We start from the raw sequence: 133,620 nt of genomic DNA, 5'->3' as shown, positions 1-133,620 counted from the left end.
CACCCAAAAGGCAAGACTCCTTGAACTATGACCCCCACCCTGGGGACATTGTCTAGACTTACCCCCACTAGGACATTTGGGGGGTCTGAAAATGGAGAAAAGGGCAGTTAAAAATGAGATAAAACTTTGGATGACAGCTGTTGGAGCTTGTGCCTTCTCCACAGACTTTGGGGCTGGGAAACTGGATTCAAGGGTTCTGTTCTCCTGATTCACATGACTCTTAGGGAACAGGCCCTCCACGCACCTGCTAAGTGGGTAGGAGAATTCTGGTTGCCACATCTGCTGTTAAGTCAGCCTCCAGGCCCTTCTTCAAACTGCCAGCTTCCTGTGGGCTGCTCCCCCCAGGGCTCAGAGCGGAGACCTTCAACAGGGAACTTAAAATGCTCTTGCCATTTCCAAGTGGGCAGGCGTGCCTTGAGACCATAGGCAGGAAGAAAGAGGGAAAGACACAATGAAATGGCTCCTTTTCCTCCTTAAGACATAATCCATCTCGGCCCGGCAAACTTCCCTTCTTCACCCATAGCCCTATTTATTTAGTGTCATCTTCACCTTCATCCAAATTCCCAGCCACCATGAAAGCCAGATTTTTGGATCAGAACTTTAGAGTTGAAAGGGGGATTTTAGAAAACATTTACCCCAACAGATCATTCTGAAGACAAGAAGTGGTGAGGCTCCCTAAAGTTTTAACATGTGCAGAAAGCAGAGCCCATGAAACATGGGACTCCCAAGACAGTGCTCGTATATCACAATCTGGATAAGAGGCGGCTCTGTGAAAATGCAGACTGAAAACACTCCTGATGGTCTGAAGAGCTCTGGCCACGGCTGCTCCCTTGCCCATCTAGGAAAGATCAGATGGTCCCCTAGGGCAGTTGCCTTGACTCGATAGGTTTTGATAAGGAGGTGAACAGAGAGACTGGTGTCCCAGGAGGAGAAGACGACCGCTTCTTCCATAGGTCTATGTTACCTATGTTACCCCTTCTCTCCTCATTATCTTCCTGCTGAATTATCAGCCCAGAGCTCACCTGCCCAGCGAGACAGAATTCTGGTCCATGGTGATTTCTCCCATATCCCTGGTCAGCTTCCCTGGGATGCCTCTGGGCCTTTTATGCCCTAGAGGTTTCAACAGCCTCTCTTATGGGAAGGAAGCAGGAAGAAGTCCAGGAGATTCCGGGGACTTCCCTTGGCAAATCTGCCTTGTGAAACTTCCTGGCAATGAGACCCAGATTTGTGCAATGCCAAGTGTCAAAAAAAAAGCTGCAGTGGAGACAACCACTGAGAGGTCCTTTTCCTCCAGTCTCACCCTGAAGGGATCTGGTCCCTGAGAAGGGAAGGAGATGGTACTTTGGGTTGCCTCTTCATACTGCTTTCTGGATCCCAAATCCCCTTTCTCCACCATCCAGGATCTGTCTCCTTCTTCTTTCCCTCACCTCCCTCCATATTCACATCACTTGTGGCCTGCATATTCTTGATCATCTAATCAGACAGTGCTACCATCCCAGGTGGTCCTACCCTACAGCTCTTCTTTACCTGATAACATCCAATGACGCCTTCTCTATGGAACCTTTTTTGCTTCTCCCTGAGCCCAGGGTAGCTGGCTCCTCTGCTCACAGAACATTGTATTTCTTCTCATGTCTCCACACTGTACTGTAGTGCACTGGTGTACATGTCTATCTCCCCAACTTGACTGTGTAGTTCTTAAGTACAAGAACTGAGTGAAACAAGAAAAACAAAAACCTCAACAAATATTTATTGAAGATCCTCCATTAATTAGAATTGAATTGTACCCCAGATTCTAAGGTGCAGACAGACTCTCAAGGCCCTACACGATCTGCTCCCTGACTACCTCTCCAGTCTCCTGGCTTTCTCTGTGGGTGTGTCTCTGTCTCTCACTTTTCCTGACTCTGTTCTCTTGCTCTGTGTTAGTCCCAGGATACTTCTCTCCGGCCTTGAGCCTGCTGTTTCTCATATATCAGATGTGGGCCACACGCAGAAAAGAAAACTGGCCTGGATCCATCTTAAATTCTGCCCAAGGAAGAGCAATACGACCCCAACAGAGAAAGTCTGCTGTTTGGAGGGACATACTTGAAAAGCAGGGACAGACGGGAACCAGTGGCTGGAGGAAAATGCACAAATTCTCTCAGGAGGGAAAAACGTCAGCTTGAAACATCTGCCAGGCCCTGGAGGCATGATGCCCTCTTAAGCCCACACCAGTTAAGTGACAACTATCCTATTCCTCTTGCCACTCTTCTCCCTCCCCTGGCTTTGACTAAAGCTGGTTCAGAAATCAAAATAGCAAGATGGAAAATCAGGGGGCAGAAGAGTAAAGCAAGAAAAGAGAAAAGGAAGGTGGTTTCAAGCAGCATCCCATAGCAGGCTGAGCTGGGGAAGAGGATCCGATTTAACATTCAGTCAAGTTTGGAGTCTTCGTGATCACCTGGGACTGGTTAGTAAACTGAATTGTGTTTGTAACTTATATTGACTGTAGAACTTTTATTACCTGCAAGTCAGAAGAAAAATCCAGGAAGAGGGTAGAACCATCTCCACTGAGCAGCACACTTAAACGGACCAGAGCCAAAAGTAAAGTTGCTTTGATGATTCTAACCGGTACGTCCTGCTACTTCACTGTACCAGCCATACTTGTTCACCTTTTAAGAAATCTAGTTTTATGTCTAAATAGGAGCATAAAATATTCATTTTCTTTACATTTTTCCCACTTAATATACCTAGATATCCTTCCAAATCAGTCTCTGTCTAACTCAGTCTTTTTACTGGCTTCATTGCATTCCACTGTATGGCTATACCTTCATTTACTTAATCACTTCCTATTGATAAATATTTAGCTTATCTCTAGATACTTTTGTTATTTAAAACAAAGCTAAAATGAACATCCATGAAAATATCTATTCTTTATATGTGTAGGAGTCTATCTCTAGGAGAAATCCCTAGCAGTAGAATTGATAGGTCAAAGGGTATTTGAATTTTTAAATTTTGAGAGTTATTGTAAAACTGCCTTCCGAAGACTTTGCACGTCTTTCAACTTTGTTATCTCTGCCAATTTCATAGGTGACAGATGTTACCTCATTGTTTTAATTTGCACTCTTTTAAATGAGTGTTATTGTTTACATTTATGAATCATTTGCATTTCGTTGTCAGAGCACTGCCTACATTTTTTTTGTCTACTTTTCTATTGGATTTTCCTTTTCATTTGAAAGAACTCTATACCATAAATAAATTAGCCCTGACTTTATATATAAAGTGTGTTAGAGCTTTGTCAAATATGTTGCAAATATATTTTCTTAGATTTTTTTGGTTTTAATTTTGTTTGTGGTGCTTTTGCCCACAATGTTTTTAATTTATATGTAGTTAAAATCAATCTTTTTTTTTTTTTATGAGTGCTGGCTTTGGTATCTTGCTTAAGCAAATGGGCCTTTTAAACCCAAGATTATATTTTTTAAAAATTACTTATGTTTTCTTCTAACACTTTGTCATTTATTTTTTACATTTTGATCTTTGACCTATACGGAGTTAATTTTTTCTTTAATGCCTGTGGATGGAGTTTTTTCCCAAATAGTTAGCTACATGTTTTAATATTATTTATTAAAAATTCATCTTTTCTTAACTGCTTTGAAATGCCACTTTCAGGTAGCAAATTTACTAGGTAAGTTTCTTTATTCTCTGCCCCTATATTCTGTTCATTGATGAATCTGTGCAGTTTAACATTGTAGCACATCTCATATGCACTTTGGTTTCTGCTTTGTCAAATATATAACATTATATTATGCCACATGCATTTCTTGAGAACGTTTTCTTTTGCATGGGTCCACATCTAAAGGGACCCTCTCAGATGAGTTAGATGTGAAATATAGCCCCAAGATAGTAAAATAAAACAAAATGTGAATTAGAGTCATTTTTTATGGTTACCAAATCATAGAATATTAAAGCTAACATTCATCATGCCATGTTATAGAGGGGAAAGGTGTACACCAAAAGCAATAGTTTTAATTTTGGAGGAGTTAATATTGAGTTGACCTTTAAGATACTAATTGACCAATAGGTTGAATGAGTTCTTGAAGCCATCCCTGGATGAAGAGAGGGGGTCAGGATGGAGAAGGATATGACTTGGATCCTGATAACGGGACAGGATGGAGAAGGATGCTTGGCTTTCCCTTTGGTGCAATCAAAGAATCCAGAGGCCTTGTAATTTCCATGTTTTCCTTAATGATCACGCAGCACTTTTGTGATCAGGAAGAAAACGCAATAATTGTCACTTTTTAAAGTGCTTGGATGTGCCCTGGAACAAGATAACACTTTTAAAAATGTATCTGTGAATTAGAGAAGAACTTGGGCTTGGTCATGTTTTTCTGTTGTATTTTATTTCATTTTTACATATAAAAAGCTGTGCATAATTAATATATACAACTTGATGAGTTTGGAGATAAGTATACACCCATGAAATCATCACCACAATCAATGCCTTAAACCTATCCATCATCTCCAAAAGTTTCCTCCAGCCCTATTATTATTATTATATTGTGATAAGAACACTTAACATAAGATTTATTCTCATAACAAATTAAGTCTACGATATTCTTAACTATATATACTGTACAATAAGTATCTAGGACATACTCATCTGTGTAATGAAAACTTTGTACACTTGACTAATACCTTCTTTTTCCCCCCCTCCCCTCAGTCTCTGGCAACTACCATTCCAGTCTCTGTTTCTATGAGTTTGACTATTTTAGATTCATTTTATAAGTGGTATCACGCAGAATTTGTTCTTCTGTGTCTGACTTACTTAACTTAGCGTAATGTCCTCCAGGTTCATCCATGTTGTCACAAATGGTGAGGTTTCCCTTTTGTTAAGGCTGAATAATATTTCATTGTATGTATAGACCACATTTCTTTACCTATTTATCTGTTGATGAATGTCACTTCCTTGTCTCGGCTATTGTGAATAATATTCCAATGAATATGTAAGTTCAGGATCTTCAGATCTTGACTTCATTTCCTTTGGATATGTATCTAGAAGTGGAATTGTTGGATCATGTGGCAGTTCTATTTTTAAGTTTTTGAGGAAACTCCATACTGTTTTCCATAGTGGCTGCATCAATTTGTATTCCCACCAACACTGTACAAGCACATCTTCATCAACATTTGTTATCTTCTGGGTTTTGTAATAAAAGCCATCTTAAGTGTGAGGTGAGGCATCGCCCTTGGTGCTGTGTAGGCTTGGGAGAGAGGTGGCACAGGTGAAATAAAGCTGTCCCCCCTACCCTCTTCAATGTGTCTTTTTTTCATTTCTGTGTTCTACCCGGGTTCTGTAATCTCTCACCTGGATTCTGGAGCCCTTATGCAGGTATTTTCATCCACGAATGATTGTCACATCCATGTTTCTGTGGGGGGATGAGGGCTGAAACCTTCTATTCCACCATTTTGCTGACTCAGTCATATTTATTAACATTTACCATGGCACTTGATCTGTCAGGAGTTCATTCCTACCTACTCTGATTCTCCATGGCTCCAGAAGCCTACAGAACCTGAGTCAATATGAAAATCACTCAGCTCAGCCCACTGAGAGGGGGTCAAGAAAATGGTGTGGAAAGCTTTAGCTTTCTTCTGGTTTCTTCAGTGAGGTTTACAAAACACAGCAGAGAAAAATATTATTATTGTGTGTAATATTAACATTATGCATACAAAAGAGTTCATTCTCCTTGCAAATTAAAACGAGGCTTTGGAAAGCATTTTTGTTTATTTGTTCATCTATTTGTTTAGGAGAAAGCAGTATGGAGATCTGAGGATTTATATAGAAAACGAGTGTGCTTGTTTTTTGGGTGAATACAGAGCTTCATAATTTTGAAACTAGGGTAGATCAATGGTTCCCAAGTAGTTGTCATTGGACGAGTGCTGAACTAGCTACAGTCAGAGATAGGTAGCCTGGGAAAAGATAAATTTGAGTTTATTCTAAGATAATCACATTTGCTTAGTTAGAACTTGGTAAAGTAGGGGACTTGCTATAAAAATCAGAATTAGGTCTCAATAGTTTCAGTAGAAAAAGATCTATTAGGACCTTTTCAGTTGCTTATAATTAGTCCAATAAACTAGATTTGACTTATAGAAAATTTCTTATAGAAATTTTCTAGTACTTATAGAAGATTTTCTGACACAGGGCAACCGAGGTGTGAAAAATAACTAACCATGTCATCACTGGTTGTTGGTGCCTCCACGTTTCCCAGGCTAAAATCTATGCTCAACATAATGTCTGAATTTTAGCAATTAATTTTATTAGGGTCCTTGAGTTGTAGCCAGTCAGAAATGAAAGTGATTCCAAGGATTATCCTGTCCAGCAACTTTTACACTGAGCTTCGTGGAGTCTGGAGTTCCCTGGGTTCCAACCAAAGGCAGCCTTGTGGGAACAAATGGTTCCAGGCACCCATACCAGCTTCAATTAGAGTAGTTTCATTTTTATGTTTGTATACATGGAGCTTCTCTAAACTTACATTTGAAGAAAGTGTTCTGGAATTTTCAAAACAACAACAAAAATTTTGAAAACTACTTATCAATTTTAATTTCCTCATTTTAGAGAAGAGAAAATCATGGCCCAGAAATGTTTAATTACAGGTCCAAGATCCTACACCTAGTTAAAGACAGAACCTGAAATCAAACCCCCAACCTCTTTTTTTTTTTTTTGCGGTACGCGGGCCTCTCACTATTGTGGCCTCTCCCGTTGCGGAGCACAGGCTCCGGACGCGCAGGCTCAGCGGCCATGGCTCACGGGCCCAGCCAATCGGCGGCATGTGGGATCTTCCCAGACCGGGGCACGAACCGTGTCCCCTGCATCGGCAGGCGGACTCTTAACCACTGCGCCACCAGGGAAGCCCCCCCCAACCTCTTAATTTCAATTTGGTATCTTTTTTTTTTTGCTGTACGCGGGCCTCTCACTGTTGTGGCCTCTCCCATTGCGGAGCACAGGCTCCGGACGCGCAGGCTCAGCAGCCATGGCTCATGGACCTAGCTGCTCCGCAGCATGTGGGATCTTCCCAGACCGGGGCACGAACCCGTGTCCCCTGCATCGGCAGGTGGACTCTCAACCACTGCGCCACCAGGGAAGCCCCTAATTTGGTATCTTTGATATTTCCACAAGATCACATCACCTAATCTAGTTTATTTGACTAATAATTTATTCAGTTTGAACTGAGGTCTTCCCATCCTATGGTGAGTATTTCCTGCCTTGCTAGAAAAGGTAACCCTAGCATTCTGTGAGTATACCTGTGAATTGCACACTGGCTTGCATGTCTTTGCACATGTTCATCTCAGTATTTTAATCAGATGGCCAGGCTCATGGACAGTATCCTAAAGAAAGTAATTCAGGATTCATCTCTTCTTTCCTACTATTATGCTTTATTATGTTGGTAGAAGAGATGTATCTTTTTTCTCCCTTTATTTTAATTCTGGAAAATAATAAATTTGCCCCCAAGACTAAAAGAGCAAACATATTTTGGTTTTCATTATCAAGGTCATGACATTTGTGTGCAAACCTTCTGCTTAAACAAGTCTCCTTCCAGGTCCAAGTTGTGGATTCTGTCCCAAGCAGGGTCTTCTGCTCCATTGTCTATTTTGACTCAAAGCCTAAATTAGAGACATTCCTTACTAGATTCATACTCTCACAAGAGACATCAGTATGTTCTAAACTCAAAGCTCCACTGTGGAAGAGAAGGAGAATATGAGTGGAAGGGTTGAGGCCTGAGCAGCGAGTAAGTTTTGCAGTCACTCACCATCCAACAAGTTCAGCAAACTTTATGCAAAGTCGACACTTTGCAATGAACTTCTAGAGGCCTATAGGGGATGCATGTGATCTGCCTCAAGGAACTTGTACTTATGAAGACAGATTTGTAAATACAGTTGACCCTTGAACAACACAGGTTTGAACTGTATGGGTCCACTTATATGCGGATTTTTTTCAATAAATACATACTACAGTGCTACGCAATCTGTGGTTGAATCTTCGGATGTAAAACGATGGATACAGAGGGCCAATTGTAAGGTTTTATGTAGATTTTTTACTGTGCAGAGGGCTGGCATCCCTGACCCCCAAGTTATTTAAGGGTCAACTATACAGCTAAGTATAATATTATGGGAAATGAAGTACAGTAGTCCCTTCTCATCCATGGTTTTGTTTTCCCTGGTTTCATTTTCCATGGTTTCAGTTACCTGTGGTCAACCAGTGTCTGAAAATATTAAATGGAAAATTCCAGAAATAAACAACTCATAAGTTTAAAATTGAGAGCTGTTCTGAGTATCATGATAAAATCTTAGGCCGTCCCTCTCCAGCCCACCTGGTGTGTGAATCATTACTTTGTTCAGCATATCTGTGTTGTATCCGCTTCCACCCATTTAGTCACTTAGTACCCTTCTTGGATATCAGATCAACTGTCCTGGTATTTCAGGGCTTGTGTTCAAGTAACCCTTATTTTACTTAATAAGAGTCCCAAAGTGCAAGAGTAATGATGCTGGTGATTAGGATATTATCTTACTGTGCCTAACTTATAAACTAAACTTTACAATAGGTATATCTGTATAGGAAAAAAACAAACAAACATAGTATATATAGGGTTCAGTGCTATCCACTGTTTTTGTCATTCTGGTGGTCTTGGAACTTATACCCCGTGGGTAAGGGGGGAATGCTGTACATCCTAAACAGAACATCAGCTTTTAAACTGTATAAAAGAAAACCAATTCAAAATAGATTAATGGAATGTTTATGTCATCTACTTTATAAATATTAATATGATATGGTTCCAGCTTTCCAATAACTTATGTCTTTAGTGGTGGAGACAAATGCATAAATGAATTGTTCCTTTGTACCCAAAACTGAAAATTTGAAAAAAAAAATTATAATTGTAGCAAATGTACCCTGCACCAAAACCCTAAAGAATATGAAAGTATATAAGAAAGTATATAAAGCAGAAAATGAAAGTACTTAGTCATTCTCTAAAGAAAACACTGTAACAATTTAGTATATATCATTCTTTTTTAAATTAATTTTTATTAGAGAATAGTTCATTTACAATGTTGTGTTAGTTTCTGTTGTGCAGCAAAGTGAATCAGTTATACATATACAAGTATCTACTCTTTTTTTAGATTCTTTTCCCATATAGGTTATTACAGAGTATTGAGTAGAGTTCCCTGTGCTATACAATAGGTTCTTATTAGTTATCTGTTTTATATATAGTAGTGTGTATATGTCAATCCCAATCTCCCAATTTATCCCTCCCTCTCCTTTCCCCCTTGGTAACCATAAGTTTGTTTCCTACATCTATGACTCTATTTCTGTTTCGTAAATAAGTTCATTTGTTCCATTTTTTTTAGACTCCACATATAAGCAATATCATATGATATTTATCTTCGTCTAACTTACTTCACTCAGTTTGACAATGCCTAGGTCCATACATGTAGCTGCAAATGCATTATTTCATTCTTTTTACGGCAGAGTAATATTCCATTGTATATATGTACCACATCTTCTTTATCCATTCATCCCTCAATGGGCATTTAGGTTGCTTCCATGTCCTGGTTATTGTAAATAGTGCTGCAATGAACCTTGAGGTGCATGTATCTCTTCAAATTATTGTTTTCACCAGGTATATGCCTAGGAGTGGGATTGCTGGGTCATATGGTAGTTTTATTTTTAGTTTTGTAAGAAATCTCCATACTGTTCTCCATAGTGGCTATAGGGTATATCATTCTTAACTCTCCTCTTTCTCTCTCTCCACACACACACACACACACACACACATGCACATATGTGCACTCAACAATTTGTGGTAAAACATCCTTATGTGTCACCAATGAAGATATATCAATTTATATGCCTTTTTCAACAGCTACAATTACCCACTGATGGATGTTTTAGTTTCCATATTTCACAATTACAGTAAATACTGCAATGACATGAGTTTGTACCCCAAAAAATACATTTACTACTTCTATATTAGTCTTCAAAATGTTCCTCAGTTTATACTCCCTCCAACAATATGTGGAGTGGGCCCATCACCCCCATTCTAACAAATAATAGTTATTATCAGTCTTTTATATCCTTTATATTAAACAATGATGCCTTATTTTTAATTTATATTAAAATTAAACATTGAGCAATTATGTTATTTGTTTATTGGCCGATACTATTGCCTGCCCATTCCTACTGGATTATCCTTCTTTTTGGTATTGCTTTTTAGGAGTTTCCTCTCTATTATGTATACATTAATCTTTTCTCTCTCATATTTATTTTATATTTTTCCCATTTTCTTCACTTTATATTTTGTTTATATTTTCTTTGTGCAGTTAAAAATATTTTTTTGAAGTCTGATCTGTCGATCTTTATTTATAGCTTCTGAATCTAACCCAGGAAAGGGGACGTAGGTGAGACCTGTGTCAGACGCAGGATGAAGGAATAGGGAATAAAATACACATAGAACAGCAGTGCAAATGGAATGGAGAACTGTGGCTAGAGAATGGCTGCAGTGCGCTGGGAGGAACCGGGCTGGCTTCCTTCAGAAAACAAGCTTTCAGACAGGATTAGAAAGAGGACATTGACTTTGCTAGGGTGCAGAGAAGAGTCAGAAACATGCACTGCAGCCAAATCTCAAGCAAGTCTCCAGGTAGGAACAAGAGTAACTGAGAGACTTTATGAGCATCGTAGAAACTGAGAATCACCAGATGGGGGGAGTGTGAGGAAGTCCATTTTGGTTATAAGGCCAGATTTCAATGCCAACTCTGGGTCAGCTTGATTAACAGGGACCTAGGAAGGGAAGATCTAGTTCTGTTTCAAACCCCAGGGAAGACCTGAATCCCTAAAGGTGGAAAAAACTATACTTATTAACCTAAGGTTGGTCAGAAATATGCTTTTCAGGGATTTGCTTAAGGAGGAAATTCAGAACTCAGTTCTGCCACAGGAGGAAATAAAAATGAAGGATGTATCAAACTACCAATAGCATTTTTCACAGAAATAGAACAAAAAATTCCACAATTTGCATGGAAACACAAAATACCCTAAATAGCCAAAGCAATCTTGAGAAAGAAAAATGGAGCTGGAGGAATCAGGCTCCCAGACTTCAGACTATACTACAAAGCTACAGTAATCAAGACAGTATGGTACTGGCACAAAAACAGAAATATAGATTCATGGAACAGGATAGAAATCCCAGAGATAAACCCATGCACATATGGTCACCTTATTTTTGATAAAGTAGGCAAGAATATACAATGGAGAAAAGACAACCTCTTCAATAAGTGGTGCTGGGAAAACTGGACAGCTGCATGTAAAAGAATGAAGTTAGAACACTTGCTAACAGCATACACAAAAATAAACTCAAAATGGATTAAAGACCTAAATGTAAGGCCAGACACTATAAAACTCTTAGAGGAAAACATAGGCAGAACACTCTATGACATAAATCACAGCAACATCCTTTCTTACCCACCTCCTAGAGAAATGGAAATAAAACCAAAAATAAACAAATGGGACCTAATGAAACCTAAAAGCTTTTGCACAGCAAAGGAAACCATAAACAAGATGAAAAAACAACCCTCAGAATGGGAGAAAGTATTTGCAAATGAAGTAACTGACAAAAGATTAATCTCCAAAATTTACAAGTAGCTCATGCAGCTCAATACCCAAAAAACAAACAACCCAGTCCAAAAATGGGCAGAAGACCTAAATAGACATTTCTCCAAAGAAGATATACAGATTGCCCACAAACACATGAAAGGATGCTCAACATCACTAATCATTAGAGAAATACAAATCAAAACTACAATGAAGTATCACCTCACACTGATCAGAATGGCCATCATCAAAAAACCTACAATCAATAAATGCTAGAGAGGGTGTGGAGAAAAGGGAACCCTCTTGTACTGTTGGTGGGAATGTAAATGGATGCAGCCACTATGGAGAACAGTATGGAGGTTCCTTAAAAAACTAAAAGTAGAACTACCATACGACCCAGCAATCTCACTACTGGGCATATACCCTGAGAAAACCATAATTCAAGAATAGTCATGTACCACAATATTCACTGCAGCACTATTTACGATAGCCAGGACATGGAATCAACCTAAGTGTCCATCGACAGATGAATGGATAAAGAAGATGTGGCACATATATAAAACAGAATTTTACTCAGCCGTAAAAAGAAACAAAATTGAGTTATTTGTAGTGAGGTGGATGGACCTAGAGTCTGTCCTACAGAGTGAAGTAAGTCAGAAAGAGAAAAACAAATACCGTATGCTAACACATATATATGGAATCCAAAAATAAAAAAAAAAGGTTATGAAGAACCCAGGGGCAGGACAGGAATAAAGATGCAGACGTAGAGAATGGACTTGGGGACACGGGGAGTGGGAAGGGTAAGCTGAGACAAAGTGAGAGAGTGGCATGGACGTATATACACTACCAAATGTAAAATAGATAGCTAGTGGGAGCAGCCACATAGCACAGGATGATCAGCTCGGCGCTTTGTGACCACCTAGAGGGGTGGGATAGGGAGGGTGGCAGGGAGACGCAAGAGGGAGGAGATATGGGGATATATGTATATGTATAGCTGATTCACTTTGTTATACAGCAGAAACTAACACAACATTGTAAAGCAATTATACTCCAATAAAGATGTTAAAAAAAAAAGAATTGGAAAATAAGTGGAATGGGCAATACATATGTTTTTATTGAAAAAAAAAAACAACAAATGTGGCTTTTTATTAGCCAGTGAAGAAAGTGAGGCACTGTCACTGGTCCAGGTAGAGTTCTGGAGAGTGCCTTGGCAGCAGGAGGCAAGGGGCAGTAGCGCCCTCTGGTGGTGGTTGGTGAGTGGCTCAATACCTGGGCTTGTGGCCTGAGAAGGTGCTGTGTCCCCCAAACCCTCAGTCTCTTGCTGGGATAGAGGATGTCTCCCAAAAGCTGGGAGGGTGAATGGGGATAGGAATAGGGATATAGGAATGAGTCCGTGACCCAGCTCCCTGTGGAAATAGGTATGGACTGAAAAAATGGACGAAGCAGAGGCAGAATGCCAGGGAAGTTAGAAGGGAAAAATGCAGAAAAAGGATAAAGAAATGCTGTGTTCTAAATATGGCAAAATGGGTTTTTCTTGTTTGTCCCAACTTGCACACATTCCTGAGGCTTGGCACCTCCCACCTTGCTTTCTGGGACCTAGTTCAGGCCTACACTTGGTATAACAGAAGGGGCTTTTGTTAATGTGCCTCAAGTCAGAGGAAGAGACAGGCTCTTTCATCACTTCAGCCTGGAGACACATGGGATGTGTGCTGAGAGAGGCCCAACTACGGGGCAGGACGCTGGGAGGGAGGCTAAATGAGGCCAAGTGTCCATGAGGGGGAGGGGAGAGAGCAGGTTCAGACAGAGGTATTTGCTCCTTGGTGAGAGGAACTGGCCTGTGACACACCCAGAGGATCTAAATAGAAAGACTCAGCTCCCCAAAAGAACTACCCACCTCTCTGAGAACGCCTTTTGCTGTTAAACTTGAACTAAAAATGTCTTGCCCATTCTTCTGGACTTTGTGTGTGAGACGGGACTATGGTAAAGTAGTTTAATCATGGACTCTAGCCCTTCTCCCTTCCACTAAGTGGAGTGTAAGGTCAAGACTATTTGTTACAGAAAGAGACTCCCAGACATAGAGAACAGACCTGTGGTTGCCAAGGGTGAGGGGGAGTTAGGGATGGAGTGGGAGTTTGGGGTTAGCAGATACAAACTAGTATATATAGAATGGATAAACAACAAGGTCCTACTGTATAGCACAGGGAACTATATTCAATAGCCTGTGATAAACCATAATGGAAAAGGATATAAAAATGAATGTATATGTATGTATAACTGAATCACTTTGCTGTACAGCAGAAAGTAACACAACATTGTAAATCAACTCTGCTTCGATAATAAATAAATAAAGACTGTTTCTTGCTTCCCCGCTCTCACCCCACATATTTCTAGGACTTGTGCTTCAAACAGAATAGGACCTCAGGGCTTCCCTGGTGGCTCAGTGGTTGACAGTCTGCCTGTCAATGCAGGGGACACAGGTTCAAGCCCTGGTCTGGGAGGATACCACATGCCGCGGAGCAACTGGGCACGTGAGCCACAACTACTGAGCCTGCATGTCTGAAGACTGTGCTCCGCAACAAGAGAGGCCGTGACAGTGAGAGGCCCGCGCACTGCGATGAAGAGTGGTCCCCGCTCGCCGCAACTAGAGAAAGCCCTTGCACAGAAATGAAGACCCAACACAGCCAAAAATAAATAAATAAATAAAGTAAGTCATTATGAAATAAACAAGTGTAAGAATAAACGAACAGGTCATTCATCTGTGTCCTTCCAGCCGGCCCCTGTCCACAGTAGGTTCACCACTGGTAGTGCATCATTGATAAACGGATGAGTGAATGAGTGACCTCTTGGGACCCCAAGTGGGTGTTTGCTAAGCTGGAGGGAAGCTGAAAGCTGTTGCATAAAGACTTGCCTAGGTTGAACCACTTGTGGGAATTGGGCTCAAATACAGGATGTGGGCTGCGTGCTTCTCGCCTTCCTAGTTTTGAGGGTGGGGGTGGAGCTCTGAAAGTGCCTCTGATTTGTCAGTGGGCCCCGTACGGGGAGCTGCCAGATCTGAAGAATTGAAAGTTGGGGGAGGAACGAGGAAAAGAAGGACGTAAGCACCAGCCAGACATGAAAGGAAGCTGTTGTAAGGGTCTCATGCCCTAGAAGTTGGGGCCAGATTCCTGGAGGGGGCCTGAGATAATCATACATCACCTGCCCATGGACCTGCCCCAACGTTTTGCAGACACAGGCCAGGGAAGAGGAAAGTCCTTTACCGAATAGGGACAATAAGATGACCTCCCGTGTGGGATTGCCTGTGGGGATTAAATGTGACCACACATGGGAAGCATTGAGTATACTGCCTGGATCCGAATGTACACTCAGTAAATATCTATTGTTATTTCCCGATATATTCTGGGTGTTCATGTCAATTTTCTGTCCCACTGGTAAAGAAGGGAGGTGGAGAGTTGTGAGGGGCCAGAACCTGTGCATCAGGGTGACCTTCCTGGGGGGTCATCACCCACTGCCTGACCTTGAGGCTGCAGGGAACCTGGACTCTATGTAGCTGCCAAAGCCCAGTGGTGGCTTCCTACGTCACAGTGTAGGTAGTCTGGGTACAGATGTGGAGTCAGAGCTTGGGCAGAAGTCGTTTATCAGGAATCATCGCCTGTGAAAGGAAGGGAGACGGGGCAGGACTGGGCAGAGGGAGAAGCTGAGTCATGACGCAGCCTTGACAAAGCTTCGGCCAACCTGGCCAGGAGCTCTAGAACAAGTGGTGTCCATCTGAGTCGTCCTGCTTCAGACGAAAACACCTGGATCTTTATCCTCCCACCCAATTTTGTCCCCAGATGTGGGCCACGGGCATGATCTTGGGAAAGGGGGACATCTGTATCTGAGGCAGACCCTGAAAAACCAGCAGCAGGAGGTGTCTGCCAACGCCAGTCCCTTGAATGAATGCTCCTGGAGAATAGAGGCCTTTTATTTGTGACCTTCAGCCCCTTGGGGCCTGATGCACAGAGGCAGACGTTTATTACTCTGCTTAGTTTTTGATGGATCCCATTTGCTTAGGTGTTGCTATTTGGGGCACAATTTCCTCGACATGGGCTCATCTTGTTGCATGTTGGCGTGAAGGGACTTTGGGGAAAATCTGAAGCAGATGTCCAAGTGGAGAGAATCACAAAGCTCAACCCACTGGCTCGTGATGGCAGGGGTCTCAATCCTTCTAAATGGTCTGTTACATGTGGGCCTGAGAAAACTTTCCCAGCTAGTCTGAAAGAGGGGTTGGGGAGGTGTTGGAGAGGAGCTGGTTGAAGGAGTCAGTATTCCAAATGTTAGAAGACAGGGACTGAGGGGGAGAAAGTGCTCAGAGGAGCTAAGCTGAGGGAAAAATGATATGGCTTGTGCATAAAGAACAGCCTGAGAATGTAAAACGCCTGGACACTCCTCCTGGTACCAACCGACAGCTTTGTCTTAGGCAAATTATCTCCCCGCTCTGAGTTTCATTTCCTCTACCACGTGCCAATGTACTTGCACTCAACTTCGTATCCTAGTAACTAGCACAGAGCCTGAAATGCACTACACGTTTAGTAAGGGTTTGTGACCACTTCCAGTTATGACTGAGTAACCCTCGTGCCATAAACTAGAGAACTAGTTTAAATATGTGAAACCATTATTTGCAGGCAGTAGGCAATGTGCAGTGCAGGACTGTGAACCCAGACAGAAGGAAAGCAAATGAGGTGAACTCTACTGCTCCCCCAGATTTCTGCCTTGGGACCATTTCCAGATCGTAGCACAAGGAAGGGGGGCCTATGAAGAGCATGGTGGTCTCACTGAGCTGAGAGGACAAAGACTGGAGTTGGAAGAGGCTGGGATGTATGGAAATTGTGCAATAGCATCCCAGAGACAAGGGAGCAATACAGAAAAAGAGCTTCAGAAATCTGTGTGTTTCCCCTGAATCTTTGCTGAATGCCAAGCTGTACGTACAAAGGGTGAAACTCCAGAAGAATGGGTGAAGACCCATCACCAAGGAAAAAAATGCCACTAGAGAGCTGACAGCTAAACAGCCACTCGAGACCATCCCTAGCAAAGCCTGAACACAAGCTGCAAAACACTCAAGCCAAACTGCCAGTAAATTGACTGCCTGCCAACAAAGTCTACAGATTCAATGACATAACAGTTACAGTGCTCAGCATCCAATAAAAAATGACTACCTATGCCAAAATACAGGAAGGATGACTAATAACCAGGATGAAAATGTGTAAATAAAAACAAACCTAGAGGGGCTTCCCTGGTGGCGCAGTGGTTGAGAGTCCGCCTGCCGATGCAGGGGACGCGGGTTCGTGCCCCGGTCCGGGAAGATCCCACATGCCGCGGAGTGGCTGGGCCCGTGAGCCATGGCCACTGAGCCTGCGCGTCCCGAGCCTGTGCCCCGCAGCAGGAGAGGCCACAGCAGTGAGAGGCCTGCGTACTGCAAAAAAAAAAAAAAAAAAAAAAAAACAAACCTAGAAAATGGAGATTGACACGCAAAGGCCTTAAAGCAGCTATAATAAGTCTATTCAAGGACTTAAAGGGAAACATAAATATAATGACAACTAAAGAATTTTACTCACCATCCGGCTCCACGATGATTGAGTCATTAGCCACTGTAGTCACGGACCTTCAACACACCCTGAAAGGAGTTTAGGGCAGAGATCAGGAACAAGGCACACTGTGCTCTGGGAAAATGGGCAGAACAGGCCTTCAGAGAGTCAGACACTTTCAGGAGGAAATTTTATGAATTTGGATTCTTGCATCTTTCCATACTTAAACAAGCACTAATCATAGCTGTTCCTCTTGACTAGTAGCAACCTTCTGCCAAGATGTGTGCTTGATTGCATGTACCCCTCCTGCAAAATCACATACATGCTGGCCTCCCCCCTACCTCTTTCAAGCAGCTCCTCAGAGCCATCTGAGACACTGTCTCCAGGGTTATAGTCTTCAGTAAGTCCCCAAATAAGACTGAAACTCACATCTCTCATATTGTGTGTTTTTATTTCAGTCGATGTAATGAAGAGAGAGATAGAAACTGTAAAAAAAAAAATGGAACCTCAAGAGCTGAAAAATACAATATTTTTTGTATACAATTTATCAATACAAAATGATAAATTCACTGGATGGACATAAAAGTAGATTAGATCCTGAAGAAGAAAATAACAGTGAACTTGAAGGTGGCGTAACAGAAACTATCTAAAACCAGGAGTGAAATCATGCAGGTGCCCTGTAGGTCATTCTAAGGAGTTTAGCTTCTAAGCTGAGTAACATGGACACCATTGGAGGGTTTTGATGAGAGGAGTGATACCGTCTGACTTACATTTTATGGAATCACTTTGGCTGCTGTGTTGAGAATAGACTGAAGAGGCAAAAGAGCAGACACAGGTGTTCTGTCAAGGAAATACTACATTATTCTGAGAGAGGATGGTGGCTTAAACCAGGTAGCAGCAGGGGCAATGGGAAGTGGTTGAAATCTGGGATATATTTTGATAGTAGGGCAGATGGGATTTTGTTCCATGCACTGAATTTGGAATCAAGATTGATGTCAAGATGCATATACATTAATGGCTCTCAAGAGCCATTAAATGTTTCTTGAGAGCAAGAAGTATATATCAGTTAGGACTGCATTTAGATACATATGACAGAAAACCTAAGGACATAAACAAATGGAGGCTTGTTTCACATAAGTGATTAGACCAGGGATGGTCACCTACTCAAGGTTACCATTAGTATCCCAGGGTCTTGCTATCTTTCTCTTAAACCATACATAAAAGATTGCATCTTTGTCCTTTTTCCTGTGCCTCATGGTCCCAAGATGGCTGCTGTACTTCCAGGCACGATGTCAGTATTCCAGGAAAGAAGCAATGACAAAGGGACAAAAGGGACCCTGCCAGTTGAGTTTGTCCCTTTTTACCCAAGAAAGCAAAAACCTTCTTGGAAACCCCATCCAGCAAACTTCCCCTCATATCTCATTGGTTCATGTAGACAACCTTAGGAGAATGAGATTACTATGTGTGGTCCAGGCAAATTGCAATTCATTCCTTATGGCCAGAGTAAGGGATCTTCTCTCCCTAAAGTCAAAAGATTTCTACTGGTAGCTAAACACATTGAGGTTCTATTGGCAGAGTAGAAGGGGCATGATGCAGGAAGAATGTTAAGTTGGTGATGGACAATTTCTATCATAGATTGCTTTTTGCAATTTTGTTACAAAACCACCCCTTCACCCCAGCCCCCGCCAGTGTTTGGCAGATGTATATAATAAATATGTATTGCTATGATGTTGGCAAGATGGCAGACTGATTTTGGAAGACTTCATTAACAAGCTGATTGAAAGAAAGACACAGGAGGAAGATGGAGGGGAGAAGGGTGGGCATGTTTGGTTTCAGATTATTTGAAAAATGGCCTGTGAGGAGTATTCCACCCCTGGGGACTTGGATTAATATGTCTTTCCTGCCAGAAGTTTGAAGCACTGGAGAAATCAGTCATTTTATTTTATTTATTTATTTATTTATTTATTTTTGGCTGCATTGGGTCTTTGTTGTGGTGCGTGGGCTTCTCATTGCGGTGGCTTCTCTTGTTGTGGAGCACGGGCTCTAGGCACGCGGGCTTCAGTAACTGTGGCACATAGACTCAGTAGTTGTGGCTCACGGGCTCTAGAGCGCAGACTCAGAAGTTGTGGCGCCCAAGCTTAGCTGCTCCGCGGCATGTGTATTTTCCTGGACCAGGGCTCGAACCCGTGTCCCTGCATTGGCAGGTGGATTCTTAACCACTGCGCCACCAGGGAAGCCTGAAATCAGTCATTTTAGATTTCTAAATGTAGAAATATCTAAGGATCTTCAAGGAATTACAAAGTCATACATTATCTGCAGGGAAAAGTCTGTAGAGATGGCATGCCAGTTTGGCTCTCTCATTCATTTTAGGTTATCTTGAGGAGCAAGGGATGTAGGGAAGTATAGAGTGAAGAACCACCAGAGTAGCCATGAGGGAAAAAAAAAAATCAATGTTATATTAAAGCTGGAGACAGAATTCCTTTTGGAGAAGAACTTTATTGTTGTTGTTAGCATAACACTTACATAGTCACTCAATTCTGAAAAATTAGGTCTCAGGATCTGGTTCAGAGAGCACAAAATGAAACAAAGTAAACAAAATTGCTTTGCACAATAAAGTAAGAAGAATTTTGAGTTCTGACTGGCTGCACAAGAGGAGAGATAAAGGGATCCTGAGAACTGGGAAGGAAAGGGGAAAAATTAAAATGGATGGGAGGGGCTTCCCTGGTGGCGCAGTGGTTGAGAGTCGGCCTGCCAATGCAGGGGACACGGGTTCATGCCCCAGTGCGGGAGGACCCCACATGCCGCGGAGCGGCTGGGCCTGTGAGCCATGGCCGCTGAGCCTGCACGTAGCCAATGGACTTTATACCCTCTCCCCACACAGCTTTCAAATGGCAGAGCCAGGATTGAAACGCAGAATTCAAAAGCCTGGTGCTCCTTCTACCTGCAGTTTCCCCCAGTCAGCACGAAGGAGTTCAAGTTTGAGCTGGGAGGCGGTTGGTTGGTCATTCACAAACCCACACTTCCATCTCCATCTATGGAAAGACTTTGAGGTGAAGGCCCACCTCATTCGTGACTTGAAATTTCAGGTGCTCTGGCAGGAAGCCCATAATGACCTTGGGGAACAGACAGTTTCCTCTGGTTAGTGCAGTGGGTGAGGGTTCCACCTCCTTCCCCAGAGCAAGCTGGTAAACAACCATAGCCCCTCCTCCTGCCCCCAGGTCTCTTGCCACCAGGACTCTGTTGCTAGGGCAACCGATACTTTCCATTTCCTGATAAGCAGGGGACTGGTATCTGGGCCCCTATAAAATAAGTACCAATTTGCATTTAGTTTCCTTTGTATATTACAAAAAGGAAAAAAAAGAAAGAAAAAGCACAGCCCCATTCACTATGGGACCCGGATGCTCCTGGGTTCTCACGTACTCACAACCTGACTGCTGCTCAGACCTCACACCCTTCGTGTGGTCCATGAAGGTGCTGAGTACTGTTCCCTTCTGCTTCCTCTCAGCTTCAAGAACACTAGTGAGCTCTGTTATACATACCGCTGAAGTATATGGCAAAAATATTAGCTCGGGTATTCCAATTACTCGAAGCATTTTCATAACTACAATCTCCCTTGGTCCTCACAAGAAGCCAGCAATTTGCATTGGTTGTGGAAACTCCTCTGAGTGCTGAGGGGGTACCTCCTTGGAACCAGGTTCAAGTTTGTGTGGTTCAATCCACAGCACCCAGAAGTGTGCCTGGGACACAGGAGACACTCAGGAAATGACAGCTGCATGAAGAAATGTTGGAGTGAGATGTAAAGTGAGGAGAGAAGTGGAGAAATGATGAAGTAGGCTGTGGTTTATTTCAGCTCTTAGAGAAGTCTGATATAGGCATCCACCCAAGGGGAGGTGGGCCCTTATCCTTGAGTTGATGTGTCATCCCAAGAGTGCAAGCTCCCTGAGGGCACTGAGTTTGAGTGGTTGTATTCAGCAGAGTCCAGTTTGGGAACAGGTGTCAATTTGGTATGTATAGCTAAATAGACATGTGGGCAACTATGTGAGTATATGCATGTGTACATACATGCACCTATATGCATCCATCTAGTTAAATATGACCGAGACATAAGACAAAATAATATTTTCTGCAGGAGCCAAAGGGAAGGAAAGGAGAGCAGTCTCTGAGACCCAAGTGGGCAGCCTTGGTTTTTAGGGGGATGACAGTCCTGCCCGCGGCCTCTCTACCCAGCCACCTTTCTCTCTTCCCTCCAGGTCCCTGCCCTCTGTGACCTTCCCCCTTTCTTCACATACTTGTCTTTCAAAACCTTTCATCATTTCCTTAGCTTCCACTACAGGATGGCCATGTTCAAGGCTGTTCAGCACAGCTCCTTTCTGAACTGGGCAGGCGTAAGGGGAGAGGAAGAGACCCATGGGGGTGTGGGGCTCATATATTCTTAGGCTCTGTTGTTAGGGTGAATGTGGACAGCTGGGGGTCAGTGTCATTAATCAGTCAATGAACAAGTATTTACTGATCTCTGTGTTCTAGGGCTGTGCGGAGTGCTCACTGCTTTCTGTGGTATTTGCTCATTAAGGGAAAAAGGGGGGAGAAATGAAGACAGTTATCCATCAGATCCCTTCACTGGGCTGAAGATAAGGGCTTGGACAGAGCCTGTCCTTAGACAGCCACTAAATAGCTGTATGATGACAAGGCTACACACACACACACACACACACACACACACACACACGCACGCATGCGCGCACACACATGGCCCGGGAGGCCATGGACTGGCAGACTCTAAGTTCTCAAGGCAGGGATTTTCCTATTGCTGAGACTGTGCCCGCAGAGGTAGCAGCCCTTGACAGGGCCAGCCTGGGGCATAGGAATGCCCCTGATCCGGTTCCTTCTAACTGGACATTTTACAAGTCTAGTTTCTTTCTGTCAATAAATGCCCAGAATATGGTTAATGAGACAAATGAGATGTAGAGAAACAAAGAAGGTATGGAACAAAGAGATTTCACTGCAGGCAATAAAGGCATTTCATTGAAAACTAGACAAGGAGAAAAGAAGTTCAAATTAGTCAATCAAAATTCACATGGAAGATATCTCAGCAAAAGTGTTATAAAAGGTTACTGTTCAAAATATCAAAAAGGTGTTAGAAGATGCACTATATTGTAAGAAAATGTATAGGATTGAAAAGACTTAAGAAGAGTTCAGCCTATTTATGGCTCATCTAGCATGATCTTAGAATTACTGTGTAAGCCTTGTTTAGTTATCCAGAGTCTCAGACCAAACTCTGATTCTGAAATGTCAGTTACTGTAGTCATGGGACTGAGGGTTTCTAAGTTTCCCTTAGTTGGCTGAGAAAAAAATGTAGTTCTGGGAAAATGTACAGATAAGCAAGGAGGCAATAAATAGATGACAGTGGGATCAGTACTTTTGGTAAATTGTGTTCATTCAGGTAAAGTGACTTATCTTCACGGTGAGGCTTTGGTTATCTTCTGTCTGCTTGCCACATTTAGCAGGTCGATATGTTCGATTTGCAAGACTCATTTACATGTTTAGAAGATTTGCTTGTTGGATTAATATGTCTTCCCTGCCAGAAGTTTGAAGCGTTGGAGAACTCAGTCATTTAAAATTTCTAAATGCAGAATTTCTAAACTGCATTTAGAATTTCTAAATTGCATTTCTAAAATTTCTAAATGCAGAGAACTCAGTCATTTAAAATTTCTAAATGCATTTAAAATTTCTAAATGCAGAATTTCTAAATGCAGAAATTCCTCAATGAATTACAAAGCCATACATGATCTTCAGGGCCCCTTCTTTCCCCATACAATGGTGAATGGTGGGCTTATTTTCCTAGCATTTCACTAGAACTGTCTGCCTTATCTCTAGGGGATCATTCGCATCTCTGAGGACTTTTAGTAGCTGTGACACCGATAATGATGAGCCTCTGTCCCAAAAAAGAAAAAGCAACAACAACAACAATGAAACCCACATAGACTTTGGGGAATTCCTCAGTGTGGAAGGTAGGGCAGTTTAGGAGCACTGAGCAGACTGACCTGACTGTATTCACACAGGATATCTGTCTGAGGACATCAGGGAAGGCTTTGAGGGCCAGACCACTTGTCAGCTCCATAGAAGACTCCACAGCAACTGCTGGTGGACTCATTGGCAGTGGCTTAAGAACCTGGAGATAACGTTCTCATCTGAGTGTGAATGAAAGGTTCATTTTACCTTGCTGTGTGACCTTGCATCTCTGAACCTGTTTCTTCATCTATAAAGCAGAGATAGTAACACGTAGCTCAAAGGATTATTAGTAATGCTGATTTGAAATAATATTTGTAAAATGCTTAGCATCGTTCCTGGAACATATAAAGAGCTCAAACCATGAGAACTGTCTGTTCCTATTAAGTGAATGGCCAAGGAGAACCGGGAAGCTCCTAAGTTAAAATCAAAGGTGTTAGGACTGTAGTTCCCCTCAACAGATATGTACTAACCATGTACTACTGTTGCAGTCATAGCACTGGGAACTTATGCATAGTTATTCAACAAATATTTATTAAGCAGATGCTTGTCGAGGACATTGGTTATGCCTATTGGTTGCTCAGAACCCTGAATAGTGATGAAAGATACTTTCAAATTCTTACTCTTCGTTCTTTTTCTTCTGAATGTATTCTGTATTCAGAGAGGTTTTTAAAATGTAAGTAGATATTGTTAAGTGAAAGAAGCCAATCTGAAAATGCTACTTGCTGTACGATTCCAATTCTATAACATTTTGGAAAAAGGCAAAACTATGGAGACAGTAAAAGGACCAGTGGTTGCCAGGGATTCCAGGGAAGGAAGGAGGCATGAATAGGTGGGAACACAGGGGATTTTAGGGCAGTGAAACTACTCCATATGATACTGTAACAGTGGAGACTTGTCATTATACCTTTGTCAAAATCCACAGAATTTACAAGACCTAGAGTGAACCCTAATATAAACTATGGAATTTAGTTAATAATAGTGTATCGATATTGGCTCATCGACTGTAACGAATGTACTACATATTGATAATAGGGAAAACTGTGTGTGAGGGTGGAAGTGAAGGATATATGTAGGAATTGTCCATACTTTCCATTCAATTTTTCTATAAACGTAAAATTGCTCTAAAAATTAGTCTTTTTTTTTTTTTTTTTTTTTTTGAGGTACGTGGGCCTCTCACTGTTGTGGCCTCTCCCGTTGCAGAGCACAGGCTCCGGACGCGCAGGCTCAGTGACCCTGGCTCACGGGCCCAGCCACTCCATGGCACGTGGGATCTTCCCGGACCGGGGCACGAACCCAGGTCCCCTGCATTGGCAGGCGGACTCTCAACCACTGCGCCACCAGGGAAGCCCTATTTTTTTTTAAGTAAGTAGAATTTTCACAACTCATTTTATCTCCCAGTCCTACGTCCTGGAGATTAGATTCGATTCCACAGCTAGAATGCATGCTTCTCCTTCATGTTTCTGGACTGTTCTGTATTTCTCTTAATCTCAGCACCTCTACGTTATATCTTTCCCACAAGAATGTAAACTCCGTGAGGACAGGGACTGTAGCTTATTCATCTTTGTGAGATCATGTCAGTCTTCTCTTCAGACCTCCCAATGCCTTCCCTTACCATGTGCTTTGGGGGTATTAACTCATTTATGCATCCTTAAAGCAACCCTATGAGGTAGGTCAGTCTTATCCCCATCAAATATGAGAAAATCGAATCACAGAGAGGTTAAGAAACTTGTCCAATGTAACAAAGCTAGTAATTGGCAGAGTTGGGATACCAACCCAGGTAGTCTGGCCCCAGAGTCTGCAGTTAAAAGCACCAGAAAACTCCAAAGTGTTTTGAACTGCAGGTTACACACATTTGGGGTGATGAAATCATTTTAGGGTGCCTTCAAAAAACATATTTTTTAATGCAATAATAGAATGGAAGAAAAAAAAGCAGAAATACATTGCATATAGTAGGAGTGGAATTGTTTTGTGAAGCTTGTGTTTTTTGTATATTACCTGTGTGTGTATTGGGTCGGACGCCATGTAAAATGTACTTAGAAAGCTCACCACCTTAATCCGTAGGAAGAGTTGATACCTTGGGTAACAAGAAGTGCAGAGCTGAGGCAGCTCCAGGCTCCTGCCAGCCCGGCTGTAGCTGGCTCTGGTCCCCTTACTCTGAGAGCTGGTCTGCCCTGTTCTGCTGCATGTGCTGGCTCCGTCTCGGCAGTTCCTGTCATCATATCCAAACTCAGTGATGTCGAGAGGCAGAAAATACCATCCCTTCTAGAGAAACCTATACCAGAAGTCCCCAGCAGATTTCCCCTTGACTAGGACAGACACCTCCTTACCTTTTACTGGGCCAGAGCTGAGTCACCTGCCCACTACAAATCATTCTCAAGAAAGGAGACTGGGACCGCCATGATCAGATCCCACTGATCTGATACACGTCTGATCAAAGACTCATCCAGCAAAGAAAGAGTCAGAATGAGCGTTAAGCAATCTAAGTGTTAGTCCTGATAGAACTTGGAAGACCAAAAATGTTTCAAGTAATTTTCTGTCTCCTTAGAGGTGGACGCTAAGGGTAGACTACCCCCTTAGTCATTCACTTATTTATTCAATGGAGAAGTGTTTACTGATTATCTAATGTGTGCCCAGCACTGTGCTAGGCACTGGGGACACAGGGATGAGCCAAAGAGACACGATCCATGCCCCCTGGGGTGACTCTGGAAAGGCAGAGAATAGCTGAACAACTAATTTCAGAAATCCATGTTTAACTATAAATCATTAAGTGTTTTTAAGAAAACAAAGGAAAGAGTGTGATCTGAGGTTGCAACAGGAGGATCTAATTTAAATGGGGAGGAGGGGCGTCAAGGTTTGGTCAAAACTATCCAAATATAGAGCAGAGACCCTTGTCCAGGAGAGAGGTTTGAGAACTTTGGCTCCAGGATCTCTTTGTGGGAATGTAAAAGGTAGTCTTTGTGGGACTTCCCTGGTGGTCCAGTGGTTAAGACTGTGCGGTCCCAAGGCAGGGGGCCTGGTTCAATCCCTGGTCAGGGAACTAGATCCCGCATGCAAGCTGCAACTAAAGGAGGCACATGCCACAACTAAGACCCGGCACAGCCAAATAAATATTAAAAAAAAAAAAAAGGTAGTCTTTGTTCCTAGTACTCAGAGGTCCTTTGCTAATCCTGGCTATTGTTGATTATTCCTAGCAGAGGCGTGGGTTCCTGTTCAAGTTGTTGCTCACAGGAGATTAGAAACCAAGACTCCAAGGTGGCTTGAAGGACAGATAGTTGAGCTTCTGTGCACCTCAAGCTGTGAAGAAGAACTGTACAGGACTATGGACAGTGTTATTCTGTACTGAAGGACCCATTCTTTGGAGGTGTTTTGTGGAGTTTGTTGTTGTTGTTCTGATGCTTTGTGCCAAAGGACAGGATCGCGTTCAGGGGCAGGGCTCCCCGCAAATGTAATAAACCTTGACACCGTAGATCATTCTGGAATATGTGAATGCAGAGACAAGCCTAGACTCAAGGGCATTTCCACTGAGGTCAAGTCTGCTGGTCCCTGCAACATGGGGGCAGCCCTAAGGGCAGGCAGAGAAATGCCAGGACAGGACCCCTCTGTGGACCCCAAGAGCAGCGATACTTCATTTTTAAGTTCTCTGTTTTGTAATATCCTTTCTTATCAAAGCCGTCAGCAAAATCCTAACAAATCTTATTTCCTGACCTCAGCTATCACCGTCCTGAGTTGGAGATAGGGCCAATGTCCAAATTGGGCAAAATGGCACAGGGGAGACAAACGCATAACTGAGGAAGGAGGAAGTAATAGCTTGGATCCCTACTATGGACTCTGATGACAAGCAACTACCAGAATTGGTTTGTGGAATGTGTAAACACTTCTTAAAGGTTGCCCAGAAATCCCCGGAAAGAGAAGCCTGGTAATAGACAGTACTTCTGCAATTAAAAGAGATGATTTGAGACTACAGTGTTTTGAGCATTAAAGAGATATGTGAAGTTTGGACATTTGGATTACAAATCTATTCTTTCTAGTTTTCACATGCACCCTGAAAGTGATTTATTTATTTTAGGAGAGTAAGGTATAGGAAATGCCTAACCCAAGGCTGCTGGGCAAGTAAGCATCATCCTGGGGCTAAGTCCATGCACCCAAGGTCATTCTGTTGTGCCATGCTGCCTCCCTGAATAAAACTTACCTGTGGGCTTCCTTTCAAGACCTTCAAGAAAAGAAGGCTGGCTCATCTTCTCCCACTCCACAGTCAGACTCTGGGAGAACAGGCAGAGGGATAGAGAGGGAGGAAGCGCCAAATCTGACTACATGTTGGATCTGTTTCTTTTACTTTAACCTTTGCTTCCCGTTGCTTTTGTTCACTAAAAGGATACTGTCTATACATAATGGCCTGCCTTGGGGAACCCTGCCCCTCTGCCTGAATGTTAAACCAGAGTGCCTTTGTTCAGGGAAACATCCTGACCCTGTCCACCTGTGGATGGCTGCAAGAAAGAAGAAATGAACACATCCCCTTCCCGAGGTTGGCCATTCCGGGGGACATTTGCAAATCTTATGGCCTTTTTACTTACTTCCTTATCTCCTCCCCATCTCTGTGCTATGAAAGAAACTGGAATCCAAAGCCAGATAAGACAGTTACTTTGAGACATTAGTCTGCCACCTTCTTGGTCTGCCGGCTTTCCGAATAAAGTCGTATTCCCTGCCTCAACACCTCGTCTCTGATTTATTGGCCTGTCGTGTGGCGAGCAGAGCGAGCTTGGACTCAGTAACACAGCTACAAGAAGAAAAGGAGGAAAAAACTTTTCTTCTAGTAGAAACTGAGGCCTCTTATTTTATCCTTTTAACTTCCCACTTCTTCATCTACAAATTAATCAACATCTATACCCATTTCCCACAAATAAAGCTCCTTTTCCCATTTAAAGCCAGTCTTCTGCCAAAGCCTCCAACTTCTACCTTCTCCCCGCTCTCAGATCTTGTTCAACCTGCCACTCTCTTGTACTCTTCATCTCCTCCCCGCTGGTTCCTGCCCCTACGCCCATAAATATGCTCTCATCTTTCCCATCTTAACCCACCACTTTAAAACCAAATCTCCCTCTAACTATGGACCAATTTTTCCTATTGTTATCCACACTTCTCAAAAATGTAGATTTATACTTGCTTACTTACATCCCAATAATTTCTCAATTCATTCTCAACTAGCTTATGCCTCCATTTATGTCATCCTAATGTCCTAATGGATACTTTTTTTAAAAAAAACTATTTAGTTTCACATACATAGAAAGAAGTACATGTAAGCATACAGTGCAAAGAATGACCACACCTATGTATCTGCCACCAGGTTAAGAAATAGGACATTGATGGCCCAATATTGTCCTTATATAAAAGGGTCATGGTGAGAGAGGAGAGACAATACTGATTATAAAAGTCCTATGAATTCCTAAGAGTCCTTACTACATCGTGGAGAACTCCTTTTTGACTTCCTCTTCTCTGGGAAATGTCTGTTGGCTACCATTTTGTTCTGAGGGCTCTAGTTACCAAAAAAGATAAACTAGAGAAATCAGTAACTTGACTGAACAGGACTCTACTCCTTGCCCCCAGATTCAGAAGTTAAGCTTTATTCACGAGAGAATTTCTCATAACACTACCTTGGTTGCCACAGACAGAAAAAGTTGGGTGGAGAAAAATTATTAAGCCCTTCGGCAGTGAAACAAATCGTGACGGGAGCAAGGTTTATATTTCCAACTGGCAAATAACTTCACTATCACAGTATCACCAACTGAAATGGTCGTGGTGAGGCAGAAAACATCAAATAAATGAAGAGAAGACAGGGATAAAAAGAAGCAAGGTAAGGCATGCGAAAGCCACAGCTTGTACCAACGTTGCCCAATTTTTCATTTTCATTGTAATAGTTCATAATCAAAGGTGGACAATAAGCCATCTAAAAGATGTATTGTATATATTTTTAAACACAAAGGCTCATTTTGATTCACACCTAAACTTTAGGAAACATACATCATCATGAAATCCTTTAAAAAAAAGTGACAGATAAATGAAAGTAAATGGCTTGATGTTAATTAAAGAAAAAAAAAAAAAAAGAAATAGGACACTATTAGCACCCCAGAAGCCCTATGGTGTTCTCCCAATCACTACTTCCTCCCTCCTCCCTAACGTAGCATCATCCTGACTTCTCATTCCATATATTAGTTTTGCTTGTTTTTAACTTTACATAAATGGAAACTTACATTATGTCGTCTTTTGTGTCTGACTGTCTTGCTCAACATTATATTTGTATGGTGTAGCCATGCTATTGCATGCGGTCATGGTGTATTCATTCCTACTGCTGTATAGTACTCCATTGTAAGAATATGCTGCAACTCTTCCATGTCATTGTTTATGGACATTTGAGGTTATTACAGTTTGAGGCTATTTCAGATAAGATTCAACATGAACAGTCTTGTACATATCTTTTTGCTGTACCTATACACATATTTCTTCATCTGTTTTTACAGGAAGGAAGTAGATTGGTTAAGGCCGCCATAAAATAGGTTGGGAAAATTAAGGCACAATTATGTTCAACCAGTGGGACAAGTTTATCATGAACAACTACTATACTTACACGGAGATGCAGAAGACATGAATGCAGAGCCAAGAGAAGGTACTTGAGAAAGAGATGTGTCCTCGTGTGTGGAAATTCACAGAGAATAGGGAACAGAAACAGACTGTGTAATTAAGTACAAAATTGCATAGGCCCAGAGTAGAGGCAACTTTTAGAACCTCTGGGCTAAGACGAGACAGTTTAATACCAGGGCTAGATTCCTCACTGTTGCTCACCCATAGTCTGTGACACAAGAGTCACCTGGAGGCCATGCAGGGGAGAGGAAGGGGGTGTAGGTCCGGGGGTCATTTCTATAGATCCTAGACATATTTCTGCCACAGTGTCTTCTTCCCTCTGCCACCCACATCTGAAACAGAGGCTAAAACCTCTGAATGGAGAAATTTCAGACAGGACTCTGCACTTCCTCTATCCTTTCCACCCTACAGGTCCTGGGAGGCAGAGGAGAGCCAGGGCGGATCCCCCAGGAGCAAGAGGGGCTTATCAAATGCAAATTTTCATTTCTGACAAAGGAAGCTTGAAATGTGGGAGTGTAAGGAAGCCATTGAAGGTGAGAAGGGCAGAAGAAAAGCTGAATGGCTCTATGGGGATTTGGGATTAGAAGAAGGGGAGTGTGGCTAGCTGCAACTGTCATCATCACTATTGTCATCATTATTATCATCATCCCTTACATTTGTATCACATAAGAGTTTACAAAGAGCTTTCTAATCCTTGACTTCCATGTCTTTGCAGGGTGGCAGGGCAGGGATTACTCTCATTTTGCTGAACTGCCCAAGAGCCGGCTGGATGGAAGGCAGGATCAAGGCCCTCAACTGCATCTCCAGTCCCTCCTCAAGAGCTCACAGGGCCAGGTCCTTTCGTCGGGGGAGTGGAATAGGGAAAAGAGCAACGCAGGGGCACGGGCCCCACGGAGGAGAAGGACAAATATAGCAAGAGATCTGGAAATGGCCAGAGGCTAACGCAGTTGCAGGGGGCGAAGTGGAGAGGTTGGAAAGCTGTGCCGACTCTGAAAACTCTGTCTCCTTCTGGCATAAGTCCCCGAGCCACCTGGAAGGTGTAGGGATGCCCACCGGGAGGGCACAACCCGCGCTTGCCGCGGAGGCGGAGGGTGACTTCGTGGCGACCCCGAACATTTGCGGACCGCGGGGCTCGGAAAGTCAAACTTCCCGGGACGCCCCACAGAGGGTGGGAGCCAGGTGGCACCGCCCCTCCCGGACGCGCGTTGAGCGCCCTCTGTCACCCCACGCAGCCCTGCCCGGCGCCCAGGGAAGAGCGGGCCCGCCCAGGTGCGCCGGGGGTTGGGCCGGAGTCCGGAAGGTGTGCCGTCGCGTCCCGGCTCATCCCCCTCTGCCTCTCCCCCGCGGAAAAGTGAAAGTGTCTGCCAGCCGAGGTCGCGCATTGGGGGGGCGGGGCCGGCGCGGACCTGGGAGCGGGCGCCGGGTGTTCCAGGGGCCATGGATGGGCTCGGCCGCCGCCTCCGAGCCAGCCTGAGACTGAAGCGCGGCCGTGGGGGTTAGTGCCGGGCCGGGGCGCGCCGGGACGAGGGCGCGGGCACAGCGGGGGGACCGCGGGCCAGGACAGGAGGTGACGGGGACAAGGGGCCAAGGCAGGGCGGTGCGGAGGGTCGCGATCGATCGAGGAGCAGTCTGAGGGGGCATTCCGGGGGTGCTGGGCAGGGGTCAGGTGAGCTGGAGAGAAAGGGCGCAGGTAGAGGTGGAAACGGGCTGGTGGGGAAGGGGTCGGAGGTCAGAGGAGAAGCCACGCCAGCAGGGGCAAAGGGGAGGTCGCCAGCCAAAGGAAACCGTTGTGGGGCCCCGGGGCCACGTGTCCTACCAGCCAGGAAGTTTGTGGGGCAACCGCAGGGTGCCTGCAGCTCCCGGGCCGCAGCGCCCGCCCGGGAGACACAGCCTCAGCCCCCGGCCGCCCGCCTCCCCGCGCTGCCCCGCCTCCCCGCCCCCGGACTCCACTCGTGGGAGCCCGCGACTTTGCCCCGCACACAGCCGCCGGCCACAGCACTGCCCTTCCCCTGCGACGTCACCCCCCTCCCTCCCCTAGGGGCGGCGAGGAGCCCTGGAGAGTGTGGCCTCGAGCAGAGCTGGGATAGAGCCTGCTCAGCTGCTTCCTTAGAGTGTGCGAACCCGGCAAGGCAAGCCTCCCTTATCCCTTGGTCCCCCATTACAGAAGGAAGAATGATTCCTGCCATACAAGGTTGTACGGATTAAATTAGCAGTCAATATTCGCTTCCTTTCTTCTCAGCAGGGGCGCTGGGCTTTGGAAGGGAGTTAGGAATTCATTCATTCTTTTTTTCATTCATTCAACACATATTTATTGCTGCTTACCACTGACCAGCCCGATGGCTAAGCAGCCACAACCCTTAGATACTTTGTCCAGAGGTCCCACCTTCTGAGAAGAAGGGAACCGATTGGAAAGTAAGCAGGGGTCATACCAAGACAGTCTACCCCTTCTAACATTGGTGGTCAAAAGATTGAATGAGACCCCCTCTTACTCCAAGCCCCAGAGCTGGGGAGACCTGGGAGGGGGGAATCAGTGCTCCTTCTGCCATTACCCCTGTCCCCCACCCCTAGCCCTTGCTCTTCTCCCTGAACACAGGTTTCCAGTATCTATCTGGTCATTCCACCTGTACTGAGGCGGAGAGGTCAGAGACCATGGGTTGGGACAGATGCCTGGGAGTGTGCCGTGGCAGGAGCAGATGCAGGGTGGGGCTGGTGGCCTCTTTTCTCTGGAGAGCACTGGCTTGGTCTTTCCTGGTCTCCCTCGACCCTCAGAAGCCTGTGTGAATGGCAGGGATCTGCTCCCTGCAGCCCAGAGGAAACATTCCAGTTGTTCCCAAAACAGGGCTGATGACTGTACCTGATGACAATGAGGGACTGTAAGATGTGCAGCCAGTATTACCTGTCCTGAGGTCTGGCACCTAGCGGGCAGGAGAGTGCGCCTTCTTCATCTTCCATACTATCCTCTACCTTTCCCGGAATTTCCCCCTCCCTCTTTTGCCCTTTTGGCCCCAAGGCAACTGTGTGGTAGGAGGGTGTGTGTGTGTGTGTGTGTGTGTGTGTGTGTGTGTGTATACACACACGCATGGGTGTAAATCATCCTGATGGGAGGGTTGGCAGTGGTGGTGGTCCTGGGTCGAGAGCAGCTGAGCTAGAAGAGGAAGGGCCAGCTTTCCAGATCAAGGTTCCAGAAAGTCCCTTCACCTATATTCCAGCTGGTTCTGGGACTTTTGTCAGAGGGCTGTGGGAGGCACTTCCTGGTGGAGGAACACGTGTAACCAGACTCCTGACTTCCCTAGAAAGGGCGTCTCCCTCCTAAACTGAAAATTCAGGATAATAATTCCTTTCTAGGGCACTGGGGATTAAATGAGAAGACCCATATTAAACGTGTGTGTGATGGAGGTTTTCCTTCTGTTGATAACCCCCTTTGAAAGGGGGAAGACTTTTTTCTGGATTTCTTGGTCCTCAGCCCCAAAGTCCAGTAACTTCTTTTGTTTGCGATTGTAAGTTTTGCTGTTCTCTTGGCTCTTCTGATAAAGCAGGAAGAAATGGGCTGAAAATGCAACCCGAAGGATTTAGGGAAAGAAATCATTTCCTGAGGTTCTGGAATGCCCAGGGAAAAGATTTTGCTTCTCAAGGTCTTTTGCAAACAGGAGGCATCCACATTTGTGGGATGTTTGGTGTGTACTGCACCCAGGAGGCAGGAGCGTGAACATGAAACGCTCATCATTCCCACCCCCGACAGATTCTGTTGTATTCCCCAAACAGTCCCTGAATTACTCTGTGCCTCGGTTTCCCCATCTGTGTCTGGAGATGATGCTTGTTTCTCAGATTGGTGGCGAGGATTGTGCAGCCAGTCTGTGCAGGTTGCGGATAAGGTGTGGTGACAGATCCGAGTGTTCCAGGTCACTGTTCTCACCACTGCAGTGAATGTAACGTTCCCTTTTTGTTTTTGGCTGCACTGGGTCTTTGTTGCTGCATGCAGGCTTTCTCTAGCTCCAGGCAAGCGAGTGGGGGCTACTCTTCATTGCGGAGCACAGGCTTCTCATTGCGGCGGCTTCTCTTGTTGCTGAGCATGGGCTGTAGGCGCACGGGCTTCAGTAGTTGTGGCGCACGGGCTTAGTTGCTCCGTGGCATGTGGGATCTTCCCAGACCAGGGCTTGAACCCATGTCCCCTGCATTGGCAAACGGATTCTTAACCACTGCACCACCAGGGAAGTCCCTACAGTGATTGAAACATTCTTATTTACTGTGATCCTTGATCTCCCCAGGAGTCATGGCTGGGCCACTGAGTACTGGCTTTTACTAGTCCACAGAAGCCAGGTCTGGAACTATTAAGAGCAAGCAGCTGTGTCCCCTATTTCAGCACCACACATTCTTCCAGGGGTCTATTAATTCTTTGCAGGAGTGGCAGACACTGGCACCAAACCCCTTTGCCTTCTAGCTCCTCTTAGGGGCAGCCTCCTGGCAAAAGTCTTTCTCTCTTACCACGTGCATTTACACACTCAAGGGTTTATGTGAGATTCCCAGGTGATTAACTGCTATTCTGTCTCTCTTCCCCAGCCTCCAGACACAGCACCACTGGAGCCCCAGGGCCCAGCTGCTCTGCTCTTAGCTTGTGCAGAACTGTTGACCTGGACAAACCAGGAAAAAAGACTGAGCAGGAGTGGGGGTGGGGTGGAGATCACCCAGACGCTTTCCACTCCACTGAGTGCCCCTCAGGCTACTGATGCAACCAGTCCCCTACTGTAGGCCAGGGAGACTGTCCTAAGTCAGTGCTTCCTATCTGGGAGGAGGGATTCTTTGCTGGAGCCCTGGAACAGGTCCCAGTGAGACAAGTTTGCCTTAGGACATATTGCAGGGGATGAAAGATGCACCATTGTAGACTGTGCTGAGATATCAGGAACTCTCCAACCCAGAGATGGACTTTGCTCTTTATTTCACCACCAGGAGAGGATTAGGTTCATTTTGATATCCAGGAATTCCTCTTGCTAGAACAATTTCTCCACTTAAATAATGAATGAGGTCAAGTCTATTGATTTTAATCAGGGGAGGCAGGGGCAACCTTGCTGTGAGGAGTTTTTGGTCCTGTGCTCTTGCTTGCAGCCTTGAAGTCCTGGAAGTCCCAGAGTGCAGCAGCAGGGGGCCATGCAGAGGTTATCTGCTGCCATTGACTGAGTTAGGAAGTGAAAGGTCGGGAATCAGTTATGGAGATATAAGATCCCTGTCCTGGGACTGGCAAGGCATTCTCCACTGTCAAGGGGTTGTAAATAAACCCATTGCACAACCTTCAGCCCAGAATTAAAAGCCCTTAGCCCAGAAGCAGCTGGGCTCTGGAGGTGTTTGCCTATGACCTTTTCTCTCACCACACCCTGGGGCTCTTGGGAGGAGCTGAGGTCTGAGCTGCAGTGCCAGGATGCTGCCTCTGTCAGTGCAGACGTTCTGCTGCCTTTCTGGGTCCTGTCACACGGGCTCCTTGCTCAACTATTGGGTGCATAGGATGGAAACTGCTCTCCCCTATTTGGAAGACAGCACGTGGCTTGGCTTCATAGAGTTGTGGCTGGAGACTGAAACGGCAGCCGCCTTCTCAGGTTTTCTGTAGCCAGTCTGTTAGAGGAAAGGCAAGCACTCCATGCCTTACAGGCCCAAGAAGATGGAAAGACAAGTGGTAGGCGGGATACTCAGGCGCTTCCGCAACTGGCTGCCTCGACACGGAGCAGGTCTGGACTGGATTAGCTACTTCTTTTTTCCAGGGTGACCCTCTTCGATGGGGCTGTTTCTTCTTTGAAATACTTCTTTTTCTTCTTCTTTTCTATCTCATCCTTCCCCTGGTTCCCCATGTGACCTGGCCAGGAGGTTTCCCCTGTTGGTTTTTAGAGCCGGTCATGCCCTGTGGTCACAGTCACGTGGCCCTTGGCCTGTTCCGATTTCTTGAGTCCAAGTCAACTCGGGGTGTACTGTTTCACTTAGGCAGAGTTTCTGCTACCCTGGGGCCTCGGGCCTCCCAGGTGACCTCCCCAGTATATTTCCTTGGCTTCCGAATCAGTGACTTCTTTCCTCCTCTTGCCCCCCCACCCCCGGTGGTTCCAAATCTCCCAGGCAGGCACGGAAACTGCCCAGTTGGCTCTGATCCCGTGCCTGGACCTGAGGTGCTGGGCAGGCTCCAGGGACCTCGGTGTCGGTATGACGGCCTAGAAGTGCCAAAGATACTGGAGCCTCACATCCTCCACTCGGGGCCTGGATCAATGAGATACCAGTGGGCCCTGGTGTCTTGGTTTCAGGACCTCCCCAGGATAATCTGGGGGAAGTTGTAAAGGAACCAGAAAGGGCCCAGGAGCACTGTCTACCCAACTTTGCCGGAGGGCAGCACTTCTTTGAATACCTCCTCGTGGTTTCTCTCAAAAAAAAGCCTTCGGGGGATGATTATGAGCCCACAATCACCTACCAGTTCCCCAAGGTAAGGATTGAAGGAAGGGGCAATGGGGGACAGAGGGTTCGGGTGTTTGAGAGGCGATGGGTGTGGGGGGGTGCCGTCTCCCCATCCCCAGCCCCCCACCCTGCAGGGGGCTCGTCTAGAGCTGCCCTGAGCTCACTGCTCCTGTTTCCTTCAGGTCCAGCCCTGTTTTCTCTTATCACCCGCAGAATCTAGGTCTGTAACGAACTGACCTAGGCTCCCTAGCTGGGAAACTAGGCTAGTTCTTCTGCTGTTTGGGGGACCTCCTAATTCTTCCAAATTCTATGCTCAGCCACCCTTCTCTGTAGAGAATCTTACCTTCTGCCAGAGGTCCTCGCAGGAATCCCCTCCCTGGGGTGGGTGGGAGGGAAAGGGTGGGGCAGGCACGTAGCTGGTGGCCACAGCCCAAGCATCAGACTCCTTCTTGTCTGGTCCCGCAGCGGGTGAAGGGGTGGGGTTAGGGCATCTTTCTCATTAACCCTGACAGTGAGGCTACTGAGCTGGCCGCTTCTCTTCTCAGATGCGGTATCTCTCTGATGTGGTCCTCCCAGGAAGCCAGGAGGTCTCTGGGCCTTTCTGCACTCAGCATGGTCCTGGCCCCCTTCCTGACTATGTAGATCCTTAGGATACTGAAGTCCAACTCAGGTTCATGTAGACTTGGCCCGGGAGGGACTGTTTCAGCGTTGGGGTTCTTCCAGCCAGACCCAGGACGCAGTCTCTATGCAGTGATGGGCACAGAGTAGCCCGCCAGCCCCCAAGCCCTCTCCACCTGCTCCTACCTCCACACCCACCTGTCTCTTTTCCCATTCCTTGTAGCGAGAGAACTTGCTTCGGGGACAACAGGAGGAGGAGGAACGGCTGCTCGGAGCCATCCCCTTGTTTTGCTTCCCAGATGGGAATGAGTGGGCCCCACTCACTGAGTATCCCAGGTAATCGCTCGGCCCTGGGACGGGGGAATCTGGGATTGGAGGAGAAGGGCGAACCACGGGGTTCCTGCACCCCCCGTCAACTGGATTTCTCACCAGCTTCCTTCCTGATGGGGAGGGGCTGGAGTTGATTCATTTCTAAACATCTTGCCTGGGACACCTCGAGGCAAGAGAGCTCGGGTAACCAGGTTAAGCAGTCCCTTCTAACAGAAGGGCGAGGCTCTTTCACTTGTCCTAGGAGCTAGTCACTGTGTTTTGACGGCCTCTGGCAGAAGATGGACTTAGAAGAAGTCCTTTGGCCTCTAAGGAGTCCCTTGTATGCCAGAGCCTTTTGCCGTGAGTCCTGGAATTTGACTGCCTGAGCTCAAGTTTTGCCTTTAGCACTTATGAGTTGAATGACCTTGGATGAGAAACACTCCCCCAGAGTCTCAGTTCCTTTATTTGTAAAGTGGGCATAGTGATTGAACCTACTTCAAAGGGTTGTTCTGAGAACTAAATGTGATGATACATTTAGAGCTTGACACCAATAAGCACTTTAAATAAATTACTGATGTTACGGTTACTCTCAGGATTAATCAGCAGCTCCCCTTTACCCTCCTCACCCCCCTCAGCCCTGCTCTGATGCTGACTGCCTTCCTGCTTTAGAATGTAGTGAGCAGGGACTTCCCTGGTGGTCCAGTGGTAAAGAATCCGCCTCACAATGAAGGGGACACGGGTTCGATCCCAGGGAACTAAGATCCCACATGTCGCAGGGCAGCTAAGCCCAAGACACAACTACTGAGCTCGCATGCCTGAACTAGAGCCCACGTGCTCTGGAACCTTCGCACCACAACTACGGAGAGCACTCACCCTGGAGCTTGCGTGCCACAGCTAGAGAGAGAAAACCCACATGCCACAACTAGAGAGAAGCCCTCTCGCCACAACGAAGAGGCTGCACGCAGCAACAAAGACCCGATGCAGCCAAAAATAAATAAATAAATCATAAATAAATCTTAAGGAATAAAAAGAACCCAGTGAGCAAATGTAAACCAGGTCTTGTCTGCTCTTCCTCAGGGAGACCTTCTCGTTTGTCCTGACCAACGTGGATGGCAGCAGGAAGATTGGATACTGCAGGCGCCTCTTGGTTTGTAGAGCTCAGAACGGGCCCCTCCTCTCTGCAGCCTGTTCTGCTCCACAGCTGGGTTTGCTCAAGCCTCAGCTGCAAAAGCCAAGGCTCCCTGGCAGAGGTGGTTGTAGAGAGAGCACAGCCCAGTACCTGCTGCCATGTTAGTGCCCTGTGCCACCTCACAAGAATGGGGACACACACCCCTCCTCACCCACCCAGGGCACCTTTGCTGCCATGCTTTGGTCTCTACTGTCCCCAGCTCGGGGGGAAGCTTCCTTCTAACCTGCTCCCCGCCCTCTCTATCCAGGCCTCATTGACTTGGCCCCTGCCTCCCACAGCCTGGCCTGGGATTTGGACAACGAAGCTCAGTCCTTGGGCTGTCAAGTCACTTTCATAGCGCTCTCCTGCCTAGCTGTTTCCTCGTCTCTACAACACACTTGCTCCCTCTTTGCTCACCCCTGATAGTGTTGGTGCCGATGCAGGCAGTGTTCGCCCTTGAGCCAACCAGCCCCCTCAAGGCCACTTTCTTTGGATTTCGGTGGCCGTTCTGGCCTCCCTGCTGCCTCTCCCATGAGTGGGACCTCTGCACAGCCAGGTCTCTCTCCCTCCAGCCCACCATTCACCATGGATCCCCCAGCCCCAGCCACCAGCCCTGTGCCCCATCAGCCCCAGTTGCATAGAGGCCCTGGGGAGGCTGCAGCACTGAAGGAGCCTGTCCGTCCCTCCCTAGCCCGCCGGCCGTGGTCCTCGCCTCCCCAGGGTGTACTGCATCATCAGCTGCATTGGCTGCTTCGGCTTGTTCTCCAAGGTAGGGGTGGAACGGGATTCCTCAGGGCCTGCTGGGCCTGTTGAGCCTCCAGGTCCACCTGGCTGCCTGCCCTGCCTGAGCCCCCTGTGCTCCTCCCCCACAGCCGGGGTCAGGCGAGGCACCCTGGGGAGATTCAGGCAGACAGGTGATTGGGCTGGACTTGGCTTTAGGGAAAAGTAGGAACTGAAGCTAGAGGACTGTCTCCCCTGCAGAAAGCCCACTGCTCCCCGTCTAGTCAGGTAAGAATGCAGCTGGAGAGGGACACGGGTAGAGCTCCAGGTTAGGAGTGGGGAGTTCCAGTTCCTCATCTGTCAAATGCATGGAATGATCCCTCCCCTTCCTATCTCATGGGTTGGTGTGAGGCTCAGATGACATGATACATGAAGAAGACAGAATACTAAACAGATAGAAAGACAATTATACAGCGGGGCTTGGGGGACTCCCTCTGACTCCTTCCAGGGTAGAGGGGGAAGTTGAGGTCTCCAGGACTTCTGCTGGAGCTAATTTGAGTGCTAGTACACCTGAGTTGGGATCAGAGAGGAGTCCTTCCGAATGGACGCGGCATGTCTTAGTGGCCAGAAAAGGGCATCAGTGTGCTCTGCCCCAGGCAGGCCCCTTGAAGGGTGAAGGTAATATACTCCATCAGCCTTGGCTTGGGTGGATGGTTCATCTGTGCAGGGTTCTGTGGATGAAGGCCATCCCTCGACCTGGGGAGCCTCTGGTGGAAGTTGGAGGGCAGAGTGGCACCCAAGAGGCCCAGCTTCTAGTCTCCCACTCCATCTAGCACAAATGAACATGGTACCATCAGGGATGACGAGTTTACTCTAGAATGACTTCCTGGGGAAGGTAGCTCGTGCTGATGTCAGGAGAAGGAAGGAATACGGGTCGGTAGAGAGAAGATGAAAAGAAGAAGGCTAGGAGCAAAAGCAGGTCTTGCGCAGGAGGTAAACAGCAGACTGGTTTCTGCCAGGGAGGAAAGAATCAGTTAAGGATCGGCGGGACCAGCCTCACACATGAGATCTCAGCTACCAGCCTGGGAGCGTCCCTTTGAGTCACGTTTCCTGTGGTCCTCTTCCGTACAGATCCTGGATGAAGTGGAAAAGAGGCATCAGATCTCCATGGCAGTCATCTACCCATTCATGCAGGGCCTCCGAGAGGCAGCCTTCCCTGCTCCTGGGAAGACCGTCACCCTCAAGAGCTTCATCCCCGACTCAGGCACTGAGGTGGGTGAGCAAAATGGACAAGACCCTCCCTGACTGCAGGGGGCGTGTTCCTGGGGCACCTCTCGTCACAGTGCTCCCATTCACCAGAAACTGAGCCAGGCAGGCACTGGGGCTTGGCTCGAATTATTGGCGGCAGAGCTGAAAGTCAAACCCCAATGTTCTGATCCTCCCAACATGATGCTCACAAGGACCTACTTACTGTTTAAGCCACCAAGACTTTTATTTATAATAAATAAATCAGGTAAGCTGAGGCTCCTGGTCCTAGAATGGCCTTTGCCCCCAGCCGCCAAACTGCCACTTTTCCCCATTACCTCACTTATCTTCCGGTGTCTGTCCTATATCTCTACCTTATGGCCTCCACCTGTCTTTTTCTTATCACACATCCCCACCCCTGAGTCCCCACCCATGCCACAGTGGGGATGCTATTGTTTTAAGACACTAAGCAAAGCAGCAAGTAGAACGTTGTTTTAAGAATTCCAGTCCTGACCCCTGGTACTCTGGATAATCTGCTGTGTCCTCTGCTTCCCCAGATCGGAATAAGGGGAGGGGCTAGGCTTGTTCACTTATTCAAAAAATAAGTGTGGCAGGCTAGCTATGCACCAAGTTAGACTATTTTCTGGCTACGAAGCGGTAAATAAAATGAATGTGGTCCCTGACTTCATGGAGCTAAAAGCAAGACTTAAATAAGTAAACACACAAATAAATAATTAAAAATTGTATGATTGTGATGAAAAGAAAACAGGATGCTACATGGGAAAATGATGAGAAACACAGGTTGACACCTTGCATTAGGTGGCCAATGAAGGCCTCTGAGACATAAAGGAGGATAAGAATGAAGAGAGAAAATATTGTAAACCAACTATACTTCAATGAAAAACTAATAAGTTAGTTTTTTTGAAAAAGAGTGAAAGGCAACCCAGGGGAGGGAGGGAAGAACCTCCGGCAAGAAAGAGTGTGACATGCTCAAGGAATGGAAAGGCGTTGATGCGGGGAAGCGAGGTGAGGCAGGTGGTGAGAGAGGCGGGCCTTGTGGGCCACGTAGGGGATTACATCAGTGTCATCCTCAGAGCGTAGGGAAACCATGGGTGGGTTTTTAGCAGTGGGGAGGCACGGTCAGATGTACTCCTTTGGGGAAGATAGGGTGGAGGCTGGTAGAGACCCAGCTTTCGGGGGTTTGTGTGATTTTTTTCAGTGTGGTGACTCCCCCCCTCTCTCTGGTTTCCCCACAGTTCATTTCGCTGACGCGGCCCCTTGACTCCCACCTAGAGCACGTGGATTTTAGTTCTCTGTTGCGCTGTCTCAGTTTTGAGCAGATTCTTCAGATCTTTGCCTCTGCAGTGCTGGAGAGAAGAATCATCTTCCTGGCAGAAGGTCTCAGGTTGGTCCAGCCACCGAGTGGGGTCACCTGAACTGACTGGCATCCCTGGGTTCCAAGGAATAGACCGGAGGGTTCTCGAAGGAAATCAGGCTGTAGGACCTGTGTGCTCCCCACCCTCCTGCCACCCTGCCTTGATCTGCACTAAGCCTAGAAAATAGCTGTTATAAATCCCTGTTTCTGCCTCCAAACTTGATCACTGCCTAAGCCTGAAGGAGGTTTGTGATTTAGCACTGAGAAGTACAAGAAGTATTCCCGTGACAGCCCTGGAGGAGACCAGTTAGGGTGGATGCAGACATGATTCTGCTCTCGAGAAGCTGAGGGAGGACAGGGCAGGAAGTCATATAGTGGTAGGGAGGTCAAGCGCACTATCCTTAGTGGCAAACACATGTCATTTGTCCATTTATTCACTCATTCAACAAACACTTATTGTGTGTCAACTGTTTACCAGATGCCAAGCATCAGGAAAATACAGACAAATAAGACATGGTCCTAGACCTTAAGGGAATGTCGAATTATCCCCATTTGAAAAGAAAGCACAGGTATTGAAATCAGCAGAACAAAGTTCAAGTTCTTTTCCTCTACCTTTAGCTACATGGTGTTCCTTAGGTTAGGTCCTTAACTTCTTGAAGTCATGATCTCCTTATCTGTAAAATGGAGATCTGTAGCTACTTCATAAGAGTGTGGTAAGGATTAAATGAAGTAATGCACATTAGGTAACTAGCACTCTGCCAGGCACACACTGGTAAGTGCTAGTTGTTTTTCTTAATAATAAGTTCATAGTTGACTATATCCCTGTGTATAGTTGAAGCAGAATAATATCACGTCTTGGTCTCTACCTCTTAGGGGCTTCAAGTCTGAGAAAGACATGGGGAGATGTGTGACAGAATAGAGAAGGGAGAAAAATCGTAAGACAGTAGAAGGTTGACCTATTTATGTCTTGGGATGGAGAAAGCTGCTTATATTGGGCTGACAACCCTGGTTTTATCTTTTAGGGAAGAAGAAGAAAAGGATATTAGGGACCCAAATATTAGGCCAGAGGGCCAGGTGAATGTCATGGGTTTTAGAGGAAAGGAAGCTTGGGCAGGCAATGGGGGTCTGTGGGTTGAAAATTCTGTAAAAATCAGTGATAACCGAAAAGGCACCAGTCGTAGGCCAATCCTTGTGGAAAGTGGTGTAATCTTTTGCTTTGGAAGTAGCTCTTCTACTCTCCGCCCTGTAGGGAACTGAGAAGTTTCTGTCACAGCTGGAGCTGGGATTCTGGCCTTTTCCTCCTAAGATCAGTGTTTAGGAAGTGAAGGGGACTCTGGCCTGGACATGGGCAAAGGCCGGCAAGACTCATCTCTCAGGCGTTAACTTTCTTCAGGGAGACTCCACCACTCCCCACTTCCTTCCTACACTGAGTGTTTCAGATCTCTGCAACTCAGGCAGGAAGGGGACTTCCAGTCAGCCTAAGCCTTGGCGAGACTCTCAGAGACTCCATCTTTCTAACTCAGGAAGTGCTAGCTCCATACCAAGAGCTGAAACAAGGTTTCTGCATCTGTGTTTTGATTGGCTTTGGCTTTGGGGTAATTTGGAGAAATGAAGAGCCGTGAAAGCCAGTGGAGAATGGAGAAGACAGAAAGGGGGGTTGTGTGTGTGTGTTGGAGGGGCAAAGGGGGGAGGGATTGGGGGGAGCTGGGCCCGAGTTGTGACTTAGGCAATAATTACACAGGGAATGCTTCGTTGGGAAGGGTGGAGGAGCCACTTCTGTGGGACTTTCCAGGTAGGAATTGCTGGTCAGAGGTTCCTGGAATCCAGGAATTTCCCAAGCAAACTCAGGCACCAACCCGGTAACTTGAAATAACCACGAGTGGCCAGAGGGAGCTGTGAGAGTTAAAGACTCAGGATGAGACATAAGGAGGAAACAGGCTTGACCTCTCTGCTGCACCCCAATGTTTACACGTTTGTCTCCTTAACTACACTGAGTTCCTTAAAAACAGAGCCAGTCTTATGCTTCCTGGTATCCACATCCTTAGCACAGTGGTAAGCACAGAGAAGGGACTCGAACAATGAAGACATTTCTTCTTCCCTCCCCTCTTTAGAGTCACTCCCCCGCCCCCCCCCACCCCCGGAAGTGAGTTGAGAAGACTTAACTGGGAAAAGGATCAAATGGAGGCCCCATCCTTGATGAGAGGAGCCTCAGCCTCCCAGTTTCTGTACCTTTCCTCCCAGCTACAAGTAGTCACAAGCTCTGTGACTGGCATGGCTCCCAGACTTGCTTTTACAGGCAGCATGAGCAGCTGCTGTCAGTGGTGGGCTGTAGGGGTGGGTCCCTGGGGGTGGAGGCGCAGGGAGGCCCCTCTGACTCTCACTCTCTGTGCCCTGTCCCCAGCACACTGTCTCAGTGCATCCATGCTGCTGCGGCGCTGCTCTACCCCTTCAGCTGGGCCCACACCTACATCCCTGTTGTCCCCGAGAGCCTTCTGGCCACTGTCTGCTGCCCCACTCCCTTCATGGTTGGAGTCCAAATGCGCTTTCGGCAGGAGGTTATGGAGAGCCCCATGGAAGAGGTATGATGCCGCAAGAAGAGGGCATGACTTGGAGCCAGGCAGACCTGGATCCCGATCCCAGCTCTGCTACTAACAGCTGGGTGATTTTGCCGCAGGTTGTTTAACCTCTTTAAGCCTGAGCTCCCTCATCTGTAATATCGGAATGACAATGTTCAGTTCCTAGGGATCCTAGGGGGAAAAATTCTGCATAAAGCACCTAGCCTGGTGCCTGACATATAGCTGATACTCAATAAGGGTCTGCTCCCTCCTCCTGAATGATTTCCCTGGGCTTAAGGGGCAGCACGTGGCTTATTCAGGGCTCACCCGACTGTCCTAGGCCAGCTAGTCCTAATGAGCAGGCCCCAGGTGTCCCGTTTTTCTTCTGAACGGACGAGCACAGCTGGTCTGTACAACAGCTGGTCTATACAACACACACCCCACTGGGGGCTGTTCACGGTGCGGTGCTTAGAAGTGAACTGACATAGCCTTCCTGCAAACAACAAGCCTTGAAAATGCAGATTTTTTTTTTTGTAGCAAGGGTCATCTTTCTGATTAGCTCAGAGCTCAGTTGGCTAATGAGGATAGAGGTCCAAATTCCCTTTGATCTCTGTCAGCTTCTTATTTCTTGGCAGTGCCTCCAGATACACCAGAAAGATCAGTGGTGAAAATAGGCATTAATAACATAAATCTATCTCCAGTGTTGGAAGAACAACTCAAAACATGTGCTTTGCTTGAGTTGTCAATAGGAACTTTCAAGAGATAGCACATGATGATAATTTCAAGCCAGAAGAGCTACTTCGGTTTGTCTGCACGGGCTAACCACTGACTCCCTCTGTGTAGACAAAGGGCCTACCAAGGGGAGAGGCAGGGCCTAGAAGTAAGCTATTGAAGGCTTGCAACCCACCCTAGTGGGAGGACTTCCTCCATTTACATAAGAAGTATCTGCGGTCCAGATAACTCGTTTGAGTTATCTGAAGCCACATAGGCAAGGATGGAATCTAGCAGATAGAACCAAAGCCTTTCTTCCACAGAGTGCTGCTGGGAGGTAAAGAAGCAGGCTCTGTTTCCCTTCCTTGCTTTGCTGGCCCGCTCAACCCTCCTCAGGACTGCTGAGTACACATGCCCTTTGAGCCAGTATTTGCCTTGTGACTAACTGGGACAGAGTATCAGCCCCATGTTTAGCAATGACTTAAAATGCCCCATACCCAGAAGTTATGGAACTTCCTGATGCTACAGCTCTATCTCCTCAGCTGTGGCTCTTCCTCCACTGGCCTGGCGGGAAGACACCGGAAGGCTACACAGACTCCAGCTCCTGCTCGCTAAGAGCCTTGGCCTATTTTATTCCTCTGCAGCTGCTCCGTGAAATGGGCAGGGGGTGAGGAAGGGAGAGGGCTAGGGGCCAGGCAAGGGGAGGGGGATTCCCTAACTCCCCACGTCCACTCTCTGGAAGGGAACGCTTGACAGACAGTCTTTCCAAGTACTGGAAAGACTTCTGGGAACAACTTCACAAAAAATTTCTTCACACACTCTTACCTCCCAGCCCCCGAAGTAAACAGCCTGCCCTGAGTGAAGGCATCTGAGCCTATGTATACAAGTGGTTTCAGGCCTGAACTAGTTCAACTTTTCTCCCTTGACGATGGATAATTACAGTGCTTGCTCTGTCTCTTGGCACACTTCCTAGTTCCTCTCTTTCTTTTTATTTGGGAGAAGGGTGCATGCAGGGATCACTCACCCACCTGTCGAGACCAAGGGTCACAAACTGAAAAGAGGGAGCCAGCAGGCATTTAAATGGCCAACACAGGCTTCGGGGGATTATGACAAACTGCTGAGCACAGGCCTTGACTAAAGGGGGCAGCTGTAACTCAGTTCCATCTGTATGTGGATCAGTGTTAGAGCTCCTGACTTTTCAGGAGAAGCCCCAAATCCAAATTTTATGTGAAATTTTCCAATTTAAATATTGGAAACTAAATTCAATTATTTAAAAATTCTCTGAGGCAAAAAGAAACAGATCTGTAGGTTGGAATCCAACCAGCAGGATGCCTATTTGTCATCTCTAGTCTGGACTGAAGGCCTCTCAGGCAATGATGGAGCTGATACTAGAGCTCAGGTCTCCCAAGTTCCAGCCCTGTGCTTGTCCTACCTGCAGCCTATAGACACAGGTTACTGCCTTTCCTTCCCTCTTCCTGCTGACCCTGGGCTCATTTCCTCCTCTCGCTGTTTCCTGCTGGAAGGCCCAGAGCTCTGTGGGAGTTTTATAAATGGAACTCCAGGCAATTGTACATAAAGTTGTTGTGAGCGTTAAAAAAATCAAAAGATGTCCATCCCTGTCCTAAAGCTGACCAGAAGGAAGGAAGTTGAAGGAGAGTTGTCGGGAGAAAGACGTAGTCCCAGGGACAGCACAACCTCGGCTTGGAAACTGTCCTATTTGTTAGCAGTATCACCTCAGGCAGCTTAGCTTCTTTGGGTCTGTTTCCTCATCTGCAAAACAGGCACAGTACCTGCCTCTACGGGAGCACTGGGAAGATTAAATGAGATAAAATGTGCAAAGCACCATGTGTGCCATGTACTAAATGTTGCATATGTAGAAGCCATTACCATGATCAATGTTTTATTAAGGGAGTGACTGGCTACGGTTTACCCATATTGTCTGTCCCATTTTCCTCAGCTCCCTCCTGTTTCCTGCTTCCTACACCCTCACACCGTTTTCCCAGGAAAGAGGGGGTGGTGAGAAAAGAGACTATCAGACAGGAAATGAGAACTTAAGGTGCTGATTTTATTGCTACTTGGGCTGAAAGTTACAACCACAGGCAGAAATGGAGAAAGGGGAAGAGATCAAGCTGTTCTGTGTTTTTTTCAGGTCCTGTTGGTGAATCTTTGTGAAGGAACCTTCTTAATGTCAGTAAGTGTCTCGGTTCAGATCCCCAGCAGACCCACCACCAATTCAATTGCTCTAGTCTCACTGATGTTCCACTTACTTTAACAAACTTTAAGTACTTTTGTTGAGTGAGAATCCATGCTAACAAGATCTCTCCTCTCTCAAGGAGCCCATGACAAAGACAGATGACTTCACAAGGCAGTCGGTGTTAGTGCCTTTAGGGCAAGGATATAAACCAAGTACCAGAGGGATAGAGAAACTTACTAGTGTTTAGAGTCAAAGCTTCTGTTGCTTCTCTTCTATGTGGCCAATTATCTGGGGGTGGGGGGAAGAGTGGGGTGTAGAATTCATCCCCACCTCACACTCTCTGCCAACACTTCACTTCACACCTCCCCCCTGACTGCTTAACCTCTGAGCTGCCTCTGTTGTCTCCTAGGTTGGTGATGAAAAAGACATCCTACCACCCAAGCTTCAGGAGGACATCTTAGAATCTCTTGGTCAGGGGATCAAGGGGTCACAGAGTAAGTCCTAGGCTCCTCTTATTTTGGCTTTCTCCTAAGAGCTTGAGGGCATGATTCCCAATAATTCCCTTCCAGAACTAAAACAAATTCACTCAGCAGTCCTGGGCTAGTCCCAGAGGCCTTGATTCTAGGGCGAGTATGAGATTTTATTCTTCCTAAGCAATGGTGAACCCATATCTAGTCTCCCATTTTAATCAGTCAATCAGTAGTTATGAAGCCTACCTCACCCCTTCTCCAAGAGCTTTCAGCTTGCGAAGAAAGCCACTGGAGGTAAGAGTGGGTAGTTTCATCCTTCCACTATCCTGAGATGGTCTCTGTTCCTTGCAGCTTCTGAACAAATCAATGAGCATGTTTCAGGCCCTTTTGTGCAGTTCTTTGTCAAGACTGTGGGCCACTACGCTTCCTACATCAAGCGGGAAGCAAATGGGCAAGGCCACTTCCAAGAACGGGGCTTCTATAAGGCTCTGACCTCCAAGGCCAACCGCCGATTTGTGAAGAAGTTTGTGAAGACACAGCTCTTTTCCCTTTTCATCCAGGAAGCTGAGAAGAGCAAGAACCCTCCTGCAGGTATAGTGACAGGCCCCTATCAATCCAAGCCCAGAGGGTCACTGCCTCCAAGTCAGGTGTGGCCCTACGATGAAGAGGAGGGGAGGAAAGAGCATTTCTCTCTAGAGGCCCACAAAAATAGCTGTAATCTTACCAAGCGGGGCTGGAAGGAAAGAACCTGAAGCCTAAGAAAATGCCTCCTGAGCTGATACTTTGCAGAAGTTGCTCTGTTCATCAGCCAGCAGGAGGCCGTATGCTCTTTGTTTTAGTCTGGAGCTAATTCCTACTAATTATTATTTGTTTTAGGCCCCCTCTGGGGCCAAATCAAATACCTGTATCTCCAAAGACCTGTGAGGGCTTGGGCATCCTGGCAGGAATGTGGGTGTAGTCTGGGAGCGTGGGCAGCAGAGAGGATATTCCTGACCCTCACTCCTGAGCTTATCTTAAGTCTGCCTGGCCAGATTAGATGTCTCTTAACACATGTATCTGAACCCACAGGCTATTTCCAACAGAAAATACTTGAATACGAGGAACGGAAGAAACAGAAGAAACCAAAGGAAAAGACTTTGAAATAAGAGCTGTGGTGAACAGCAGTGACTAGACCTATAGGCCAGTTGTGGACTTTGGCCCCTGCCAGCATGGTAGGATGTGAAGCTCTCAGCCCTCAGAATCCACAGCCTTCTTCCGAGTCCTGGTAACCAGGTCTTGCTTCAAGTTGGTGTCCTGAGTTTGGGATCCCTGGAATCAGCTTTCTCAAGACTTTGGAAGGCTCTGACCTCTGTGCTCACAGAGCTGGGCACAAAGCTGCCTTTCCTGCAGAGGTGACACCGGGCAGGAGACAGTAGTAGAGGTGTTGTAGAGTCTTACAAGTTGCTGTAACTGCCCTCTTCCAGGAACCTCTTACAAAATCCTCAACAGGGAAAGCAGTTGTGGCCCAAAGGCTCAGTTTCTCCACATAGAAGAAGAGGTCTGTGGACATGTGAGGATAAGAATAAAGATGAAAATCTTCTTGTTCTTTAAATGTGTATCTCTGGCTTCCACTATGGAGAGAAAACCAGGAAAACAAGGCAATAGATGTGAGAATAAACTGCGCTAGAAGTAGAGGACCTGGCAATAGTGCCCAGAACTCTGGGACTGTGTTTGGAGTGGTGGGATTACAGGGGTCGGCAGAGCCTTCTAATAGGAAGGGTGAGGGATACTGGTAAAAGCAGCAACCGCACTGGGGACACGGCAGCAGTTCTTGGTTCTAGTTCGGTGTGTTTTCCAGAATCTTGGGAGGAAAGGCTGCTAGCCAGAGTGAAGCATTTGCAGTCGAGTAACTTGAGGGTAGGAATTTCAGTTGACAGAAGCCAGTGAAGAACACTACATTGTTTCCATCAATAGGTCTGTCTGCCCATCACTTCCAGTTTGGAACTTTCCATTTTAGACATCCTACTTCCAACTTCAATATGTTGAGAAGCCCAGTTCAACTCTTTAGCTAAAGGTAGAGGGATCCCCGTATTGACGTTTTTTCTCTTTGAGAAAAGAGAATCAAAATCTTAGAAGTTCAAACGAGTTTAGTAGTCACCTGGTCCATCTTCCCTCTGTCTCTATGGACGGTTTCTGTTTAAACACTGTAAGGGATGGGAAACTTTTAGAAGCATCTTGTTTTTCAAAAATTCCATCTTTTTAATGTGTGTATGTGAGTGTGGCCCTCAGAGGCCCCTGCATTCTGTACAAAGAACACAAATGTTGTTGGAGGGTGGGATGGGGACTAGGGTTACCAAATTGAAGTTAAAGCCAATATAATTTTATTTTAGGGTCACAGAGACCTACTGCAGGTGGCACATGTTCTTCCGTCCACATGCCACCCCTAACTATGCTGCTACTCTTCACAGCTTCCAAGAGTCATTGCACCTTTTTAGGTAGTTTATGACAGTGGTTCCTAAGCCTAGTTGTAACTCAAAAGGTTTAACAAGGACTGGAATCCTGGGGAGCTTATGAAAATATGAGGCCCCATCTCAAACCTACCAAATATCTCTAGCAATAGGACCTGGGAACCTGTATTTTTTAAAATTCTTCAGATAATTTTGATACCTAACCAGGTATCAAAATCATATATAATATGATCACAAGAAGAATTAGGACCAGCTGAGGTTTACTATAAACATACCCTTGATATGATGCGGATGGTTATCTAGAGCTGAAGGAAGAGCACACCAAATACCTGAACGTCTTCCAGATTTCGTTTACACTGAAAAAGATTCTAGAATCTCAGTTTGTAGCTTCAGCCCACTAAAACCTAGTGTGGTGTAGGAGAGAACAATGGATTAGGATTCAGAAGATCTGGATTCTAGTCCCCATTTGGAAAAGGAGTAACTGTTGTGACACTGGTATGCCATTGAGCTTCTCCAGACCTCAATTTCCACTGTAGGTAATTAACATTTGCTCTGTCTATCTAATATAATAAGACAATGAGGTAACTTTAGTTAATTATCCCTCCTTCTTTTTCCTTTGTCCTAGCTTGCAACATTTGATCCGCCCTAGCATTTTCCTGTATGTACTTCTCTACCCCAGATGCTGGAGAAGTTGCTAGCAAGCAAAGGCAGTGAGAAACTTCCCCTTCCTGCTACATTCTAGCAAAGAAATGAAAGGTTTCACAGTCATTGCTAATCAAGATTACATGGAATTGATGAAATCATTAAAAGTGCAAGGAAGAGTTCTGGTTGCCAGGCAAGGCAGCACAGCTATTGTGTATCCATGATTATGGAAACAGGGTATAAATAAAAATCAATAGTAAGATACCTCATTTTAGTCAATAGCTTAAACCTTTTCCGCTTGTCTCCCTCTTCATTCAAGCAACTGAACTATATACAATGGAAACAGATCTGGTTTATAGTTACTGAGGACACCTGGTTTTCAATTCAAACTGTTGTACAGATACTGAGTAGCCAGAAAAGGAGAGTGCAAATTTTCAATAATTGCCTAGAGAGGCCCAAGCCTCTCTCATTAAAAATCTGGGGGAAGGGTTTGAGATTCCTAGACCAGGTGACTATTAAACCCCTCTGGACTTTTAAGATTATGATTCTGTTTTCTCAAAGGGAAAAAAAGATTTATAATATCAAGGGTGACACAACCACAACCAAAAAAATCTACCAAGAGGGAAAATGAACATAGCACTCCTGTGTTTTGTTTTGTTTTGTTTTCCTTTGCGGTACGCGGGCCTCTCACTGTTGTGGCCTCTCCCGTTGCAGAGCACAGGCTCCGGATGCGCAGGCTCAGCGGCCATGGCTCACGGGCCTAGCCGTTCCACGGCATGTGGGATCCTCCCGGACCGGGGCACGAACCCGTGTCCCCTGCATCGGCAGGCGGACTCTCAACCACTGCACCACCAGGGAGGCCCAGCACTCCTGTGTTTTAAGTTAAACAGTTTTATACAAAATAGAAAGGTCACAGGACACATAATGATGATGTAGCTGACTGAATTTCCTCATTTATTAAAGAACAGAAATAAATTTTGCTTAAAAATTTTAAAAACGACATTAAAACTTAGTTTATCTTTCCACTGAATAAAACTGAGAAGACTGGCTTTCAGATCATATATTTATTTAAAAAAATAAATGGATCGACAAAGTTACCACATTATTATGCATGCTAACAGGATTTCCCAAGTCCATGAGATACCATTTCTTGAGCAATAAAAAAAATGACTTCCTCAATAATGTAAAGATAGGAAACCTTTCAATCCAAATTCAAGATCTTTATCACTAGGTTCCACCTCACAAGATATATCTGTGCCACAAGCTGAGCTCCTCAGTAAAGAAAGCTTGAGAAGATACTAAACAAGGACGTCACTAAAAGATGATGATTTGTTAAAATTATAAAGCAACCATCTTTTGGCCTGCAAATATTCTACATTAGAAATCTCCACCACTGGGGATCTGCTCCCCATGATAATTTTACTATGAATCCAGGATAATTACAAACACATGGCATTTTTTTCTTGCATGCTTTCTTGGGCCAACCCTGTTTGACAACATGTACAATTTACGGGATGGAACTTGAAACTCCCATTCTCACACAGGGATAGTTAAGGAGTGTTACCAATAACAAAGAATAAAAGTTATATATAACGTTGGTTACTATAAATTATATTTGTTCTTAACCACCCCATTCTCCTTAATATGTTCAGATTCTTTCGGGCAGAAAACATGAGTTTCCTATAACATCAATTACATCATTAATGATGATTAGAATGAGCTGTAGAGACCTTGATTCTGAAGACATGTATGTGCAGATGAGACGCAATCTGATTGCAAACACTGACACAGTAGCGAATCAAATCAAAGAAAGAGAAGACCTAAAAAAAAAAAAAAAGATACTATTAGATTCTCAGGAATCTGCTTAGGCCATCCCTAAGATTCCTGAAAGCCAAGAGGAGAGGCTTCTTTCTTCTCTTATTTTGAAATTTACCTTCAATTCCATAAAATTTAATAACTCAATTTCCTCAAAGATTCTTCCTTTACACCAAGGAGCAACAAACTTAGTGAATATTTTAGGCTTTGTGGACCATACTCTCTTTGTCACAACTGCTCAACTCTGCCACTGTAGCATGAAAGCAGCCACAGACAATACATAAATGAATGGCCATGACTGTGTTCCAATAAAACTATTTACAAAAACTGGCCATTGGCCCACAAGCTGTAGTCTGCCAACTCCTGCTTTACAGTTAGAAATATGGAATTTATGAGCCAGGATGTAGGCAGGACTAATAAGAATAATACAAAAAATGACTCAAAGATGAAGCCATGAGGAACTCCCACGAAGTCCCATAAATGTGGTTTTCTAGTATTCTAAATCATTACAATTATACGATCTGTCTCTCAGGACTGGCCCACTGAAACAGAAAACAAGTACCCTTCAAATCATGAAATAGAACACAGTACAAAACTTACCAGGGCTATCCAAAGTACAATATATTCATCAATAAAGCTGTTAAAATACTGGTCCAGAAACAAAAGTGCTGGACCTATGAATGCTGTGTCATGCAAATGCATTTCACTTTTAGTCATGTGTGCCACCTATGAATAAAGAGAATCGGTGATGTAGGCAGGCATTTCCATATTAAAGCAATTGTGAGCTACACAGTAAATCAGTATTGTGATCAAATATCAAGTTTCAAGAATTCTTTAGCAATATCTGTTGAACTTTCAAAACTAAAACAACAACAAAAAGTAGGTGTGAGAGCTATACACCGAAGGTATATACCATGCCAACTAAGTCCCCCTAAATATGCTTTTCACAAGGAGCCTTGAGTGTACAGAATGAGAATGAAGAATGAGAATGAAGAATGTGGATAGAAAGAAGAGTTGTAGAGGTTTAAGGAGCTTCTGGTAATCTCAAATTGTAGCTTCATGTAAGAGTAAAAATGGCTCCCATATTGACATCAAGAGATTTTGATTAGAGGACAGCAAACTCTAGAACTGCTTAGGAAATTATGAAATGAAAACTATGGCCATAAAACCAAAATAAGATGAAAGTTAAAAAGAAAACAGACAAAAACTCTGGTGCTTACCACAAGCTTATTGGTGATTTTGGCAGATACAAAACCAAATGTCAATATATAAAGACAGGGATGCTTTTCAAAAAGCTGAACTGCTGATTTCTTGTAGATCATTGCAGCTAATGTAATTACTGATCCAATATGGAGAAAAGGAGAAAGGACACTTGTTCCCTGTACAGAGTAAAGAGAAGTGAGGAGTTAGTGGTATTCTATACCGATTTGCTTGATGGAAGACAGATCAACTTGAACTTCTAAGAACCTCACGGTGTCTGAGAGCCAGCAGCTTTTATAACTGAATACCAGAACAGCTAAGGAAAAGCAGCAGCATGGATTAGTTAGGCACAAACTGAGGATTTTACCTAAGAGGGCAGACATTTTACAAAGCAGATAGCACTTAAAAAAAAAAAAAAAAATATATATATATATATATATGTGTATAAAAGTGTGTGTCTGCATGCACAAAAAATATGCAAATAAAAGCATATAAATGTATACATGTGTAAATAAAACTGAGAAGTTTCAGGGGTTTTTTTAAGACTAAGTGGAAACTCTCAATTAACAATGATTTTAATTAATTCAAATAACAATTCAAATGAAAAACAAAGTGACTACAAAACTAAGTCCTAGCACAATCACTGGAAATCTTAAGAAATACTTACTGCTATCGTTGATCCATTTTTTCCAACACCACCTGTGAAGATTACACGGAAGTAATTTGTACAGGAAAATATGGTCCCTGCTACAGTACAAAGCGCAGGAAAAATTTTCATTTGAATATTCAGCACTGGAATCTTTAATGGGTAGAGAGAGAAAACAATTAATATATATATATAAATCAAAATAAGAAAACAAAGCAAACATTTGATTCATATTCTGATATATTCTCCATTCCTTCTAGTTTAGTAAATACTTAAATTGATGGAAGTTTCCCTAACCTTTCCATTATAAACAATATAAAGTCTCAAGAAATGAGAGACTACATAAAAATTAATCTGACTTCTGATACCAACTTAAAAAAAAATAACTGATCCAACTTTATTAGCTCGTGTCATAGCTAAATAAGGTTCACCTAATGCATCCCAGAAATCTCGCAATGATGAACCAGGCTATCTTCTGGACTTTTAATAAAAGAAGTGTACTTTTCCTTTATCTTTGTGCATTTTTTGAACTCTACTGCTAAATCTGTAATTCGTTACTAATTGTTATGAGAGAAAGCATGGAGCATAAAGGACTAGAAATATTTGCAACTAGATTTAAAAAATCTGCAAACTAGAGAATTCCCAATTCCAAACTGTTAGAATACAGCCAGCTAGTAAAAGTAGAAAGCAACTAAGAAGGCATTCATATTCAAGGAGCTTCTGTAATCTCAAATTGTAGCTTCACATAAGAGTAAAAACAGCTCCCATGTTGATGTCAAGAGATTCTGATTGGAGCAGAGCAAACTCAGGGACAGGACGAAAAATATGTGAAGCACACCCAAGCAGGTACAGCTCTATAATTGTGAATCCGAAACTTTAACATATGTTTACTTTTCAGAAGAAGTAAATAATAAATTTTTACAGTATATGAAAATATGAATTGATTTACCTAAAGTAAGGGGGGCTGAATGGTTTGAGATCATGTATCTAAACTTGTGAACACAATATACCTCATTTAAAATTAAATACACTTGTATAATACTAAATCCTAAAAATCATTTAAGATTTTCTTTCTTTCTGCACATCTCTTTTTAGCTTTTCTGAAGTCTCCAATTTTGTCCAATATGGACTGAAAAGAAAGGAATAGTAAAATGATAGATTCTATTAAGTGAAACAAATGACCCTAGGAATAAGATTCCAAAAGCCCACAGTAGTTTAATAGGCAATGAGTTCTTACAATGAAGACATTTTAATCAGGGCTGTCTACACTTTTTAGGGATGCCATCTGCTTACACTTTTAAAATCAAATAAGAATGTGACACTTCTTATTTTTTGTATGTATAAAACCCTGGTAAAATTGATAGATATAAAATTTAATGTTTAGCTACTCTATTTCTTTAAAACTCTCAAGAACTCAGTTTATTTACACAACTCTACGACCTCTTGCAAAACTGCAGTCTAAAAAAACAGGGAAATCAACAATTCAAATTTCAAGTTGTACTGTGGCAGTGTTTAATTTTCTAAAATGAAATAGGTCAACTTAAAAATTAAGCCCAGAACTTCACGGAGCATCTTAAATTGTCTCCTTCCTTCTCTAACTGATCTCCAAACCCTACAGTCCAAGCTCAGAGCTTGTTTTCAATAAAGGAGAAAATCAACACCATGGTTGCTTTGAACTCCAAGAGACTTTTTTGCTCCAGTTCAGAAAACTAAGGATATTACAATCTAAGTCTGATGCACCTGGCTGAAATTCAATATTCTGTCTAGTTTCCTTTTCCCTCCAAAGACAAAGGACCTGTCTGGCAAAGGAGGAAATACTACACTCACTTAGATTTCAAAAGAAGTGAAGCATTAATCCATTACAGGGGCATGCCTGTATTAAGGCCAGGGCACTAAACAAGTGCCAACTCTAGTGTAGCAGTAATCTGTGCCACAACTGAACTGCATTGCATCACAAATGTGTTTAAAATTTGGTGAAAATGCTTTAGGATCACGGAAATTTTTGCTCTCTGAAAGAACAAAGGATAAACAGCAACATTACGAAAGCCAGGCAAATTAGTAAATGGCTTGGACCACAAACCAAGTAAGCAAGCTATAGACGTAGGGGCAAAGAATCATAAACATTCTTAGGGCCCTCTTCACTTCTGTCATATATGATAGCTACATACACCAAAACATAAGCTCCTGAATGTAGGTTTATGTTTGAATTGATTTTTAGAACCCTGGATATTGTAGGTGCTCAGTATAAACTTATCAAATAGATTAAGATGTTCTCCCTTTCTCTCTCTACGTAGAATGTCTTTTTTTGAAATACTACCGTATTTCAAAATACGTGACACACCTTGCCGTCACGTTAAGAAGAAAAAAGGAAGTTAGCTGCAACAAAATGAGGCAACATGAAGGGAAAGCGGAAGTCAGAGGAACCCCAAGTCTCACCAGGTGATCACTTAAAAATCAGCACTGATCAATCACTTTTAAAAAGTATTAAAATTATTGCCATTTTCACCTCACACTCAAGAACAAGGAGGGTGGACACATTGTCCTTCCCAATCTTTCTTTCTGTCCTCAGCCTCCTGGAACATATCCAGGGTGATCAAAGTGCATCCACTCTATAGAAACAGCCAGAAAGCTGTACTAAAAACACTTTTATCTCAGGCCTACCCAGAATGTCAATGGTCTTTGAGACTGGGAAGAATAAGAACTCCCTTGGGTCATGGTGTCTGCTCTACAGCTAGGGTAAAATCCTCTGGATTCATGCCATAAAATTATGTAGCCAAATAATATCAGTTTAAGGTAGTTCATTTTTCAGAGATTAAAAAAAAATCTTAAATTCTCAGGTGTACCAGATTAAATGGACACAGATTTTGGTTTAATCGTTTGGATTAATGCAGAGTATCAGTTACTAAGCTGTTAGACAAGTTTTCTTATGAGCATAATAAAATATTCTTACAGGCTTTGTAAATTTCAGCAGAAACAGAAAGTATCATTTTGAGATTAGATACTTCCTTCCAAAGAATGTGGGAATGCCTGTTTATAATGTCTGATTTAGTTAAGTATAAAGCCACTACTTAAGTCTTTTAGTTTAAGAATGAGATACAAATAAATTACACTATATAGCAAGTCTTCAGTTCTACCTAATGAATTCTGAAACTTCACCTGTAGTAACACCCACCATTTGCCTTAACTGGATTCCAGAAGGTGTCTCCTGGTTTATTACACGTTTAATCTACTACTACTTTTTTTTTTTTTTAATTTTTATCTTTGGCTGCATTGGGTCTTTGTTGCTGCACATGGTCTTTCTCTAGTTGTGGCGAGCGGGGGCTACTTTGTTGTGGTGCGTGGGCTTCTCATTGCAGTGGCTTCTCTTGTTGTGGAGCATAAGCTCTAGGCACGCTGGCTTCAGTAGTTGCAGCACATGGGCCCTAGAACACGTGGGCTTCAGTAGCTGCAGCACACGGGCTCAGTAGTTGTGGCTTGCGGGCTCTAGAGCACAAGCTCAGTAGTTACGGCGCACGGGCTTAGTTGCTCTGTGGCATGTGGGATCTTCCCGGACCAGGGATCAAACCTGTGTCCCCTGCATTGGCAGGTGGATTCTTAACCACTGCGCCATCAGGGAAGTCCTCAGCTACTACTTTTAAAAGAATCAAATGTCAGTGAAAGTAACTGTGAGGGGATTTTATGGGTCCCTTCCAAAGTGATGACATTCTTTTCTTAAAGAGTTATATATATGATAGAAGATAGTTCCAAGACATCCCAAAAGGATATATTCTTTTAGGGAAGCAATACACAAAAAAAGTCTTGTTTTTTGCAATGTGTAAACCATATACTAACTTTTGTGCATGAAAATAATTTCTTTCCGTAAAAAAGGGCGGGGGAACCAAAACACAAACCATGCACACACAAAAAACCCAACCAACCAAAACCAACAAAAACTAACTACAACCTTTGGTAAAAAAACATCTCTGGGCTTCCCTGGTGGCACAGTGGTTGAGAGTCCGCCTGCTGATGCAGGGGACACGGGTTCGTGCCCCGGTCCGGGAAGATCCCGCATGCCGCGGAGCGGCTGGGCCCGTGAGCCATGGCTGCTGAGCCTGCGCATCCGGAGCCTGTGCTCTGCAACTGGAGAGGCCACAACAGTGAGAGGCCCGCGTACCGCAAAAACAAAACACAAAAAACAAAACTCTTTGAATTAAAAAAAAAGGCAAGAAATGGGTAATCAGTAAGCAGTAGATAGAAATCACTTACCTTTGCAAAACAGCTGATTTTCTAAAATCAGCTTTAAGAAGACATTTGCACTGTTTTTGTTTGTTTTTACTATAAAGTTGCTTTCTTAAGTATCAGTAAAAGTCTTCTAATAAGGATTTGGAAGGCAATTTCCATTTCATGGCCTCAACCTCAAAAGAGATAAAAATTTCACAGCTAGGCCCTAAATATCTTCTCTCCATTTTGGCACACAAATAAATCAGAGCACTGCATGTAGTAGTCTTTCCTGAACGAACACAATGCAATTCAAAACAGCATATTCAGCAATGAGCCCACAGGGCCAAGGATAAAGAAAAAAAGAAATACAGTGGTTTGAAGTCAATTATGGGAATCTGTACTGAAATCTGCTCAAAGAACCCAGAGTATTTCTCTAAGCCTCCGAATATCACCAGAAAAGTCCAGTCCTTTCCTTTTATTTTAATGATGGTAACAGTAGAACCAACGATGCTAATAATAAGACAGTGGCCCGTGAATCTCTTTCCCTACTGCAACCTCCATTTCAGTCTTGGATCTGAGAGTTCCTCAGATTACTTTTTAAAAACATATAATAAAAAAGAATGATTATATTATCTTAATTGCCAATAAAGATAGGATAAAATATTTGATCCTTTTAAAAGAAAAAAAAATTACATGTTATGTACATGTATAGATTGTGTATATAAATTCTAATAAAGAAAGGTGACAAGTTTACCTGAAGCAAATTTGCTACCAGGCACCACCTAAAAATTATGGATATGTGTATAGCCTGCATGAATACATAACTGCACTGAAAACAATGCTTTCTGTACCTCCATGCTGATACAGATAATTAGGGATATATACCTGATGCTGACTTGATTTTGGATGATTAAGCCAGAAATCCCATTTTTTTTGTTACTGATATGCTGAAACATTAAAGGTAATTTATATGTGTGTAAGATATGCAAAATAATTTTGGAGGGGGAGAGATCTTGGTATAAAACACAAAGCCTATGAAAATAATAATCAATATAGTGAAGAAATTAAAAAAAAATTAAGTGGGAGGTAGGCTTTAGGCTTTATTACCTAGTTTCAGGAAAAGAAAATCTTTTCTTTCCTTCTTCTACAGCCAAATTGTTTAAAACTATTAACTATTTAATAGTTTTATAGCTATTTATAACTGCTAACTATTTAACCTACACAAGAGCAAAAGTAGTAACATTCTAGTGAAATCCAAGATCTATAGATATAGATCTATATGTATACAGTGTGTATGTATCTATAGACCTCAGATGTCACTAGAGACAGTATTGACTTTTGAGACTAATGTGTAAAAAAAGATGTGATTTTGAATGATATTATGTACATGAATGAACAGTTTCAGAATTTTCCTGGTTGACTATGGATTTTCTTTATTCCTTCATCTTCTCTCTCCTCACAACACTATCCTCCCAACAAAAGGCATTAAACAATTTCTGGTAATAGATACTTAGGGAAGCATGTTAATTACACTTCCTTAAGTATCTAATTTACCATCATAAAGTGAGTTAGGTAAGGGAAAAATCTTGCTCAGTAAATTTCCCTTATACTTTAAAATTAATCTGATTTTTATGAACTGTGTTTGTTTAGGAGTAGCAAACATGCCAACTGTAAGAGCAGCAACAACTTCTATTGAGGGCTCATTATTTGATAGGCACTGGTCTGAGTGCTTTACACATACCCATTTAATACACAAAATAACCTTATAAGACAGGTACTATTATTGTCTTCATTTTACAGAGAAGAAAACTAAGCCACAAGAGTTGAATAACAGATCAAGTTCATACAGTAGGCAGTGAAGCCAGGATCAAACTCAGGCAGTCTGGTTCCTGAGACTGTGTTCTTGGCCCCCGTATTATATATATTATATTCGCTCTTTCAGAAGTTTGTGGAAAAGAACTTGTGTTTGTAGGGGTGACTGTATTTCAAGTCAAGTTGAAAATCAAGGTCCTGGCTTGTGAAAACAATCCTAAGGCACTGATTTCAATAAGCACTTATTCTGTTCTGGGGCCAGAGTTAATTTACTACCAAGATTTGTTACTCAGCTTTAAGCATATAACGGAGAAATTAGTAGACTCATGTAGCTCAGAAAGAGAATAAAATATTTGGTTTAATCTTGTCATTGGTTAACTTGATACACTACCTGCTGTTTCCTCAGCTGTAAAATAGGACGACAAATAATAATTCTGATAGCCTTCAAAAATAACCCTGAAATGGACCTACTGTACAACATAACCCCAAGTAGTAAAATTCACTATGCCCTAAAGAGAAGTTTGTGTCCTATCATTGCTGTGACTTTTTGTTTCCAGAAAGAATAAAATAATTTTACATATCATCCTTTAACTGGATTATACTATATTAGAAAAACACAAGCAAAAGACAACATGCATTATATGGGATACACAATGTGCAGAGTTACCATAGATTGCCAAAAAGGTGGTCCTCCAATCACTGCCAGCAAATGCATGATTATTATGAAGATTTGCACTTCAGTCACATCAATTCTGATTAGGTACAAAAAATCCAAAAAAGCAGAATTACTCAAAACAATTTCAGGTTAATTACTTGCAAGCTTAGCAGCATTCCTCTATCATGCACAATAGAAAAAAATCTCAAATATTGAGGAAAGGGGAGAAGGAGGTGTCAAAAATTTGTTATGAGCAAAATCAAATAAAATCCAGAGCGTTTTAATTTCATTTGATGAATTTCACAGAGCAATAAAAACCCCTCCTTTCTAAAGAAAATTTCTGACTCATTGAAGTTGGGCTGAAACTACAGCTTAACCTTTCTCACCAAAAAAAAAAAAAAAAAAAAAAAAAAAAAAGAAAAGAAAAAAGTGTGTGTGTATTAAATTTTGAATGTCAAGCAGAGGATTGCATTGTACTGCTATATAATATGAGATCTTCAAATAAGTGCTTTGTAGTATCAAATGGAAGAAATGGCGAGCTTTTACTAAAGTAACATAAATCTCTGATACCTTGGCAAAACTTACTGCCCTTTAGATATATTCATTTAATGCCTTCCATGATGTGGGTGTGAAAAAAAAAATTCACCCAATTCTCAATCAAATTCTTACGCTTATTAGGTCAACTACTCTAAGACGTCTAGAAAGAAGATACTGAAAGCAGCCAAGAATTAGCTTTGAGGTTGCTGAAAATGATCTTATAGTCAAGAAGAGACAAACCTGGTACAAAAACAGGGCAGTAGAAATTAGAAGCCTGAAAGTCTGAAAAAAGAATATGGGCATATTCTGAAGACTGAGGAGCAAAGCAAAAACTGGTGTTCCTTTCCCTCTGTAAACTAGCACTTTTTATAATCTTGAGATTGTCATTCTCAGATTACTGGATCCAAATGCCTTTTAATTTTTTTACTGATTTACGCTACAGATATGCTTGCACAAAATGTCTGTACAAGGTTATTTATTACAGCATTATTAATAGTTGCAAAACTTTAAAAATATCTCTCAATGAGGGAGTAGTTATAGAAATTATGGTACTTCCATACAGTGAACTATTGGGTAGCTTTTAAAAAAAGAGTGGGGTAGCTCTCTAGTGGTGACATGGAAAAATATCAAAGTTATATTGGGTGAAGAAAAATGCTGCAGAATGTGTATATGAACTTTTTGCATAAAAAAAGAAGAAAAATAATATTACATTTTAATTTTTGCTGATAATTACATAACAAATTTCTGGAAAGATACATTACAAACTAAGAACAGTGGGTACCTATTGGAGAGGACAGTGTGGGAACTGGACAGCTGGAGATGAGGATGAGAAGGAGACTATTCACTGCACACCTTTTTTATAATGTTAGTTTTTAAACAAAGTGAATAATTTATCTATTAAGAAGGTAAACTTAAAAAAAAATTCAGTCTAAGAAAACTGATAGCAACAACAGCAAGGGGGTTCAAATCCCAGAGCAGAATAGAGCCCCCATTTCTAAAATTGATACTTCAAGCAGACAATCTATCATGTGAGCTTAAGACATGTAAGTTTTATGCTCATAATAAATAACCAGATTGAGACCAATCTCTCACAACTAAAAAAAATTATCTTTGATTGCTCAAGAATGTTTTTTAAATAGAAGCATATTAAGCTGCAAACATATAGTGATGTAGTTATCTTGATATACACATTTATTGAAAAAAAAATGGACTGAATTAGGCTCAAAAGAATCTGTAGAGCTGACCTGGTGAGTGATGTTGCCAATAAGGGGAATTACACTCAGTAGCAGACTCAGGAGACTAAGCAGGTGTCAAAGATGATCGACTCTGTCTTGGGTGGAGGAGGGTAGACATCTTACAACATTTTGCTGGATATGTGAAGTAGCCTTTTGGGAGGGGAAGGGCCAGAAGTATAGAATTACAAAATAAAAATGGAGGGAACCTCATGCAATTAATCTTTGTACCTTGGATGAATGTAAGTAAAAGAGATTAGGAAACATGAAAGATCTTTACAAAGCCCAAACTGGGATTCCTGGGAAATTTTTATGGATTAGCCTGTTTGGAAATTTTGGAAGACAGAATTCTGTAAACCGTTCAGATATTATCACTGAATTTAGATCAACAATGCCTTAATGTTAGGAGGGAGAGTCAGGGAAAACTTACTTACCAGTTGGTAGTTAGTTAAGAACATTTTTTCCTGTGTGATTATCTGATTTAGCGGAATACTCTGTACTCCAGGATAAAACCCTCCTGCTCTGAATCATGAGAATTGCCTATCACCACTTCTAGATGTGTGGCTCTAATCTTGACTGTCAATGAAAAAACGCGCAGTGCGAGGCCATCCCGAAAGAGAGAAACTAAGCAAGCTAAGTGGGACAGGTGGCAGAAATGATTAACAGTGAACAAGAGTTAATGATTCTGTTTAGAAGAGAAGTGGTTACCTGACAGTCCATTTTTCCACCCTTCCACTAAGAAGTCTCTCAATATGGGTTGAATTTACTGTAACACATATTAGGAGGGGGCTCATTTTATGCTTTTTGGCTATGCAGGAAAGACATAATTATCTAGAGAATATTATATAAGGCAGGAATTTGGCATTTCTGTAGTCACTTGTTATTTCCAAAATAATAACATGGGTGATAATATTTCCAAGTGTTGGAACTATTTCTCTAAAACAAAAACAAACAAAAAAAACAACCTCCACAACTACACCAAAAATAAGCCCTTCAAGGGACAAGGGCTATGTGGTAGAAAACCACCTAAAACACCAGAGTGACTTTTTAAAAAAGACATGGGAAAACAAATCTTTTAACTATAGCATTAGATTTTCACAGCCTAAAAGTTTCAGAGGGGGGAAATTAGACGATAATAAACATAATTTTCTATAACCATGAAAGTATTTAAATATCTTGACTTGTATTGCTTAAATAATTTCTTATTTCTACTTTATTTTAGTATAGGTTTTGTCAAAGGACAAAAAGAACTTTCCCAACTGCTGTGGATAATCCATGAGTACTCTGGTCAGAACACACTTAAATTACTACAACAAGCCAGCAACAAACAACCCATTCTAATGGTTGTCACAGAAGAAAGGTGGAGAAAAGCAAACCAGTTGTGGAGATTGAGCTCTCCCATCTTTCTGACAGGGGAGCTGTAAGTGTGGCAGTCCACAGTGAAAATAACCTTCAACACTCATAACAAATCCCTTGGGCCCATCACTCCTTACAACATCCTAATGGTCAACTAAATAAGAGGTAAAGATATCAAGGCGTCCTAAATAAATATGAGTAATTTTAACTTCAACTTGTTTAACTAAAAAGAAATAGAAGCTTTCTAGTTGGAGTGCGGATCCTAGGGAGGCTTCATCACCAGAGAAAGACAGCTTAAAAAGTTCCCTGATCAGGACAGCTATTTCATGAGAAGTACAGCTTTTAAAAGTGATTAAGGGGTGCAACAACTCCAAACCATCTAAGTTAGCTAACTATAAAGAAAATTTCTATTTTGAATGTCTCATTTTTATTTCTTAGTGTTCAGAGAGATTCCTAACAAATGCATTTGGTTTGAATTCCAACAAGACTCAGCATTAACTGAGGAATGTGAAGGGATTTAACTGACATTCTGTGAGCGTTGATAAGCATGTTAATCGTCATTTCCTAGCATTTTCAATATCAGAAATAAGACAATTTAATCTAGTTTTCATCTACATATGGCATATGCATTTCAAAGATATACTTGCAGTTAATTTGGAAACATAATTTTTTAAATTAAACTATACTTGCAGTTAATTTGGAAACATAATTTTTTAAATTAAACTATACATAATAAATATAATTTCGTTGTAACTGGGTTGGCTACCAGCTTGGTTTTAATAGAGAATACGCACTAGGGCTAGATTCGCAATGTCATAGAAATTCTGATTTGTACAATTTGACTTGTTAGCTACTATTTTAAAAGAAGCATTTTGCTTAGAAAGTCATTGAAGGGGGCTGGAGTCTTAGTCAAGGATTAGATTGCTGTTAACTACAGATTTGCAATTATTTGTAAATGGATCTGATGTTCTAGGGAACTTATACATAAGCAGAATATGGTACTCATTATATATTTTACCAGGGTGGGTGAAGTACTAGTAGACCGGAATGAAGATTGACCTAGAAATTCAACATACTGCCTTCCAATATTTTACTTTCTACCCTTCATAAGGGGCAAACTGCGCATGACAAGCTTAATGTTACTAACATTAACTATACAGCTGAGTGACAACTACGAGTATTTTAAAGTCAAGTGTTATATATAGAGAAAGTCTAAGCATCTATTTTTGAGATAAGCTGAATTATTTAAAACAGTATTATCTACCACATGAGTGACTATACAGATCTTTAGACTATCTGAGAAGACTAAAATAAAACAACAACCCACCCAGTGACTTTGAATAAGAGAAAAACAGGCAAAAGCTAGAATAGAACAAGTCCTCTAAGAGGAACTAAAGTTTAGGTCTCAAATTTAAGGGGGCAGCCTATCCTTATCACCTTTGGCAACAGAAAAATTAGAAGACAGTCCTCTCACCTCATTTAGTAGTAATCTCAGAGTTAAATAAAGGGATCATGGACATATTCTTCCTCTCAAAATAGCACAATCAATTTTGAAAGAAATCTGGAAATTATTGGGAATTACTAACACAGGTCTTAAATTGCAACAATAATGATAATAAACACTATGACAAGCACTGTAGTCAGCACATAACATGTTTTACTCTTTTAATCTTTACAACTAGCCTAGGAGGTAGGAAATATTACCACCATTTTATAGATGAGGAAATCTGGTCAGATAGGGTAAGTGACTTTTCAAAGGTTACAGAAATGATAAGTGGCAGAGCCTTGAAAGGAATTAGTGTTGTTCCTACACAGTGCTAAAACTCTTCTAATTTTTAGTCTGCTAATCAGCTGGGACAAACATTTGTCATACGTTTTTAACTTGTTATCACTAAGATGTCTGTATGTTTCAGGATGAAGGTTCTTGCATTCTAACACAGTTTTCCCTAAAATGGCAGAATACCACAGGCAATAGCTAACACAGGAAGTTTAGATGCTAATAAATTAAAATAATTTGGAGACAAATTACAAAGAACAACCCTTTCTGAAGCTTATATTTTCCTCTGACTTTGTAAAGAAAAAAGAAAGTACATCTGACAATTTCATTTCAATGACCAAATCAGTTAAAGCAACACACATTAAAAGCAAAGGAAAATCTCTGCAAGTTAGCAACTGATAAAAGTGAAGACAATATATCTGAAGAAAAAATGTATTTCCAAAACATTTTTCAAGATGTTAAAATGCTTTAGTTCTAGAAACATTTTAATAGGAAGGGTTCTATAAACAGAGGGTACTTTGTTATCATAGACAGACAAGGTGAAGGTAAATAATAGTATCCTGACTATTAATTTCTTTAAGAACATTGGTGGAAAAAAACCTTTTGTAAGTTTAATTAATATTAATAAATGAGCTATCAAAAATTATAAATCTAGACAACTGCAGTGAGCATAAAGCTTCAGGTCTTTGGAGAAAGTACCAGAAACAGGTTAAGTGTAAAGGAGTGCTAAAGAATGACACATCCTGAGCTATGCATATTATTCTACTCTAGGTGGGAATCCCACAAATAATTATGCCAATACATTGTAAATTCAATTGAAAATGGCTTTAGTTTTGCTCCTAAAACATGCCTATAGTACTTTTTAGTATACTCCATATTCCAAGTTTATTTGAAAACATGATGTAGGATATCCCTCACTATTGATTTGTCCCCAAAGCCATCATTACTACCACTGAATAACTGGATTTATAATGCAACAAGATACCTTTCAGAAAGAACTGCTATCAGAGACTCACTATTTCTATCATATTATTGAAGCATGTTTGGGTATGGGGACTCAATGCACAAAACCTAATGCTGCCTTGTATTGATAGAATGATCTGTAATATGAACAGTTCCCCAATACTCCCTAAACTGCAAAATTTTTAAAAAAATCTATTTTTCTTGTAAATAAACCTTACCATACTAAAGTGTGAAGGATTCTGGAAAATTCCACTGGGAAACCATTTCTTAATAAATCTTTTTAAACTTTCAAAAGTCATAAGGCCAAAATTACAATTCTAATATGAAAGAAAAAAGATATTATTACTTCCTCTCTTAGCATTAATTAAGGAAATAGGTATTTACCAAAACAAAACAGAAAAAGGAGGGTATTCAAAGAATAACTACAGTAACATGAAAAGCTAAGAATACTTAGTTTTTAAAGCACAACTAAGAGAGGAAAACAGTAAACAAAACAAATAGAAGTGAGAATAGCTTCTAACATTAAATTTTTTATTTTTTTAAAACCAAGATCATTTAATAGAAGCAGAAAAACTAGTACCAGGTTTCTTAAAGAATATTAAGAGAATAAACAGAATTTTTCCTACATTACTATAAAGAGTCCTCTCAACTAACCTATCTAAGGAAAACTCTGCTTGCTTTATTTTGTTAAAAATGTAAATACCAAAAAGTTCTGTTTAATGGTGGAAAGGTATTTGTTTCAAAAATATTTCAGAGCAAAAATGTTACCAGGTACAGTAGGTAAATGGGAGAGAGAATTGTTTTTAGCATCAAATCACCAGAAATATTATATTTCAAAAAATTTTGTTTAATAGGGTGGATTTTTATTGCCCTATATCTTAAAATTATTTGTTTTCTAATAACCTGTTTGTCTGTGAAATACCACAAGAAAACTTGAATTTTTGTTTTTAAATTACTCTGTGCATGACAAAGGTGCTGTCTTTATTGAGTTCACGCCATTGTTCACTGGACAGCATGAATATTCTAGCAGTTACCGTGAAGTTCCAGAACCAAGGACCCAGGGTTCCTGTGAGAAGCTGGCATATTATAATTATGATCTGGGACTCTGTAACATCGAATCTATGCATAAGGAAACAAACATTTCAAAATAACTTTACTCAGAGCTTTTGCTAAAGAGCCCTACTAAAACAAGGTAGCAAAAATAGATTTAAAAGGTAGCATTCTCCTTATAAAGACATCTAAAGATTCAATGAAACAATTTATACAGTACAATTACTATCCTTATGCATACAGGTATACTTCTTACCCAAATCAAAACAGTATAAAAGTTTAAAATTTAAAACTGTAATACACCGAATAAATGACTCATAAATAGGCAGCTGGAAACACTGGAACTAAAAATGCAGTCAATTCTTAATTACCTAGGAATGGTGAATACTACTCGCTAAATAATCACACTGTCTGTGACATAGGTCCCCTCAGTGCCAGAACCTATCCAGACTTCCCTGTGGATAGAAATGCTTCCCAGAAGCCCCAGTGGACAGTCATCTATCTATGTGCTTGAAAAACCGCTAATCATCTTATACCCTTCACTTCTCCACACCTCATCCTGCTCCTACCTCTGCTATTTCAGTAAAATTACCACATGGATGTGGAAGGGGCAAGAGGGAAAGTGAAAGTATGACTTCTTTTGATATGGCCACAGCAAAAATCAAATTGGCCATTTCCTTATCCTGTTTCCTGTTTCTAGTCTAAGAATCTTATCATTTTTCCTTTCTCTTCCCTTAATTCCCCATCAGCATTATAACTCTCTACTATATTGGATTAGTTTATTAGTCGTAAAAATAGCTAAAACATCCAATTCAATGGTGACAGAAATAGAGTAGCAGTATAGAACAGGCTTCAAATAAAAACTACATAATCAAAATTAAGAACTGAGGAATGCTAATGAGATAGAAAGAGGTCCATGATTTTACCTGATGATCTGAGAGTTCAAACTACAATCTAGGTTTTACATTAATACAAATGCTGTAGTTGTTTTAGGATATTATCTATAATAATTTGATAAAATTTAAATGGGCAGAGTCCGAATGAATGAATCATTGCTGAGGAAAAAAACAAAACAAAACAGGTAAACTAGAAACTAAAAGGAAAATCTCTGGTATTTAATAATTCATGCGATAAATCTTAAACATTTAAAGATAGGCAGATCCTATACAGCAATTTAGTAGGAAGCTTCCTAATTCTTTTATTTTTTATTGAAGTATAGTTGATTTACAATGTTGTGTTAGTTTCTGGTGTGTAGCAAAGTGATTCAGTTAATAATATATAATATGTATATATAAAATAACATAATATGTATATATAGTATGTATATGTTATATAACATACTTTATAAATAGATAAGTTATATAACATATATTCTTTTTCATATTATTTTCCATTATGGTTTATTATAGGATATTGAATATAGTTTCCTGTGCTATACAGTAGGACCTTATTGTTTATCTATTTTATATATAGGAAATTTCCTAATTCTTAATCCACAGAAAGTGGATTACGTATTGGGTTGGCCAAAATGTTCATTCGGGGTCTTCTATAACATCTTACGGAAAAACTCGAACAAACTTTTTGGCCAACCCAATATAACAGACAACAGTTTTTAATTACTTGGAAGTAGGAGGTCTTCGAATACTTATTCTTTAGAGGTTATTTGGATATGAAGATGAACTGGATTTGTCACACTACTAGTAAATACACAGCCTATTAACTTTTTTCAATTAACTACAGAAAAGAAAAAGCCAGAAGTTATTTACTTACATAGGAATAAATGTTGGTGGCAGGCTTTTTAGCTAATGTAAATGTGAAACCCTAGATGCATGAATTGAAAAATGTCATAAAGTGAAGATACTCTGCCTGCTATAACTATAAATAATAAGCACAGTAGAAATAATATCTATAAAAGTAATAGACTCTCAGAAGGAACCTTAGATATCATGTAATCCAAAACTCTTACGTTACAAATTGGGAAATGAGGCCCACAAAAGTCATGGGCCTTGCCCAAACTGATATACAGATAATTTGGAGATAACACTTGAGGCAAGACACACCGGCCTGAGTTCAATCTATTATAATTCCTTTCTTTTATTCTCTCCCAAAAAGATAACAAGAGTATTTTTTTTCTGAAACGATAACTTAAGAGTTTTACCTTTCACAGTGTGTAAGATTTTTTAAGACCTATGTTTTACAGAAATATAGTCTTATTGTAGATTGTTTAGGGTTTCTAAGCATTTAATTTATAAAAATGATTCTATACATACATCTACAAGTTATATATTTAAAAGTATCTGGATATAGAGGGTTTAGGTCTTAAGAAATGTGAACTCTTCCATTTAATATAATCCATAAACATTAAAAGAATATTTTACAAACGTTTACAAATGAGCTTCAACTCGTAATTCTTCTCTTCTTCCACTAACCCAATCCTTCTATGCAGTTCTAGCCTCTAAGCCCATATCCCTCCCTCAGTTTTTCACATCCAGGCTAGTAAGAATCCTAAAGGTCTAAGCTGTGTCTGGAAGGTCCCCATGAGCAGTACCCATCTCCATCAGCTCTCTACTTACTCAGTCCAGAAGCACTGTCAGGACAGAGGTCTGTCTAGCTGTGACAGGTACTGATATTCTCTGTGCAAGGCAGCTTTTAGCAAATCAGATTTTAGTAATCAGAACAAAGATATAGCTCATACTTTCAGGGAAGAAGTATCCAAATCACATTGGTTTTTTCACAATACTTGACTGTGAATGAAAATTATTTAGTTATGGATAAATTATTATGCCAATTTCTGTGCAAGCACACTTAAAAACTAAAAATAGGGACACTAGGAGACTAAGAAAAACAAACAAAATTTCTTCTTTGGTAAATATACTATTTTATAAGGTTATTAAACATATAACAACCTGGATTTATTGTATATATATTAAGAAACCTCATGATTTTTTTGTCACTCGTGTATAAATATCAAAATAAAACAATTAAAATAAAAATGTTTTAAAATAAAATTCCCAAGATGCCTAAGGCTGCTTTCCCCTAAGGAGGAACAAAACGCAAGTGATTTTTAAAAATTTCTTTTCTCAAATTATATTTGAGAATTGACCTTTCCTAATTAAATAAATAAAATTTGGACTTTCTCTTCCACACGTATAAACTTTACTTCGATATTTAAGCTACTATACATCTGCCTATTATATCTGCTCTTAAAAAAAAATATGTGAAATCTGGGGCTTCCTGGTGGCACAGTGGTTGAGAGTCCGCCTGCCGATGCAGGGGACACGGGTTCATGCCCCGGTCCGGGAAGATCCCACATGCCGCAGAGCGGCTGGGCCTGAGCCATGGCCGCTGAGCCTGCGCGTCCGGAGCCTGTGCTCCGCAACGGGAGAGGCCACAACAGTGAGAGGCCCGCGTACCGCAAAAAAAAAAAAAAAAAGTGAAATCTAAAATGGCATTTTTAAAACTACTTTAGAAATATCTCTATTATTCCATATGCTTCCATTACATTGGTATTCTGATAAATATTTCCTTAAATGTAAAGCACTTGCAGTATATTTCTATGAAGGTTGTAGCTTGCTTTTAATTTTAAAAATAACTAAATTCGGTGTTGCTTTAATGTGGATGCAAGATTTCAGAAAACTGTATACAGTTTTCCCAAATCAAAACCAATCCCTTAGGGAATTCCTTGGCGGTCCAGTGGTTAAGACTCCATGCTTTCACTGCCAAGGGCGCATGTTCGATCCCTTGTCGGGGGAACTAAGATTCCACAAGCTGCGGCCAATTTAAATAAATAAATAAAGTCGATTAAAAAAAATCCTTCACAATACAAATATTTAATTTAAACTGAGAAATTAAGTCCAGCTGGTCTCGATATTTCTAGATATTTTTCCACACCATTATAAGGAAGCACTACAGTTTCAGAGGGAGAGTGTGCTCCTAATCTAGTCCCAACTGCCTGATACTCTACTCCTTTGGGTCCTGCATTTTTAGCAGTCTAAGCTCGATAAATCACCCCCCTTTCTTCAGGTGTCTTCAATCTCTTTTCTAAGTCAGTTTCTTCTGTATGTTCAAAATTTTCCCATTAAAAATACAAACCCCTTCTTCCTTTGAGCCCATGTTTGCTCCTCTGATACCTTGCTCCTTGCCATCCCAGCTACACATTTTATAAGTAACCTGTATTAACTGTGTGCTTATTTATTTTGTTCACTTCTGTTCCCTACAGTCTGGCCTCATTTTGAGTCTTGGCAGCACTTAGCATTGTTCTCTTTTGAAATTCATCCCTCTACTGGCTTTTCATTCTGGTATGCCTCCTCCTACTCTGGCTGTTCAATAATTTTCATGGGCTTCTTTCTAGGCTTGCTCTCTCTGTTTTCTGCTATTCTCATTCTATTTGGATGTCTAAAATCCCTCACATACGTGTTCTAGATAAAACTATTCCTTTGAATAGGTTCCTCTCCCTGCAGGGCCCTTCTCCACCTTCCATCCAACCACCCAAGGAGGGGAACTGGGAGTCATTCCAGTCTCTGCTCTCTCATTCATTCTCCATAACCAAATACAGACTATGTCCTACAGTTTCTACCTCTTAAGTCTCTCTCCAACCTATCCCTTTCTCTTCGATAGCACTGTCATTGTGCTAGTTCAGATTTCATTGTTCCTCACATTTAATTATGCTGATGGCTCCTAAGGGATCTTCTTACTTCTGTCACAGCTCACTCCAATTCACCCTCCAAATTGTTGCTAGACTGGTATTTCCAAAAGGTACTTTTGTCATTTCCCTGCTTTAGGTCCTGCAAAGGTTCTCAATAGATTCAGGATAAAAAGCCCTCAGCAGGACATAGAAGGCCCTCAATTTTCTGGATCTTCTCCAGCCTTATCTCCTGCCACACTCCTATAAGCATCTTATGATTTAACAATATAGAACTGCTTTCAGTTCTTCAAGTATATATTTCATCAAAGGAATACACTGCAAGGGAAATTTTAAGACCGGCAAAAAGAAAGTTGTGATAGCAAATCACTGCTAAAAACACTGTCTATTTAACTCTTCCCTTGCTTCCACAGTTCATTTTCTTTCCTTCCTTCAGTTCCTACACCATGTAGCTGGTGCTGCTTTACTTGAAAGGGAAAGAAAATAAGTTAGGGCTAGATAAGCTTCCAAAATAAGGGTTTGAAAGTTAACTGTGAGATAATAACCAATGAAACATAAACTATGTGAAAAACAGATACTACAAATTCTGCTATTTTTGAAAACAGTAACATCACAAACAATTAAAACTGAATTAGGACAAACCAAGTGATCCTAGAAGTCTATCATAATTTGTGGTTTTTACCTAAAGCAGAAAAAAACTATGAAAACATTACTGAGATAATGTAAAGGCTATGAAAATATTGAGGAAAAACATCTGCATATAATATTTTCGATTACTGCTCTTTTCTAATATCAGATATCTTCAATATTTTCTGAGCATAGATCATTTTATAAACTGCTGATGAATGCACAGGCATACAGTTTTCAACTGGACACTCATGTCCACTATTGTCACTTGAGATGTGCCTTAAACATGTTCTCTAAATCCTTTTATCTTTAAACTCTTCCAAGACATGTCTTTTAGTTAACATCCAAAGTATTAATAATTATTCATTTACTGTCATAAGAACATCTTAAATTCTATTTAAATAAGGTTAGCAAAAATCACCTGAAGTGAACTTGTAGGGAACAGCTAAAATTTTCTATGCATTCTGGCTTTTTCAAGGCCTAGAAAACTAAGTTTATCAGTGATCTAAAATTTTAAAATTCATTAATTATTTGCCTTAATGAGAAATTAGGTTAAGATATTCTCCTATCATTTGACATCAAGATTTTTATTTTGATATTCCATGAAGTTTTCAGAGTCTTTTCTCAAGTTATCTTTTAATCCTACACCGTGAAAAAAATAAAAGACTAACTTAAGCAGTGTAAATAGGATCTGTGATACTTAACGAAACACCAGTTGGTGAATTCCATCCTTAACATTGTTCCAAGACTGGTTTACTCATTAATATTTACGGAAAAGTGCTAATCACCACGTAGGAACTATTCACTTCGGAGTTTGAAGAATGTTTCTATTTCATTTTTTAAATTGTTAGCCATTTTGTTGGCAGTAGTAATCTATATGGTGTGCTCATATCCACTAAATTATTAAGAGCTTAGATATTTATAGATTCATAAATAAAACGATGTGAAAAGAATAAAATCTAATTAAGCTATGATATTTGGAGATAAGAGTTGCTCTTTGCTTTCATAAACTATCTTTTCTTTCCTGAAAATACATTTTCATGTGTCAAAGTAAAACATAGTGTTAAGGTGAATAACAGTGGGGAGAAAGAAAAATGAATTTGTCTGAGGGAAATACAGTGGATATGAGTGAAGGGCCTACTGTTTTTCATGTTACTTTAAAAATATTGGTTGGGAGGTTCTAATATTTCCTTTTAAAAAGTGTGACAGAAGGACACATGATTGAGACCGTTACATAGTAGCTAAATAACGAGAGTTTTAAACATCTTTTATTTACTGAACTAGTGATTTAATCAAGTCCTAATACTCAAATACCTATAAGCAACATTCTACATATTTGAAAGAGAAAACAAAATCACCATTAAGTGTTACTTACATTCCAAATCGCAATGTTCCAGAAACATATGTTTGCCAATGTGCACAATAGAACATGAATGTCCCAGCAAAACAACAAAAAAACATCCAGTCAGGGTTTGTCCCCAGTTGCACTGCAATACAAGTTCCAAGAACCACGAAAACTGAAAAAGAAAGATCATAATGAAAACTGAAAAATCTGAATAACAAACATTAACTGAGCTGGAAATGATTTTACATGAGGCAAAAAGAAAACATGCTGTGAACGTACAATCTTCTCTCAGTTATCTATGCAAACAGGAAAGTAGGATATCATCTTTTACATTATCATTTACCCTGTAATTTCGATCTCTTCTTTCACTACACCACTTAGTGGAACCAAACTTCTTGAAAGCAACTAAAATACTTTAGCATTTTTTGGAGTACAGGCATATCTCATTTTATTACACTTTGCAGATACTATGCTTCCAGATACTGTCCTTTTTTTTTTTTTTTTTTGACCAGGTAAAGGTTTATGGCAACCCTGCATTGAGCAAGTCTATCAGTGCCTTTTTTTTTCCAACAGCATTTGTTCACTTAGTTATCTCTGCGTCACATTTCGGTAATTCTTAAAATATTTCAAACTTTTTTCATTATTATTATATTTGTCATGATGATTTCTGATCAGTGATCTTTGATGTTACTACTGCAAAAAGATTACAACTTGCTGAAGGCTCAGATGATAGCATTCTTTTAGCAATGAAGTATTTTTTAATTAAGGTATGTACATTGTTTTTTCAGACATAATGCTACTGGCACAGTTAATAGACTAAAGTGTAGTGTAAAAATATCATTTATATACATTGGAAACCAAAAAAATTTGTGTGTCTCGCTTTATTGCAATATTTATTGCAGTGGTCTGGAACCGAACCCACAATATCTCTGAGGTATGTCTGTATTCCCCCAACTCTATAATACCAGTTAGCAGTGAAAAATTACAAGGCAGAAGGTCAAAAAGAAAGAAAAACAAAAGGCCTAGATAATTCACAAAGGGACCTACTAGCTTTAGATAGATAGTTGTCTTTTCTTATTTAGCAGATTTCATTATGGGTAATATACATGAAAAAAAGAGGACTTCCTATAAAAGTCTGGAACTCAAACTACTAATGCAAAAATGACTATCACTTAAAAAACAGGACACCTATCATTTTGCTGCCAACTAATTAAATTATAATAGCCTTTCAAGATGCCCAACTAGCCTTTATAAGAGCTTAGCTGTTCCTTCCCCTCTACTAAGCAAGCTGCTGTCAGGATACACTGAAACAATGATTTTAACATACACCTACGTATGTGAATCTGAGTTCACAAGGTAAAACCATCAAGGGTTTTTGTTTGCTTCTTTTAAAATATTTTAAATGCTATGACAAATGACAAGCAACCAACTGAGCTGCTAAATAAAAAATAAGTGTGTGTGTGTCGGGGGTGGGTGGGAAGTCAGGGTGAGGGGATTTCTTCAAAGGAAGACTAGTTAGAAACTGTCACTTAATTTCTAAATTTCTTTTTTCCCTCTAAAAAACTACCGAAATATTATTTTTTAAATGGTACAAATAAAGACATAACACATATAATCTAATTATAGTAACTTATCTATTGCTAGCACCTTAGTGTATTTTTTTCTAGTCTTTTCATCCAAGCCCATTATCACGGTTATACTCCAAGTCTACAACGTAATTTTACATGTCTACATAACGTCCATTTAAATATAAAGACTACAAATTCCTAGTCTCGCATTATTGAACTCTCATCTATAATTTATGAGATTTTTCCACGATAACAATTATGCCCTTAGAATTTCAAAACAACAGGTGTCAAAACAATAATATATAGGGTTAAAAATAACTTAAGTAGAAATTAATTTCTAAATTTCCCAATACCACCAAATAATGAACAAATATTAACCAGATTTATATTTTTGAAAATATTAAAACTTGTAATACAAAAAACCACTTACTCTGATAACTATTATAACACCAGGAACCTCTTATTTATCTTATTATCACTGTTTATCATATTCCTTTTATCTCTGCTAATCATTAATATTAAAAAATCAACAATACCTGTTGATAGTGAATCACACCCATGATCAAAAAGTTCTCCCAAAGGAGAACTGCTATTGGTTCTTCTTGCCTGTTTCCCATCTATAGCATCCAAAGACTGGTAAATGAAAAGGCCACATGCACAAGCAATATACGCCCACAGAGGTGCCTGTGAAATAAAATAAGAAAAGCAAGAGTAATAAGTCATATTAATTACTGTATCTGGCTAATATATTTTTACTTGCAGATATTTTATCTTCATTTTTCAGAGACGTTGGAGGCTATGGGAGAGAAGATCCAGGTGCTACATAATGAAAAACTTCTGTAAACAATCAGAATTATAAGAGAATTAAAATTCCTTGCTTTGTAGGAGTACTCAAACAGATGCTGGATAACTACTTCACAAGGATAATACAGAAATCCCATGAGAGATTAGGCTAGGTAACTTCTATAAGATCTCTCCTAACATTTAGATTCTACGAATCAATTAATGAATAACCCAGTACAGTTTTTCCCAAATTGTATCTTTCAAGACGCTTATAGGTATTACACGAAAATAAAATTTCCATGCTAAACTCACTTGGGAAACATTGGATTAAACAATGTTAAACAGATTTCTTAATTGCTGGACTTCTTCCAGCCCTTCAGATTGCTAATGCATATTGTGATTATTCACTAATGCCTATTGTGCATATTCAAGGGGGATACAACATGCTGCCATTTCCCAAACTTATTTGAGCATGTAACTTATTTATTATTTTTTATAAATTTATTTATTTTATTTATTTTTTTAATTTTTGGCTGTGTTGGGTCTTTGTTGCTGTGCGCGGGCTTTCCCTAGTTGCGGCGAGCGGGGATTACTCTTTGTTGTGGTGTGCAGGCTTCTCATTGCGGTGGCTTTCCTTGTTGCGGAGCATGGGCTCTAGGCATCTCTTCAATGTTCCATGAAACAACACTAGGAAAATAATGATCTACTTACTAGACAGAGTGCTTATATTATTTTTCAAATATTTATGGTCACATTTTCAAGGAATGGTTTATCTTTTCCCAGACAGAAACTGAACCACTAATATTGAATTTAAATGTAGTGAACTAAAAGAAGAGAGCTTTGGGACTTCCCTGGTGGTGCAGTGGTAAAGAATCTGCCTGCCAATGCAGGGGACATGGATTCGAGCCCTGGTCTGGGAAGATCCCACATGCTGCGGAGCAACAACTAAGCCCATGCACCACAACTACTGAGTCTGTGCTCTAGAGCCCACAAGCCACAACTACTGAGCCCGCCTGCCACAACTACTGAAGCCCGTGCACCTAGAACCTGTACTGAACAACAAGAGAAGCCACCACAACGAGAAGCCCGCGCACCACAATGAAGAGTAGCCCCCGCTCGCTGCAACTAGAGAAAGCCTGTGTGCAGCAAGAGACCCAATGCAGCCAAAAACAAATAAAATAAATAAATAAAAAAGGAGAGCTTCTATTTGGTCTGTTCTCCGTAAGAATGTGTCAGAGTGTTTTGCATCACTTTTTACTATTTTCCCATGTCCAGGCCACGAAAAAAATTTTATAACCACAAGATATTTCTCAGATATTGGTTATCAAGTTAACCATATTAAATGCTCAGGGCTGCAAATTAAAACTACTCAGAGCTGCAAAAAATATTCAGTATATTCTGCACTGCAAAGAGGTATCTCTCTGACAGAGGTCTATTTAGATCTCAGTTATTAAAGGTAAAGATCTTCTCTTAAATGTTTTCTTGGAATCTCATATTTTAAAACACTGAGGTTGCTAAAAGGATCATCGTACATACCTCCCCCAGGCTCGAGTTACCAACCTGGAAAACAATAACTGTGGTTATGTAACCATAGTTTACATGCCAGCACACTGGACTAAGTGATTTATCTTATGAGACTAAGAACTCTACCTTTCTAGACTTTGGGTCTACTGCTTCTTACTCTTAGAGGAATCCAGTAACTCTCTAGAGCTGTCCTATAATGTCCTATAATGGCCATTAGCCAGCCATCTGTGATTATTTTAGTTTAAATTCATTAAAATTAAATAAAACCAAAAATTCAGTTCCTCAGTTGCTAGGTACATTTCAAGTGTTCAACAGCCAGAAGTATCTATGGTCTCCGTATCAGACAACACACACACAGAACACTACCATCATCACAGAAATTTCTATTGAACAGTACTGCTTTAGGGGACAAGGAACTTCTTGGCGGTTTTAGGATTTTAATGGGGAAAAGTGTTACTCTGGAACACAGACAACTTCAAGTATTAGTATATACATAATCCTAGAAAACAGCAAGATGGTTATTACATATATAAGAGAGAGCAAAGCCTTCTTATCTTTGGACTTTTCTTTCTTCCGGTGAATCTGTAGAACACTAAACTAATATTTATATATTTCTTCCTTGTTTCCATTATTTCACAACTCTCATAGGTGTTTTAAGAAGAAAGCCTTCTCATTCAGGAGCCAGTCTGGTCTCAGCTGGGTTAAGAGCCTGATACACTGAATATATCAATCAGGGAATTATTACTGTACAGTCATATTCCACCTTGAGTCCTCCCAGCAGCATTCTGAAAAGTTCTCTGTGATTAGTGTAGTTCCTATTCTGGAAGTTTCCCCAAAGATGTAACTAATTCTAAGATTACTCTAATAATTCCAAATCACTTAAGAAGAGAGGATGAGGAAAAGTATTATAGGGAACACGGTGCCTGGTATACTCTGGGTGTTGAATAAATGACTATTCGTGGCCAAGCTACCCTCCACCCTGCTCTCACTCCCTGATCCTCATCCTGGAACTAGTTTAGGACTTAGAAGGCTTCAACTGGAACCAACCCAGTTCCCTGTTCTTCTATACCTCTAAAGATGTGCGAGATCTGGACCAGATTCCTCTGGAAGTATATGTCAGGTCCTCAAGTAAGCCAAGAGCAAAACAGCTCGAAGAATGTGATAAAGAATCCCAGCACATATTTAAACAATTGTACTGGTGTTTATTTTTAAGTTTATTGATTGATGTAAAGCAAGACAGTTAAGAAAATGAGGGGAAACCAGAAATTTATCCATACAATCTGTATAAACTGTACCTGTATAGTAAAAGAGGAATTAAGATAAAGGTATTCAGTTGTGAGGGGAAAATAAACATCTGGCAAAAGACAAAAAATAAAGTATGTTTTATAGGTAACTGTGACCCTCAACAGCTACTTTAAGAGCAATATGTGGTAACAAATGAATTAATGAAAACAGAAAGGTATAAAGGATTGAACGGTGATAATTTTATCTCAAAAAATCATCTGAAAAGACTACATTAAAAAAATTACTTCAAGCTTAAAACAAGACAAGGAATGTTGTGGCCATTATGATTTACATGGTTCAGTCACTTTTAACAGCTTTAGTTGAGGATCACCTTCTATCCCCTTGGTTTACCTGTGGCTGATCATTCTGATTAATACAGGAACAATAAATGTTTTTGATTCTCCTTCATCTACCTAACTACCTTAGTTCGCTTTTTGACAAGAATATTTTAAAATCAATTAAACATCAATTTACCCAGTTCACTTTTTGACAAGAACATTTTAAAATCAATTAAACATCAATTTACCCATTCAGATGAAGGGCTCTAGTTTCAGTTTTGGTTTTAGGAAGTGAGTAGAGAAAGTAAAAGAGGGAATAGCAGTGGAGAGACTTATATTTGAGAAGGCCCAGGGAGAGTCTTTGTAAGCAGTACCATGCTTCCCTTTTTTTAATGACAGCCATAGCAGGATACCACAGCAGGAAATACATTATACTGTTTCTTTCTTATACTTCTTTTGCCTTCTTAGAATAAGAGAGATACTCCTGAGGTTATCAGCCACATATGTTTACAGGAAGGTAAAAGGGATATTCAATAACTCTTACTGGAATCAAGAGAATACTTTTGATAAGACTGATTTATAGCTGTGCCATCTTACTACCACAGACTTTCCTCTCTGATCATTTTAAACTTTGCTAAGACTTTACTAGCCATTTTAAAAAAAATGGGATAAAACTCTTTTTTAAAGAATTGAGACTTAATGATTTTAAAGGAATATTTTACATGTTAGTCTCAACTAACATTAATTTATCTACTGGGATCAGAGTCCACACTTTGCTTCTGGTTTCTCATAAGCATAGTGTATATAAAGTAGGTTGTAGCTATGAGCTTTATTAATGATATATATGATAGGATACTTTAAAACAGTTGACAAATAGCTGTCAGATTATCTTACCTTTAGTTAAATGACCTAAAAATCCCAATTATAGGGTTTCTGGCATGCAATAAATGTTTATATCTGTTATTAAAGAAATTCCTCTTACCTGCTCTGTAGCTGTAGGACAGTAGAAGACTAATAAAACAGTTGTACAGATGTTTATTGACAATCCAATGATCGTGATGAGATTTGGGGCAATCCAGGAGGGAACTCTTCCAACTAGCCATTCCCAATACCCTTGCATTAAGGGCTCAAGCAGGGACCGTCCAGCACTCTGATACCTGTGTTCTTCTAGCCGCTTAAGTTGGTGTCTTGACAATGGTGGTGTAGGTAACTGAAACAATTTATTTAATACACACCCTGGAGTACTCATATGCCCGAAGCCCAAAGGGGACTCCGGGTGAGAATCTCCACATCGTCTCCTTGTTGACCGATGCCCACTCATGGATCTTGCCTTTTTTTAATTTAGGGAGTATAATTTATCTTGTTTTATAGCTTTTTGTGGATAGTCTTTACCTGGGGGAAAAAAAAGATATATTCATCAGCCACTATTTATATCAATGTCAGTAAATTAAACAAACAATCAAACTGGTAACAGAATATTACATATTAAACAGGGATCAGAACACCAGGGATCTGTTTTTAGCTCTAATTCTTATTGATGATGTAAGCCAAAAGAAGTCATATAACCTCACCTTTAAGTGAAAAATATTAAGAATTTTAATAGTAATATGCTTCCTGTTACCTTATAGTTTACCTGACTTCGAAGCTCATGATCTTCTTGTTTCTATCTCACACTTTCAGTAGTATAAATCGAAAAAAAATCCTAGAAATGACCTAATCATTTCACATATATGGAAACTGAGGTCCAAGGCATACCCAAAGACAGCTAGTAAATTAGTCTTAATAGTGGAGGAATGACTTGAATCAAATGGGTCTTAAACTAGATATTTATTTAGAATAGCTAATATTTATTGAGCACTTACTATGTACTAAACACTTTAAGCAAGTTTTATAATATTAACTCATCTAATCCTCTCAACAACCAAAGAAGGTAAAGACTATTAATTATCCCTATTTTTACAGAAAGTGACACTAAGGCACGGACAGGCTAATTAACTTGTCCAAACTCACACAGCTGGTAAGTAAGGTTCAAACAAACACAAGGTTTCTGTTTAAATTAAAAGATAAAACTTATTAGTGGAAAGGGATATAAATGATATTCCAGGAGGGGATAAACAACAATGAAAAAAATTAACTTTAAGAGGACACCATTTATGTGTTAGCAGTGACCTGATAAATTGAAGTAGTAAGAAAAAACTATAACTGCATTAAGTGATGACTGTTCATAAAAAACCTTAAATCCCTGAAGTACTTGCACTTGACTTCGAAAAGATCAGAAATAACATAACTATCATAAGTTATTAAGCAATGTAAGAAAACAATGACAAGTTTAACACTTAAAAATCAGTATGGTGATATCAAAGGTATGAAGTGGTGAGGGCCTAGAGTAGGGTGGTAAAAATGGAAATATGAAAGACAGTCAAATCTATAAGTAATTTCTACTTAGAAGGAAGAATCAAGAGGAGGTACTTAGGAATTAGATATGAGGGGTAAATAAGTAGAAGAAAAAAGAAATCAACAGTTAAAGACTAGTGGTACTACTGTCAAAAAGGAGAGTTTGGAAGGAAAATCAGTTTGTTATTTTGGCTTTTGGCGGGTGTGGGTGAGAGGGGATCTCGGGATGAGAGTAGGAAAGACATACATGCAACTTTTAAGTAGAGATGTTTTAGACAAAATCAAATGACTGGAGTTTGGGTAAGAGATAGAAATTTCAAGTTTGCAACTTGGAAGCTGAAGTCTAGTTAAAGACTAGAAAGTAGAAAATTTCTTGAAGGCATTAAGTATGAAGAGAAAAGGAAAAGAATAAAGAACCTTGTGGGAAACTCATGATTAGCGAGCAGGAAGAGAAGCCATAAAAGGATTAAAAAAGGAAAAAAAAAAAGAAAATCTTAATGGAACTAAAAGGGTAGTGGCATTGAACCAACACAGGTGTACTCTGATCTCCTGGCAGAAAGCTATCCAGAATGCAATATGAAATTCCCGGAAATGCTGCACTGTGGGAACACAGAATGTGATACAGGGTCTAGGACATCTCAACAATGAACCTGGTAGCAAAACATGCCCATGACTTCTCTCTATTCCCCAAAACAAGAAATTCCAAAATTTCAATGTCACGAATGATCTAAAGTGGCATCCCAAACCTCAGTCAATCATGTATCTCAATAATTGGTTTAGAGAATAGTTATTGTAGTCATTAACTGACTTAAATAAATTTTCAAAAATCTATAAAGAATCATCAGTACCCCAATTTAACTGAAGTGCTCTGAAATAAAAATATTGTAATAATTTTCAAGCCAAGTCAAATGAAAGCTAATTTCCTACTATTTCAAAGAATTCTTCCACACACCCAACTGTACCAAAAGCAACTGATTAAAACTGTTTTAAAGTAATATTTATACAATGTCAAACAACTGGTTACAAAATCATTTTAGATGAAATGACAGACTGATAACCACCAAAATACTGTACTATAAAGCAGCCAAATTTTCAAAAGTCAAATTGAATGATGTATTTTCATATTTGGTGAGCTATAATCAATCAGCTCTTATGGATTTCCACTTAAAATGGTAATAAAAAGTTTAGCCAACTCAATTTATATTTTATTATTGCAGTGTTCCATTCTCCTATAGTTAAAAAGTGACATATTGAGGATGCTGGCCTGCTTTTGGCACTAAACAGCTACCAGCAACTGATCCTAATGGTTTTAAGTTTGAGCATTTGGCAGGACTATTTGATAAACTGATACCTTCCTTCTAAGTGTTTTCCCCTTCTGACCTAGATTTTTTTTTCCCTTCTATTTCTCTTTTAGAAAAATCTACATTTTGACAAACCTTTCTAGATCTAGTCATTATATAATTCATACATTAAAAAAAAAGAATATTTCAATTTGGAACACTGTCTCCATGAAGCTTATTAGTAACAAGATTTCAAATAAAAATTCAGATACATGTTGCCACTGACATATATAGTTAGCTACTTTGCTTTCAACAGGTAGCCACAGAGGTTGCTGTCACTACCACAGATCCATCTCCACTGTTCCTTCCTCCCATCACCTGAGACCAGGAGGCTATTGCCACGAAAACCGAAAACCGTATCAGGAGAAAAGAGGCATTTCTGAATTTCAGGAAGTGAAAAGCAAGCATACCAAGGGAGCAGGACAGTGTAGGTTGCTACAATAGAAAAGCAGACTCTATGGAGAGAAAGAGGAAAAGGATGTGAGATGGGAATATGGAAAGGAGGTACAAACATTACAAAAATTACTTTAGCCACTTGAGATTTTTATCTAACGTCAAGCTTATGCCCAAAAGGTTGGGGAGAAAATGTCATTTTTCTACCCACACTATAAGGAACTAAAAAATTAATGCAAGAAATTAAAATTATTGCTGGTTAGCCTAGAAACCTAGACACCAGTCCTAAGTTTTTATGAGAAAATGGATTCCAAGTTTCAAACACATTCAACCAATATCTGAGTGCAGTAAACAAGATAGACATGGTCCCAGCTCCCATGTCCAATGGGAAAATAACTAAAAGAAGGTAAACAAGCAAATAACATTACACACTGTGATGGGCGCTATGGAGAAAACAAGGTATGGAGCCAGGAAATAGTTGAGGTGCACATTTTATTAGATAAGGTGGTTGAAGACGATGAAGACGAAGCATTTATACCAAATTCAGAGGAAGAGAAGGAGCTAGCCATTCCAAGAGCAAGGGGAAGAACAGTCCAAGAAAGGGAGAACAGGCCCTGACCCAAGAGTGAGCTTATCTTTCTTATTCATACCTCTGGGATCACTATGGCGGGGCAGTAGTAAACCATATGAAAGAGTGGGATAAAATAAAGTTTGAAAAGCCAGACAATGCAGAGGTTTATAGACTTTGGCAAGGAATTAAGATTTTATTCTGATGTTATAGAAAGCCATCAATTAACTTGAAAAGATTCCTATAATTTTGTAGCACAGCCTATTTGTTAACTGAGGAAATGTTCTGATAAATTGTAACAGTAAAAGTGAGTATTTTAAACGTTTAAAAATTCTCATCACCTGGAATTCAGTTTATGTTAATACTGATCCTATACCTATTGTACTGTCCTATACCTATTGTAACCTTTCCACTTGTAGTCAGCAAATTCCCCTCCTCTGCTATAACCTGGCTCAAATGTGATACTCCTTTCATAGCACTTACCACATTTTGAACTTTTTTGCTAGATGTTGTTGTTTTTTGGTCTTTTCCCCACACTGGTATGTAAGACACAGGAGTGCAGGGGCCTTGCATGTCTTAATATTCTTTCCCCAGAATCCCAGACCATACCTAACATTAGGTAGGTAATCAGTACTTATTTGTGGAACAATGAACAAATATGGTTCATCTAGTATTTAATGAACACCTAGTTGCTCTAGACCCTTGAGGAAACAGAAGGATTGAAATATGCCATCCATGCTCTCAAGCTCAAAGTAGTGGTGGGGAGTCTTGTAAACAGCTAAGTTATACTGCGAACAAACTGTTGTGGGAGTCCAGAGGAGGGGGCACATATGGTCTACCCAAATTCTTCTTTGTGCAGGCACGAATATTTATATGAAAAGTCCAACAAAGGTACAAAAAATAAAATCAGAGATATTTAATGAATACCTTTACTAAAATTATACAAAATTCGTGGACCTTAAATCTATGATGTAGAACATCTGTGCTTATAGCAGCTGAGGATAATAGCATGCTGCCTACATTATTCCTGTGTTCAGCACTGGGGAACACCTGACAAGTATCACACTAAAAAAGGAATCTCCAACTGCTCAGCAGAGCATAAGGTAAGCTTACACAATATCCAACCTGTAGTGTGAAATTCCAAATTCCCATCCTCCCATGTCTAAGGGTTCCAAGTTTTGAGCTGTGCTGATTCAGCAGTATGTTTATAGTCCTCTCACAGGAACTGGTGACTACACAGCTCTTTCCACTTTTATGGCACGACTAGAGGAAAATACTAATGGTGAACAATATTTGGGAGGCAGAGCAAATTATAAAAAGCAAGTTAAAAAAAAACTAATAGGATCACAGGATTACATTCAGCATTATCTAACAAGTGATACACAGAACAAGTTAGCAAAAACAAAAGCCTTTTCAGCAGACTTGGAAGCTAAAACAGTACTGTGTAACACAATTTAGATCTACTGTTTTGCTGAAGTGAAATCTTGCATTCCTTAAAAAAAAAAGGAAGCAACTTCCTCCAGAAACAAACAAACAAAGCCAAAGCCTAACATTTTGTGGATTATTTTCCTATTCCCTTGAAAGAGACAGCACAGCGTGACCCTCAAAAAGAACATCACCGGCACTTTAGCCAGCTTAAAGAAGTCTACTGCTGCCTAGAAAACACACTGACTATGCAATAAAATATAACTGCGGTTATAAAACAAGTTTACAGTTAAATATCAAATATATAATAGTGTTTATAACGTAAATTTTAAGAGACTGGGTGTGGGAGAGGAAGAAGAATGAAGTTATGAAACCACAATTGTAAATATTCAATAATAATCTATTAACTGGACAACAAATAAAGACACCTCTGTCAGAACAGGTTAATACAAGAGGCATATTTATCTAGCTTATTTCTTAAATGGCAGGGTTGTAAAGACAGGTTGTACAAGGGGCTTCTGACTAGCTTTTGCTCAGCACAAAACAAATATGTAGCAAACTGCTTTTAGAACTTCGATTTCTGGAATTTTACGTGAACGCCAATGGTTCTAAAGTCTTTACGCCCTAAATGCCTTCACCAGTCTTACTTGGGTTGTTACTCAATTCAACACCTCCACTGAACACATGCCTACTAGTATGAGAGTAGAAACCGAATCTTTATTCTTTGTTCACATACAAGACACTAACATTTGTTTAAAGATAATTATGAATTTGCCTACTACCGTAACAAGGATTCATCAATGAACTGAGACTTCAAGCAAAATTATATATTAATACCAATGATGTAAAACGTCAAAAATGACACAAAAACGCCAAGCACCGAATTGGAGAAAAAACAAGTTAAACGTAAAGATCCCATTCATCCAGTATTCTTGGAATACCGGCAAAGACTAGCAAACCCTCTTGTCCTTTCTCCTTCCAAGAATACTGCTGAAATAAGCCCTAGCTGGCAACCTCAGAGCTTGTCAATATATCCTGAAATTTCTAGAAAAGTTGCTGACCAAGAAGTGCGGCCCTAGCCACGAATCACCAGCACCGTATTCCAAAGGGAAGGCAAATCCGGCACAGGATGTAATACGTTTGTGGACCTGGCAGCACCTGAGCAGGAGGGTGTGGACCTGAGAGCCAAGGTCGGTTCCGCGCGGGCAGCGCCCTCGGCCCGCCCAGTCCGGGCCGCCGAGGTTTTCCCCACCCCGACTCCCAGCACAGCAGCCCCCGGACTCTACCGCTGGCAATGCCCCATATCAATCTCTCCATCCGGGGCCATAGGAGCAGTCGCCCCTCGCCCTCCCCACAAGCGAGCGCGAGGCAGGACTGCGTTTGCCTCGCGCGAGTCCATACAGAGCTATATTCCAATGCCCCACCCCAGAGCTTGCAGCCATCTCTCCAGCCCTCTTGAGAGTCGTGTCCCCGGACATACCCTTCACACCCTGGCCATTTTCCAAAGACCGAGCCCCGCAGCCTTACCCCGGCCCCCAAAAGCACACCCCTGGAAACAGACCTCCGCCTCCAGCCGACTGAGTGACTCTGATCCGCGGCAGCACATTCACGACACTTTCGCGATTGCCGTAAAGGGATATAGGGTCGGAACAGGAGGCGGTGCGAGCGCGCACCCCCTAGTGGTGAGCGCGCCCCAGGGCCGGCTTAGCTGCTCGGGTGCGCGCTTCTGGGCCTCTGTCCTGCTGGCAGCCTCCGGAGCCGGCAGTCCGTACAGGCAGGGACATCCAAGCAAGGTAGGCCAAAAAGGGGATGAGGACCGGCCCTAGTTCCCACTAAGGGGTGTGTATCAGAGAATGGAATCGGGCAAGTAGGGAAGCGGACGCTGCCGGGAGCTCTCCACCCCCGCGGTGGACGCGCGAGTCGCGTGCCAGCTCGCCCTGCCTCCAAAGACTACGCTGTGCGACGCGCGGGAGAGGGACCAGGTGCTGGCCAGAGCCGCAGGCGGGCTGCGAGGGGGCCTTGGGGAGGGGGGGCGGGAGGGGGTGCAGGCTGGGCTCAGGTCTCCGCTACTCACCTTTACGTCCGGGTTCTTGCTCTCTCCCCCCAGCTCCCCTCCTCTCCGCGACCCGTTTGCCCCAAACCCGACCGAGCTCTGTCTGCCTCTCGCATCTTTTCCCGGCACCAAACAACGCGTTAATCTAGCTCTTCGTCCGAGTGCTTCGCGCTTCCGGAAGAAGGCAGCGGTGAGTGTAAATAATTCTTTGGTTTTATTTGTTTTAAGCGGTTACCGAGAACCTTAGCCCCAGTCCCACGAAACACAGTGGTTGAGTATGCATTCCCTTTGTCACTCCTGGGCTCAGATTCCTTTTTGCGGGGTTGGGGGGAGAAGGGGGAGGAAGGTTTGAAATTGAGGTACGTGGTGACCTTGTGTTTACTCGAAGCTCAAGTCTACGCGGAGTTTTGTCGCGGGAAGCCCAATACAGAAAGGTAAATGGCTGGTCCTTTGTATCCTCACAACCGTGCTTACATTAGGATACATTTACAAAACACCACATTTTCCTAGTTCTCCCAATTTAAATTTGTAAATCAGTACCCAAATGCAGCTCTAATTTGCCGTGCATCATCAGATTCTCCCCGACTTCTCTCCCTGTAACATTTGATCCAACTTGTAAAACAGTTACTTAATTTTCTAGACTATTTAATTTTTAACCGTTACGAGAATATTACATTTGTTAGAAGGCCAAATTAGAGTTTAGAAAAATAACCATTTACTATTATGCTTTGCATTGGGCATGATTCTGTGTACCTAGGGCTTTATTTCTTCACTTGGAATATCCAGAATTTACTTTTTTATTGTTCCTAAGCAGTCACCACTTAGAGGAGACAGCGTAAGGAATTCATCTTTTCACTGGTGGCATTTAAATATTGGTGAAATTCAAAAATTGCAACTGCAGTTCTGATTCACGGATCTTCAAGGAAAGCAGAGATAGGTGAGAGATGCAAGAACATTTTGTTAAACACTTTCACTACTATATGAAGGTTATTCCTGCATATTTTCAAGTATCTTGAAAAGTTTCTTAAATTGTTAACCATTAAAATTCTAATTTTGCTTGGCTGGCAGTTAGCCAGCCAAGCTTCCAGCTTTCCAGTGTGATGATACATAGGCAATAGTAGTCTTCCTTACCTAGTCGGTGCACTTAAATTTCTCAGTAGTCCTTAGCAAACTGGTAAACTATTTCAAGCCCTGCTTTTCCTCTAAATTGTCAGTTTAGATAACTAGAACCCTCAAAGCCTAAGGAGATAGGAATCCAAGATGATTCACATATACAAAGAATGAAGTGTTGTCATTCCCCATCCCTGTGGCTAATTGTGGTTGTACAAATCACCTTTCATTATTATATTGTATGCTTACTCTGTACTACTCTAAGGAACAGAGCTACCTTACAAATCAGAATACTGAAACTCAGAGAAGCTAAGTAACTTGCCAGAAATCATACAGCTGGGATGTGATAAAGCTAGGATTTGCACTTAGATAAATCTGATCTTACAGCTGTGTTCTTTCCATTGCATCACAGGGACTAGTCAGTGCTTTATTTGGCTTAATAATAAGCTATCATTCTTTCCTCATTATTGTCTTTCCTTCTGTGGGAAGGAACTCAGTGTTTTTCATTTTATTATTTCCTTTTTGAGATCAGAGAAAGATGTCTAATGTGAGAAAGGATGAGAAAATTGATATCCCAAATTTAAAATATTATTTAATTCCAGATGGTACATCATTATAAAATACACAAGTGTCAACTCTTTAAAGAAAAAGAGAAAACGTTAATAATACTATAGCATAGTGTTCTATCCATGAACAATATTGGTGCATTGACTTGAAATTTTACATGTTTTAAAAGCCTGTGGGTCGAAACAACCTCTATTTTCTTTGTGTGCGGATTTCAGGATTTACAAAAGGTGCAGTTTTGGGCAGATTTGAAGACTGGTATTTTGAGAACTTGTAAAACAGGTAATTTGTCTTTTACATTCTAAAAGAGGAACAAACATTTATTGACCACCTATGAGAGCATCTTTATATATATTATCTTATTTAGTTCTTGAATAAACCTCTCTGAAGCGGGTATTATTTTAGACCATTTACTGAAAGTTACCGGTATCAGCAATGTGTTTAGGTTCTTTACTTGTGCTATGTCAGTGTAATTCCTGCAATAATTATCCAGCTTAATCCAATAGAACTTTTCCACGATGATGGAAATGTACCATATTTTCACCATCCTATATGGTAGCCACTAGACACCTGTGGCTTTTGAGCACTTGAAATGTGTCTCGTACAACTGAGGAACTGAAATTTTAAATTTTATTTTATTTTAATCAATTGAAATTTTAATTTAAATAGCCACATGTGGCTAGTGGTGACTATATTAGACAGTGCAGCTTTTACCAATAATATTATTGCCATTTTTCAAAGGAGAAACTGGTTCAGAGAAATTAATGAAGTTTGCCCAAGTTTGCACAATTTTATTTAAAAAAACGTTTTTGAGCAGAAAAATGTTTTAGGACTGTTAATTTGGCAGTGCACATAGAATGGGTGGATGGGAAGAAAAAAATAGGCCAAGAGAATTGAGAATCTGATTTGAGTGTTTACACTGGCAACTAGGAAGAAGAATGGTTGCCAATGACTGAAGGTAGAAATGCCATTTAGTGACAACATGTGAGGGCTTTGGATGAGAAAACCTAAGGTTACTCTGAGGCCTTAGAATCTGGATAGCCTGGAAAAACGGTAGTACGAACAGATCTTCCTCCACTTACAATGGGATTATGTCTCAATAAACCCATTGTACGCTGAAAACATCGTAAGTTGAAAATGCATTTAATACATATAACCTACAGGAACCTGGTAGCTTAGCCTAGCCCACCTTAAACTTGCTCAAAACACATTAGTCTACAATTGGGCAAAATCATCTAATACAAAGCCCATTTTATAATAAGGTGCTGAATATCTCATGTAATTTATTGAATTCTGTACTGAAAGTGAAAAGCAGAATGGTTGTCTGGGTACAGAATGGTGGTAAGTGTATCGGTTGTTTACCCTTGTGATTTTTGTGTCTGCCTGGGAGCTGCATCTCGCTGTCACAAGAATATTGTACTGCATATCATTAGCCTGGGAAAAGGTCAAAATTCAAAGTAAGGTTTCGATTGAATGTTTATTGCTTTTGCATCATCATAAAGTGGAAAAATTCTAAGTTGAACTGTCGTTAAGTCGGGGATCTCCTGTACTGTTAACTGAAATGGAAAAATAATGAACCTTTTTGGGGTTTACGAGAATTTGGTTTGGGTTATTGAGTAATTTTTATGAGCAAGGCCCTCTTCTCTGCTTGGGCAGAGAAGTGAAATCCCTCACCAAGGATTTTATCCACTTCAGACACCCTCCCAAACTTTTATACTCTAGAAGATAATGAGCTGTAAGAGATGTGCAAATCAAATGTTCTCAGAGGAAGGGGTGTTTATTTCCAGATGCAAAGGGATTAGGGAAGGTTGTGTGTGGAAGATGGTATTTCAGCTTGATTTTGAAGAATAGGAAGGATTTGGACATGAAAAAACAATTAAAGGAAGAGGTCATGTGGGAATTCCCTGGTTGCCTCATGGTTAGAATACCTGGCTTTCACTGCAGTGGCCAGGTTCAATCCCTGGTCGGGGAACTGAGATCCCCGTGAGCTGTGTGGGGTGGCCAAAAAAAGTAAAATAAAATAAAATAGGCTCTCCCATTCTCGCTAGAGGAAGACAGTGCTTTCCCCCAACTTTGAAATGAACCATCGCCTACTTGTCCCTCCAGTGAAATCCTCCGACATCTATCTCTACCACTCCTACTGTCTTCTCTGACATTATCTACTACTCTGGAACCTGGCTGGGACCATTCCTTCCAACATACCTGAGACTAATGTGACCCACAGAATTCTGGGAGTTGTATGTTTGTTTGTTTGTTTTAAAAAAAAGAGGTCATACTTCTAGCAATGGGGTGGACAAAATGTTTTGAAAATCCCTTTTGCCAAAACACTGAAATGCTGAATATATTAGCCATGTAAATGCATAGCAGTTCACGTAGGAAAGAAACATTCTCAGGACTAAAAAGTCGAAGAGAGCTGACACCAGAATAGTAAACCAGTAGTGTGTCTCTTTTGGGGCCTTTGAAATAAAGTACAATCAAAGGTAAATGATAAGCTCCCCCTGCTCACCACCCAAGGTAGAGAGATAGAATTCATACCCCTTTGACCTCCCAGGTGTACAACTTCCAGAGACACTATTCACATGATACAGTTTGTGTAGATGATGCCTGTGTGTCAGGGGATGACTTTTTCATAAAAAGTAAAATGTAAATATTTCTACTTGAAATTGTACAACTCATGGCCTTGGAGAACCTCCTCCCCCCAAATCAGCCAGGACGCTCAAAAATCTATACACTCAATGAAAGGTGGGCTAGGAAAAATACCTCCTTCCTGGCAAAGGGGGATCACAAAGAAATTTTCACCACAGCTCCAGGTGGGGGAATAAAGATACCACATAAGAACTTGAAACTACAGGGCCTGTCATCACTCAGATTCATGGTTCAAATTTACTTATCTACATGGTCTAAAAAACCTGGAAGCCAAGAAATTAAAAGTCGGCCCAGGTTCGTAATGTGCCAGAGTGCTTGGCAAAAGTAAATACAGACCCTTCCTGGAATGATTCACCCTTAATCTAAGCCTCTTAGAATACTCCCAGTTAAGATCATCCAAACAGGAGCTCATAGTCAAAAACAGAAAAACACATGTACAAGGGCTGGCAGAACCAACAAATACGGAACTAGACTCCTAAAGATTTTAGAATCGAATTTATCAGAAACAGGGCTTCCCTGGTGGCGCAGTGGTTGAGAGTCCACCTGCCGATGCAGGGGACACGGGTTCGTGCCCCGGTCCGGGAAGATCCACATGCTGCGGAACGGCTGGGCCCGCGAGCCATGGCCGCTGAGCCTGCGCATCTGGAGCCTGTGCTCCGCAACGGGAGAGGCCACAACAGTGAGAGGCCCGCATACCGCAAAAACAACAACAACAAAAAACAAAATAACATTTAAAGAGATGAAGGGAGAAACATGAAAGATTTTAGAAGTTAATCAAAATTTATTGAAATTGAGAATTATTGTCCCATAAACTTATGTTGGGGAAAGTCCTATAGGAACTTGGCAAGGAACTGTCATGATTAGCTAAACAGAAGAGTAAAATTGATGGAATGTTAAGGGCTGACAGGAAAAAAAAAAACAGAAAAGAGATTATGACAATTCAGACAGGAAATTACTCAAATCAAGTTTATAATGGTGACTTTAGGGATAAAGGAAAAGAAACTTATTTGGCAAGATTTAAATGTACATATTTTAGCAGCAAGTCAGATGATCAGAGTAAATGACAAGTACAAGTCAAAAATGGCTGAGGTTTTATTATCTGGAAGGTCAGTCTGAGATGAGGAAGCTGAGCATATTGGAGGATTGTGGAGATTAGAATTGTAAGTTTTTACAGAGTCCTTGGGAAATACTAAATTTCAGTCCATCACACTATGAAAAAATACTCCTCCAAATACGAAATTATTTTCACATGCGTAGGAGTAATTTCTTATAATTTGAAAATATTTCTGTATTTATTCTTTTTAATTAAGTGCATGCAAATACATTAATATTTTCTAATTCATATTATTGACCTCTTATTACTTACTAACATCGTCAGTCTGGAATTTAAGGGAGAAAATGGTGATAAGTGGTATGTGTATATGTAGGCCCTTTCAAGTTTATTGAGGAAGATAGAACCAAACAAGCGAGTAACAGTTAAGTGTGATGAATGACCTGGTTGGGAAAGTGAGCCTGCTGTTGGGAGCAAAGCAGGTACACTCAGCTGAAGCTAGAAGAGCTGAGGCTTGAAAATGTATAGCAGTTAACTGGTGGTAGTGGGGCAGGAGGGGTGACACCATAGTAGTCTAGTCATCTAGGCAAAACAACGTGCACCAAGTTTCAAAGGTGCGCAAGAGGGCATGACACACTTGACGATCTGAAAGAAGTTTGCTGCGGCAGTATAGCATGGTGATTGGTGTTAGACTGGAACTGCCTGAGTTTGAGTCCTGTCTCTACTGCAGCCCTATGACCTTGGGCAGTTCTCTTAACCTCTGTAATTCTGTTGTGAGGAGTAAACGAGATCATGTATTTAAGGTGTTTAGTAGCCTTGCTGACACGGTAAACACTGTGTTTGCTTTTGTAATGATGATGAAGATGATGATAGCTAGGGCAAGGAACTAGGAGCAGACAGAACTGGTGGGAGAGGAATACAGAAAGGTTAAGTAGAGATTGGACAACAAAAAGACCTTATAGACATGTTAAGGAGGAAGGACAATTTATAAGGGCATAGGGGAGGCACTAAAAGGTTCTTTGGAGGAGAATAAAGTGGTCAGGTTGGTATTTTAGAATTAGAAGGCTCATTCTGATTTTTAAAGTCAAGTCTAGGTGGTTATAATAATTATCTGGTCAAGAAATGATGGTGGTTTAAGTAGGGTAGTGGCAGTGAAGATGGGGAGAACGAGTAGATTTGAGGAAATTTAGGAGGTGGAATAAACAGTCCTTGGTACTTGGTTGTGTGTGGAAAGATGGGGGAGAAAGATAGTGTCTAGATATGGCAAGTGGGTGAATCTTGGTTCCATTAACTGAGAAGCTGAAGGAGAGCAGGTGTCAGTAGATGGTGTGGGGGCTGATGAGAAGTGAAACAGCTGAGGATGATAAGTACAAGGTTGTGGGATGGGATGGCTAAAGCAGAATAGATGAAATACGTGTGAATAATCTTTTCTAATTTGTTTTTCTCTGCTTCAGGAGACGTGTTTGAGATGTGGTGGTTTCAGCAAGGCCTCAGTTTCCTTCCTTCAGCCCTTGTAATTTGGACGGCTGCCGCTTTCATATTTTCATATATCACTGCTATAACACTTCACCATGTTGACCCTGTTTTGCCTTATATCAGGTCAGTGAAATGTATTCTTTTATGGAGAATGGTATGTCTCATTCATATTTGAACATTGAACCCAACATTCAATTTTAACATTTTAAAATTCAACTTTTATGTTTGATATTACAACAGTGAAAGGGACATAAAAAGGAAGTTGTATTTGGCTCTTTCTATGTGATAGAGAAATGTGGAGACAGAGGGCTAAGGTTCATTTAGTGAATTATGACACCTCAGTGCCTTGTCTTCCAAATAACTATTTGAGGTCTCAGAAGACAGAATTGGAATTATTCTCCCCTTACCATTAAAAAATGCTAGAGCAACGATAATAATATTAAAAAATAATGATAATGACAAACATTAATTGATCCACTTACTGTGTACAAGGTAATGTTCTAAGCATTCTTCAGGTCTTAAATAATTGAATCCTTACAGCCACCCTTTGAGGCAGGGACTATTACCCCCAGTTGGTAGAGGAGGAAATAAGGTCCAGGGAGATTAAGTTGTTTGTCCAAGGGCACATGACTCAGTAATTAATGGAACCAAGATTCAGTTTGACTGGGCCATTTGATTCTAGAGACTGTGCTCTTACTCTTTTTTTTTTTTTTTAACATCTTTATTGGAGTATAATTGCTTTACAATGGTGTGTTAGTTTCTGCTTTATAACAAAGTGAATCAGTTATACATATACATATGTTCCCATATCTCTTCCCTTTTGCATCTCCCTCCCTCCCACCCTCCCTATCCCACCCCTCCAGGCGGTCACAAAGCACCGAGCTGATCTATGACATGTTGCCTAGATCTTTCTGACACATTAAGTATCTAAATTTATTGATAATAGTTTTGAAATTTCAAAACTACTCATGATGTAAGTATGGGTACTCAATTGCATGTGCTATGTCCATAACCCTCTTTCCCCCCCCAATTATAAAGGCAATATGTGCTTATTATAACAAATTTTAAACACTATTAGAGTGATTATAAAAATAAAAAATGAAAGACTCTTCCAGCCTCCCTCTAGTTCCTGCCCTTCCAGAGGCGATTAATGGTTTGGTTGATTTCCTTCCAGAGTTTGGTTTGTTTTGTTGTAGTTGTTTCATTTATTTATTTGTTTACCTTCTGAAAAATAACCTTTCCAACCCAGAAAATAGTGAACTTTTAAAGGATGATAAACCAAAAGGCTAAATTTATCTTTTTTAAATGTCAAGAAGAGGTCAGGGCATTGCCATTACATTTGTTGTTACCACTACGGTATGGCGTAGCACAAAGGACACCAACAAATTGAGTCCACTTTGGGAAGATCTACAAAATCCAAAGGTATTTTAGAATTTAAGTTTCCAGTTCTAGGAATAATTTTGATAAGTAGTCACCTCTGTTTGCCACTCTGCTAGAGGGACATGCAGCTTAAGGAGCCAGTTCATTCTTTAGTAACTCCAGGAGAGCATACATATTCCTGAGCGTCCTTCAGCATTTTTATTTCCCCTTAGAGAACTTGTCTGTTTGAGTTCTTTTTCACTTTCAGTTCTCTAATGGTACTGCATGTGATTCTCTGATCGATATGACCCCAGGCACTTCCTTTTCTGTCTCTGTCCTTCTACCTTTTAACTTTTTTGCAAATGAACTTAGTATTGTTGCTCGGGGAACTTTCTCCAACATTCTAATATATTTAAATTCAGTGGTTGAGTTAGACTAGATACTCTGCAGAATTCCTTTCAGTTCATAGACCCTACCTAAAAGGCTTAATTATTAAAGTCCCCAAAAGACATAACCAAATATAAATTTCACTTCAAAGACAATTAACAATTCAAAGACAATTCCACTGCAAGTGTGCTTCAGGTGTTCTCTTAGTTCAAGTAGTGAATGCTCAAGTAGGGTGCATGAGACTAGCCACTGGGGTATAAGAAGAATTTTTTAGAACTTCTATGTATTTTTGATTTCAAAATATTTAAACTTACATTTGGGAATTCCCTGACAGTCTAGTGGTTAGGACTCCACACTCTCACTGCTGAGGGCCTGAGTTCAATTCCTGGTCAGGGAACTAAAATCCCACAAGCCACTTGGTGCGGCCAAAAAAAAAAAAAAACTATTGAAACTTATATTTAGTATATGTATAATAATATGATAAATAACATATAATGATGATCAGACAATTTTTTTTTGGACGGTGTGTGATCAAAATAGTTTGATGACTCCTGGGTTGAAGTGCGATGCTGATGGGTGTTTTCACTTATAGGCCAGTTTGTCATTCCGATCCAGAGCACACTTAGCCAGCCATCTTGGAAGTGCGTGCTGTTATTTACTTATGGGGTAATCCAAAACAGGAGCATCATTTGGAATATGACTGTTAAAATTATGGATTTTTTTCTGATTATAAGAATAATACATATGCATTATTCTTGAAAACTTGAAAGGTAGAAGGAACGACAACAACGAAACGTAATCCGCACTCCCTGAAAGTGATCAAAGAGTAACAAAATCTTTTGTGTCTGAAGAAACATTTTAGAGTGGGAAGGAGCAATCCTTAGAATTCATATTTGATGCTTTACTTTTCCTAAACCTAATCCAAATGTTCGCCAAATCTTATTGATTCCTTAGCGGATATGACTTTCCATTTCTTTTTTATTCCCATTACATTGTCTGAATTGAGATCCTTCTTACCTCTTTCCTATAGTACTTCAATTTGAGGCTAAAGAGTTTGTCTTGTTAATCTTTTCAGTAGTTTGAGAGAAGGGGAAGGAACTAACATTTACTGGGTGTCTCTTGTGTGTCTGCTGCTGTGCTAGACACTTCACATGCACGACCACAGTTTTGTTTCCTCATGTTGATCTGATGAGGCTGGGAGGGAATTGATAGCCCCATTTCACAGATAGGGAACCATCTTAGGTATATAAAAGGATGTTCTCAAGGTTCCCCAGTTAGTAGTAAATGGTGGACTATTAATCAGGATCTATGCATTTCACCCTGCGCTGAAAGACAGGCATGTAACAGACATATTGCAGCAGAGCGTCATCTGTGATTTTAATAGAAGTCTGGACTGAGAGCTGTGTGAGTCAGCAAGGCTGTCTTGAGTGGAATCTCTAGAAGGGTAAGGGCTTGGTCTCTTGTACTTACCACTGTGTTCCTGTCCCTAAAATGCTGTCTGACAATGCTGGTAGGTGCTTGATAAATATTTTTTAAAATTAATCAGGAAACGATTAGGTGTTAATTGAATTATAGGCGAGAATAACAGATGCCAAAAGAATCATGAAAGGTCCTTTGGTGTTTAGAGAATATTCAGATGAGACAGGTAATCGTGCCGCCTGACTGATGTAAGTTAATAATGCAGCCTTAACATAAATAAGGATAGCTTTTTTATCAATTCATAGTGATTTCTATTATGTGAAAAAGAAATAACCTTAAGTGATATAAGAAAAAGGTGAACAAGGCAATTATTGCGAGCTCAAATTATCATGTTCTTATTATAACATTATGTAAGAGTTGAGCTCATAGATTTATAAAAAGATAAAGGATTTGAAATAACCCCTTTTGTTTCTTATCCCTTAGAAGAAATACATGTGTATACTAAATCTAATATGAGAAATCCTCATACCTTTTTTTTTTTTTCTTTCAGTGACACTGGTACAGTAGCTCCAGAAAAATGCTTGTTTGGGGCAATGTTAAATATTGCTGCAGTTTTATGTAAGTAGTGAGAGTGGTTTTAACAATCAAAATTAATAGCTGAATTGCCGTTTTCTTCTTTCAACACTGTTGGGTTATTTATTTTACTTTCTGGTTACAATTGAAGGAATGTTATCACTAAATCATTGATCACAGATATGTTTCTTTTAAAGTAAAAATAATTTCTAGAAATGCTAAATTATGGAAATCTTTTAAAAATACCTATAAGGCTATTTGACTACTATAGAAATAGAACTTGTAAAGTATAACCAAATATACTTGCTTATAGAAGTTGTAAAGTATAACCAAATATTCCTTGAGGCCCTAAGTGGATTTCTTAAGCAACCAATAAAGGACAAAGAACTGTAAACACACTGACCACAGCTGACCCCAACAAAATTCCTTTATGATAAACACTTCAGAAGTTTGAGAATAGCTGTGGAACCGTGTTTTGATTTTTGAGTGATATTCTAATGCCAAAGAAATTGAGTTCTACTACAGTATTTTACATTCCTGTTCATTATTTTTTTGAAATTAATTAATTAATTAATTTATTTTTGGCTGTGTTAGATCTTCGTTGCTGCATGTGGGCTTTCTCTAGTTGCGGCTAGTGGGGGCTACTCTTTGTTGCGGTGCACGGGCTTCTCACTGCTGTGGCTGCTCTTGTTGCAGAGCCTGGGCTTGAGGCACATGGGCTTCAGTAGCTGTGGCACTCAGGCTCCATATTTGTGGCACACAGGCTTAGTTGCTCCACGGAATGTGAGATCTTCCCGGACCAGGGATGGAACCCGTGTCCCCTGCATTGGCAGGTGCATTCTTAACCACTGCACCACCAGGGAAGTCCCTGAACCAATTTTTTTATTAATGGTTTACTAAAATAATACTTCTTCCATCAGTCGTGATTGTTTAAAATATTTGCATGTTTCCATATGATGTTTATTATTTGGTCAGGTAAAACATTGAAGTTAAAAAAATGATTCTTAAACAATAAGGACAGTCAAGTGGGTTTTATTTTTCTGTGTAACTGACTGCTATATCTGATTGAGCCAAGTTGTAGTAATTTGAAATAAAATGAAATGGGAGCAAGGCAAATAATCCTTCGGTGTTTTTTGCCTTTCATTTTATATGTGTTCTAGAACTAATTACTTTATATTTTAATGCTAATCATATAGAATATTTTGTGTTTTATGTAAAATTTATTTCTAGAGATTTTCAGAAAACATCAAACTTAATTTCTTAAATTTTTGCTAAATTTTTTAAAAATAAATAAATAAATTTATTTATTTATTTTTGGCTGCATTGGGTCTTCGTTGCTGTGCGTGGGCTTTCTCTAGTTGCGGCGAGCGGAGGCTACTCTTCGTTTTGGTACGCGGGCTTCTCATTGCGGTGGCTTCTCTTGCTGAGGAGCATGGGCTCTAGGTGCACGGGCTTCAGTAGTTGTGGCATGCTGGCTCAGTAGTTGTGGCTCGTGGGTTCTAGAGCACAGGCTTGGTAGTTGTGGCGCACAGGCTTAGTTGCTCCGTGGCATGTGGGATCTTCCCAGACCAGGGCTCCAACCTGTGTCCCCTGCATTGGCAGGCAGATTCTTAACCACTGTGCCGCCAGGGAAGCCCTTTCCTAAATATTTTTAATATGAGGGCTATGGGAGGCAAACGACTTGCTCAGTCACACAGAGGTAGCAGTAGTTTCACAGTGCAACTTTAAAAGTTCTTTAAAATCTACAGCCGTTTTTTTGTTTGTTTGTTTTTTTATTGTTTTTTCTTCTATCAGATTAGCTTTAAAAGGAAACTCTATGTTTCTGGATAGCAGTGACCTTTGTGAGCTCTTTATTGGAAACTTTATTCCTTAGTTATTTATTACTTTGTTGTTTTTCCGATTATCTCTTCCCAGGCATTGCGACCATTTATGTTCGTTATAAGCAAGTTCATGCTCTGAATCCTGAAGAGAGTCGTATCATCAAATTAAACAAGGCTGGCCTTGTACTTGGATTACTGAGTTGTTTAGGACTTTCTATTGTGGCAAACTTCCAGGTTTGTGTTTTAGCTCAGCACAGGTATTTTCCTGAAGTACATAAAAATACATGCTAAGAAAGAAAACCTGAAAGATTCAGTTACATGTAGTTATTGTTTTTTGCCTTAACAAAATGGAATCCACTGCCTTTAAATTACTTGACCCTCTTAGAAATTAGAAAAATTCATTCTCAGTAATCTTCTGAACAAATACAAATTATTATAACTTTTTAAAGATCCTCAGGACTCTTTACTTACTAGATTCTTTATTACTACTTAGTTGGAAATTACTCCAAGACCAGAGAGAATTGACATAAATTATAAGTGACACAATTACAGACTTAAACTCTTTTTTTATTATGCCTAACAAGTCACACTCATTTACCTCTTTTATATTCTTGTTTAGATGTTCCTGTTTATTGCCTGCATCCCTAGGTGCCCAGCCACTTAAATGAGGAAGTCAAGGGAGGAGCTATAGCTTTTCCAGTTTTTTTCTCAGGGAATTCTTTATGTTAAGGTAGCAGTCAGCCTTCAGCAAATATTTGTAAAGTCTCCACGTTCCTTTCTACTGACATTCTTTCAGAGGAGTCTTTGGTAATACCAGCTGCATCCTAAGCATATGGTGCTTTTTTTATTAATCCCTGCAGTCTTTAGAGTTTCAATCTATACATTTGGTAACCTGTTTCGACATCTAGTAGCTATTCAGACATACAAACACACCCTCATCATACAAATACATGTATAAAGGCATATTCCATCTCTCTTTTTTATTCAAAGTTCTCCATTCCTATAATGCTTCTGATTGAGTACTCCTATTTTTCAGTTTTTTAGTAATGGTTAATACTAGTAAACTCTATAAGTATAATCCAAGTGGATATTAGGGTAATGCTTGCTGCTATAACGAAGTCCAAAATTTCAGTGGCTTAACACAATTGAAGTTTGTTTAATTTTTATTGGAGTATGGTTGCTTTATAATGTTGTGTTAGCCACCACTGCACAACAAAATGAATCAGCCATACACATACAGCACAATTGAAGTTTATTTCTTACATACATGCATCCAGTGCAGGTATTTTTGGTTGATAGATGGCCTTCCTCCCACAGTGATTTAAGGCCCAGACACTGTCCATCTTTGGGCCCTGCAATTCCCTAAAACTCTGTGGTCTTCTGCATCTAGCTGCCTGAAACAAAGAGAACATGCACAATTCACCCCTACTTCTTAGAAACTTGGACCTGGCAGTGACTCGCATCATTCCACTGGCATTCCTTTTTGCTAGATGTAAGAGGGGCTGGGAAAGGTAATCTTGCTGGGCATCAGTTCCCAGGGCAACTCTATACTGTGGAAGGGACACAAAAACGTTTGTGGACAGCTAGCTAGCTGTCTACCACAAATAGGGTCCTGCCTTCCCTAATCAGTTTGTATAGCTCAGTGTTTAAAAAATGCATTTGGAGGTTTTTAGTATATGGATAGTGATTCTTTGCTCCAGTTATCCCTTGATCAGTTTAACAATATCTCTCATGACTGTATGGTAAAAATGGATTCCAAAGTGACCTCCACATATAGCATACTACTCCTGTTAGTAACTGATACTTTTTTACACAGTCCAGTAAATTCCAATGGCAGTTCCTAATAGCACCCATTGCAAATTATTGCTGGACCCTATTTATAAGCAGACCCTGTAGCATTACCTACATATCAAACAGTTCTTCCTTCCTTCCTTTCTAATGTAAACTTTCACTGCTTATTTAAAGTGGTGAATGCATTGTCTCTTTCTCCTGTCCCCACTTCTCTCTTGCAGAGACAAACTCTAGTTGATTCATATATGGAAAAATTGTACACAAACCAGGTCTATAAATGGTTTACAGTTAGAGAGCTTAACTTGGAAGAGAGGCAAGAACTTTGTTTTAAAGTAGGGACTTGTTGGTTTTATCTCTGAAATATTTCTTGAAAACATCTGCTTCTCTCCATTTTCATTTCTATTGTCTCTGCCATCTCCTTCTCAACCAGTTTAGATTTCATCACCTCTCCTCTGGATTACTGCCCTAGCCTCCCTAATAGTTCCTCTGCATTCACTGTTACATCCCTTTAATTTGATGCCTCAGCCAAAGTAATCTTTTGGAAATATATGTACACCTCATTCTGTTTCCTTGTACCGCTGTTTAAAGCTCACAGGTCCAAGGTCACATGAAAAGAGATAGAATCAAGAGAGCAAAAAATAATTTGTTAAACTGCCAAACTGCTTAATTAACTCAAAGGTCTTTTGTGATCTGGCTACTTTCTACCTGTCTGGCCTCATTCTACATCATTCCCCTCCTAATATTGTACATAACACGGGGTCTTTCTGTGTTCCTTAAATAAGACCGGTTTACTCTGTTTCATACATTGTTTCTTCTGTTGCACATTCCACAGCCGCAAGCCTAAATAGATGTAGGCAGACTATATTTCCTCAGGGAAGTCTTTTTTTGTCAATAGATTTCCTCCTATATATTTCAGGTTTTCTTTCTTTATGTTCTCCAGGCCTCTGGAAACTAATTCTGTGCAGCACTTTCTTATAGTCTAATTTTTTATCTATATTTTTTAGATTTATTTAAAAAATTTTTAGTTGATATATTTCCACTAATTATAGCTCAGTGGTTTTGTTCACCATTGTATATCCAGCACCTAACATAGTACTTAGCACAAAAACTCTGACTTAAAAAAATACGTATTTAATTTCTTTGAAAACAAGTGTGTATAAAAACACGCAGCAAGGGACTTCCCTGGTGACCCAGTGGTTAGGACTCTGCACTTTCACTACTGAGGGCCCGGGTTCAGTCCCTGGTCGGGGAACTAAGATCCTGCAAGCCTCACAGCCACAAGAAAAAAAACATGCAGCAAAACAAATATGTGTCCTCAGTGCCTAGGAATATTTCCCTTCCTAATGTCTACTGAAATAAAAACGTACAACGTGAGGGATGTGAGTTGCAGTTTTATCTGGGGACTTACTGAGGATGATAGCCCGGAGGCAGCCTCTGAGATAGCTCTGAGAGACTGCTCCAAAGAGGTTAAGGGGGGAGGTCAGCATATATGTGTTATTGGAGAAAGGGTACGTGCTGTCAAACACACATCTCAGTAGAAAGTCTCTGCTAGTCACAAGGCACAGATATCTTAGTTAATGATCTTAGTGCTTTTCTAAGTATGGGAAGAAGCAAGAAATTGGTTTCATAAAATTGTCTCCTGAAAACATCTGTCTCTGAAGGCCTGTTCTGCCAGTTTCCACAGAGCAGAGTGCCTCATTCCTGATCTCTGCCCTGAGCTCCTTCCAGAGTATGTTGAAGGTCAGTGACTACCGTGGCTAATGACTCAATCCTTGTAGGGCCAGATGGCGAGCGACATTCTTTAGTTGGCACTAGGATATTCATCCTCAAGGAAACTTGAAAGGGATAACTAGGCAGAAATCGATGTTAATTTTCTAGGGCTGTCATAACAAAATACTACAATTTGGGTGGCTTAAAAATAACAGAAATCTATTCTCTCAGAGTTCAGGAGGCCAGAAATCTGATATCAAGGTGTTGGTAGGGTTGGTTCCCTTTTGGGGGCTCAGAGGGAGAATCTATTCCATTTCTCTCTCCCAGCTTCTAATAATTCTTGGCATTTCTTGGCTTGTGGTAACATAACTCTATAACTTATGCCTCTGTTGTCACATGGCATTCTCCCTTCCTAGAAAATTTATCCTCATGGAGACTTTGGAAGGAATAAAGATTAGTTCTTAAATTTCGTTAACTGCTTTTAGGTGAAGATTACAGGCCACTCAATACATAGTTTTTAAGTTCTATAGCAAACATTTGCCCCTGACCACACATATCTCTGTAATTTCTCTGTCTTTGTCAAAGAATACATTTTTGTCTTTGTTAAATGATATATTTTTAAAGAAGATAAAATCGTGACTTTTGTACATGTCAAAGATTGTATTTAATTTACTAATGAGAGGAATAGTAGGTAATACAAACCACTTCAAAAGAGAAATCAAAGTACCACACATTTATAGTCAGACAAGGAATGCTCAAATGAATTTACAGATAGATGCAAAGCTAGCAAAACTGGTCATTATTCACAGAGTGATAGTCAATTTCATTCAATAGGACACAATATGCATTTCTATTCATACGGATTATTTGTGTTATTATGCATTTTCAATAAGTTAACTTTTGTCTATACACATAATATCCATCATTGCACAAGTTCTCTCTGCAAAATAGCCTAATCAAAGACAAGTGAAATTCACACTTCTGTAGAACCATTCCCAGAGGCTCTAGTATTCCATTGAAAGAATAATCTCTTGCCCGTTTCAAGATCTTTTGCTGTTTTCCTAGTCTCTAAAATGACAAAATTGAGTGGATTAAGCAGAAGTGCTGGCCAGTTAAAACCAGTTTTATATACCTCTCTTTTGATTATAAAAATACAGTAGTAAATGCTCTCCATTCTTTATTTTTCTTTTTAACTACAGGATTTTGTTGATGGAACTGTGTACTGATCACATGTGGGCATTGGTCAGGCTGTATCTGTATTTAGCTTCATCAATATATGAATGAAAAACATTGCCTGCCATTTCCGTAAACAAAGGGTATTGCAGCCATCAAGCCACTACAGCCACCCGGGCAGTGAGCCCTGAGGAAACTCAGGATGGAGACAGATGGGTGGCGTGCAGCCACCCACCAACGGTACACCCTGAGGGGACTCAGGATGGGGCTGGATACTGGCCCTAGACAGCTAAGGTGCTTATCAATGGAATGATTTCAGTGAGCCCCGACTCTTGCATCTTCCCAAACAGAAAAGCACAAAATTAATTTGAGATACCTGGTTTTCTTTAATTAACAGTAATTTTCTTTGTTGTAAAACTCCTATATGTCCTGGCTCCTCCCTTTTGTCTTGAAGCAGTCCCTTAGAGCCATGTGAGAGGCTGCCTCTTGGGCTTGAAGTCTTCAGAAAGTCTGCCAAATAAAATATAATTCTCAACTTTTAGGTTGTGTTTTTTTTTTTCTCTTCAGTCGACAAATATATGCGAGAATATTTTTATGGAGAAAAATTCACCCATATTCTTGCTCTTAGCCCTAAAATAGTCAGTTTCATTTTTGCAGCCTTTATCCATATATCTACATATATAGGTAAATTCACATGAACCAAGAAGATATTACCATTTTGTATTATGTTTTATGGGTGCTGAATGTTTTTTTTTTCTTTGTTACCCAGAGTGGTAGTAACAATGACTTTTTTTCCCTTCCCAATTTTCATAACTTATTGCCAGTTAAAACACCCCAGACCTTATTGAAGTAGCACTTTCTCTCTCCAAAAGGAAACCAATGCCATTGGCAAATAAATTGTTACCTTTTCTTTCTTTTTTTTTTTTTTAACATCTTTATTGGGGAATAATTGCTTTACAATGGTGTGTTAGTTTCTGCTTTATAACCTTTTATTTCTTTATACTAGAAACTTCTTGTACCTTCAACTAAAAAAGTGGACTCTATGTGAATTAGCACAGTTGATTGTAGAAGGAGGGAACCAACCCCTAACCTAACCTCTCTTCTCCTGTTACCTTCGTCATACCCTCTTTACCAAGTGCTGCATAGTACCTTCTCAAGCAAATGACATACAGACAGCATCAGTTTAGAAAAATACAGTTCAACCAAAGGCCTTTGATAGTAGAATTTTTGGTGAACTACTGTCATCACTTTTAAACAGGGACATATAGAGTAAAATGTAAATGGATACTGATAAGAGTAAGGCAAAGGAAAAAAATTAATTAAAAAGTGAAAACAAAGAGTAAGGTAAAGGAGAAGATAACTACAATTTATGGTAATCCCTCATTGTATAATTTATCAAAACCAATCAAACTAGAGACAAGGGGGGATGTTTTAATTTGTTGAGCCTTTAAATTGCATTTAGATTTTAATTAGGTTTAAGTTGAGACTCCCTACCCCCTGCATTCCCAAGCATCCTAGTCTTCTTTAACTTGTTCTACTCTTTCTATAACCCATATCACCATTTAGTATACTATGGAATTTACTTATTTCTAAAGTTTATTATTTAATGTGTAAATGAATAAATACTATCATGTTTTCAGTAGTAGCATATGAAGTAATATGGATTACTGTAATTCTCAGGTTTATGCTGAGTACTGAGGGAAAATTACTTCAGGAAATAATTTGTAGAATCTGCAGAGCTTTTCCACTCAGTGAATGTCCTATTGAAATCGCTGGGCTTGTGCTTTTAAATATTGTGTTGTCGATGCGTTTGGGGTTTCTTTTATTTACTTATTTCTTCCTTTTACTTCTCAGAAAACCACCTTTTTTGCTGTACATGTATGTGGAGCTGTGCTCACCTTTGGCATGGGCTCATTATACATGTTTGTTCAGACTATCCTTTCCTACCAAATGCAGCCCAAAATTCACGGCAAACAAGTCTTCTGGATCAGACTACTGTTGGTTATCTGGTGTGGAGTAAGTGCATTTAGCAGTATCCTTTGCTGTAGAATGTGGCTACACTTGGAATTGAATAACAAAACTTAAGTGAACATTGTTGGCATATTGTAAGTAGGCCTTTTGTGGGTGATATTCTTGGGTTTAGTAAACTCTAAATCAAAGAATTTGAAACGTGAAATTCAAATATTTACATGGGACCTAGTGACTGAGCTAGAAACAAAGATAATGTCTAGCCTAATCATACTTACTTCAAAGACAGGAAGGATTAGTTAGTGCCCTCCTTGAGAACAATTATGTAGCAAAAGCTTATGATAGAACTAATGAATTATTGAGCAAAGAGGGATTGACTATGCATCATAGTAATCTTCTGGGCACATTTTAAATTTTACTACTGCCATGTAACATGATGTCTTCAAGAAATGGGTTTGGACCTTGGAAACAAATGTATGTGTAATCCTTTTATATCTTTAAAGAGATTTTTGTTTTGTTTTAAATTAAACTTACAGGTCTTCCCTGAGATTCTTCCTTGACTTACTTTTTTTTACAGTGCTGACTTGTTCATCACTTTTGTACAGTGGCAGTTTTGGTGCTGATATAGTACAGAAACTCCATTGGAATCCTGAGGACAAAGTAAGAACTGAGAGTCTATAAAACTTAGTTTTATAGTAAAGATGACTGTTTTGGTTGATTTTGATGTATTTGTCATTTCACTACTAACAATAAAAGTTTTTCAGTAGAAGAATCAGTGATGTCTTAGGATTATTTTCTATAAATGACAGAGTTTATGTAGAACCATCCACATTCTCCTGTCACTTTGTGGTCTGTGAACATTTTCAAAATCTGAAGAGAATTGTGATGGCAAAGAGTTTTCTCAGAAATTGACTCCTCTAAAGGTGGATATAGTATGCAGTATACCTGACTGAAACCTTTTATTAGTAGAATACTTGTTTTCTGAATTGAAAAAAATTTCTTTTCCTACTTTTTGTTATCTGGAAGTTTATTATTATGCACTCTGCATTTGGGTTCCAATATAGTGGATATCTGAATGGACATAGCATCTCTGATACTGAGAAAAAGCGAGGTGGGACATATACTTGAATAGGTAATAAAATGAGTCCATCTGTTTTCACAAACCACTCAGGTGGCATTTTATTTTAAATTATTTTTAAAGAATCAGCCCTAGATAGGACATGTTTGTGAGAATGACTAAATGAAATAATTTACTAGGCTCTCCTAATTAGAATCCATATATTATTTAATGCTCAAAAAATAGCACTAAGTTTATCATGAGCATCGTTTACTTAAACTTTTTTTAGTGGCATTTAATGACTCGTGGCTTTGGGAAAGGTAGTAACTTCTTGGTTGTAGAGTAGAAGTTCTCCTGTCTTAGTTATTCAAATGAAAATTTTACTTGCTGTGGATGAAACTATGATAGATCATTTAGGACTATTTCTAATGTCTGCCTTTAATTCTAGAGATATGTTAAATAAATCAGGGGTTGATATTCAGAACGCAGATTGGTTTATAAATATTACAGGTTTTTTATTTGAGAAAAATTATAGATCATTTGAATGAAATTTCATAGAATTATTCTTTTTTTGTTGTCACTTAAGGGTTATGTGCTTCACATGATCACTACTGCAGCAGAATGGTCTATGTCACTTTCCTTCTTCGGTTTTTTCCTGACTTACATTCGTGATTTTCAGGTAAGGAAATGTAGAATTAGATTTATGCAGTCAAACCTCCTTCAGGTGGAATAAGAAAGCTTTCTATAGCAACTCTTGCCTTTTCGAAAATTAACTTCTTAAGCAGTGATGCTGGAAGAGGAACTTCTCAGGTGAATTGTTTCTGTGTTTTGAGAAATAGTGTTTTGTTAGCAAGGTCCAGTCTTGAAAATAGGGTTGTAAAACAACTGAATTTGCAGAAATTCAGAGAACTTTTATCAGCTCTGCCTACATTTACATAGGCCATCCTCAACATTTAGTTTTACCGATTCCTCATAGAAACCAAAGAACACCAAGGAACTTCTGAGGAAAGAAGCTTATTTTTCCCATTTCTGTTGGTACTACAGCAGTACAACAGCTGTCTCTCTCTTGTTACTCATTAGAATTGATTTACATTCCTAATCCCAAAAGGTATTCCTCAGAAAATATTGAACGTGTGATCTGTCTTTAAGGAGCAAACTTCTGTATGTAATGTTCTTTTCTGTTCCAGAAAATTTCTTTACGGGTAGAAGCCACTTTACATGGATTAACCCTCTATGACACTGCTCCTTGCCCTATTAACAATGAACGAACACGGCTACTTTCCAGAGATGTATGATGAAAGGACAAAATATACCTATGGTGATTATGATTCTCAGGGATTGGGGAAATATTCATGAAAGTTACTTATTCTGCTCTGAAATTTTCAACCAGTTAATCAAGGCTGACAGTGATATCAAAGAATCCTGATAATCAAGAGACATGAATTAAGCCATTTGGTGTTGTTTTAAAGGATATCTTCAAGAGGACCGTGAAAAAACATTTATGCCTATACTTTTTTATCCCAGAAAATAAAACCAAAGGACTACAAAATTGTAGATTTTTTTCTACTTTTTTAAGAGAAACAACCAGAAGTGCACCAAGCAGTCTGCAAAATCCAGCTTTTCACATTTTAAAAAACATTACAAATCATATTTTGTTTGGAGCACTTATGTGATTTATGTTTCAGGACCCCAAATAATCAGCAGTGCTCAACAGCTCCTTTAAAATTGGGTTTTGAAGTAATAGTTTTACCATATTAATACATTTCTTATAGCCTTTATAAAATTTATTTCGTCTGGAATCCAACTTTAAAGGGAAGCAGACCTGAATTCATGTGAGCACTTTTATTGCTTAAGCTTTGCACAAGAGATTCTGTAGATATTGATTTGATTCCTGCCACAAGGCCAGATAGTATGCTAACTGGTGTATACACATGCTTGTGATAGTTTCATGAAGCTTAGTCTCTGATATGAGATTTTAATTACTAATGAATGAGAAAAGTAGCTATAGGTAAATTTACTCCAGTTGTGTTTTGCATAAGACAATGGTTAGCGTTCCTACACAAGTCTGAGAAGTTTGTGAATAACAGTAAGTATAATTAAAATAAAAGTCACCTCAAACTGCACTCAAGAGTGAAAATTTTCATTTATAGCAAATTATAATTACTTGAAAAAGCAGCCTTGAACAGGCAAATGCTGAGCCTTTTTTAATGGGATGTGATCTTTCTATTATACAACCCAAATTCTAAAGGACAATATCAGCAATCCAGAAAAACTAGGTACAGAATAATTGTGATACATGCATCTACCAAAATAAGTTTCTTTCTCTCTGGTCATGCAAGTGATTGGATAGCTTCGACTTGGATCCTTATCTGTGCAGATAGAGAATGGTTTACAGATGCCAGATAAAATTCAAAAGAAGAAAATGCTCATCTGGAAGTGCCCAGTGACAAACTGGTTTGCAAAAGAATCTCTGACGAAGATTAACAAGTTTTATCTTTTTAGAAGAATTGGGTCCATAGCCAGAATAAAAGATAGTAAGAAAAAGTTTAAAGTGTAAGAGGGAGCAATTTTAGGAAAAATGGTTATATGGTGGAAACGTAGATCTCAATTATGAAAAGGTTGCTAGTTATAGGACTCTAAATAGTATTTCTGAAGACTTCTACACTCATAAGAGAGAAAATGGAATAAAATACTGTTTAGCTATTTCAAGCATCAGTGAACATGGGAGACATTTCAATAAACATTGATTGAAATCTGGCATCACTAGAAAAAAATTGTCAATACAAACCATAAAACATTTTTATCATGCCTCTGAAAATCATGGTGCAACCACATCTGGGAAACAGCATCTAGTCCTGATTGCTGTCCCTCAAGGAAATGTAATTCCAAGTTGTGAAGGACCATGGTATGGTAAGAGGGAAATTGATAGAATCAAAGTTTATAAGATTATAAATTATGTGTGGGGGAGATGGCACAGGGAAGCACATGGACTTGTACATCCATACTAGAATATTAGACTTAGAGGTATACTAACAACATTAAATTATTTTAAAACAAAAAATATTACTTGGATAGTATTTTAATTCCATTATTTAACTTTTACCTTTAGAAATAACATGGGCTGAAAATATGAATAAGTTCAAAAAGGGATTATAAATAAAGAGATTTTTGAATGTGCCTTCATCCCTCATCTTAAGGCTGAATTAGTGGAAGACAACCATATCCTACCTCAAAATATACCTTGCCACCACTGTCAGATATAGTAGCTTGGATGAACGGTTAAGGTAGTTAAATTCAATCAATTTTGTTTTGAATGTTTGGCCTTTAGAATAGGAGGTTTTAAGCTGACAAAATTAGCAGATATTTCCTATGTCCTTGGAGACACAGCAAGACTGCATTTCCCTTTTAATTAAGTATAGGCATAAAACCAAATTTTAGCCAGTGAAATGTAAATGAAATGGATGCATTTGCTATTTTCGTATTAAGGTTTTGAAAAACAGGAATGCTCTTTCCCAGTTTTTTCTCTTTACACCATTTGTATATTGATGACAACAAGATTTTTAGGAAATGGCAGAATCACACGTAGGAGCTTGAACTAGTCCACTTTTTTTTTTTTTTGCGGTACGCGGACCTCTGACTGTTATGGCCTCTCCCGTTGCGGAGCACAGGCTGCAGACGCGCAGGCACAGCGACCATGGCTCACAGGCCTAGCTGCTCTGCAGCATGTGGGATCTTCCCGGACTGGGGCATGAACCCGTGTCCCCTGTATCGGCAGGCGGACTCTCAACCACTGCGCCACCAGGGAAGTCCGAACTAGTCCACTTTTGATCAGATTTTAGAATACCAAACTAAAGATCTAACATAATTTAAGAACTCTGTTTTTGTTTATCCTAATTCCTAAGATTATATTGTATATTTCTAGAATAGTGTCATATTGTAAATGCGCGATGGATTTATGAATGAGAAAGACAACTTCTCTTGTCTCTTGTGCAGTGTTCTGTACAGATTCACTGTGAAATGAAGTTGAGTAAATGTTGGATTACTGTCCTTAATCTTGCCTTTTTTCAACCAGCCAGAGTGCTGGTTTTAGAAACAGTGTGCTCATTTATTAAGAAGACAAGAATGTAGAATAGACCTAAAACAAAGGAAAACTCTTTCTGAGGCATTATGGGTCTTAACAATGTAAACAGTTGTATCCTCCAAAAGGCATGGTAATCTGAAATAGAGTTCACCTGAGAGTTCACCTACTCAGAAGGCCTGATCGGAGTATAAAGAGAATGCCTCAGAAATTCTAAAATATGCAGTTGGAATGTAGTGCAGAGGGAAATTCCCCATGTTTGGATAGCTGGCAGCTCAAATGAAAAGCACAAAGGTTCCAGTAGAATCTCACAATGACCAGATCCCAATCCCTGCTGAAAGGAAATCCTGTTCACTTCAAATGTTTGAAGCAAGTAATAAAGTGAATCAAACTAGAACAACAACAAAGCTCATCTCCACCTCAGCTGCAAATCATATTAACTCAGCCTCCCATTCTATAAACGTGACAAAAAAACAGGCATGACCCTTTTGAGAGGCAACTATTATTTTTACACCTACTGTTCTTTTATAGAAAATATGCAGCATACAGTAAGAAATTATAAAGACATGCAAAGGAGCAGAAAAGTTTGATCCAGACAGGAAATAGTCAATAGAAGCAAACTCAGATTGCCCAGGTGTTGAAGTTATCAGAGGTGGATAACTATGATAAAAATGCTGAAGGAGCTAATAAAAAGAGTGGAAAACATTCATGAAAAGGAGAATTTCAGCAGACATGTAGATTTTGAAAAACAAAAAAGAAAATTCTAGAATTGAATATAATATGACTACACAGAGGAAAGGATTGATAAACTTGAAGACAGGGCAATTGAAAGTATAAAAACTGGAAATCAGAAAAAAATAAAAAGAATTGACTATCTGAGTTTTGAAGACAAAATTGAATGGTCTTAGTCTTATAATTGTTTCAGAAGAAGAGGATAGAATGGTATTGAAGAAATGTTTGAAAGATATTGACTGAGATCTTGTGCAGAATTGATGGAAATTAACAGAAAATCAACAAAATCAAAAGTGAGGTGTTGGAAATTATAAAATTGATAAACACCTAGCAAGACTAATACATTGTGTTGAATAGTATTCCCCCAAAAGTCATGTCCATCCAGAAATTCAGAATGTGACCTTATTTGGAAATAGGACATTTGCAGATGTAATTAGTTGTGATGAGATCATGCTAGATTAGAATGAGCCCCTAAATCCAGTGACTTGTGTTTTTATAAGAAGACTGCATAGAAACAAAGAAACAGAAAAGAAGGCCAAATGAAGACAGAGGCAGAGATTAGAGTTATGCAGCCTCAAACAAAGAATGCCGAAGATTGCCAGTAACCAGAAACTAGGAAGAGGCAAGGAAGGATCCTTCGCTACGGCCTCTAGAGGGAGCCTTGATTTTGGATTTCTATCCTCCAGAAATATGAGAGAATAAATTTCTTTTGTTTCAAGCCACCCTCTTCATGGTGACTTGTCATGACATCCTAGGAGGCTTTAAAAAAAATAAAAAACAGAAAACACATGACTAATATTGGGAATGAAAAGGACATCACTACATAGCCTATTGACATTAAAGATAGGAAGAGCATGTTATGGACAAGTTTATGCCAATAAATTCAACAACTTATGAAATGGACAAAAGCCTCTTGAACCGTAACTTGTCAAAAGTGATGCAAGTAGAAAAAGAAAATCTAAAAAAAGCTCCACATTTATTAAAATTTTGAATTTATAATTACATATCTTTCCCAAAAGAAACTCTAGGCCTTGATTATTTCACTGTTGAATTCTGTCAAATATTTAAGTTAAAAATAATATTAAGTTCACAAATTCTTTCAAGAAATAGAGAGTTTTTCAACTTGTTTTATGAAGCCAGCATAACCCTGATAAAAAAACTTGACAAATATGAGAAAAGAAAAAGATTACTATCTCTCATGAATACAGATGTTAAGAATACTTAATGAAATAGTAGGAAATAGAACTTAGCAATGAAAAAAAAGATAGCATGACTAAGTGGGGTTTATTCCAGCAATATAATTTGCCACATTAACATAAAGGAGAAAAACAGACACAAAAAATGGACAAAATTGAACATTCTTATTAAAATTTTCCAGCAAACTAGAAATAGAATTCCACCACTTGATAAAGTACATCTATGAAAATCTAACAGCTGATAACATAATTAATGGTTTAATATTAAATCCTTTTCACTTAGGATTGGAAAGAAGGCAATCTTTTTTTTTTTTTTTTCTTTTGCGGTATGCGGGCCTCTCACTGTTGTGGCCTCTCCCGTTGCGGAGCACAGGCTCCGGACTCGCAGGCTCAGCAGCCATGGCTCACAGACCCAGCTTCTCCACGGCATGTGGGATCTTCCCGGACCAGGGCGCAAACCCGTGTCCCCTGCATCGGCAGGTGGACTCTCAACCACTGCACCACCAGGGAAGCCCAAGAAGGCAATCTTACTTGGCATTGCAATAGAAGCCCTAGTTAATACAAAAAGGCAAGAAAATGATTAAGAGACAAGGAAAAATGGTTGTATGTTTACAAAATCCTATGTAATTTTCAAAACTAATTTTGGACTAATAGGTGAATTTAGAAAGGTCACAGGTTAGAAGTTCAATAATAATGATAAACTGCAGTTCTATATTAACAATGAACACTTGAAAATTAAAAGAATGCTATCTACAATAGCATAAAAGTCACATACCTCAGAATAAATCTAATGATCAATGTATAAGACCTTTACACTGAATACTACAAAAGTTGCTGTGAAGAATTTTAAAATCCCGAAACATTTTTGCCATGTTCATATATCAGAAGACTCAATATAGTTAAGATGCCCACTCTCTATTTGTTGATCTGTGGGTTTAATGTAACCCCTAACAAACTTCCAGGAGGATATGTTGAAATTGACAAGCTGATTGTAAAATTTAGAAATTCACAGCATCTAGAATAGTCAAAGCAGTCTTGAAAAGATTGCACACTATCTGATTTGAAGATGTATCATAATATTAAGACAATGTAGTTATTGACATAAAGATAGATAAATACACCAGTGGAATGGGATTGAGTCCTAAAATAGGCCGCACATACATAGTCAATTTATTTTCAGCCAGGGTCCAAGAAAATTCAATGAGAAAAAGTCTTCAACAGCTGATGCTCTTACACCAGAATATCCAAACGATGAGCTGCAACATTTATCTCAGTCCTGTACAGACATGCTGAGGTTCATCACAGCCCTACAAGAAAGATCCCAAACCATATAGCTTCTAGATGAAAACCTGGGAGGATATCTTTGTGACATCAGGGGAGACAAAACTTTCTTAGAAACACCAAAGAAAATGATATTAAGGACTTTTTCAAAATTTCAGATTTCTGTTTATCAAAAGATATCCCTAAGAATCTGAATAGGCAAACCACAGACTGGGTGAATATATTCACAGTATGTATATTTTTTAAAGAAGTTGTATGCAGAATATATAAAGAACATCAACAAATCAAAAATAAAAAGTCCATGTTCAATTAAGTGTGCAAAGGACAGATATTTCACAAAATAAAATACATGAATAGACTTGAAAAGGATGTACAACATCAGAGTAATGAAAATAAATGCCACAACCACTACATATCCACTAGTATGGTTATAATAAAAGACTGACAACACCAAATGTTGATAAGACTGAGAAACTGGACCTTTTGTCTTGCTGATAAACCAGTTTGGAGGATGGTTTGGTAGTTTCTTCTAAAGTTAAACTTACATTTACCCAGTGACCCTGAAAAATCCATTCATAGGAATTTACTTAAGAGAAATAAAAACATGTTCACAAAAAGACTAATAAGAAGGCTTCCATGGTGGCGCAGTGCTTGAAAGTCTGCCTGCCGATGCAGGGGACGCGGGTTCGTGCCCTGGTCCAGGAAGATCCCACGTGCCGCGGAGTGGCTGGGCCCATGAGCCATGGCCGCTGAGGCTGCGCATCCGGAGCCTGTGCTCTGCGATGGGAGAGGCCACAACAGTGAGAGGCCTACGTACCGCAAAAAAAAAAAAAAAAATCTTTCCAGCAATCTTAATAATAGTTTGAGTGTGGCAATAACCTTAGTGACTATCAATATGAAAATGGATAAACAAGTTGAGGTGTATTTATGCAATGGCTTACTGCGTGGCAGTAAAAAGAAAGAAGCTACAGATATGCACAACAACGTGGGTGAATCAGAAAAGCATTGTATTGAGAAAAAGAAGTCACACACACACACACAAATATATAAATATAATTCTATTTATTTGAAGCACGAGAGCAGGCAAAAACTATGGTGATAGAAGTCAGAAAGTGATCCTTATGGGAAAGATTTACTGGAAAGGGGCATAAGAGATTGTCATGGGCAGAGTTACATCCCTCCAAAATTTATATGTTGGAAGTTCTAAGTCCTAGCACCCCAGAATATGAATATGTGGAGGATGTCTTTAAGTAGGTGATTAAGTTAAAATAAGGTCATTAGGGTGTGCCTAATCCAATATGACTGGTGTTCTATAAGAAGAAATTGGAACATAGACATATACAGAGGGAAGGCCATAGGATGGCAAAGGAGGAAGACGGCCATCCACAAGCCAAGGAGAGGTCTTAGGAGAAACCAACCCTACCAACACCTTGATCTCATATTTCTCACGTCCAAGACTATGAAAAAATAAATTTGTTTAAGCCACCTAGTCTGTGGTACTTTGTTATGGCAGTCCTAGCAAACTAATATGATAATTTTACTGGGGATGATGCAGACATTCTCCATCTTGAAGTAGATGTGTGTGATAGGTGTATACAGTTTTCAGTTCATTATACTGAACACTTAAGATCTACATGCCTTTATTTTATTTTAATTAAGAAAAGATAAAAGAAGAAAATAGAAAAACAAATAAGACAATTAGCTGATGCTTTGGGGAGAAGTCAGTAAAATAGATAAAATTTTAGCTAACCTTCTTTAAAATAAAGCACAAATGTACAAAATGAGAACTATTAAGGAGAAATAGTTGAAAAAGCAAAAATTTTAAGTAATGAGAATACATAATATAGAAATAAATTTTATATTTTCAACAGTTCTCAAAAATATATAATTTATCAAAATTGATCTATTTTGAAATAGAAAATTTAAACCAACCAATTTCCGTATAATAGAGAACCTCAACATTATGTGTAATTTTTTTGGTAGAAAAATAAAATAACCAAAATTTTGTGTGAGGTATAACATAGAGACATACACTCCTGTATTAGTTTGCTAGGGCTTCCATAACAAAATACCACAGATTAGGTGGCTTGAACAGCGAATTATTTTCCTAACGATTCTGGAGGCTAGAAGTCCATGATCAAAGTGTCAGCAGGTTTGGTTTCTTCTGAGTTCTGTCCTTGGCTTCCAGTTAGTTGCCTTCTTGCTGTGTCTTCACACACGTTCTCTATGCATTCACATCAGTGGTGTCTCTTAGTGTGTCCAAATTTCCTTATAAGGAAACCAGTCAGATAGATTAGGGCCCAAACTAACAGCCTCATTTTAATTAAATCACCTCTTGGAAGGACCTATATCCCCAAACAGTCATGTTCTGAGGAGCTGGGGATTAGGATTTCATATGAATTTTGAGGATACAGAATTCAGCTCATAACACATGATTCTTTGGACCCCTGAAAATCATGTTCTCATAGGCAAAATACATTCATCCCCATCACAACTGCCGAAAGTCTTAACCATTCCATCATCAACTCTAAGTCCCAAGTCTTATCTAAATATCGTCTAAATCAGGTGGGCAAGAGTCAAAGTATGATTCATCCTGACGCAAAATTCTTATCCAGCTGTGAACCTGTGAAATCAGATAAGATCTGCTTCCAAAATGCAGTGCTGAAACAGACATAGGATAGACATTTCTATTCCAAAAGGGAGAAATCAGAAGACAGGAGTCATTGGTTCCAAGGGAGTTGAAAACCTAGCAGGGAACATTCCATTAGATTTTTAAGACTAGAGAATAATTTTTTTGTCTCAATGCTCTGTCTTCCAGGCCCACTGGGAAGGTAGTCCAGCCTGAGGCCTTAGGTGTCAGCCCTGCCCTTACAACCCTGGGCAGCAGTCTGACCTACTGAAACCCTGGAGGTGGCTCTGCCATTTGTAATCAAAGAGGAAGCAGCCTTGGCACCTGGACCTGTACCCTATGATCCTGTGGTGGCAGTGGCAGCCCTGTACTGATCTCTGAGTTACCTTCAGAGCCATTCTTCCCTTTACTTGAAGGATAAAACATGTTCCAATTCTGTAGTATCCCAGAAGTCTGATAGCCTGCCTTCATTTTGTCCCATCTCTGTCCCCCTTAGTCCAAGCTAGCAGTGTTTCTGGGTGTAACCCCATCTCTATTCCTGACTTCTGCTGAGACAGCTAATTGGATCCATGAATAACACTGGTGCTGTTAGTCCATTTAGGCTGCTACAGAAATACCACAGGGTGGTTTATAAATAACACACATTATTTCTCACAGTTCTGGAGGCTGGGACATACAAAATCAAAGTGCCAGCAGTTTGGGTGTCTGGTGAGGACCATTTTCCTGATTAATAATTGACTGTCTTTTTGCTGTGTCCTCACGTGGCAGAAGGGGGAAGGGAGCTCTCTGGGTTTTCTTTTTTACGACACCAATCCCATTATGAAGGCTCCACCCTCATCACCTAATCACCTCCCAAAGGCCCTAACTCCAAATACCATCATGTTGGGGATTCAGCATATAAATTTTGGGTGACACAAACACTCTATAGCACACCTGTAATCTCTTTCTCAAATGACTGTTCAGCCATACCCTTAATGTTCTCTCAAAACATGCTTGGTTTTTTTTTTTTGTTTTTGCAATATGGATGAGCTGAGGATATTCAAAATGATCAAGTTCTGGTTACTTTTTGCTTATCATCTTCAATTTATCTCTCTCCTCTCACATTTTACCATAAGCCGTAAGGAGGAACCAGCCCATTTCAATACTCTGAGTGGAAATCTCCTCAGTTAAATATCCAAGTTCATCCCTTACGAATTCTACTGTCCACAAACACTAGAAAACAGTTTAGCCAAGATATTTGTCACTTTATAACAAGAAACATCTTTCCTCTTCAGTATAATAACATTCCTTATTTCCATTAGAGGTCTCCTCAGAAATACCTTTTATATATATATATATATATATATATATATATATATATATATATATATATACACACACATACATTTAATTTTGGCTGCATTGGGTCTTCGTTGCTGCGTGTGGGCTTTTTCTAGCTGCAGCGAGCGGGGGCTACTCTTCATTGCAGTGCACTGTCTTCTCATTGCAGTGGCTTCTCTTGTTATGGAGCACAGGCTCTAGGCTCACGGGCTTCAGTAGTTGTGGCATGCGGGCTCAGTAGTTGTGGTGCATGGGCTTAGTTGCTCCATGGCATGTGGGATCTTCCCAGCCAGGGCTCGAACCCATGTCCCCCACATTGGCAGGCGGATTCTTAACCACTGCACCACCAGGGAAGTCCTTAGAAATACCTTTAATGTCCATATTTCTATCAGTAGTCCTTTCAAAGCAATCTAGGCATTTTCTAACAAGAATCTCAAACCTCGTCAAGCTTCCACTCATTAATTAGTTCTGAAGCCACTTTTTGTTTAGATATTTGTTGTAGAAATACTCCACTTCTTGGTACTAAAATCTGTATTAGTTTGTTAGGGCTGACATAACAAATACCACAGACTGAGATCATCCAAAGTATCTTTGACCACAATGGGGTGATATTAGAAATTAATAGCAGATGGAAAATGAAAATTTGCAAACTGGTGGAAATTAAGCAGCATAATTCTAAAAAAAATGGGTCTACAAAGAAGTCAACAGGGGAAATTAGAAAACACATAGAGATACATTTTTTAAAAATTATGGGGCCCAGAAAAAGAAGTGCTAACAGAAATTTATACCTGTGTTTATATTATAAAATGTAATAAAGTACTCTATTAAAACAAGTCAACAATCTAACTTTACAATGTAAAGACTAGAAAAAAACTAAATCCAAAAGTAGCAAAATAAAGGAAATAAGATTTAAGCAGAGCTTAACAAAATAGAGACTAGAAAACCAATAGAGAAAATCAATAAAACAGTTCTTTGGAAAGATCAAAACAAAATTGACAGATCTTTGTCCTGATGGACTGAGAAAAAAACGGAAAAGATTAAAATTACTAAAAGCAGAAATGGGGATATTACTATTGATTCAGAAACAAAAAGGATTATAAGAGAGTACTATGGGCAATTGTATGCCAACAAATTGGATAACCTAAATGAAATGGACAAATGAACTTATCCATAAAACAGAAATAGAGTCACAGATGTAGAAAACAAACTTATGGTTACAAGAAAGTAAGGAGGTGTAGGGATAAATTGGAAGATTGGGATTGACATATACACACCACTATATATAAAATAGATAACTAATAAGGACCTATTTTATAGCACAGGGAACTCTACTCAATAATCTGTAACGGCCTATATGGGAAAAGAATCTAAAAAAGAGTGGATATATGTATATGTATAACTGATTCAGTTTTCTGTACACCTGAAGTTAACACAGAATTGTAAATCAACTATGTTCCAATAATTTTTTTTTAAAAAAAGAAATGGACAAATTCATAGAAACAAAAAACCTACCGAGACTAAATTATGAAGAAACAGAAAATCTGGATAGACCTAAAAGTAATAAGTAGATTGAATCAGTAATCAAAAATCTCCCAACAAGGGGCTTCCCTGGTGGCACAGTGGTTGAGAGTCTGCCTGCCGATGCAGGGGACGCGGGTTAGTGCCCCGGTCCGGGAGGATCCCACATGCCGCGGAACAGCTAGGCCTGTGAGCCATGGCAGCTGAGCCTGCGAGTCCGGAGCCTGTGCTCCGCAACGGGAGAGGCCACAGCGGTGAGAGGCCCGCGTACCGCAAAAAAAAAAAAAAAAAAATCTCCCAACAAAGGAAAAGCCCTGGACCTGATGGCTTCACTGGTGAATTCATCAAACACTTACAGAACTAACAGCAATTCTTCTCAGTCTTATTAAAAAAATTAAATAGAAGACTATACTTCCTAACTTATTCTATGAGGCCAGCATTCCCCTTATATCAAAGAAAGACAGACACTACAAGAAAACTATGGGCCAATATCCCTTATGAACATTGATACAGAAATCCTCAACAAAATACCAGGAAACAGAATTTGGCAGCATATTTAAAGGATTAGACACCATGACCAAATGGAATTTATTACTGGAAAGCAAGGATGTTCAACATATGAAAACTGATCAGTGTAATATACAATATCAACAGGCTGAAAGGGAAAAAGCCCGCATGAATATCTCATTTGATTCAGGAAAATCATTTGACAAAATTCAACCCCCCCCCCCTTTTTTTTTAAAGATTTTTTTGATATGGACCATTTTTAAAGTCTTTATTGAATTTGTTACAATATTGCTTCTGTTTTATATTTTGGGTTTTTTGTTTTGTTTCTTTGGCCTCAAGGCATGTGGGATCTTAGATCCCCAACCAGGGATCAAACCCACACCCACTGCATTGGAAAGAGAAATATTAACCACTGGACTGCCAGGGAAGTCCCTCAACACCCTTTCGTGATAAAACCACTCAGCAAACTAGGAGTAGACGGAATCTACCTTAACATAATAAAAGCCGTTTATGAAAAACTCACAGTGAACATTATACTCATTGGTGAAAGACTACAAGCATTTCCTCTAAGGTCAGGAACAAGGCAAGGATGCCCTCTTAACACATCTATTCAAAATAGTACTGGAAGTTCTAGCAGAGTAATTAGGCAAGATAAAAAATAAAAGGTATCCAAATTGGAAAGGAGAAAGTAAAATTATTGCTTTGAATATTACGTGATCTAATGTATAGAAAACCCTAAACATTCCACAAAAACTCAGAACTAATAATTTAGCAAAGGAACAGAGTGCAAACCAACACCTAAGAACCAGTTGCATTTCTAAACACTAACAATGAACAATCTGTAAAGGATACTACAAAAGCAATTCCATTTGAAATTGCATTAAAGAAATACTTAGTAAATAACGTAGTCAAAAAGATGAAAGAGTTGTACACTGAAAACTACAAAACATTGCTGAAAGAAATAAAGGAGACATCAATAAATGGAAACACATCCTATATCCATGGATTGGAAGACTTACTATGCTAAATTGTTGATACCACCCAAAGTGCTCTACAGATTCAGTGTAATCCCTAGCAAAACACCAATGACTTTTTTCTTTTTCTTTCTTTTTTTTTTTTTTAGAAATAGAAAACCCGATCCTAAAACTTATATGAAATCTCAAGGGACCCTGAAGAGCCAAAACAATCCTTAAAAATAAGAACAAAGTCGAAGTCAGAGATTTCAAAGCTTACAAAGTGACAATAATCCAAAACAGTGCTGTGTTGGCATAAGGACAGACTTACAGACCAATAGAACAGAAGAGAGAGCCCAGAAATAAATCCTTATATATATGGTCAAATGATTTTTGACAGGGTGCTAAGACCATTCAATGGGGAAATGTCAGTCTTTTCAATGAATGGTGCTGGGAATACTGGATATCCCTATATTAAAGAAAAACGTTGGACCCTTAACTAACACCATATCAAAAAATTACAATGTATCAAGAACCTAAATGTAAGACCTAAAACATAAAATTCTTAGAAGAAAACAGGACAAAACCTTCACAGCATTGGATTTGGCAATGATTTCTGGAATGTGACAGCAAAGGCACAGGCATCAAAAGAAAAAACAGACCAGTTGGGTTTCTTAAATTTTTTTTCAAAAAAATGATGCATTATAAGACACTACCAACAGAGTAAAAAGACAGCACACATAATATTAGAAAATACTTGCAGGTCATATATCTGATAAGGGGTTAATATCCAGAATATGTAGAGAACTCCTAAAACTCAACAACAAAAACCAATAACTCAATTCAAAAATGGGTAAATGACGTGAATAAACATTTCTCAAAAGAAGAAATATGATATTTTCAATAAACGATGAAAAAATGCTCAACACCACTAATCATTAGGGAAATTTAAGTGAGATACCACCTCAGACCTATTACAATGGCTACTAACAAAAAACAGAAAACGTGCTGGGACTTCCCTGGCAGTCCAGTGGTTAAGACTCCACACTGCACGACCAAAAAAAAAAAAAAAAAAGAAAGAAAGAAAACAAAAAGTGCTGATAAGGCTGTGGAGAATTTGGGACCCGTGTCATAGCATGACCCATTACTTCATCTCTTTCCTTTATTTTTTGGCCAAATAATATTGCATTGTATAGATATAACACATTTGTTTATCCATTTATCACTTGATGGAAATCTATGTTTCCATGTTGGAACTATTATAAATAATGCTGCTATGAACATTTGAATACAACTTTTTTGTGGATGTATGTTTTCTTTGTTCGGGTGTACAACTAAGGTATGCTGGTTTATGTGGTAAGCATGTTTAATATATTTAAGGCCTTCCAAAAATTTTTTTCAAAGTAGCTACATTATTTTACAATCCTACTAACAATAAACTAGGATCTTAATTTTTCCACATCCTCCTCAACACTTGTATTATCTACCTTTTTAAAAAAGTCATTCTAGTGAATGTGAAGTGGTATCCTATTTGCATTTCCCTAATAAGTAGTGATGTATTATATCTTATCATTAGGTTATTGTCCATCTGTATATCCTTTTGGAGAAATGTCTATTTCAATTCTTTGGCCATTTATAGACTGAGTTGTCCTTATTATTGTTGAGCAGTAGAAATCCTTCATATAGTCTAGATACAAGTCCTTTATTAGTTATGTGATTTTTAAATATCTTCACCATTCAGTGTATTATTTTCATTTTCTTAATGGTATTCTTCAATGCACAAAGTCTTTAATTTTTATGAAGTCCATTTTATCTATTTTTTATCTTTTGTCACTTATGCTTTTGGTATCATTTGTAAGGAATCAATGCCTTACCCAGTTACAGAGATTGATTTCTAAATTTTCTTCCAAGAATTTTGTAATTTTAGCTCTTAAATTTTATCATGCAAAATTAATAATTGTTTTGTATATGATGTGAAGTACAGGTTCAAATTCATTCCTTTGCATGTGAATATCCAGTTGTCTAAGCACCATTTGTTGAAAAGACTACTCTTTCCTAATCGGGTGGTCATGGCTTCCCCATTGAAAATAAGTTTATGATACATGTATGGGTTTATTTCTCTACTTTTAATTCTATTCCCAGTGAGATAGATAGATGACAGATAGATAGATAGATAGATAGATAGATGATAGATAGATAGATAGATAATCCCCATATGGTACAAGAAAGTACCATACTTTCTTGAATACTGTAGCTTTGTAGTAAGCTTTAAAATTCAGAAGTGTGAGTCTTCCAACTATGTTCTTTATTTTAAAGATTGTTTTGACTATTCTGAGTCCCTTGCATTTACTTATGAATTTTAGAATCAGATTGTGAATTTATGCTAACAAACAGTTGGGATTTTGATAAGGACTCTGTTGAATCTGTGTATCAATTTCAGGAGCACTGCCGCATTAACAATCCATGAGCATAAGATACATTTCCATTTATTTAGGTTTTGTTTCATTCCCTTGAGCAATGTTTTGTAGTTTTCTGTGCACAAGTCTTGCACTTGTTTTGTTAAATTTATTCTTAAGTATTTTTGATGCAATTATAAATGGAACTGGTTTTTTAAATTTCATGTTATGCTATTTATTGCTACAGTATAAAAATACAATTGTTTTTATAAATTTATCCTGTAAAGTTGCTGAACTTATTTATTACTTCTGACAGTTTGTGTGCATTCCTTAAGATTTTTTAAAATTGAAGTATAGTTGATTTACAGTACTGTGTGAGTTTCAGTTGTACAGCAAGGTGATTCAATTATATATATAGTTTACAGATTATTTTTCATTATAGGTTATTACAAGATACTGAATATAATTCCCTGTGTTATACAGTAAATCCTTGTTGTTTATCTATTTTATATATAGTTGTTGGTATCTGTTAATCCCATACTCCAAATTAATCCCTCCCTCGCTTTTCTTTCCCCTTTTGTAACATTTCTATGTTTATTTTCTATGTCTGTGAGCCTGCTTCTGTTTTGTATATAGATTCATTTGTATTATATTTTAGATTCCACATGTAAGTGATATAATATTTGTCTTTGTCTGGCTTACTTCACTTGTTATGACACTTTCTAAGTCCATCAGTGTTGCTGCAAATGGCAATGTTTCATTCTTTATTATGCCTGAGTAATAGTCCATTGTAAATAGATAGATACCACATTTTCTTTCTTTCTTTTTTTTTTTTTTACCGGTATGCGGGACTCTCACTATTGTGGCCTCTCCTGCTGCGGAGCACAGGCTCCGGACGCACAGGCTCAGCAGCCATGGCTCACGGGCCCAGCCGCTCTGCGGCACGTGGGATCTTCCCGGACTGGGGCACGAACCTGTGTCCCCTGCATGCGCAGGCGGACTCTCAACCACTGCGCCACCAGGGAAGCCCACCACATTTTCTTAAGGCACTTATCTGTTGATGGGCACATGGGTTGTTTCCATGTCTTGGCTACTGTAAATAGTGCTGCTATGAACATTGGGGTGCATGTATCTTTTTGAGTTAGAGCTTTTGACTTTTCTGAATACATACCCAAGAGTGGGATTGTTGGGTCATATGGTAGCTCTATTTTTAGTTTTTAATGGAACCTCCGTATTGTTTTCCATGGTGGCTGCACCAATTTACTTCCCCACCAACAGTGTAGGAGGGTTACCTTTTCTCCACACCCTCTCCAGCATTTATTATTTGTAAGCATTTTGATTATAGCCATTCTGACAGTTGTGAGGTGATACCTCATTGTGGTTTTTATTTGCATTTCTCTAATAATTAGTGATGTTGAGCATCTTTTCATGTGCCTGTTGGCCATCTGTATATCTTCTTTGGGAAATGTCTATCTGGGTCTTCTGCCTATTTTTAGATTGGGTTGTTTGTTTTTTCAGTATTGAGTTACCTGACCTGTTTGTATATTTTCGATATTAATCCCTTATTGGTCACATCATTTGCAGATATTTTCTCCCATTCTGTAGGCTGTCTTTTCATTTTGTTGATGAGTTTCTTTTCTGTGCAAAAGTTTTTAAGTTTAATTAGGTCCCATTTGTTTATTTTTGTTCTTATTTCTTTTGCCTTGGGAAACTGATCTAGGAAAATATTGCCACAATTTATGTCAGAGAATGTTTTGCCTATGTTCTCTTCTAGGAGTTTTATGCAGTCACGTCCTGTATTTAGGCTTTTAAACAATTTTGTTTATTTTTGTATATGGTGTGAGGGAGTGTTCTAATTATGACTGATTTAAATAGCTGTCCAGCTTTCCCAACACCACTTGTTAAAGAGTCTGTTTTTTCTCTACTGTAGATAATTGCATCCTTTGTCATAGATTAATTGACTGTAAGTGTGTGGGTTTATATCTGGGATTTCTAATCTGTTCCATTGATCACTTGTCTGCTTTTGTGCCAATACAAAGCTGTTTTGATTACTGTAGCTTTGTCATATAGACTGAAGTCCAGAAGGGTTATGCCTCTAGCTTTGTTCTTTTCCCTCAGGATTGCTTTGACAATGCTGGGTCTTTTGTGGTTCCATATAAATTATGATTATTTGTTCTATGGTCCAGCCAGTGTGGAAAATAGTAGGGAGGTTTCTCCAGAAACTAAAAATAGAACTACCATATGACCAAGCAATTCTACTCCTGGGTATGTAACCAAAAAATCCAAAAACAGTAATTCAAAAAAAATACATGTACCCCAGTGTTCATAGAAGCATTATTTACAATTGCTAAGTCATGGAAACAACCTAAGTGTTCATCAACAGATGTATGGATGAAGAAGATGTAGCATATATATTCAATGGAATACTACTCAGCCATAGAAAAGAACAAAATTTTGCCCTTTGCAGCAACATGGATGAACTTGGAGAGCCTCATGCTAAATGAAATGTCAGACACAGAAACATAAATACTCTATGATATTGCTTATATGTGGAATCTAAAAAATACAACAAACTAGTAAATATAACATAAAAGAAGCAGACTCAGAGATACAGAGAACGAATAGTGGATACCAGTCATGGGGTAGGGGCAATATAGGGTTAGGGGAATGGGAGATACAAATTATTGGGTGTAAGATAGGCTCAAGGATGTATTGTACAACACAGGGACTATAGCCAGTATTTTGTAGTAACTGTAAATGAAAGTAACCTTTAAAAGTTGTGTTTAAAAAGATTATTTATTCTAGTTCTGTGAAAAATGTCATGGGTATTTTGATAGCAGCTGCATTAAATCTGTAGATTGCTTTGAGTAGTATGGTCATTTTTACCTATAGGATGTTGACAGCCACAGAGCAAAGAGAAGATTCTATCCCTCATCCAGCACATGCTCAGAATACCACAACACAAATTCCGCCCTCTATCAAGGGGATAATGGGCAGAACACTCTGAGGAAAGATGCAGCTGGCACCCATACCAAAACAAGCCTTCACACAAAAAAGTATTGGACTCACACACTCCACACAGGCACACCCCCACATAAAAACACTCTGTCAAGACCACACTAGATAACCATTTTTCCTAATTCATAGAGAAAGAGAAACTTCTGTAAAATGAAAATGCAGAGGAACTACTCTCAATTAAAAGGACAAGACAAATTCCCTGAAAGAAGAAATGATTAAAGAAACCTCACCAGTGTACTAGACCCCAAGTTCAAAAAGGAGGTAATAAAGATGCTAAAGAAATTAAGAAAAATCGTCGATAGAAATACAGATCACAGTAACAAGGAACTAGAAACTATAAAGATGAACCAATCAAAATTACTCCATTCAATTGCTGAGAAAAAAACAATCTAGAAGCAATGAATAGCAGACTAAATGGTGAAAAGAATGAAAAAGTTATCTTGAAGATAAAATAATGGAAATCACCCAATCAGAATAGCAGCCAGAAAGACAAATTATAAAATAAAGAGAGCAACATACAATATCTATGGGATAATGTAATGTGTGCCAACCTATGAATAATAGCGGTTCCAGAAAGTGAAGAGAGAGAAAACGAGATCAAAAATGTATTTAAAGAAATTATGGCTGAAAACTTCCCAACCTAAAGGGTAAAACAGATATCCACAGATACTCATGTACAGGAAACACAGAGGGTCCCAACAAGATGAACCCAAGACATATCGTAATCAAAATGGCAAAATTTAAAGGTGAAGAAGGACAGATTGTTCAGGATGGCAGAGTAGAAGGATATGCTCTTACTCCCTCTTGCGAGAGCACCGGAGTCATAGCTAACTGCTGAACACTTATCGACAGGAGGACACTGGAACTCACCAAAAAGATACTCCACATCCAAAGACAAAGGAGAAGCCACAATGAGATGGTAGGAGGGGCGCAATCACAATAAAATCAAATCCCATAACTGCTGGGCGGGTGAGTCACAAACTGGAGAATACTTATACAACAGAAGTCCACCCACTGGAATGAAGGTTCTGAGCCCCACATCAGGCTTCCCAACCTGGGGGTGCGGCAACGGGAGGAGGAACTCCTAGGGAATCAGACTTTGAAGGCTAGCAGAATTTGATTACAGGACTTTGACAGGACTGGGGGAAACAGAGACACCACTATTGGAGGGAACACACAAAGTAGTGTGTGCATCAGGACCCAGGGGAAGGAGCAGTGACCCCATAGGAGACTGAACCAGACCTACCTGCTAGTGTTGCAGGATCTCCTGTGGAGCGGGGGGGGGGGGTGGGGTGGGAGGGGTGGCTGTGTCTCACCGTGAGGATGACACAGGTAGGAGAAGTTCTGGGAAGTACTCCTTGGTGTGATCCCTCCAAGAGTCCACCTTAGCCACACCAAAGAGCCCTGGTAGGCTCCAGTGTTGGGTCACCTTGGGCCAAACAACCAACAGGGAGGGAACTCAGCCACACCCAGCAACAGACAAGCAGATTAAAGTTTTACTGAGCTCCGCCTGCCAGAGCAACAGCGAGCTCTACCCACCTCCAGTCCCTCCCATACGGAAACTTGTACAAGCCTCTTAGATAGCCTCATTCACCAGAGGGCAGAGAACAGAAGCAAGAAGAACTACAATCCTGCAGCCTATGGAAAAAAAACACATTCACAAAAAGACAAGATGAAAAGGCAGAGGGCTATGTATCAGATGAAGGAATAAGATAAACCCCCAGAGAAACAACTAAATGAAGTGGAGATAGGCAACCTTCCAGAAAAAGAATTCAGAATAATGATAGTGAAGATGATCCAGGACCTTGGAAAAAGAATGGAGGCAAAGATCAAGAAGATGCAAGAAATGTTTAACAAAGAACTAGAAGAATTGAAGAACAAACAGAGATGAACAATACAATAACTGAAATAAAAAATACACTAGAAGGAATCAATAGCAGAATAACTGAGGCAGAAGAACCGATAAGTGACCTGGAAGATGGAATGGTGGAATTCGCTGCTGTAGAACAGAAAAAAGAATGAAAAGAAATGAAGACAGCCTAAGAGAAATTTAGGACAACATTAAGTGCAACAATATTCGCAACATAGGGATCCCAGAAGGAGAAGAGAGAGAGAAAGGACCCAAGAAAATATTTGAAGAGAATAGTCAAAAATTTCCCTAATATGGAAAAGGAAATAGCCACCAAAGTCCAGAAAATGCAGAGAGTCCCATACAGGATAAACACAAGGAGAAACACACCAAGACACATAGTAATCAAATTGGCAAAAATTAAAGACAAAGAAAAATTATTGAAAGCAGCAAGGGAAAAATGACAAATAACATACAAGGGAACTCCCATAAGGTGAACAGTTGATTTCTCAGCAGAAACACTACAAGCCACAAGGGAATGGCATGATATATTTGAACTGATGAAAGAGAAGAACCTGCAACCAAGATTACTTTACCTCACAAGGATCTCATTCAGATTCGACGGAGAAATCAAAAGCTTTACAGACAAACAAAAGCTAAGAGAATTCAGCACCACAAAACCAGCTCTACAAAAAATGCTAAAGGGAATTCTGTAAGTGGGAAACACAAGAGAAGAAAAGGACCTACAAAAACAAATCCATAACAATTAAGAGAATGGTAATAGAAACATACATATCGATAATTACCTTAAATGTGAATGGATTAAACCAACCAAAAGACACAGGCTTACTGAATGGATATAAAAACAAGACCCATATATATCCTGTCTATAAGAGACCCACTTCAGACCTAGGGACACATACAGTCTGAAAGTGAGGGGATGGAAAAAGATATTCCATGCAAATGTGAATCAAAAGAAAGCTGGAGTAGCAATAATCATATCAGATAAAATAGACTTTAAAATAAAGACTATTACAAGAGACAAAGAAGGACACTACATAATGATGAGGGGATCAATCCAAGAAGAAGAAAAAACAATTGTAAATGTTTATGCACCCAACATAGGAGCACCTCAATACATATGGCAACTGCTAACAGCTATAAAAGAGGAAATCGACAGTAACACAATAATACTGGGGAACTTCAACAACTCAGTTACACCATTGGGCAGATCATCCAAACAGAAAATTAATAAGGAAACACAAGCTTTAAATGACACCGTAAGATAGATTTAATTGATATTTATGGGACATTCCATCCAAAAACAGCAGATTACACTTTCTTCTCAAGTGCGCATGGAACATTCTCCAGGATATATCACATCTTGGGTCACAAATGAAGCCTCAGTAAATTTAAGAAAATTTAAATTATATCAGGTATCTTATTTGACCACAACTCTATCAGATTAGAAATAATTACAGGGGAAAACACGTAAAAAACACAAACACATGGAGGCTAAACAATATGTTACTAAATAACCAAGAGATCACTGAAGAAATCAAAGAGGTAATCAAAAAATACCTGGAGGCAAATGACAATGAAAACACGACAATCCAAAACCTAGGGGATGCAGCCAAAGCAGTTGTAAGAAGGAAATTTGTAGCAATAGAAGCCTACCTCAAGAAACAAGAAAAATCTCACATAAACGACCTAAACTTACACCTAAAGGAACTAGAGAAAGAAGAACAAACCAAACCCAAGTTTCGCAGAAGGAAAGAAGTCATAAAGATCAAAGCAGAAATAAATGAATTAGAAACAAAAGAATAACAAAGATCAATAAAACTAAAAGCTGGTTCTCTAAGAAGATAAAGTTCATAAACCATCAGCCAGACTCATCAAGAAAAAGAGGGAGAAGACTCAAATCAATACAATTAGAAATGAAAAAGAAGAAGTTACAAGAGACACCACAGAAATACAGAGCATCCTAAGAGACTACTACAAGGAACACTATACCAATAAAATGGACAACCTGGAAAAATGGACAAATTCTTAGAAAGGTATAACCTTCCAAGACTGAGCCAGGAGGAAATAGAAAATATGAACAGACCAATCACAAGTAATGAAATTGAAACTGTGATTAAAAATCTTCCAACAAACAAAAGTCCAGGACCAGATGGCTTCACAGGTGAATTCTGTCAAACATTTAGAGAAGAGCTAACACCCATCCTTCTCAAACTCTTCCAAAAAATTGCAGAAGAAAGAACACTCCCAAACTCATTCTACAAGGCCACCATCACCCTGATACCAAAACCAGACAAAGATACTGCAAAACAAGAAAATTACAGACCAATATCACTCGTGAATATAGATGCGAAAATCCTCAACAAAATACTAGCAAACAGAATCCAACAACACATTAAAAGGATCATACACCATAATCAAGTGGAATTTATCCCAGGAATGCAAGGATTCTTCAAAATATGCAAATCAACCAATGTGATATACCATATTAACAAACTGAAGAATACAAATCATATGATCATCTCAATAGATGCAGAAAAATCTTTTGACAGAATTCAACACCATTTATGATAAAAAAAAAACTGTCCAGAAACTGGGCATAGAGGTAACCTACCTCAACATAGTAAAGGCCATATATGACAAACCCACAGCAAACATCATTCTCAATGGTGAAAACCTGAAAGCATTTCCTCTAAGATCAGGAACAAGACAAGGTCGCCCACTCTCACCACTATTATTCAACATAGTTTTGGAAGCCCTAGCCACGGCAATCAGAGAAGAAAAATAAATAAAATACAGATTAGAAAAGAAGAGGTAAAACTATCGCTGTTTGCAGAGGTCATGATACTATACATAGAGAATCGTAAATATGCCACCAGAAAGCTAATCAATGAATCTGGTAAAGTTGCAGGATACAAAATTAATGCCCAGAAATCTCTTGCATTCCTATACACTAATGATGAAAAGTCTGAAAGAGAAATTAAGGAAACACTCCTTAATTTACCATTGCAACGTAAGAATAAAATACCTCGGAATAAACCTACCTAGGGTGACAACAGACCTGTATGCAGAAAAATATAAGACACTGATGAAAGAAATTAAAGTTGTTACAAACAGAGGGAGAGCTATACCATGTTCTTGGATTGGAAGAATCAATATTGTGAAAATGACTATACTACCCAAAGCAATCTACAAATTCAGTGCAATTCCTATCAAATTACCAATGGCATTTTTTACAGAATTAGAACAAAAAATCTTGAAATTTGTATGGAGACAAAATAGACCCTGAATATCAAAAGCAGTCTTCAGGGAAAAAATCGGAGGTGGAGGAATCAGACTCCCTGACTTCAGACTATACTAAAAAGCAATAGTAATCAAGACAATATGGTACTGGCACAAAAACAGAAATATAGATCAATGGAACAGGATAGAAAGCCCAGAGATAAACCCATGCACCTATGGTCAACTAATCTATGACAAAGGAGGCAAGGATATACAATGGAGAAAAGACAGTCTCTTCAATATGTGGTGCTGGGAAAACTAGACAGCTACATATAAAAGAATGAAATTAGAACACTCCCTAATACCATACACAAAAATAAACTCAAAATGGATTAGAGATCTAAATGTAAGACCAGACACTATAAAACTCTTAGAGGAAAACAGGAAGAACACTGTTTGACATAAATCACAGAAAGATCTTTTTTGATCCACCTCCTACAGTAATGGAAATAAAAACAAAAATAAACAAGTGGGACCTAGTGAAACTTAAAAGCTCTTGCAAAGCAAATGAAACTACAACCAAAACAAAAAGACAACCCTTAGAATGGGAGAAAATATTTGCAAACGAATCAATAGACAATGGATTA

The 133,620-nt window shown here is 40.0% G+C and overlaps 4 protein-coding genes across 12 annotated transcripts; 3 read left to right on the top strand and 1 right to left on the bottom strand.

Moving 5' to 3' along the window:
• Positions 1-35,431: 35,431 nt before the first annotated feature.
• On the top strand, positions 35,432-39,272 carry LOC307195880 (DENN domain-containing protein 2D-like; the record flags this gene model as incomplete). Its single annotated transcript, XM_079940448.1, has 5 exons — positions 35,432-35,519; positions 36,081-36,256; positions 37,070-37,182; positions 38,233-38,302; positions 39,015-39,272. The coding sequence occupies 5 exons, from the start codon at positions 35,432-35,434 to the stop codon at positions 39,270-39,272; spliced, it is 705 nt and encodes a 234-aa protein (XP_079796574.1).
• Positions 39,273-40,187: 915 nt separating this feature from the next.
• DENND2D (DENN domain containing 2D) lies at positions 40,188-49,018 on the top strand. Its single transcript, XM_079923912.1, has 7 exons — positions 40,188-40,315; positions 41,545-41,693; positions 44,065-44,242; positions 47,079-47,120; positions 47,533-47,617; positions 47,945-48,184; positions 48,662-49,018. Exons 1-7 carry the CDS (start codon positions 40,211-40,213, stop codon positions 48,736-48,738), a joined length of 876 nt encoding a protein of 291 aa, XP_079780038.1. The 5' UTR covers positions 40,188-40,210; the 3' UTR covers positions 48,739-49,018.
• Positions 49,019-51,498: 2,480 nt separating this feature from the next.
• On the bottom strand, positions 51,499-87,724 carry CEPT1 (choline/ethanolamine phosphotransferase 1). Of its 3 annotated transcripts, none has more exons than XM_079927156.1 (9): positions 87,658-87,724; positions 80,959-81,368; positions 76,644-76,791; positions 74,570-74,711; positions 67,910-67,994; positions 54,365-54,496; positions 53,718-53,876; positions 53,098-53,223; positions 51,499-52,502 (listed from the first exon to the last, which is right to left on the bottom strand). In XM_079927156.1, exons 2-9 carry the CDS (start codon positions 81,295-81,297, stop codon positions 52,383-52,385), a joined length of 1,251 nt encoding a protein of 416 aa, XP_079783282.1. In that variant the 5' UTR covers positions 81,298-81,368; positions 87,658-87,724; the 3' UTR covers positions 51,499-52,382. The 3 variants fall into 3 exon arrangements, with proteins under 3 accessions (XP_079783282.1, XP_079783280.1, XP_079783281.1); XM_079927154.1 differs by lacking the exon at positions 67,910-67,994 and adding an exon at positions 61,023-61,107; XM_079927155.1 differs by lacking the exon at positions 67,910-67,994 and adding an exon at positions 61,023-61,107 and having other exon boundaries at positions 87,624-87,684.
• Positions 87,725-87,785: 61 nt separating this feature from the next.
• Positions 87,786-111,087, top strand: DRAM2 (DNA damage regulated autophagy modulator 2). Of its 7 annotated transcripts, none has more exons than XM_079927441.1 (10): positions 87,786-87,889; positions 88,204-88,339; positions 90,042-90,105; positions 94,975-95,119; positions 98,712-98,779; positions 100,649-100,788; positions 107,083-107,260; positions 107,774-107,856; positions 108,840-108,932; positions 109,441-111,087. In XM_079927441.1, the coding sequence occupies exons 4-10, from the start codon at positions 94,989-94,991 to the stop codon at positions 109,546-109,548; spliced, it is 801 nt and encodes a 266-aa protein (XP_079783567.1). In that variant the 5' UTR covers positions 87,786-87,889; positions 88,204-88,339; positions 90,042-90,105; positions 94,975-94,988; the 3' UTR covers positions 109,549-111,087. The 7 variants fall into 7 exon arrangements, with proteins under 7 accessions (XP_079783567.1, XP_079783568.1, XP_079783564.1 ...); XM_079927442.1 differs by lacking the exon at positions 87,786-87,889 and adding an exon at positions 87,977-88,078; XM_079927438.1 differs by lacking the exon at positions 87,786-87,889 and adding an exon at positions 88,964-89,086 and having other exon boundaries at positions 88,208-88,339.
• The last annotated feature ends 22,533 nt before the right edge of the window (positions 111,088-133,620 follow it).

This window comes from Stenella coeruleoalba (assembly GCF_951394435.1).
Source record: "Stenella coeruleoalba genome assembly, chromosome: 1".
NCBI classification, from domain to species: Eukaryota; Metazoa; Chordata; class Mammalia; order Artiodactyla; family Delphinidae; genus Stenella; species Stenella coeruleoalba.
The sequence above is the reverse complement of the archived record's forward strand: the minus strand, read 5'-3'. Positions and strand labels throughout refer to the sequence as shown.

Excerpts from the sequence above, each read along its gene's own strand:
- DENND2D (XM_079923912.1), top strand. The coding sequence starts at position 40,211 with ATGGCAGTCATCTACCCATTCATGCAGGGCCTCCGAGAGGCAGCCTTC. Across the intron at positions 41,694-44,064 it reads TTCCTGGCAGAAGGTCTCAG|CACACTGTCTCAGTGCATCC; the intron begins GTTGGTCCAGCC and ends CCCTGTCCCCAG. Across the intron at positions 47,618-47,944 it reads GGGGATCAAGGGGTCACAGA|CTTCTGAACAAATCAATGAG; the intron begins GTAAGTCCTAGG and ends TGTTCCTTGCAG.
- CEPT1 (XM_079927156.1), bottom strand. The coding sequence starts at position 81,297 with ATGAGTGGGCATCGGTCAACAAGGAGACGATGTGGAGATTCTCACCCG. Across the intron at positions 53,877-54,364 it reads AAAATGGATCAACGATAGCA|GGAACAAGTGTCCTTTCTCC; the intron begins GTAAGTATTTCT and ends TACTCTGTACAG. Across the intron at positions 52,503-53,097 it reads TTGTACTTTGGATAGCCCTG|GTCTTCTCTTTCTTTGATTT; the intron begins GTAAGTTTTGTA and ends TTTTTTTTTTAG.
- DRAM2 (XM_079927441.1), top strand. The coding sequence starts at position 94,989 with ATGTGGTGGTTTCAGCAAGGCCTCAGTTTCCTTCCTTCAGCCCTTGTA. Across the intron at positions 95,120-98,711 it reads CCTGTTTTGCCTTATATCAG|TGACACTGGTACAGTAGCTC; the intron begins GTCAGTGAAATG and ends TTTTTCTTTCAG. Across the intron at positions 108,933-109,440 it reads CTTACATTCGTGATTTTCAG|AAAATTTCTTTACGGGTAGA; the intron begins GTAAGGAAATGT and ends TTTCTGTTCCAG.